General features: G+C 47.4%; 4 protein-coding genes and 1 pseudogene across 35 annotated transcripts; 1 reads left to right on the forward strand and 4 right to left on the reverse strand.

The window, feature by feature from the left end:
* Positions 1-566: 566 nt before the first annotated feature.
* On the reverse strand, positions 567-2,305 carry LOC101287696 (olfactory receptor 5-like; annotated as a pseudogene).
* Positions 2,306-2,958: 653 nt separating this feature from the next.
* On the forward strand, positions 2,959-3,928 carry LOC105748738 (olfactory receptor 2G6-like). Its single transcript, XM_049702773.1, is given in 4 exon segments — positions 2,959-3,308; positions 3,310-3,360; positions 3,362-3,471; positions 3,474-3,928. Coding segments are annotated over 4 exon segments (966 nt in total).
* Positions 3,929-12,616: 8,688 nt separating this feature from the next.
* On the reverse strand, positions 12,617-26,024 carry ZIM2 (zinc finger imprinted 2). Its single transcript, XM_012537989.1, has 8 exons — positions 25,945-26,024; positions 24,976-25,045; positions 19,175-19,535; positions 17,458-17,561; positions 16,766-16,813; positions 15,363-15,489; positions 15,075-15,167; positions 12,617-13,599 (listed from the first exon to the last, which is right to left on the reverse strand). Exons 1-8 carry the CDS (start codon positions 26,022-26,024, stop codon positions 12,617-12,619), a joined length of 1,866 nt encoding a protein of 621 aa, XP_012393443.1.
* Positions 26,025-34,247: 8,223 nt separating this feature from the next.
* On the reverse strand, positions 34,248-96,026 carry LOC101288959 (uncharacterized). Of its 5 annotated transcripts, XM_049703317.1 has the most exons (11): positions 76,002-77,271; positions 74,184-74,288; positions 71,975-72,064; positions 60,206-60,297; positions 57,090-57,195; positions 54,651-54,740; positions 42,668-42,759; positions 40,144-40,249; positions 37,728-37,817; positions 35,674-35,765; positions 34,248-34,553 (listed from the first exon to the last, which is right to left on the reverse strand). In XM_049703317.1, the coding sequence occupies exons 3-11, from the start codon at positions 72,042-72,044 to the stop codon at positions 34,371-34,373; spliced, it is 921 nt and encodes a 306-aa protein (XP_049559274.1). In that variant the 5' UTR covers positions 72,045-72,064; positions 74,184-74,288; positions 76,002-77,271; the 3' UTR covers positions 34,248-34,370. The 5 variants fall into 5 exon arrangements, with proteins under 5 accessions (XP_049559274.1, XP_049559275.1, XP_049559273.1 ...); XM_049703318.1 differs by lacking the exons at positions 71,975-72,064; positions 74,184-74,288; positions 76,002-77,271 and adding exons at positions 90,792-90,881; positions 95,908-96,026; XM_049703316.1 differs by lacking the exons at positions 71,975-72,064; positions 74,184-74,288; positions 76,002-77,271 and adding exons at positions 60,940-61,029; positions 63,719-63,925.
* Positions 96,027-103,195: 7,169 nt separating this feature from the next.
* PEG3 (paternally expressed 3) lies at positions 103,196-132,772 on the reverse strand. 28 transcript variants are annotated; one of them, XM_049703189.1, is made up of 16 exons: positions 132,606-132,772; positions 129,094-129,164; positions 127,568-127,610; positions 127,095-127,129; positions 126,687-126,931; positions 126,432-126,561; positions 118,719-118,797; positions 118,054-118,170; positions 115,845-116,324; positions 115,241-115,324; positions 114,405-114,545; positions 114,213-114,322; positions 110,395-110,497; positions 109,579-109,671; positions 107,141-109,373; positions 103,196-106,924 (listed from the first exon to the last, which is right to left on the reverse strand). In XM_049703189.1, the coding sequence occupies exons 9-16, from the start codon at positions 116,236-116,238 to the stop codon at positions 105,163-105,165; spliced, it is 4,920 nt and encodes a 1,639-aa protein (XP_049559146.1). In that variant the 5' UTR covers positions 116,239-116,324; positions 118,054-118,170; positions 118,719-118,797; positions 126,432-126,561; positions 126,687-126,931; positions 127,095-127,129; positions 127,568-127,610; positions 129,094-129,164; positions 132,606-132,772; the 3' UTR covers positions 103,196-105,162. The 28 variants fall into 28 exon arrangements, with proteins under 28 accessions (XP_049559146.1, XP_049559155.1, XP_049559161.1 ...); XM_049703198.1 differs by having other exon boundaries at positions 103,196-105,633; positions 105,676-106,924; positions 126,432-126,931; XM_049703204.1 differs by adding an exon at positions 122,562-122,697 and having other exon boundaries at positions 115,845-116,097; positions 118,054-118,116; positions 126,432-126,931.
* Between the last annotated feature and the right edge of the window lie 10,797 nt (positions 132,773-143,569).

The following is a 143,569-nucleotide window of genomic DNA, read 5'->3' on the forward strand; positions in this document are numbered from 1 at the left end:
TCAGGTTAGGAAACAGCATGGACAGTGTAATTACGTTTTGATTTTGTAATGCAATGAGTGTATGCATGTATATTGGAAAGAATTTGAAAATCAACACTATGAAATGCTAATGGCGATTGCCAGTGTGTGGCAGACCTTGGGAAGGCTTTGCTTTCATTTTCACTTCATTGTATTTTGTCAAAATATTTTTGTGTGTGTGGCAAGCATGTATTGCTTTTATAATAAGATTATTTTTCAATATTAAAAAATCACTGTAATCTCTGTCTTCTGCCCCTTTCCCTGTTCTAGGATGCATCTCCCTCATGGAATTGTAGCTGCAGTAGAATCTGATATTTTCTTGACTCCATTATCACCTAAAGAGGTGTCCTTTTAGTCACATACTCCACTGGGGGAGAAACGCTACCCCACGCTCTGCCCTTATGTCTTGAGTGAACTGGCCACAGCGGCTCTTGGGTCTAGGGGAAGGCATGTAACACCTGCTGGCCAACTAGAGCATTGCAACCTCCACCCCCACCCCCCCACCCCCCCCCCGCCTCCCACCCAGGCCAACAACCACAATTATTGGTTCAGGGCTTGGGAAGGATGGCAGCCTGGGGATGAGAAGAACCATGGGCAAAGAGCAGAGACTCAAAGTGCTCCCACACCTGGCCAGGTGGAGCTTTGAAAAGAGGAGTATTTCTGAGGAAAGAGGAAACATGAAAATTTTTGGTGGCACAAATTTTTCCAAACAATTGGAACCAAGCTCTTCCGTTTCCCAGATCATATCTGGCATCCTGCTTTTGTCACTTAGCAATGTATCTGTGAGATTTGCATATAGAGAATTTTTATGACCATTTTAAAGGGTGTTCTGCTAACCATGGTCGGAATTCAGGTGGAAAAGGCCAGTCTTGAACTTTGCTTGCCACCATGCCAAACAGAAAAGAGAGATCTGGAGGGTCTCACACCAGGAATTAAATGATTTGGTCTAGAAGTGACATATTACTCATTGGCCAGTACCACTCACATGATCCCACCCATGCATAAAGAGCCTGGAAGGTAGAGAGCTGGAAACATCAGTGAAGATGAAGATAAAATGGTAATAGCTGTGTCAAAGTGATTGTGAATTTAAAATTTGATAAATATTGGCCAATTGTTTTCCAAAAACACTGCCTCAATCTGCATTCCCACAGTAGTCTTTTTTGTAGGTTATCAGCCACTTACATGTTTCCTTCAATAGGCTTGATGTTCATGACCATTTTCCTTTTGGTTTTTCTCTTGGTGGGGGTCTTCATATTTTTCTCCTTTATTTAAAGAAGTCTTTATACGTTATGTTGCAAATATTTTCCTCCGGATTTCTATTTGCCTTTGAAAGTTGTGCACGTGTTTTGGCCACGAAAGTGTTAAAATCAGGAGCAGGAAATGTCCGCAGCGTTGCGTGGACCTCCTTGTTCCGCAGGCAGTAGACTAGATCAGGCAGCACATGGGCGTGGCCAGCGTGTAGATGACAGACAGCAACTTGTTGAGGTCAGTGGGTTCGACACGGCTGGGGCAGGAATACGTGAAGAGAACCACTGAGCAGAAGATGTCCACCACAGTCAGGTTGGGGGCGCAGGTGGAGGGGTTGCTGCCGGCAGCAGCCGAAGGCATTTGGAGCACAGCCCTCCTGATGGCCGCATATGAGGCCAGAGCAACTAGCAGAATCCTGCAGATGACGATGGCAGAGATGAAGTCGACCAGCTCCGTCAGGGTCACGTGGGTGCAGGACAGGTTGAGCAGAGGGGAGACATCACAGAAAAATTGGTTGAGGACATTGGGGCCACAGGAGGACAGGCTGGCGATGCATGATAGCTTGACCACCGAGACCAACAACCCACAAAGCTATGAGGACAAAGCTAAACCCAGGCATATCTGGGGCCTCATGAGCAGCAGGTAGGGTAGTGGGTGGCAGATGGCCACATAGTGGTCATAGGCCATGGAGGCCAGGAGGGTGCACTTGGTGCCAATGAGAGATATGAATTAAAAAAGCTGAATTATGCAGGCTGTGAAGGGCACATGGCATGCACCGGACCTCAGCCCCATGAGCAAGCTGGGCATGGTCACTGACATGTAGCACATCTCCAGGCAGCTCAGGTTGCCCAGGAAGAAGTACATGGGCTTTCAGAGCTCACCATGACTGCAGACAAGGAAAATGATGCGCGTTTTCTCCAGGAGGGTGAGCAGGTAGAGAGTCAGGAAGCACAATCCTTATGCCTTGCCTGGCAGATAAACCCAGTAGGATAAACTTTTGCACTCTGGACCTACTGCCCAAGTCCAGAGACCTCTCCATCTATGTAAGAAAGAAACAGCTTTGTAGAGACCATGATCCATGCAGAAATAAATTGATCAAAGGGGGACAGCATATACATTAGGGCCCCTAGAGCCAATGCTACTTTGCTGTAGGTTGACTCTTGCTCTGAGCACCAGCAAGGAGCAATTGGGAAATTGCAAAACCGGAAACGGAAAATTTAACACTATTTACTACATCTCTGATCATTGACAAGATACTCAACCTTTGTGAGCCTCCATTATCTTATCTGTAAAATGGAGGTGAAATCTATCCCCGGGAGGTCCTTAGTCCTTATGGATATTAAACATAGCAACAGACGAGAAAGTGCTTTATAAAGAGAGTCATGATTATTCCTTTACTTTTTTTAAAAAATAAATTTATTTATTTTTGGCTGTGTCGGATCTTCGTTGTGGTGCATGGGCTTCTCTTTGCGGTGGTTTCTCTTTGCGGTGGCTTCTCTTGTTGTGGAGCACCGGCTGTAGGCGCGTGGGCTTCAGTAGTTGTGGCTCACAGGCTCTAGAGCACAGGCTCAGTAGTTGTGGCGCACGGGCTTCATTGCTCCGTAGCATGTGGGATCTTCCCAGACCAGGGCTCAAACCAGTCCCCTGCATTGGCAGGCTGATTCTTAACCACTGCGCCACCAGGGAAGCCCCATGCACTGCTTTTTGAGCATCCCCTGCCATTCGCGAGCTTTTCCGAAGACACAACATGACCAATCTCAAGGCAGTGCCCGTTTTCTTCCTCTGGGTTTCTCAGCGGTCCCTGAGATACAGCTGCTCAGCGCTGCTGCCTTCCTTCTGGTTTACCCGGCCGCGTTTCTGGGGAACATCTCCATCGTCGCCGCCGTGACGCTGGATGCCCGCCTGCACACACCCATGTACTCCTTCCTCAAACACCTCTCCTTGGTGGATATCTGCTCCGTGTCCACCACCCTGCCCCGGGCCCTGGTGGCCACCCTGCTGGGCTCGGGGCAGATTTCCCGCCATGCGTACATGTCCCAACTCTGCCTTTGTCTGCCTGGAGTCCGCAGAGTGTTTTCTCATCACCTCCATGGCTTGACCATTGTCTGGCCACCTACCGGCCCCTGGTGTACGGGGCAGCCATGAGGCCCCGGACCTGCGTCTCCGTGGTGGCGGCCTGGGGCAGTGGGCTCCTCTTCTCTGCCCTCCCCTAACCAACACCTTCTCCCTGCTCTTCTGCGGCCCCAACGTGATTGACCACTTCTGTGACATCCCGCCACTCATGCGCCTAGCCTGTGCCAACACAGGTGTCCACGACACTGCGGGATTTGCAGCCAGCGGTTGCGTCATCATCAGCTGCTTTAGCCTCACTGTCCTGTCCTGTGTGCGCATCTTGGCCACGGTGGTTCAGATCCGCTCAGCAGCCAGCCCCTGGAAGGCCTTCTCCATGTGTTCCTCCCACCTGGCCACCGTCCTCCTGTTTTACGGCACTGGCAGCTCTGCCTACATGCAGCCCACCACACGATACTCCCCACAGCAAGGGCGCCTAGCTGCCGTCTTCTACTGCATCCTCATGCGCACCCTAAATCCGCTTATCTACAGCCTGAAGAACAAGGACATGAAGGGATCCCTGCGGAAGCTGTATCTTCAGGTGCCACCTTAAGACATGGAGTGACCCAGAAATCCAGCCTCACAGGATTTTCCTTGTGGTCATAGTGGAGGTGTTAATGTCTCCAGAGACCACCAGGAACACACTGGGTGGCCCAAAAAGTTGACAACAACGTTGATGCTGATTCATGCAGGAAGCCCCAGTAGGCAGCTGGATAAAATGGAGACGTGTCCAAGGTGCATTTAATTTAGGCAAATGGTACTGTACGTACACAGGGGAAGGTAGAAAGAGGGAGAGAAAAATTTAAAAAACAGTTGACTTTCGGTGTTCACGGGCTCCACATCTGCGGATTCAACCAACCGTGGATCGTGTGCTCTGTTTACAATCCCTGGTTAGTCGAACCCATGAATGCAGAACCTGTGGGTATGGAGGGCAGACTATGGGACTTGAGCATCCCTTCTGGTATCCTGGTGGGTCCTGGAACCAATCCCCTGTGGGTACTGAACGACAACTGTGGTAAGGGGTCACTTCATCCCAAAGCCCATCAATGACCCTGTATCCTGGAGTGTGAGTCCACTAGGGGACTTTCTGCTCAGCTCATCCATTTCCATGGACCTCCCACAAGTGATCACACCTTGACCTGCTCAAAATGATTCTGCTTAGTGGTACACACTTTCCATCTAATATTTGTCTGAAATGCAAGTCAGTGAGTTCATCAGAAGAAGCAACTATTCTGGAAGAAAACCAGTCCATATCGTACTCGCAGAGACATGGTCTTCATGTGGCTCCTTCCTAAGAGAACATCAGGGATACATTTTTCTTTCTCTAATGTTTACCTGATAGCACTGTATTGGTTGGGTTTTGGGTTCAGCTGCTTTAACAGACCAAACAACAGTGGCTTAAATAATACAGGTTTTTTTTTTCTCTTTCCTGTAAACATGGGTGTCTCTATACCACAAAGTCATCCTGAGACCAGGTTCCTCCCATCTCATTGCTGTACCATCCCATACAGTCTCCTTATCCACGTGGTAGGAGAAGGCTTACTAGCAACTCATTCAGTCCAGCTGCAGGAAGGGAGACAGAGGAAGTAGAGGGCAAGGAGAGTGCTTTTCAGATGTGACCTGGAAGTTGTACCCATCACTTCTGCTGACATCCCATTGGCCAGTGCTTAGTCACATGGCCACTCTGACCTGCAAGGGATGCTGGGAAATGTTGTCTCCAGCTGGGGTGCCATGTGCTCAGATAAAGCTCCAGAAAAAAATGGAGAGAACAATATTTACTATTTTTTTTTTTTTTTTTTTTGCGGTACGTGGGCCTCTCACTGTTGTGGCCTCTCCCGTTGCGGAGCACAGGCTCCGGACGCGCAGGCTCAGTAGCCATGGCTCACGGGCCCAGCCGCTCCGCGGCATGTGGGATCTTCCCGGACTGGGGCACGAACCCGTGTCCCCTGCATCGGCAGGCGGACTCTCAACCACTGCGCCACCAGGGAAGCCCAATATTTACTATTTTTAAATCACTCCTCCACATCTGATCTCTTGATGAGCCACCATTTTTAAAAATAATTTATTTTATTTTTGGCTGCATTGGGCCTTTGTTGCGGCGAGTGGGGGCTGCTCTTCGTTGTGGCGCGTGGGCTTCTCATTGCGGTGGCCTCTCGTTGCGGAGCATGGGCTCTAGGTGCACAGGCTTCAGTAGCTGTGGCACGCAGGCTCAGTAGTTGTGGCTCGCAGGCTCTAGAGTGCAGGCTCAGTCATTGTGGCACATGGGCTTAGTTGCTCCGCAGCATGTGGGATCTTCCCAGACCAGGGCTCAAACCAGTGTCCCCGGCATTGGCAGGCGGATTCTTAACCACTGCACCACCAGGGAAGTCCCCAAGCCACTATTTTTTATTCCACCTATTGTCATGCTTCCAATTCTTCCCTTTTTTCCCAGGCCACCTGTACTAGTCACTTTTATACATTATCTCTATCACTCTTTATAAAATCCTCTTCATTTTACATGTGGAAGATGAAGTTCAGATAGGATAGGCAATCTACCCAAAGTTCAGAGGGTTGAGAAAGGATCCAGTATTTTTGGTCCAGAACCATTTGGGGTTCTACTTTGCGGGGGGGTGTGTTCTGCTTTTTAATGAAAGAGATTGGATTGTATTTCTCTAGGACTTAAAAAAATCTTACCTTGTTGAGACATTTCTTTGGGAGTTTTTAGGAGAGGGTTGCAGTGCTACCAACATATCCTTGAGGGTTGAAGAGCTCTCCTTTACTTGAGAACATCAACCTCTTGATCAAATGCATAATCCCTGGGAGAGACATAAATTGGCATGTGACCAGCCAGCCAGATCAGGCAAGTCTTTGGTGATTCCTGGGGTTGGCAGGCACATGCCAATGAGTCCCATCCTGGTATAATCCCTTCCCCTTGTGTGGGAGGAAACTGTGATTTAACTTTAGCAAATAGAATACAGCAAAGGTGACGGGTGTCCCTCCCACGATTACCTGAGATATACTGTCTGAGGCAGAAAACATCAAGGCGCTTGGTGTAACCCCCAGACCCCTGAGTGGCCAACTCCCTATCAGCTCCAAGGTCACCTCATCCGAACGACCTTCTGTGGCCCTGCCATCCAAAGCAGACCTCCTCCAGGTGACTCATCATGCCTGCATCCTGTTTTGTTACCTCCATTGCATTTATCATCCTTCTGAAATTACCTAATTATTCAGTTTGTTTGCTCTGCCCCAAATCCCCATCCCCTTCCTTCAGATATAATCCCCATGAGGGCAGCGCTCTGGTCTCCTCAGTACTGTATCACCTGTGTGTCGTAGTGTCTGGCACACACTAGGTGTTCAATGTGTATTTTTCTGAACGAATATGAAGCAGAACAGCAAAACACAAAAATCAGAGCTTCCCTGGTGTGAGCTGGGGTCCGGGGGCTGGGATCCCTGAGCCTTGGTGGTTTCCTATCTCCATGGTCATTTCTGCAACACCTGCCTGGAATCTTTGAGCCCCACAAATCCAGTTCAGACACCCCTTCCTGAATCAGATTAATACCTGCTAGTGAATCTAAACCACCATTCATTGAAAGATACTCCATTATTTTAAGTTCCACTAAGGAAGAAAAAGATACTGCCAATCAAACCATGACACCTCATCAATAGAACACATCCTGATCCATGTTAAAACATGCTGTTCAGCCTTCAGGTCACAGTTCAAGCATTACTTCCTTATCACCCCCTGCTGGCCAACTTAGCCCATTTTTCCTTCTATACTCTCATCACTCTCATTTCTTCAAAATATGCATTGCAATTTAAATTATTCTATAATCATTTGTTTAAAATTTGTCCCTGACACTAGAATGAAGGCTGCATGAACACAGACATTACTTTGGCTTATTTACTGTGGTGTTGATAAATCAACTCTCTGGAAAAAAAAAATAGCATTTGTCAATTTCCATGGTGTAAACAATCTCACCCAGCCAATGCCAAGCTACTGATAGCTTAATGACCGATTTGCAACATTCTTGAATGTTTAACAGTTAGCTCTTGTGAGCTGGTACTAGCATGCTCCAGCACACAGTTGACCCAGACCAGATTCTCCCTGTACATAATAGAAGCTCAATAAACAATTGCTTAGTGAATGGACAGACCATCGTTGAATCACATTGAATGGACATGTAGCAAGCACTCCAGACTTCACACATCTACACAGAGCTCTTCATTTATCCTCCACACCTGCATCTTCCCCAGTTTTCACCCCTTAGTGGCATTGTCATCCATGAATCAGGACAGAATCCTAGAAGGCATACTGTATGGTCAGGCCACTCAAGGTGGCTGCTTTCTTGCTCTCTCTACATCCCTGCTGGACCAGTGCCTGCATCACCTACACTCACGCACATGACTGACTTTCCTACACTTGCCCCAAGCCCCAACTGATGATTGTTCTTATCAAACGGGCCGTGAGGGTCGTGCTCCTCTGCTGGTTTCCCTGGTAGCCAATGAGCCCACCTGATGTTAATTCCCCCATAACTGGCAATCTCCCCTTCCTCGCCACGGAGTGAAGACGCCATATCCTGCCCGCCATCTGCCACACACGGTGCGGTGTTGCTTCAGAAGTGTAAGCGCCCCAACCCATTAAACCACTGATGTCTCTGTTGCTGACTCCAGGCTCTTCGATCTTGAGGCCGGGCAAGTTCAGGCCTTGAGGCCTGTGGGGTGCAGCCCAACAACTGGCAGAGCCAGCCAGCAGACCGAGGAAACTCCTGTGAGCACCAAGATGTCGGGAAATACAGGATGGGACATGGAAAGTTGTGGGGGCTGTCCCCTCACATGTGGGGCCCAAAGGTTTCAGGGGTGATCCTGAATGTTGCAGGGGAAATCCCAGGGTGGCTGTCCACTAGTATGGAGGGCCCTGTGGTGGCTGTTGATAAAAGAAATGTTCACACGTTGAGATACAGGGAAGTCATTCAGGCTTATACTTGAGTTAACTTGAATGTTATGCTACTTAAAATAGCCTGTTTGTGGCCTGTCGTATATACGTTGTACATCTGCTTTAATTATTTAAGGGCACACTGACCAGAAGTAAAGAATGTCCATGTTAAAAATAAAGATTAAGTGCCTCTCTTCCTTTTCCTCCTTTAATGATAAAGACTCCCTTCCCGGGTGCCAAGGCCATACTGACTCGCTGTGTATGTGCTGATCTGTTTTTTTTTTTTTTTGAAACGTTGAAGAAATATAACCCTGACTTGTTTAATGTTCTTTGTTCTGACAATATATAAAACTGCTGAAAACTGGAGCAGCTTCTCAAGAGTAATCTGGGAAGATGGCTTTCAGGTTGGCCCTCAGTTTGGCTTATAAAAATAAAAACTCTTTTCTATAATAAATAAAACTCTTTTCTATTCTTCTACAGATTGTTATTTTCATTAACATTGCTTTGGCGTAGTTAGCAGGATATCAGAAGAACCCACCTGAGGTCACCTGGAGTCTACTTTAGACCATGCTTGTAACAAGCATGGGCCCCTTGAGCCCCTCTGGCTTCACAGCACCCTTCAGGTGATTTGGTGAATTTTTCCTGATACCTGGGTCTCCTTATATTAAGTGATGGTCCACGACTTTTATCTGAGCTGTTATCTTAAGACTTGGAGTCTTAAGAGGATGCCAGTAGGTGTCCTAGGCAGAGGACCTGGGGGAAGGTCCAGGCAGGAAGGCCTGGAAGGAATTTTGCAGTGAACTGGGTTGGCTGACTTTTTAAATGTGGCTTAAAATTGGAAATTTAAATTTAGATTTGCACTTTATAGTAAAATGAAACTAAAAGAAAGCAGGAGATTGTGCTTCTAAAGCCTCCCAGCTCCTGGACAGGCAGCCACCCACTGGAGCTCCGGCTGGCTTCTACAATTGGTACGGAGCCAATACTTACAGATATTTACCTAACCCTAAATTGGCCAAGATGAAATTTTTTTTGACATTCCAAAACTAATTTTGCATGCACAGTTAAACACAGCTGGCTTGATAAAACATCTTTTCAAAATTCTGACCCTCAGAGACAAAAGTACTCCTAGGAAAAGGCTTGAAGTTATAACTCTTATCATGTCCTTGAAATGCAAACACAGCCCATGCTGCCTGAGACTACAGCCTTGGCTTAATTAGTAGAAACTAATACCTTAAAAAAAATGGACTTTTAAAACTCAAGCAGGAAAACTATGAGATCTCTGTGTCTATCTGGATGTATGTATGTTTATGTATGTTATAAATGTGATCTGTTTCTACCTACAGATGATATTATCAATATGAATTTGTAAAAGAGCTCTATTGACTTAAAAGTAAGCATTTACAAATTAATATTTTTAAATGTAACAAAAAAGTAATCCAAATGTTTAAAGGATCATGTGATATAGAATTACTCTTTAATAAATGAAAACAAGCCTAAGTTGTTGCTTTGATTAATATAGACACGTCTTTAGGGTCATCAGCATTAAGTATTAATACTTTAATTGTTCCTAGGTTTACTAAAAGTAAGTTCATGTTATCTTTGTTACAAAATTTGTCAGCAAGAAAATTAACTTGGTATGATGATATTTTCATAGGTAATGAAATAGAGATCAATGGGATTAAAATTTTTACATGAATTCTTTAAAAATGATTGTTTTATGGTATGTCTACCTAAAATTAATTTCTCCAGATGTTTGATAACTTGAAACTTTAGAGTTTTCCTAAATTAAATTAAATGATGGGAATTCACTGAACATCCAGATCATTTTCAGTTAAGATAAAAATACTGAAACATTCATTGCTAAACATGTCTAAATTTACGTACTTTGTCATCTTTAGAGAAACACTAAAGATTTTGGGTTTATTAAACACATATCTTATACCATATTAAAAAGAGAAATTATGGGGAGGGACTTCCCTGGCAGTCCAGTGGTTAGGATTCCGTGCTTCCACTTCACGGGGAGTGGATTTGATCCCTAGTCGGGGAACTAAGATCCTGCAAGCTGCGAAGTGCAGCCAAAAAACAAACAAACAACAACCCAAAAAACCCCACAAAAAAACCAACAAAAAAAACCCAACCCAAAACAAAGCACAAAAAACAAAACCCACACACCTATAGTTAATGAATCCAAATGGGTCTCTTCACCTGACAGGCTGAAGTGGGTTGGGTACCATGGCAATGTACCTGTACTTCATCCCTCCTTCAGGGTCTCACCTGGAGAAGACCTGACTATCAGATGGTCTGGGCACCAGCCCTAGACCCAGAGTGGTAGGAGATTCAAAGCTGGGGCCCAGGTGGGTGTATGGCTGACCCTTCTGAGGTGGTGGTATTCATAAGTGTGTGTGTGTGTGTGTGTGTGTGTGTGTGTGTGTGTGTGCGCGCGCGCGCACATACTGCTATGCTTCTCTGCATTTTCCTTTAAGAGCATCTGTGGCCCCCAACTGCTGGAAGTGTAGGGTTTGGCAAGCTTGAATGCATGTAGTGGGGCAACAGTGAAGGAACCCCATTTCTGGGATGCTGGATTTTTGAGAATTATAACAAAAAAAGAAAAACCCTACACAAAGAAACCTACAACTGCAACAGTATGTAGGAATAACTAAGGGGAACTTACTTTGCTGGCTGATAAAAATGCTTGAGTACATAAAAGAACAATATCATATTCCTGGATGCTAAGTTTAAATGTAACACAGTTAATTCTTCCTAATTCATTTATAAATTCACTTCAATAATCATCAAAAGGCTGTTTTTAATTGTTGAACAACTTTTCATCTGGAAGAGTAATAAAATTCATTTTTCTCATATAAATATAACACACATAAATAAACTTCTTAAAGGCACAGTGATAGAAAACTCACATGAGGCTATAAAAGTTAAAAAGAATACAGATCTATGATATAATAGGGTGACAAAACAATGAAACAAAGTGGATGATCCAGATACAGAGCTGTGTTATAAAACAAAATATTATGACTATGTATCACTTACTAAAATTGATGTTGGAGCAATTAACAATGGGGGATAATTTTTTTCTTCACATAATACATCAAAGTAAATTCAATAATAGTTAAAGTATATTTTACAAATAATAAAAACTGCAGGAAAAAAATACTAATGTTTAGAGAAGGTTAGATTTTTTAGGTTTAAAAAAGATATCAGGGGCTTCCCTGGTGGCGCAGTGGTTGGGAGTCCGCCTGTAGATGCAGGGGACACGGGTTCGTGCCCCGGTCCGGGAAGATCCCACATGCCGCGGAGCGGCTGGGCCCGTGAGCCATGGCCGCTGAGCCTGCACGTCCGGAGCCTGTGCTCTGCAGCGGTAGAGGCCACGGCAGTGAGAGGCCCGCGTACCGCCAAAAAAAAAAGAAAAAAAAAGCTTTCTGAACCCCTTATACTACAAGTGTCCCCATCTGATTTAATGTGAAATAATGTTGGGATTACTAAAAAGGAAGACGGCTGCAGTCAGTATAGTACTGTACCTATTCTTCAGAGGGGTATGGCAGGAATAAAACGAACCTGGGTTGAGCATCAAGATATAAAATAAATATCTCATGGAATCTCAAAAGCCAAACCTAACCAAACCACACTGGGGTTCAGTTCTTACCCCATCACTTACAACCCAGGTTAAATCAAATGACAACTTGGAGTTTCAAGTTTGCTATACCTGTAAAAATGAAATAAATATCCTCATACTAGGTACAATGCAGCATTCCTTAAAAGATCAAATAATATATTTGGTAATGTTTTGTAAATCAACAAGTACTGTGTAAACATATTACCAATTACTTCAGCTTTGTGGATGAATCAACATAGGCACACCTCAAAAATCTTTTTACCATGCCCTCTGCTGATACATCCCATGTGGTAAAGATACTGTATGTAAACACTTCTGTAGTAACTTAGCCAACAGAGTTCCTGTCTGGAGCCCAACTACCAGTTGCAAGTTTTCTGTCAGGATGTCAAAATCAAGGTTCTCCATTCTATGGATAACACCAAAGAAGGGCAAAATCTATTAGCTTCTTTACTATGCAACAAAAATATTCTTTGTAAGGTTTTTTGCCTGGGTGACTGACACATGTGCTGACTCTCCCTTTGCAAAAAGATTGTTTTAACCTCTTGCAACCATTCTCTGTTTTCTGACCACACCACGAAGAATCTTCAAGTTGTTAACAAGGTGTGAGGGCTGGTGGAAGACCTTCTCATATTCAGAGCACTCAAAGGGTCTCTCTCCAGGGGAAGGTCAAAAGTGTTGAGAATGTTCTGAGTCAAGGTTTTTCAACAGTAACTGCGCTCAACCGGTTTCTCTTGAGAATGGAGTTGATAATGTTGAGTGAGGCAGGAGGGTAAGCTGAAACACTTCCCACACAGCTGACACTGGTAAGGCCTCTCTTGAGCATGAATTCTGTAGTGCTGAATGAGATGGGAATTCCAAATGAAGACTCTGCCACAGTCACAACACTGACAGGCTCTCTCTCCGACATGGTTACGTTTCCGCTGATATCGAATTAAATGTGTCTTGTTTCGGGGCAAGGTGGGTGGAAGGGCTTTTGCTGCCTCATGGGCTTTGAGATGTTGAAAAAGATGCACATCCTGGATAAAAGCTTTGCCACACTGGAAACATTCATAGTAGTCCTCCTGACTATGAATTCTTATGCAGCCATTGATATTTGCACGCTGAGTGAAAGACTTTCCACCTTCATTGCACCCGGGGGACTTCTCACGTGAATGAGTCTTCTGATGTCTGGTGAGGTGTGCCATGAAGTAGAAGGCTTCTCCACACTGTTTACATTCAAAGGGTTTCTTCCCTGTATGGATCTGCTCGTGTCTCTCACGGGCCAACTGGGTACTAAAGCTTCTTTCACAAAATTCACGTCTGTTGTGTTTGTTCTCTCGGACGAAAGGCCTGCTGTCTACCGGCTGGGGACTGGTGCAAATTCCAGGAGGAGTGCGTTCCTGGGGATCCTTTCCTAGAAGACCCTCTGACTGTTTAGTAAGATCTAAGCATCTCTCAAATTGATCACAGTCATGGCTTCTTTCCTGAGGAAGGGTCTTGGGGTCATTCATTTTTACCGGACTCAAAAGTTTCTCCTGTTTGACCTGGTGCAAACCCAATGGATCATCGGGAGAAGACTCTTCTGCACAGACACACCAGAAGTTACCTACGTCCAAATCCTGTCTTCCTGCCCCTGAGGATGGTTTTTCTATAGGCAGGCTTTGCTCTGGAGTTACATCTTTGGTTTCAGGTTTTTTCTCCCAATCTAAAAGCAATGTAAAACTTCCTCTACTATTTTTACTCAGAGAGACACATCATTGTAGTAGAAACAGAAGAAAGAGACCAAACATAGCAGAACAGTTCTTAAAGAGGTTTGAGAGTTTTCTGGGAACCTAAGGAGAGAATGGGAGGATGGAAAGGACAGTAAGCAAGGAAGGGTGAGGATGAGGCAGAAAAGAGACCATCCAGGAGGACTGAACGTTGACAAAGATGCCAGAGACACAGACAGGAGAACAAGGAGGAAACCAGAGAAAGAGCTGGGATTGGGGTTTGTTTGCATCCAGACCACGCTTGGCAAATTACTACTATTCCAAGCAACTAATAGCTGTGGCAATAAAGGGATTCCACTGTCAAGTCAATGTGGGAGATACCATAGGATCCAAGTCAAGCAGCTTTCAATCCCGTAGGACTCTTCAGAACCTTTAATTGGCATCTCAAATTCCGAAGAGGGGAAATATAGTATGCAGCATTTCTCTAACTGATCTCATCATGGAACACTTTTTTTTTTTTTTTTAAAGAACACCTATTACCATAGTTCTACAGGACCATTAGGGAAACACTGGAGTAAACAGGTCAACAACCTCTTGCTCAGAATAAAGCAAAAGGATTCTAACTCTTTTCTTGGCTCCCAATCTCTAATCTTACCCCATTCCCTTCAATTCACCATTTATTAAATGTCTATTTTGAGCAAAGCATTATCCAACCAGATGGTCATAATAAGTCTGTAAAAAGGACCCCAATCAAGCTATAAATGACTACAGGAGAAGAGATGGGGGTGGGGGTTGATTCCATTTAGGAACAGGAAAAACTCAATGGAGGGGATGGCATTAGGGCTCAGTAAGCAGTGAAGCGGGTGGCAAGCTTATAAAACATCCTGAGCAAAGACACTGAACTGTGAAAATACCCAGTCCTGGGGAGCCAGCAACACAGGTTTCTACTTGGAATATCTGTGAGAGATGAGGGTGGGATGTGAATTTTAGGCCAGATTGGGATGGATTTAAATGTTTTGCTAAAAGTTTGGATTTTCCTTTGAGGGTGGTAAGAAGCTGGTCAAAAGTTTGTGCTTTATGAAGGCAACCCCCTGAGTGGGGCTGGAAAAAGGAGTGGTATCACGCCAAGGTTTTTTGCTTGTCTCAGTTAAAGAGGAAAGACCTCTGATTTCTAGCTGCCAGAGGAAAGGCATGAATGAATGCATTCATTCATGTTGGAACACTAGAGAAAAGGGAAACTGGCCTCCCTGGAGCTGCGCAGGAGAGGAACTCATGCTGCAGGAAGAGATGAGCTTCAGAGAGGAGATGAAAGAAGTACTGAGTGCATGTGACGTGGGGAAGCGGCATGAACCCCTGAGGTGAGAGCACTTACCAACCTTCGCCCTGAGCTGAGAGGGCTTTGGGGAACAGCTCCCAGGCCCCTCCTGGCTGACCGGGGTTGTCTTCCCACGATTCCTGTCTCACTACTCACCTTGACATATCATTGTACTGCTGTCTTCCTCCACTGCACGTGACTCCTCCGCTTCCAGCCTTGAGATAATGTCAGGTTTAGGGAACTGGTACCCTGTTGAAGAAGGAGACTCACAACTTGGGGGTTCTGTCCTGTACCCACAGGAACTCCCAACCTGGGTTATAAAGACGGTGAGACAATAAGGAAAATGCAAATTTAAACAGAAGAAAAATAAAGCCTGTTTCCAATGATTTTGCCACCAGGGACATATGGCAATGTCTGGAGACAATTTTGGTCATCACAGCTTACCTAGGGAGACCAGGTTCCTAAAATTTTCCAGCATCACTTCCCGGTAGAGTTTCCTCTGAGCAGCAGTAAGGTAGGTTAATTCCTCTGGACTGAAGTCCACAGCCACATCCTTGAAAGTCACCAGCCCCTAAAATACCAGACACACTCCTAAATGATTGAAATCTAGGAATTATCCCAAGGAGGGGGAAAGGTGCCTGATGAGAGGGGACTGACCATGAAGCAGATGTTCAGACCAGCAGAAACCTTCTAATCCAAGTGTTCTAATCCACTTAGATTATTTCTAGGGACTTAGAAAGATACCTTTCTTTGTCTTATAGTCTGAGAGAAGTGAGAACATTTCTGAGATAGTTCCTGCTGCTAATTTTGACAGATTTGGGTTGCAGGAGAAAAATCCTTTTAAGTCACTTTATAAAGAAAGAAAAAATGCAAATAATTAAAAGCTGAGCAGTATACCTCAACCTCAGGAATCAGAGACAGTTGGGTTTAGATTCTGGGTCTGGTTCTTTCTAACAAGCTTTATGAGAATGGATAGGTTACGCCTCAGTGACTCATCCATAAAACACAAAGAGCTCATAAATATGAAGAGATATTCGATCTTATTAATAAATAAGAAAATACATTTCAAAATGACAAAGTATGATTTTATACCCATTCAACTGACAAAAATTAAGAAGTCTGACAATACAAAATATTGTCTTAAATGTGGACCCTTGGGGCCTCTTATAAGATGCTAAGGGAAATGTAAATTAGTAAACCACTTTGGACTCAGAAATTCTGTTCCTAGGTATATTTGCTCATGTGTACTTGGAGATAGATATGTTCATAACGTCTGTCTTATAACATCCAAAATATGGAAAAGACCCAAACATTCATTTATAGTAGAAGAAATAAATATATTATGGTATAGTCATACCATGGAATAGTATTCCAGCAATACAAACTAATTAACTACATTTACATGCAACAATTTTGGTAACCGAAGGGTGAATTTAAAAAGCAGATATTAGAAGACTACATAAGACTATGATACCCATTTTACTAATATACATCTTTTGTGTTTTTATGGAAACATTATGCAGATCAATGAACATATGACTTAAACTAGAGGGCATGTACTGGCTGCCCAGCTCCTATAGAGGTATTTATTTGGCTCACGTGTGTTTTTTTAAATTCTTTCTTCAAAATTCATATTAGCTGCCAACACCAAAAAAATTGTATATTTCAAATTATTAACTGGATTTTTGGCTTCTCTTTAAGAAAAGCAGGAGATCTGGGGATCGGGACCCACGTTCTCACACGGTGCCATCAGCTGAAGCCGAGTCATAGCTTCCCCTTAGATGGGGCAGGTGCCCCCCCAGTTTGTCATAATCCACCCACTTACATACGGTATTCGTTTATATTACCTCAGTAGTCCCTGTGGGCATCTTCACTTGGGATCCTTGACATGGACACTGTAAGGACAGAGGGCTACTCTCAGGAACAGATCATCTAGGACAGTGTTTCTCAACTTTTTCCCCCCCATCTCTCCCTCAAGCAGCATTTTTAGACAATTTTTTTCCTAATCGTCACCTCCCTCCCATGAATTCTTTTCTGGTTCTAAAGGAAGTGCAGCATATTAATTTCTTCTAGGTTTCAAAATGTGATTTAACAAGAACATTGAGCAAATTAAAAAAAAAAACACCTCACAACAGTATCATGTCCCTGTAATAGCTGCCATTTATTTCATATATAAAAAGGAGCATAATAATAGTACAAACCACATGAGGGTGGTTTTGACTAAGCCAAAAGTGGAGATAAAATGGAATACTAAACAATGAAAAATTAATTCAAAAGATAGGAAAAGAGGAACAACGTTAAAGATATAGTATGTGGGGTGGTCATAAGTGTGACAGAGAAAAATAAAGCAGGGAAGGGGAATACAAAGGGTCAGAAGAACATTTTTTATACGAAAGCCAGGAAGAGGCTCAGTTAGGTGATGTTTATATAAAGACTTTGAGGAAATGAGGATGTGGTTTAATTAGACGGGGAATGTCTGGAAATCAGGAAGGTGAGGTCCCCATATTGGAGAACTAAATCAGAAGAAAGCCCGACTCACCTGAGATCTAGCAGATGGTATACTGTTAAACATCGTTGTGCCCTTCTTTTGTTGTTCTTCGGTGTTTCTCTTTTCTGCAAGGACAGAGTCCCGAGCAGGGAAACCTAGAAGGGAGCAGAAATGACCATGGAATTGAGTCCAGTCAGGCAGCACCCACAGGCACAGAGAGTAGCCTGCCACCCCCACGCCATCCTGTCCTGCCACGGGACGGAGCAGCAGTCCTGGACTTCCTATGACAAGAGAAAGACCACAGAAATCATTTCTCAGCTCAATATGGCAAGTTCCAGAAAAGAGTTCTGGTTATCTTCCACCTCTAAACTCTTCCATTGCTTCTCAGTACCTTCCAAATAAAGCAGGAGTTCCTCTTTATTTATATCAGTGGTCCTAGCCTCACCGTCCATTCAGTTACCAGAGAACCTCAGTTTCCCAGTTGTAACATGAAAATGATAAGACCTCTACTTCTAAGGGTTCCTGTAAGGATTAAACATTACATATGTAAAGCACACAGCATGCATTTTTTTAAAATGGCAACTCTTATTACTAAGCTTTCCCTACATCTTTTTCACTCACTGATCTAGAATACAACCACCACCTTCCCTACAGAAACTTGAACCTTGAAGGCCTTCCTTGCCTGCAGTCTCTTTCTAAGTGTATCTTTCATTAATCTGTAATTTTTTTCTCGTATCTTAGAGAGCTCTTTCCTTTCCCCTGAATTCCAGCTCCATCAAAGGCTGTGCCTTTGGTCAAGTTTAAAACCAACGTGGGACAATATCCCACATGTCCACTGGAGGCAGTGTAACACCGTGATTAAGAGCACAGACGCTGGTGCCAGCCTCCCAGCTGAATCCTGACTGCCAATTACTAACCATGGGACCAGGGGCCAGTCATTCAACGTTTTTGTGCCTCTGTCTCCTCATTTATGGAAGGAGGGTAATACCTATTTCAAGGGCTATTAAGAGAAGTAAATGAATATTATAAAATACCTACAATGTAGTACATTTTAAGTGTCCAACATGTTCACTATTAACATCTTCAAAATTCTTTTAAGGAATGCAGGTGCACAGGACTGATCAGAATCCTTAATTCATGATACATCAGTATTCAGCCATGCATGACCCTCATGTTTATTTCAAATTTGTTTATACTTTTAAATGTAATTAACCCATCCCACTGGTCCACACCCAAGTCTTGTTCCCTTGTCTTTCTCTCCTTGTCTCTCTCTCTATACACCCAAACAATACTTTGTTTTTAGTATCAATTTTATTCAAAGGACTATTAGGAGTGAACAGCTTTCTTCTCTCATTATTGAAATGCCCTTAGTTCCAATCTAGTAACTTGAGTTTCTAAGAGACAAGTCAAATTTTAACAGAAGTTAAATTTCCAGGCCTCATATCTCCCACATTTTACGCCCTCTTTTTTTTTTTTTTTTTGGCTGTGTGGTCTTTTGTGTTGATACTGAAGTTCAGGCTTAATAAGAAATGTGGAGGGGAGGGGGAACAAAGCTGGAGGGAAGGGGTACTCCTAGAGAAATAATAAATAAGCAAAAGCCAAACCCCTAATTTCTTCCATTTCACACAAGATTAGGCAGATTAGACTGGATTATAAAATTCATTTGTTCAGTCATTCAACAAATCTTTATTAAGCTCCCTATTACATGCCAGGTATACAGCAAATGTTCAATAAATGCAAACAGCCAGTTGCTTCTTTCCTCTCTCACCTCTCTCCGCACACGCTTGGATCAAGTTTGCCACCAGGTTTCCTGCTTCCTTGCTGCTCTTGGGCTGTTTTGACCTCACCCATGTCTGAACCTCCTCTGGCAGAGTATTCAGAAACTGCTCCAGCACCAGTTGCTCTATCATCTGCTCCTTGGTGTGGGTCTCTGGCTGCAGCCATTGCCAGCAGAGCTCCTGGATTTGGCTCACAGCTTGGTGAGGCCCAGTCACTGACAGGTATTGAAAATGCCTAAACTTTTGGTGAGAAACTTTCAGAGCCCCTAGGTTTCTTATGCAGATGGTTTCTGGATTTTTTTCTTGATCGTGTAGATGAATGAGCTGGGGATTCCTCAAGATATCCAAAACCTGTCATGTGCAGCATCTTTACAGCTTGGCCCTTCAAAGGATGGAAATACTCTAAAAGGCAGGCTGTTTCAGAACACACTGCTGTGAAAGATGGTGTGCAGAGTTGTACCAGATGAAGAAAGGATTCAGAAACCTCAGGACCTCCAGAAATTACACGGAGAGACTCACAAATGGCTTCCACAGTTAGGACTGGACAGCAGAGGTTATTTGAAGCAAAGGAAGTTAGCTCTTTTCACACAAATGTCTAAACGAACATTCACATAGATTTGCACATCTACAGACAGGATGCTGCCTCAGTCACAGTACCAGGTCTAGAAGATCCACAGGCACAGGCTAGAAAAATTTCAGAAATGGCAGTGAAGGGAAAAGAGGCTTGAACCCCAAACCACAATGAACTGAACTAACTGATGAATCACAGAAGAATGTCACTTAAAAAAGTGAATTTGGGGCTTCCCTGGTGGCACAGTGGTTGAGAGTCCACCTGCCGATGCAGGGGACACGGGTTTGTGCCCCGGTCCAGGAAGATCCCACATGCTGCGTAGCGGCTAGGCCCGTGAGCCATGGCCGCTGAGCCTGTGCGTCCGGAGCCTGTGCTCCGCAATGGGAGAGGCCACAACAGTGAGAGGCCCGCATACCGCAAAAAAAAAAAAAAAAAGCATTGGAAGAAAAAGTTACACATGAGGGGCTTCCCTGGTGGCGCAGTGGTTGAGAGTCCGCCTGCCGATGCAGGGGACGCGGGTTTGTGCCCCGGTCCAGGAAGATCCCACATGCTGCAGAGCGGCTAGGCCCGTGAGCCATGGCCGCTGAGCCTGCGTGTCCGGAGCCTGTGCTCCGCAATGGGAGAGGCCACAACAGTGAGAGGCCCGCATACTGCAAAAAAAAAAAAAAAAAAAAAGTGAATTTAAATGAGTTAATACAGAATGAGGAAAGATCCTTACAAAACATACATCCTACAAAGAACTGGATTCATATGCAAAATATATAAAGAAATCATACAAATCGGTAAGAAAAAGGCAAACAAAACAAGAGCAAAAAGGTTAAAAGATCTGAGCAGGTACTGCACAAAAGAAGACAGCTAAATGGCTGTAAATATATGAAACAGGGCTCAACTTCATTAGTTATCAGAGAAATCTGAATTAAAACCACAATGAGATATCACTACACACCCTCCAGAATATTCAAAATGAAAAACTCAGATGATAGTTAAGCGTTTGAGAGGAGACAGAACCATAGAATGGTATATTCATAACAGTGGAATTCTAAACAGAATTGAGAATATGGATGCATCTTGCTGATGAGTAAAAGAAACCAGGCTCAAAAAAAGGTCCACATTACATGAGTCCATTTGTACACAGGTCAAGAACAAGCAAAACAAGTCTAAGGTGTTAGAAGTCAGAATGGTGGTAACAGTTGGGACTGAGATTCGGGGGGCAGTGGTAATGACTGGGAGGGGACAACATAAGACGTTTCTGGAAAGCTGGTAATGGTCTATTTTCTTAATCCAGGAACTCATGACATGGACACAGTGTGTTCGTTTTGTGAAAACTGAGCTATATACTAATGGTTTGTGCCTTTTTCTGTATTTGACTAAAAATTTTTTAGCTGTGTTATAGTCGTGGGGAAATATCTAGGTTGTAATATTAAGTGAAAAAGCAGGAAACAAACTTGAATATAGAATGTATACTCAACCATATAAAGCACAGGAAAAAAACTGCAAAGTAAACCAAAATACCACACCAAAGGGGTTAGCTATGAGCAGTGAGACTACAAATTATTTTTACTGGTGATTTTATACTTTCTCCCTCAAAACTACTTCCTAATTTCAAATGTCCTACAATGAACCTTCTATCTTCTATGATCAGGAAAATAAAAAATACTTTTCTTCTATAAAATTTGCACTCTATGAAATCACGAACAAAATTGCCACTTGGGGGAAACATTTCCTTTTTACTTTTCTCCTCTCCACTAAAAAACATGCACCTGTGATTTATATGACAAGCAGTTTTTCTGTTTGAAGGCATTTTTGTTTTTCATTATTATAAATCATAATGAGTGAACACCACTGAAACTAAGTATTTGTCCACATCTCTGATATTTCCCTTCTAGGACAGATTCCTAAAAGCGAAATTACCTGGACAAAGGGTATGAACTTTTTTAAAAGTTCTTAACACAATCTGCCAAATTTTCCTCCCAAAGGCTTCCACCAATTTCTTCTTCCAATCTCAATATATAAGATTACATACCCACCCTGCACGTCAATAGGCCAGCTTCATGGGCATGTAACCAGTGCAGTCACACAGAGCCTCAGAAGGGCTCAAGCTTAATTTAATGCTCTCTTGTTGCTGTCTTGAGACTCCATATTTTAAACAAGGGGCCCCACTTTTTCATTTTGCACTCCACCCTGCAAATTACGTAACTAGTTCTGCCAGCCAAGAACATTATCATTTCTCAAAATCTGTTGCCAATAAGACAAATTAAAGATATATTTTATTCTTTAATTTTGCATTTCCTTTGATTAATAATAGAGCTTACTACTTTTTTCAGATTTATTGGCCAATTATACATTGCTCCTATCCTTTGCCCTTTTTTCCTATTGCTGATTGGTAAAGGCTCCATATAAATAAAGGATATACACTCTTTGACCTATTTGCTTAAAAAAAAATTCCAACCATGCCACACTTTCTCTTTAGTCTTCATAGAATTTTAATATTTCAAAGTCCAATTTATCACTACCCATTCAGAGATCAGTTAAATATTTAAATATATTTTCTTATTTCTTTATTTAAACATTTCATTTTAATTCTTTAGCTGGAATTTAGTCTGGGATAAGGTATGAGAAGAGTATAATTTTTTCTAAAACCTTTCCCACCTACCACCAATTATTAAATTTGCTATCGCTTCCTTCTTGGGATGTATGAGGCTCCCCTGAATTGAATTTCTAGGTCTGCAGCCTCCAGGGAAGGATTCTGAGAAAGGAGTAGTGGAAATGACTGTGAAATCCTGCCAGCCTGCCTCCCAAGACTAGCCAGGTCCAAAGCTAGAGCAGAGAGTCACAATCCTTTCTCCTGTCCCAAAGAGGGAAAGCAAGACCTTGAACAGTCAAGGCCCTCCAGGACACAGGTACTGAAAAGAAGCTCATGGCTCTGTCTCCTCAGAGGGCACCCTCAGCATCCCTCCTTTTCTCTCTTTTACATAAATTCTTGATTCTGCTTCCCTTAAATATTTATCTTTTGGAGCTCAGTCTTATCCTAATCCTACATCCCTTATCATCCAACTTTTAACCACATACCTCAGTAGTTGTTGGCACATTGTTTTTCTTCCTAACATTTTTTTTACTCAAACTTTATTTTTTAACTCTTGATACCACTAAAGCCATCTGGGCAAAAGGCTCTCTGATGTCAACCAATTAATGACTTTGTTTGGTGCTTTGTAATGCTCATTGGTCTGCTCAGGTTTTCTATTTCTTGAATCCAATTTTTAAAAAATACTTTTCCAGGAAAATCATCCATTTGCTTGAAGTTGAAATATATTAACACATGACTGAGAATTTGAAATATCCTAAGTACACAACTTTATCCTGTCTATAATCAATGTTGCTTTATTCCTAGTTTGTCTTTTTTGTTAATTACTGCTATTTTTTTCATTATTGCCACTCATCCCAAGTACCAGCTGCTACTTCCAATGCCATTATTTTTGTTTTCTCACGTATTAGTTTCACTTATCTTTATTATTTTCTTACTCCTGGTTCCTTTAGAGTTTTATCAGTTTGTTTGTGGGACTTTGGGAATCTCCTGAAACAAATGCCTAATTTATTTCATTCTTTCCTGACTATTGAAAGCTGTTAATTTTGGTTATATATCAAATTTAGGGGAAGTCACCACTCCTGTTTCGATTATTTTTAAAATAATTCATAACGGCACTTCTGATTTCTCCATTCACCAAAAAGTTCCTTAGAAGAATAATTTCATTTCCACTTTAAACATTCATTATTAAATATTTACTTGACATACGGGAAGTAAATGGTTTCTTTATTTTGGAACATTAGCCATCTACACAAAATGATGTGGAAACGTGGGTAATTAGTAGCACCTTTCTAAATTTAGCTTTTCTTGGGACTTCCCTGGTGGTGCAGTGGTTAAGAATACACCTGACAATGCAAGGGACATGGATTCCAGCCCTGGTCCGGGAAGATCCCACATGCTGCGGAGCAACTAAGCCTGTGCGCCACAACTATTGAGGCTGCGCTCCAGAGCCAACGAGCCACAACTGCTGAGCCTGTGTGCCACAACTACTGAAACCCGCGCACCTAGAGCCCATGCTCCGCAACAAAAGAAGCCACCGCAATGAGAAGCCCGCACACCGCAACCAAGAGTAGCCCCTGCTCGCCACAACTAGAGAAAGCCCACATGCAGCAACTAAGACCCAATGCAGCCAAAAATTAATTAAAAATAATAAATAAATTTAGCTTCTCTCATCTGTGAAAATAAGGAAAAAGAAGAAAGACCTTTTTTCTCATGTTGCTGTAAGGTTTAAATAAGGTGGGAGCTGAAAATCACGAGGCATACCATCCTGAAGAATCAATTTTTAAGTCTACTATTAAGAAACATGTTTTATAGTAAGACAAAAATAGATGTATTATGTAAGTTAATGCAAAAATATTATGAATTTTGAAACGAAAGAGGGCAGCAAGTAAATTTCCTGAAAGGAGAAAGGTAGTATTTATACTTTCTATCCTTTCTACCCAAATAGCCCCTTCTATCTCACCCCCACGCCCATGCCCCCGCAACCCGGTTCTCCAGGGAAGCATGTTAGAAGGTAGTGACAAAAGCAGCTAATATGTTAAACACTAAAAAAAAGCTCAAGAGTTCCTAAAAAAAAAATGTATGAGTGATGGCAGGTTGCTTGATTTCTGAGTAGGGAAGAACTTCCAGAGAAATGGGGATGAGAGTGGAGGGAGAAGGGGGTGGAGACCAAGAGATCCCAGGTGGGCAGAGGCTGTGGTGGGAGGAGGAAGCAGGGACTGAAGGGAGCAAACAGAAGAGAGGTGCTGAGGCAAGAGAAAGGGAGCAAAGCAAGGCAAGGCAGAGTGCAGGGGCAGAGCTGAGGAGTGGGGCAAGCTAAAGAGGAAGCGCAGAAAAGAGCTGCCAGTCTGGGAAAGGAGGGGTGTGCCGGGGCACGGGCTAGGCACACAGAAAGAAGGGGCAGGACTCAGGTAAAGGAGCAGCAGAAAAGAGAGGCGGGACTGAGGAGAGGGAGGGGTCCAGAGCCAGGACAGAGGGGAAGGATACTGAGAGGAGGGTTGGGACAGAAGTGGAGGAGAAGGTGGAACAGGGCTGAGGAAGAAGGAGACATGGGGCAAGGGGAAGGAACACAGACAGGAGGGGTGGGACTGAGATGGAGAGGAGCAGCAAGGAGGGGCAGGGGCCAAGGCACAGCGAACAGACGCAGAGTGGGACTGAGGTAGAGCAGCAGAAGTGGGGACAGTGCTGAGGTAGCGGGAAGGTAAGGGACTGGGAGAGGAGAGGTGGAACCAGAGCAAGGGGGAAAAACACAGAGAGGAAGGGTGGGACAGAGGTAGGGGGGAGCAGAATGAAGGAGTTGAGCTGAGGTAGATAAAGCGGGTGGAGCTGGGAGAGAGTTAGGGCAGAGGGGCGAGACAAAGGCAGGGCCAAGTATGAGAGCTGGGCCTTGAGGGGAGAGGTGGGGGCTTAAGGGGGCGTGGGGTCTGGATGCGGAGTGGAGGGGGCCTACGGGGGGGGAGTGACTGGGGGGGTCCTCAAAAGGGAGGGTGGTCCTTGAGGAGGGCAGGGGGTGGAGCAATCCTTGAGGAGGAGGGGGGATCCTCAAGGGGAGGGAGGGTGCTCTAGCAAGGGAAGGGCCAGGGTTGGGTCCTTGAGGAGGAGGGCAGGGGTCCTGGAGGGGGAGGGCTGGGGGTACTCGAAGGGGAGGGTGGGGGTCCTCAAGAGGGAAGGAGGGGTTCTGGGGGGAGGGCGGGGGGAGGGTCCTCAAGGGGGAAGGAGGATGTTCTGAGGGGAAGGGGGGGGTCCTCGAAGGGGAGGGGTGGGCGAAGGTCTTCAAGGGGAAAGGAGGGTGTTTGGTGGGGAAGGGCGGGGGCGGGCGGACCGTCCAGGCCTGAAAGCCTTCTGGCCGAGGAGGTCGTTTGCAGGAGGCCGAGGTGTGAGGGGCAGGGAGGCCGCCGCGTCCTCCTCAGAGCCGACCACGGCCCGCGCGGCCTCCCGCCTCTTCCCCTCAGGGCCGCTACTTAGCGCCTTTCCCGTCGACTTCCCAGTGAACGGTCCCGGCCCCCCCAGCGTCGCCTCAGGTAGGCCCGTGCCTCCACTGCCCGCGAGCCCGCTCCGTGGCCCCACGTGCCTCCCGCAGTGTGCGACCCGGGACAGTGCGCGCTTACCTTGCTAGCCCGACGCCGCCGTCGCCGCCGCCTGACTGAAACGCTCGGCCTCGGACTTGGCGCCCAAACCCGCGGCGCATGCGCTATGTGCGGCCTGCGCGAGCGCCTTGTGGGGCGGCCGGAGGGCTGCGCGGGAAACGCAGGCCGCTTCCGGCCGGCTCCGCTGGGGGCACGCGAGAACCAGGCTGGATTGGAGGGGACGGAAGACCTGCTTCCTGTAAATGCTTTAGTAATTTTTTCAATAGTTAACACATGGTTTAAATTTTTTTTTAATTAAATAAGCAGTATGCAGTGGAAAGTCTGCTCACCGTTTGTGTGTGTGTGTGTGTGCCACCCACCAATTTTTTTAACACCTTTATTGGAGTATAATTGCTTTACAATGGTGTGTTAGTTTCTGCTGTATAACATAGTGAATCAGCTATGCATATACATATATCCCCATATCCTCTCCCTCTTGCATCTCACTCCCACACTCCCTATCCCCCCCCCCAGGTGGTCACAAAGCACCGAGCTGATCTCCCCGTACTATGTGGCTGCTTCCCACTAGCTATCTCTTTTACATTTGGTAGTGTATATAAGTCTGTGCCACTTTCTTACTTCATCCCAGCTTACCCTTCTCCCTCCCCGTGTCCTCAAGTCCATTCTCTATGTCTGTGTCTTTATTCCTGTCCTGCCCCTAGGTTCTTCAGAACGTTTTTTTTTTTTTTAGATTCCATATATATGTGTTAGCATACAGTATTTGTTTTTCTCTTTCTAACTTACTTCACTCTGTAGGATAGACCCTAGGTCCATCCACCTCACTGCAAATAACTCAATTTCGTTTCTTTTTATGGCTTAGTAATATTCCATTGTATATATGTGCCACATCTTCTTTATCCATTCATCTGTCGATGGACACTTAGGTTGCTTCCATGTCCTGGCTGTTGTAAATAGAGCTTCAATGAACATTGTGGTACATGACTCTCTTTGAATTATGGTTTTCTCAGGGTATATGCCCAGTAGTGGGATTGCTGGGTCGTATGGTAGTTCTATTTGTAGTTTTTTAAGGAACCTCCATACTGTTCTCCATAGTGGCTGTATCAATTTACATTCCCACCAACAGTGCAAGAGGGTTCCCTTTTCTCCACACCCTCTCCAGCATTTATTGTTTGTAGATTTTTTCATGATGGCCATTCTGACTGGTGTGAGGTGATACCTCACTGTAGTTTTTGATTTGCATTTCTCTAATAATTAGTGATGTTGAGCATGCTTTCATGTGTTTGTTGGCAATCTGTATATCTTTTTTGGAGAAATGTCTGTTTAGGTCTTCTGCCCATTTTTGGATTGAGTTGTTTGTTGTTTTGATATTGAGCTGCATGAGCTGCTTGTAAATTTTGGAGATTAATCCTTTGTCAGTTGCTTCATTTGCAAATATTTTCTCCCATTCTGAGGGTTGTCTTTTGGTCTTGTTTATGGTTTCCTTTGCTGTGCAAAAGCTTTTAAGTTTCATTAGGTCCCATTTGTTTATTTTTGTTTTTATTTCCATTTCTCTAGGAGGCGGGTCAAAAAGGATCTTGCTGTGATTTATGGCATAGAGCGTTCTGCCTATGTTTTCCTCTAAGAGTTTTATAGTGTCTGGCCTTACATTTAGGTCTTTAATCCATTTTGAGTTTATTTTAGTGTGTGGTGTTCACCCACCAACTTTTTAATGTCATAAACCACATACACCCAGGTAACCAGTGCAATTATTTAAATATTTATGAATAATTATATTGAATAATTATGAAAGCATGAACGTTTTCAGCGTCCTTCCACAATTTCTTTATGTATATATAAGTAGATATATATGTATATGTATTTGTGCATTATACACACAGATGCGTCTGGTTATCATTGATATATATTATAAACGTGTATCTATACTATAATATATATTCTGTACATATATATCTGTAATACAAATAAATATATTTTAAAATATAAAATATTTTAAATATATAAATATAATATATATCTTATAAATAAATTTAAAATGTAAAGATATAATACAATGTATGACACTTGCACAATATGATATATACTGTAACATAAAATGTGTACTTAAGTAATATATAACACACCTATCATTATGATGATACATAGATTCACTATTACGTATAATTATATATTTGTCCAAAAATAATACATATATTTTTATGTTTGCAAAAATACTCATGGTCTTATTTCCTCCCTTTTTTATACAAAAGGTGGGAGACTTTGCATAGTATTCTGTGCCTTCATTTTTTACTTACCAGTATACCTCGGAGAGCTTTTCATATCAGTACAAAGAGAATTTGCCCACTGTTTCTGAACAGCTGTTTGGATTCTGCCGTATAGTTGTGACTTGATTTATTTAACCCATTCCTGACTACTGGGTGGTTGAGTTGTTTTCAGCCCTTTGCTACCAGTATTCAGTGCATAACTTTGACCTTCAGCGATTCCGAGATGTGTAAATCTGCTAGGAAGATAAATCCCCTGGAGTGGAATCGCTGAGGCAAAGTGCACATGTGTGTGTCATTTTGATAGAGATTTCTAAATTGCGTTCCATAGACACTGTTGCAGCTTAGACCCCCACCAGCCTGTGTGAGCAAACCTGCATTCTGAGTGTTATATGATGCTTTTTCAAATTTTCCAAAACCAAGGTTGAGAAACTCAAGGCAGTTCTAGTTTATGTTTCTTTTTTCATGAGCAAGGTAGAACATGTTTTCCTGTGTTTAGGAGACATTTGTATTTAACTAAAGAATATTTATCGGGCAGGGGCTCAAGATATGCGGGGAAAGCATACTGAAACGTGCAATAATTATTTTATGCATAATGATGTTCATGGTAGTGATGATGATGATGACATAATGGTTAATATTTCTTGACACAGACCTTTATACCCATCACAAAAATTAACTCAAAATGGATCACACACCTAAATGTAAAACCAAAACTTGAAAACTCCTGGAAGAAAACGTAAGAGAAAAACCTATGACCTGAGATTTGGCGATGACTTTTTAGGTATACACGTGCAGACTCTTGCAGAGTCAAGCCTAGTCTCACAAAGTCGGAACACACAAACTCCTGGTGGGGGGATTCCCCAAAAGTGCCCTCCTTATCTGGAAATCTACAACTCAGAGGTCATTTAAACTCTCTGAGCCTCAGTTTGTCCCTCCAGAATGAAAAGACAGTAACTTATTAAATATAAGAATCAAATATGATTAAATACATGTGTAGTGGAGGAAAGTTTTTTCATCTACCCTCTTATGGTCCCTGGGTGGGTCTGAAAGTTAACGAACAAAGACGATTAACAGGAGAAAAGCCTACAAGTTGTTTTAATATAACTTTTACATGACACAAGAGCCTTCCTAAGGAAATGAAGACCCAAAGAAACAGACCTGAGTATTCTATGCTAGGTTTGATAGGGCGTGGACAGTGTGGAAGACTATAAGAGGTTAAGGAATAGGAGGTAAGTGTAATAACCTGGTGGAAACTTAGCAAGGCCTGTGTGTTAGGATTCTTCTTGGAAGCGTTCCTTTTTCTTTGGCGATAAGGATGCTCCTTTCCTCCTGGTATAGGGAGGGCACGTCTCCCATGAGGGATTTATGACCTGTTTCAGGGAAGAAGGGGAAAGGAGAGGTGAGAGTGAATTTCCTGCTTTGGCTGTTTTCTCAAACCCCTTCAGCTTCAATATGCCAGGTGCCACATTTAGGCGTAGGGTATCCTGAACCACATCACATGTCAAGTGACTGAAATAGTGTATGAGACCTGTACAGGCAATTTATGGGTTGGCTACAATTTTATTGTTATTAGGGGGTGAGTATCAGGAGATGGCATCCTTCACCTCCTCTCCGGGGCTTCAGATTCCCTGCATCACTGTCCCTGTCGCTGTCCCCATACCCCCTGGACCCGTGCTCCCCACCAGTCAGGAAGACAGAGCCCCCGTTGTCCCCTCCCTGCTGGACCCAGCGTCCTGTCTTGTCCCTCCGGTCTTCTCTCCTCTAGGTGGCAGGAGGAATCCACGGGAATCAGAGTCGCCTGTGCGCTCAACTGGACCAAGAACTGCTGGCCGTCCTGGGGTGACTCCCTGGTCCTCAACGTGACTAGCCGGAGCGCCCGCCACACGGGTCCCGGGTTCCTAGGCAGCGCCCCTTGAGACCCCCAGACCCTGAACGCACTTGGCGCGCGCTCTCAGGGAGCCCCCTCCCCGAGAGCCCCCTCCCTTTCCCTCTGCAGCCCCTCAGCGCAATCCCACTGCCTCCCCGACCCCCATCAGCCCTCCAGCCCCGAGCACACGCAGACCCCTCAGAGCTGCAACGGCAGGACTGACCTCCCGAACGGGTTGTGACTTGGCGCGGGCTTCCCGGGGAACAGGGGCGGGGCGGGCTAGCTCAGTGCTGGTCCCAGGCATCCTGCAGAGGGTCCAGAAAACGTGCCCGGGGACCGCGCAGGACAAAGGCGCGAAAGGAGCCCCTCACGACCACTGCCCCTCCCCTGCCCACATAGATGCTCAGGTCGAGTGACTGAAACAGTGCCTGAAACAAAGTATACAAAGTTGTCATGCTGGCTACAACTTATCGTTACTAGGGTTTGGAAATCCTGGTCCTGCACCTCCTCTTTGACCCCAGCGTTCCTGCCTCACTGTCTCTGTTTCTGGGCATTCCAGCTGGGCCTCAAACAGCCATCCTCCCCACAGCACCCCTCCCCCTCGCCCCACCTGGACCCAGTCCTGGACCAGGTCTTCCAGGAGAAGGGAAGTGCGAGTTGACAGGGAAGAGCCGCAGGTTATGCTTCTGAGCAGCAGAGACACAACAGCCTGGATGCCCGGGTCACGGGGAGGGGGGCGGGTTAGGGGGCTGCAGAATCATCAGACACACAGTGACCCCCAGCCACACTGTGGAGTTATTCGGATCGGAGCGTGTATAGGTGCAATTCTCCTAGACGACAGCCACTAGTTTTCTCTTCTGAAGAGCTGCACCAATTTACCCTTCCACAACAATGCATGAGAGTTCCAGGGGTTTCACAGCCTCACCAACTCTCATATTTTTCCTCTAGTCATTCTGATGGATGTGTACTTGTACCACTGGAATCTGGTTTTGGAAAACAAAACTTTAATTTATTGAAATATCTCAAGCTGGATAGGTTATAAATATCAATAAAGTTAGAACTTCAGAAGTAGAAGCTGGAGTGAGAAAGAGGTTGTTTGTTTGTTTGTTTTTATAATGAATACACCTTGTTACTATTTGGGATTCTTATGAAATATGTGTATTATCTGAACGAGAAAACTCTCTATATGTTCTCCTATATTCTTGAGGCGAAGAAGCTGATAGGTGATAATTTTACTACTCAGAAATGGGTGGATGCCTTCCTAAGTAACAGAGGGCTGTAAACTGGTGATAATCTTAAAACCAGCCAGCACGAAAGAACTGCCATAAATATCTTGTAAACTATGAAGGCCCCACTACATGCGTACAAGGAGGAAAATTAAAAGGTGCTGGCTGAAGCAGCAGCAGAGAAACCCTGGAGGAGGGGCCCTGCAGATGGAGGAAACAGCCAGTGCCAAGGCCCTGAGTCAGGGTTTCTGTCACCTGCCACCCAAGGAGTCTGATACAGAGGATGCAGGACAAGGAAGAAGGGTGGGGATGAGAACATGAGAGTGGAAGGATCTCTCGGGCTGGAGGAATGGAAAAGCCATCCTGGAAGGAAACTTGTCCTGCAGACTAGTCCCACCTCCCCAGGGGCGTATAGGGAGGATTTCCCATGGAGATTGCAGTGCTATCTCTCCTGCTCACGTTGATCCCACATCACCTCGCTGGGGGGCTCCAGGGACATCTCTCTCCCTGACACCAGGATCATCTCCTTGCTCCAACCTGGTGGTCAACTTTGGTTTGAAAACCTGATGCCCGGCTCCAAAGAAGGAAAGAAGGGTGAGATGCCTCCCAGCATGCAACCCAGACCAAATGTTTGCATAGAAAGACCAACCGTGTGATAAAAAAAGGACCTCCAGAGGGAATGTGGGGAAACTCCCTCCCCAGCCTCCACATCCACCTTGACCTACCCACACCTTCCACCCCACCAGCTCAAATTTCTAAGGATGGAGATCCAAGTAGTTCCCAGGCAGCAGAGCCCACCCCATTGCGTACATCAGCCAATCAGCTCATACCTTATCTCTCTGGCCACTGTAATTGGTTAGCTGTGGTCATGTGATGAAGCCAGATCCAATCAGATCAGGTCAGACTCCTGGGGGGGAATACAAGCACCAAAATAGTCTACCATTCCTGTTGCAAGTGAATTAGAGCACTGGTGCTCCTGGGGCTCCTGGAAGCTGTCTTGAGACCAGGAGCAGAGCCAACACCATCAAAATCCCAGTGCTAGAGGCCAGTCCGGGGCTGGAGCTCATCCGTGTGTTCTGGAAACTTTATAGCCTTTTGGAATCACCAGACCACCAAGCTCTGGTGAGCCCTGCCTGAACTGGGGGAGGCCGTCCTTACACAGGGAGCTCAGATTCCCACAGTTGTCAATAACATGTCCTTGTACAGGTCCTTCTGAACCAGCTCCAGCAGGACCTGGGTGAAGGACATGGCCACGTCCTTGAAGATCACTGGTTCCTGTACCGCCAGACAGCATCCTTGTTCACCGAGGGACTGGTCCCCCACGCGGCCCAGGAGAGGACATGGAAATCCACTGGAAGTTGGGAATGTGTTCAGAATTGCATTGTGGTAGATTGCAAAAATGGCCAGAGTTTTCCACCCTGCCCCATGTCCATACCATTTGACATTTAAGTATGCAGTGCCCTCCTGTTCTGAATCTGTGCTTGGCCATGAAAATTGCTTTGGCCAATGGGATCCTGGCAAAATGTGACTTAAGGAGAAGTTTGAAGTGCTTGAGAAACTGTTATTGGTTTCTATCTTGTGCCCTGAACACTGCATGGGGATGAACATGCCTAGGCGAGCCTGCTGGAGGATGAAAGTTACCTAGAGCAGGGCCAGGTCTCCCCAGTCCCCCAAGAGAAGCCAGCCTAGGTGAGCTGAGGACCAGCGTCCACCAGGCATCTGGAGGAGCCCAGAAACCTCAGCAGAGCCACCTCCACGACCCCTTGTGGCTGTTGCTTCTAAAATTTACCAACTAAAGGATGCTCCCCACTCTCCAGTCCTACCTACAGTTCACCCTGAAAGGAATTCAGAGTGAAGATCCGGGTGAGGCATTCTATGCTCTGGGAAAAGTGGAGGAAATGGCCCTCAGATAATTAGATATTTTCAGGAGAAAATATTATGAACCAAGACTCTTGCATCTTCCCATACTTAGAAAAGCACTAAAATCATTGACTGAGATGTCTGTTCTTCACGACCAACAGGAACCTTGTGCTGAGATGTGTGCTTGACTGCATGGACCCCTTCTCCAAAATCACACAGAAACTGACCTCCTACCTACCTTTTGGAACCGTTCCTCAGAGCTCTCTGAGAGGCTATCTCCTGGTTCTAATCCTCAGTAAGTCCCCAAGTAAAATTGAAATTCACCCCTCTCGTGTTGTGTATTTTTACTTCAGTCGACAGCTTCGACTTTGTGGTTGTTGGCAGAGACTCTGGAGCCAGCCTGCCTGGGTTTGAATCATGGCTTGGCTACTTATGATCTGTGTGACCTGAAGCAAGTGACATGAACTCTCTGTGCCTCTTTGTTCTCTTCTCTTGGAAAGATGGATAATAACAGAACCAGCCATATGGTTGTGAGAATTAAGTGGATCAAAATGTGTAAAGACATTAGCTCAGTGCCTACCACATGGTCAGTGCTCGAAGGTTCATCATTCTAAATATGTGTGTAAAAATGGAGGAGATCCTAGTCAATGGGAGAGAGATACAGTATTGAAGAGTACATTTATTCACTCATGTATTCATCACAGCCTGGTGCCGGGGCTAAGAGACCTGGTCAGCGGTGGACACAATATTCATCCTCCTTTGCTATAATAATAGAAGCTAGTAGGTGACACAGGATTGCCCAGCTAAGGACTGCACTTTCCAGCATCTCTTGCAGCTAGATGTGGTCATGTGACTATGTTCTGGCCAATGAGGTTTAAGGAAAAGTGATCTGGGCATCTTGTAGGAGTTGTCCTCTGAAGGACTAAAGTGTGTCTTCCCCTTCCCTCATCCTCCTCCCCTTCCCCTGAGCCACAATGTGGACGGGATATGGGGGGGTGAGCCCTCTCCAGCCACGTGGCACAGAGCACCAAGGTCAAAGGAACTTGGCTGCCCAACTCCACGGGGATGCAACACCCCAGCCCTGGGAGTTTTACACACAGACCACAATCATGAGAGAGACATCAAGTTCGGTTTATTTAAGCAGCTGTATTTGGGGACTTTACATCACAGTAGCCCAGCATGCATGATTCCAGGGTGCTGAGTCAAGAGCAGGAAGCAGAGGGAGCTCAGGTATTAGGAAGCAGTGACAAAGCTGAGACAGCACAGGGGACATTCACACACCTTGATTTCATGAAACTCTAACACAGGCAGAGGAACGAAGGTGCAATTTGGGTCAGTTTTCAAAGGTTCAGGAGGAAATTGGGAATCAGAGTCAGGGTCGTCCTGTTCCAAGTAATAGGTGAAGCAAACACTTGGCTGGAAGGAAAGCAAACAGAGAAGAAAGAACAGAACGTTAGTGTCACACTAATGACATTTTGGGGTCAGATCATTCTTTCGGGGAAGGGGGGCATCCTGTACATTGCAGGATGTTGAGCACCATCAACATCATGTATTATATATATTCATATTAGAGAAAACATGCAAATAGAAAATGTGTTAACAATCGGTGGATTTGGATGACCTTTGTACTGTTTTCATAAAGTCTTTGATTCTCACACTATTCCCTAATAAGAAAACCTCTTCAAAAGTCCTCCCTGGGACTGTTGCAGGCACTAACAGGAAGGGTGTTCTTGTGAGCATCCTGCCCCTGTACCTCACCTGACCTGTACCCACGGCCCCCCTGATTCCCCATCAGGGCCCTCCAAACTCCCCTCCCACCTGTTAAGAATCCCAGAGACGGAGGAGACTCCTCATTGGCTAAGGTTGAGTCACGTGCCCAGCCCAGAACCAATCACTGGGAACCCTGGCATTGCTGGCTCTGATTGGTCAGGGGCATAGCTGGAGCTGGTCTGAGGATGGGATCAGACACATCCAAAGTTCATGGAGGCAGATGGTCCACCCAAAAATCAAGTGTTTTAACAAAAGAACGAGGAATGGTATCCAGGTGGACAAAGCCACAGCTGCCTGCCTCAGCAGGGACCGTTCCCTAATTCATTCCTTCATTTAATCAGCCCACATGTGTACAGTGCCTACTGCTGGTTACATCTGTTCTAGCCAGGGGGGATATGTCATTGAACAACAGAACAGGTTCCTACCCCTTCAGAATGAACAAACAAATACAAGGTATGCTCTTGGGTAGCAGTAATTATCTGACAAATATTCAGCAAGGCAGGGGGGTGGGGCAAAAGTGAGCAAGGGAGGCTTCATGGAGGAGGTGACATTGGAGCAGAGGCAGGAATTAGGAAAGAGAAGGAAGCAGGAAAGAGGGCAGCATCTTCAAGGAAAACCATCCCTTACAGATGGGGCCACATCCTTGGGGGGGACAAGGGGCACCTGGCTACCCAAGGGTCTCTGCTGAGCAGAGAGGATGGTGGAAGTACTTGACCTCTCAGAACCCAGGAGCCTCTGGTCAAAGGGAGGAAACAAGCAGGCTTACCATGGGACAGATTGGCAGGACTCTGAATGACAGTCTTCCCTTCATTCCAGTGGACTTCTTCCGCGGCTCACCAGGGTTCTCAGGAAGCAGGGCTGAGAGAGGAGGAAAGAGGCATGAGGCCACCTTGCCCTCTGAGGCTTGAGAACTCAATAATAATAAGATCTTCATCATGAAACCACTGACAAGAACTAACATGTGTTGAGTACTTGCTATGTGCCAGGCACGCAGTTAAGTATTTTACACATCATAGCTAAATTGAGATGGCTACTATCATCATCCCACTTTAGAGATGAGGAAACCAAGGCACAGAGGTTAGGACACTTGCTGGAGGTTGCACAGCAGCGCCTGCAGACATGCATCAAATTGCATCCCGAAGGCCCACAGGGAACAGAGAGGGAATGTCAGTGAGTGAAGGGGCTGAGGTAAGACAACAGGGTCTCTGGAGATGGTAGCACCCTGGGGAGCCCGTGTCCAGGAGGAAGGGACAGCTGATATGCAGCTGCCTGTGGGGATGCCCCTCCAGAAAATTGTCTAGTTTCCCCACAGAAGACAGATGTCTTGATTTAGAGTGAAATCCCCTGATATTTTAAAGCTACGAACAAATCCAGATATTTTCTTAGAAACTCCTACTCTCCTGCTGGGAATGGAAATCCGCCTCTCTACCGAGGACCATTCAGTCAACCCGTCAAAATGACAAATGTACACCCCTTTGATGCTTCCATTTCAATTTTTAAACACATTATCATGGTTATACTCCTCCGTGTGCCATATGGCCCAACTATAATCCTACCTCTACTTGCATTTATTGTCATCCTCAAAGATTGGGAATAACCCAAATGGCCACCTGTACGAACCAGGTTAAATAAATTAGAACACAGGACAGACAGACCATGGAATGCCAGGCAGCTGGAACACAAAGTTGTCATCTTGTGGGGAAGAGTCCCCAAGATGGACAGGGGACACAGGGCTTAAGGTCAAAGACCCCGAGGCCAAACGCTTCAAATCCCAGCATGAGCTGATCATTCATCCCTGTCACCCCTCAGATTTCCCATCTGCAAAAGGGGGCAATCACTGTCCTTACCTCACAGAGTTGTGAAGCATGAGTGATTGGGTGCTTGGAAAGCACTGGGACTGGGACTGGAAGATACCAAGTGTCAGATCAGAATTAAATGAAAGAAGACAAAAGAGGAACCGGCAGTGGCATCTAGAGTACACACAGTGCATCAGACATGAATACATAGTAACAGATACACATCCTTGTCTGTATGAGTGAGCATAGAACATTCTGGAAGATTGGACAAGAAGCTGGAAAGTAGCTACCTCTGGTCAGGAAGTAGGTAGCTAAAAAAGTGGCCTGTATCTTGTTTTTTATGATGGTTACACACAGCTATAGATGTGATGAAACACAAGTAGAAACACACACGGATTGTGCCAATATCCATGGGCTAGTTTTGATGTTGTAGTATCATCATATAAAATAAAGATACTGGGGGAGATGGGATGAAGTGTCCATGGAACTTCTATGTGCTATTATGGCAACTTCTTGTGAAAATAAAATTATTGCAAAGTAAGACGTTTCAGAAAGGAAGCATCCCAGCAAAACCAACAGCCCTCACTCATGTGTCCAAGCTACCAGCAGGGTCCACAGGCTTCACAGGAATCACCCCGCTCCTGCCAACCCTCTCCGCCAACTCTTTGGGTCAAGCCTCCTTCGTACTCCACCTGAATGACCCTGCAATTCCTGACCTGGCAACTGGATGCAGGGCCAGTCCAGGCAGGTATCCGGGCCACAAAATGGAGCCCAGATTGATTCCAGCTCCTGAGAGACACCCCTGAAGACTCTGAGCAGGGGAGAGACAGGACCCACTGACGAGAGGATGTCAGGGAGGTTCCATCCTGGGTGCCACTCAGGGCCCTCCCTTCCCAGGAGGAGCAACTAGGAGATATTTGAGGTTGGGATCAGTCTTCAGGGTCAACCTTTCCTCATCAGCCTTACCCTGGATGCTCTCCCCATTCCCACTTGCCCACAGGTTTCCACCCCATGTGTGTCTCACCTCCTTTCTCCGGCGGCTTGGTCTGCACCTCCTCCGTTTCCTGGCCCTCGATGGTCCTGAGAGGTAGCATCGTGACACCACAGGTGCTCCCTATGGACAGGAGACCACAGCAGTCAGTGCCTGGGCTGCGGACCCAGATGGCCTGGGTGTGAACCCCAGCACTGCTCTCAGATGTTGGATGGACTCAGACAGCTCCATCCCCCCCCCCAATCTCCAGGTCCCCAACATCCAAGGGGAGTGTTGGCAATGCCTGCCTCCTAGAGCTGCTTCCAAGGCCCAGTGTGTGATGTGGGGCGAGCGATGGCCATGGCGCCCCTTTAAGGAAAAGAAGAAATATTATGACACAGAGTGCTGGGAATCATGGGTGAAGGTTGGTTAACTGGGTATCAAAAGGGCCTCTGGAGTCTGGCGTACACAGGCACTCAATAAGTGCACCTCATGGTCAGCATTCCCAGTGCTGTATTTCAGCTGTGTCCTAAGGCTATAAGGCAGCTTGACCAAATGGTTCAGACCAGGACCCCTCTTCCCTGTCCTCGGGGGCCTCTTCTGGTACAGGATGCTCAAGTGACTGCCTCTCAGGACTGCTGTGAAGACGAGGGGGGCGGTCCACAGACCCCTCACCACAGCCCCTGGGGAGAGGCCAGCACTGCAGCAAGGGTGCCTAGCAGCAGGCTCAGCTGTGGGGTCCTGGGACCCCGCCTCCACCCCAGCTTTACCCTGGGCAGAACTTCAGCCAGTTTGTATGGAGGGTGCACTGTGGGGATTCCAACCTGCCTGTCACTAGCTGAGAGATCTCAAGGATCAATTTTGCCAGAGTTAACAACAATATTACAACAAATACACAGCAAACTGAGATTTGAATTTGAGATAGGCAAATCATATTTTAGCATGATAGGTCCCAATCACCACATGGTAAATGTCTACATAAAAATCACTTATTTGATATACGAAGTTATGTTTACGAATACCCAAGTCCCATGAAATATTTGGGACAGAATTATACCCAAAGGTAATTCATTATTTGTCTGAAATTCAAATTTAAGTAAGCATCCTGTATTTTACCTGGCAATCCCCATTTCAGAGGTGCTTTAACCTCTTGTGCTGTCAGCTTTCCTCTCCAGAAAAATGAGTAAAATTAATTATTGAACATGAGGATTAAATATGATTAAATACACACACATACAGACACACTGACAACACGCTATCTGGAAAATCAGAGTCAACACCTCTTCCTGTAAACCTTTTTAAGAAGTGTAAGATGCAATCACAGACTGTCACTCTTAATCATGCAAATACAAGAGGCATCAATTTGTGGGAACACCCAGCCAGCCAGACACACACACAATTGTTGGAAACACACATTTTCAAATGAACGCTGATGAAACCAGGGCATGACGACACAAGCACACCTGCAGACACACTCCAGGGAAACTCTGAGACCCCCACCACTCAGGTGGGCAGGCCTGCTAGTTAGTACTGAACGCCCTCCTCACACAAAGTCCTGGACGTACGCGCGCACGCGTGCACACACACACACACACACACACACACCCTCTAGCCACCCACAAACGCAGACCCACAGGCTGAAATTACACATCACCCTCTCCAACATAATTTCCCTCTGCCTACACCCAGGGCCCACGCTCATTCTCACCCAGGGCCCATCCGCAGAGGCCGCTGCTCTAAGATAATCGCCCCAGCACACCCCCCGCCCCCACCCGCAGCACGCAGGCACACAGAAGCACTGGAGGCTCAAAACCTGTTTTCCAAGTGCCCTTTTCATCTGCTAACCTTCTTATGCGTCCTTAGTGAACCCCCAACCCATCTGCAGGGACTCCCTGCCCCTCCCGACCCCCCAAACTACCTTCTGGACTCTCCCGCAAATCATTTTCCTATGTTCCATTAAGCGAATTCGTTACCTGACTGACCTCTGTGGTGTGCAGAGCAAACCTATTCCTCCCGCCTCCTCCATCCAACTAGAGTCCCCCGTCTGCCCGTTCTACCCCCTAAAACCTCAGGACCAGGACCCGGGCTCCTCCTCCACCTGTCCTGGACGGAGTCCCCGCCACCCCTACTACTGACACCCCAAACTCCTCTGTCGCTTCCACTCTTCCCTCCTCCCAGCGGCCAGAGAAATCCTCGGACCTGGAGTCGCCCTGCGGCTCAGAAGGGTCTGAGCATCCTGGCCGCCCTCAGGCGAGACGCGGGTTCCTCAAGGGGCCCCACCGCGGGCACCATCAGGTCTCAGGGGCTCCTAGGCAGCAGCTCCTGCACCCCATTGCCGCGAACGCACCCGCGCATCCTGCCTGGGAGCGCCGCCCTCCCCGCGGAGACCCCGCGGCGCCATCCCGCCGCCCCGCGCTGCGCCCCCGCCCGGATGGCGCAGACCCTTCAGAGCTGCAGCCGCGGGACTGACCTCCGGACCCGGCTTCTGGCTGGGCCGCTGGGCAGGAGCGGGCAGGCTTGCTCAGTGCTTGTCCTTGGCGCCCGCGCAGCGCTGGCTCCGAAGATGTCCAGGGAATCTGTGGACAAACTCCGAGGAATGTACAGAGCTGAGTCGCTCAGCGTCACGCACACCCCCTCAACCCCCCTGACCACCAACACTCGTCAGGTGGTTACAACAGTCTCTGACACCAGCACAGGTATCTGAGTGTTCCCTTCAATTTCACTATTGGGGGAGGTCGGGGACCTCCTCATCCTCATTGGTTAGAGAAACCAATATAAAATGTCGCCAATGGCACGTTTTAGGTGGAAGAGAATCAGTTGTTCAGGTAATAAGGGTAAGTAGTGTTTCTTAAACTTCTTACTGGAATATGAAGAAACACATGCCACACACACAGAAGCACATGTGTGCTGGACCCAAACACAACATATCCTTTACACTGTGCATCACAGTCACAGCAGTTTGTTTTCCCCCTTCTTCTAACTTTTCTCACACTCTCACCCGTACTGACTTCAGTCTGGCATCTATTCAAAGCCAGATCAGTCACCTTTGTTGTCAAGGATGTCATGGCGAATAGTTTAGCCTTTGTGCACCATCAGGTCTGTGTCACAGCTACTGGACTTTGCAGGAAAGCAGCCCAGACCCTACCTGAGGATGGACGTGGCCGTGCTAATGAGCCCTTATTTACACTACAGGCTGTGGCTGGATGGCCAGAGTCTGCCCACTCCTGACCTAGAGAATTTTCTGTGCCAGCTCCTGCAGTAGATGAAGCCAAGCTGCTCTCTGGTAAAAGGGCAGTTTGGGCAGAAACGTGAATAGATACAGTTTGTTGTTTTTCTTTTAAAAAAGAAATACTTTATGAAGATATGGATCCTGAGAATGAAAAGAGTATAATATAAAAACAGCCATTGAGTCTTGATTACGTACAAAATTTGAAATAACAACCTTAAAATAAGAAAGCTCTCACCAAGCCCATATCCTCACTTTCTGGTGGCTACACTGTGTGATAATTCTGATAATATAAGATATTTAACCCAGTCCTGAGACAGAACCTTCTGTGACCATGGCAATGTTCTGTATCTGCAATGTCCAGTACGGTAGCTACTGGCCACACCTGGCCACTGAAACCTGAGCGGCCGAGAAACCGTGTTTTGAATTTTTTTTAAGATTGATTCATTGATATTGAAGTAGCCTCATGCAGTTAGTGGTTACCGTGCTGGAGGGAAGAAAATTATACCTGAATTCCTGCTCAAATGCAAGACACGGCATCAATTAGATGGTATTCCAGAGATCATAGCTACCCTGAATCTCACTGGGGGAAAAGGTAAAAAACAACAACATACGACAACAGCAAAAAACATTAGTATGTGGCAGGGTGTGACTCTGGTCTTCAAAACCACACTATATAAGAGAATATTCTATTTCTAAGGTGATACACACTGAGGAATATATACATATATATATAACATACATATTATATACATATAATATACATATTATATTTACAAGAGAAAACATACCAACAGAAAAATATTAACAATTGGTGAATTTGGATGATCTTTGTACTGCTTTGCAAAATCTGTGACTCTTACATTCTTTTCTAATAACATTTCTAGAGAGTCCTCCCTGGGACTGCTGCAGGCACTAATAGGAAACGTGTTCTTGCGAGCATCCTGACCCTGTGCCTCCCCTGACCTCTCCCCGTGGCACCCATGGTTCCCCATCAGGGCCGCTCCAAACTCCGCCCCTACCTGTTAAGGATCCCAGACACAGAGCAGACGCCTCATTGGCAAAGGCTGAGACACGTGCCCAGCCTGGAACAATCATGGGGGACCTTGGCATTGCCGGCTCTGACTGGTCAGGGGCATACCTGGAGCTGGTCTGAGGATGGGATCAGATCCATCCGAAGGGCATGGAGACAGGTGGTCCCCCAAGAAAAGTCAAGGGTGTTAGTAGCAGGAGGAGGAATGGTGTCCAGGTGGACAAAGCCACAGCTGCCTGCGCAGGAGGGACCCTTACGTAACTCATTCCCTCACGTAATCAGCCCATGTGTATACAGTGCCTAACGCTGGCTACATCTGTTCTAGGCAGGGGCATATGCCATTGAACAACAGAGGAGGTTGCTGCTCCCCAAGAACCACTCGAGTAGGGAACACAGATGATGAACACACAGATACAGGTACGCTCTCAGGTAGCAATGATTACTCTGAAAAAAATTCAGGAAGGCAGGGGTTAGAGAGAAATGAGGCAAAAGTGAGCAAGGGAGGCTTCATGGAGGAGGTGACATTGGAGCAGAGTCAGGAATTAGTAAAGAAAAGAAGGCAGGAAAGCAGGCAGCATCTTCAAGGAAAACTGTCCCCCACAGGATGGGGCCACAACTGGGATGAGGGAGGGACAAGGGGCACACAGACACCCAAGGGTCTCTGCTGGGCAAAGGAAGTTCCGGATCTCTCAGAACTCAGGAGTCTGGTCAAAGGGAGGAAAGAAACAGGCTTACCACAGGGCAGAACGGCAGGACTCTGAATAACATCATTCCCTTCATTCTGATGGGCTTCTTTGGTGGATCATCAGGGTTCTCAGAAAGCAGGACTGAGGGAGGAGGAAAGAGGCATGAGGCCATCTTGCCCTCTGAGGCTTGAGAAACTCAATAATAATAAAATCTTCATCATGAAACTACTGGCAAGAGCTAACATGTGTGGAGTAGTTTCCTTGTGCCAGGCACGCATTTAAGTATTTTACACATCATAGCTTATTTGGTTGTTCATAATATCTCTCTGAAATGGCTACTCTCAACATCCCACTTTAGAGAAGAGGAAACTAAAGCACAGAGAAGTTAGGACACTTGTTGGAGGTTGCACAGCAGTGCCTGCAGACATGCATTAAATTGCAGCTCAAAGGTCCACAGGGAACAGACAGGGAATGCCAGTGGGTGAAGGGGCTGGGGTAAGACAACAGGGGTGTCCAGGCCACAGAAAGGAGCCCAAATTCATTCAGCTCCCAGGAGATCCCTGCAGCTCTGAGTAGGGCAGTGACAGGTTGCACTGACATCAGGTGATGTCAGGGAGTTCCATCCTGGGTGTCCTTCAAGGCACCCCCTCCCCAGGAAGAGCCAGTGGGAGCTATTTGGGGTTGGGATCAGTCTTCAGGGTCAACACTTCCTCATCAGCCTAACCCTGGAGACCCTGCCCACTGCCACCTGCGCACAGTTTTCCACCCCATGTGTGTCTCACCTCCTTTCTCCGGCGGCTTGGTCTGCACCGCCTCCGTTTCCTGGCCCTCGATGGTGCTGAGAGGTAGCATCGTGACACCACAGGTGCTCCCTATGGACAGGGGACCAGAGCAGTTAGTGTCTGGGCTGGGGACCCAGATGGCCCCAGCACCGCTCTCAGTTGTCAGGTGGACTCAGGCAGCTCCATCCCCTCCCAAGTCTCCAGGTCCCCAACATCCAAGGGGAGTGTTGGCAATGCCTCCCTCCTAGAGTGGCTTCCAAGGCCCAGTGTGTGATGTGGGGAGAGCGATTGCCGTGGTGCCTGGCAAGGGCAAGGGCAGAGACCATGGGTGTGGGGTCTCTGATCCTCTAAGAGAAACAAGAAATATTATGACACAAAGTGCTCGGCCCCTGAAAGTGAATGTCAGTTAACTGGATATCAGAAGGGCCTCTGGGGTGTGGCACATACAGCAGGCACTAAATAAGCACACTCATGGCCAGCATTCCCAGTGCTGTGTTTCAGCCCGGTCCTAAGGCTACACTGCAGCTTGACCAAACGGTTCAGACCAGGACCCCTCTTCCCTGTCCTCGGGGGCCTCTTCTGGTACAGGATGCTCAAGTGATGGCCTCTCAGGACTGCGGTGAAGACGAAGACCCCTCACCACAGCCCCTGGGGAGTGGCCAGAACGGCAGCAAGGTTGCCTAGCAGCAGGCTCAGCTGTGGGGTCCTGGGACCCCGCCTCCACCCCAGCTTTACCCTCGGCGGGACTTGGACCAGTGTGTTTGGAGGGTGCACTGGGGTGTTCCAGCCTTCCAGTCACTAGCCGAGAGATCTCAAGGATCAAGCTCACCAGATTTAACAACAACAAGATTACAAGAAATACACAGCAAACTGAGATTTGAATTTCAGATACACAACACACTTTTTAGTATAAGTATGTTCAAACACTGCATGGGTCATGTCTACATAAAAATCATTTTTTATTTAGTTTTCTAAATTATGTTTAAGTATAGCCAAGACCCATGAAATATTTGGGACATGCTTATACCCAAAGGTAATTCATTATTTGTCTAAAGTTCAAATTTAAGAAACTATCCTGTAATTTACTTGGCAAGCCCTGATTCAGGGGTTATTTAACCTCTTGTGCTGTCAGTTTTCCCCTCCATGAAGGAAGACTATAAATTATTAAACATGAAGATTAAATATGATTAAATACACACACATACTCAGAACATATTATCTGATAACTTAGAGTCAACACCTCTTCCCGTAAGCCTTTGTAAGAAGCATGAGACCCATCACAGACCCTCACACATAATCGTGCAAATACAAGCTGCGTCAAAGAGCGGGAACACCTGGCCAGATAGACACACACACAATTGTTGGAAACACACATTTTCAGGTGAGCACTGGGGAAACCAGGGCATGACGACACAAGCACACCTGCAGACACACTCCAGGGAAACTCAGAGACCCCTGCCACTCAGGTGGGCAGGCCTGCTAGTTGGTACTGAACACCCTCCTCACAGGCAGTCCTGGACATGCACACACACACACACACACACACACACACACACACACACACACACACACACACACACACTCTCTCTCTCTCTCTCTCGGGGCACACACAACTGCAGACGCAGAAGCTGAAATTACACATCACCCTCTCCAACACAATTCCCCTCTGGCTGACACCCAGGGCCCATCCCCAGTTTCACCCAGGGCCCATGCCCCCGAGGCTGCCCCTCAAAGATGCGTGCCCCCAACAGGCTCCCTGCCCCCACCCGCAGCACGCAGGCGCACAGAGGCGCTGGCGGCTCAAAAGCTGTTTTCCAAAGGCCCTTCTCATCTGCAAACCTCTTGTGCGTCTCAGCGAACCCCCAAACACAACCGGAGGGGCTCCCCGCTCCTCATCCCTCAAACGACCCTCTGGACTCCCTGCAGTACCATTTTCCGATTTTCTACTTGGCCAGTACGTTACCTGACCCCCGATACCCGACCGGCCTCTCTGGTGTGCAGAGCAAACCTGTTCCTCCCGCCTCCTCCATCCAACTACAGAGTCCCCCGTCTGCCCGTCCTGCCCCCTAAAACCTCAACACCAGGACCCGGGCTCCTCCTCCACCTGTCCTGGACGGAGTCCCCGCCACCCCTACTACTGACACCCCAGCCTCCTCTGTCCCCTCCAGTCTCCTCTCCAGCTAGTGGCCAGAGAAATCCTCGGACGTGGAGTCGCCCTGCGGCTCACGGGGACCTGAGCATCCCGACCGCCCTCAGGGGAGACGCGGGTTCCTCAAGGGGCCCCACCGCGGGCACCATCGGGTCTCAGGGGCTCCTAGGCAGCAGCTCCTGCACCCCACTCCCCAGAATTCACCCGCGCATCCTGCCTGGGAGAGCCGCCCTCCCCGCGGAGACCCCGCGGCACCATCCCGCCGACCCCCGCCCCGCGCTGCGCCCCCGCCGCATGGCGCAGACCCTTCAGAGCTGCAGCCGCGGGACTGACCTCCGGACCCGGCTTCTGGCTGGGCCGCTGGGCAGGAGCGGGCAGGCTTGCTCAGTGCTTGTCCTTGGCGCCCGCGCAGAGCTGGCTCCGGAGATGCCCGGAGACGCGGTGGACAAACTCGCGCGAATGAACAGGGCTGAGCTGCTCAGCGACACGCACACCCCCCAACCCCCGCCCGCAAACACAAGTCAGGTGGTTAAAACTGTCTCTGACACCAGCACAGGCGTCAGCGTGTTCGCTGCGATTCCGTTAATAGTGGGGAGGGTCGGGGGCCTCTTCGTCTTCGTTCGTTAGGGAAAGCAATTTAGAAGGTCGCCCTGGGCAGGGTTTTTAGTGGTTGAGAATTACTTGTGCAGGAAATAAGAGTACGTAGTATTTCTAAACTTGTTCTTCGAATATGAACAAACACACGCCACACACGGAGGAACACATGTATGCAGCCTGTGCCCTGGACTCAAACACAAAATATCTTTTACACTGTGCATCACAGTCCCAATAGTTCACGATTTTCCCTCCTTTTTCTAACCATTCTCACACCTCCACCCGTATTGATTTCAGTTTGGCATCTATACGAAGCAAGGTCAGTCACCTTTCTTGTCAAGGATGTCATGGCAAATACTTTAGAATTCTGGGCCATCGGGTCTGTGTAGCAGCTACTCCACTTTGCATGAAAGCAGCCCAGACGTTAGGTGAGGAATGGGTGTACTTGTGGCAAGAGCCCTTATTTACACAACAGGCTGTGGGCTGGATGACCAGAGTCTGCCCATCCCTGACCTAGAGAATATTTTGTGCCAGACCCTGGAGTAGACAAAGCCAAGAAGTTCCTGTAAAAAGTGTTGTTTGGACAGAAATGCGAACATATATACTTTAAAAAATATATTTTATGAAAATTTGAATCCTGTGAATTGAAAGAGTGTAATATAAAAATAAGAATAGATTCTTGATATATGTGCAAAAGTTGAAATAACAAGCTTTAAAAACACCTCTCATAAGCCTCGGGTTTCTCTCCTACAAATTGGGGATCATATTAGTTCCTATTTCATAGGACTCCGGTGAAGGTTACATAAGATCTTCTATGCTCAGCACCATAACTGACAGGTGGAAAGTGCCCAGGAAATGTTAGCATTTATCCAACATTGTCAGTAACCGACTGGTTAATCTGCCCCAGGCAGAGGGGTTGTCCTGCGGGCAGGGCACTGACCACCCTGAGACTCAAACTGCCCAGAGGACCGTGCATGGAGCCAGGAGACTCCAAGAGCCATTGATAAGATGCTCCGTCTGGCTGTTCTTCTTCAGTCTCTCACAGTACCAAGCCCACATCCTCACTTTCTGGGGGCTACACTTTGTGATAATTCTGATAGCCTATGAGATTTAAAGCAGTCCTGAGACAGACCATTCTGTGACTTTGGAAATTTTCTGTATCTGCACTGCCCAGTGCCGTAGCCACTGGCCACGTTTGGCCACTGAATCATTCCTGGAGCAGCTGAGAAACTCTGTTTCGAATGTTATATAAGATTGATTCGTTTACACTGAAGTAGTCTCATGCAGCTGGTTAGTGATTACTGTGTTGGAGAGCAAGAAAATTATACCTGAATTCCTTCTCAAATGCAATTCTCTGTAATGATACTATTGACATTGACATTTGGAGCCGGAACATTCTCTGTGCAGGGGGTTTTCTGGTGAATTGCACCATGTTTAGAGGATCCTTGGTCTCTACCGATTACAGCTTAGTAGCAACACCAATTTTGGACAACCAGAAATATCCCCAGACTTGCAGGGAAATTCCAGGAGGGGGCAGTGGAGTATCACCCCAAATGAGAACGTCTGCTCTACCAGAAAACTTCTGAGGAGAAATGAAGGAAAATTCCACCCACATAGGTTCCCTCATTTTACCTGCAGTGGGGGGTTTTGCATGCATCCCAGCTAAAGGCGCTTTCACACTGGGAGAGTTTACAGTCTTTTCCAACATGAATTTTCTGGTGGTGCGTCAGGGAGGAGACCTGCCCGAAGGACCCCACCTTTGGTGCATGCACATGGCTTCCCTGCCGTGTGGAATTTCCCGTGATTATTAGGAGGTGGGTCTTGGGGAAAGCTTTCCCATACTCAGGACACCTGTAGGGTTTCTATCTGGGAGGCATGCTCTGATGACTCTGAACACTTGGCATACGCAGGAAGTCTTTCCTCATCCCTCACACTGGTAACATATCCTCCCAGAGACTTTTCTGACGCTTGAGAAGGGCCACCTGGCAGGTGAAGGTTCTCCCACATTCCTGGCTTCCCTCCCAGGTGCCTGGCTGGTGAATCCTCTTGTGTTCTAACAGGTGGGAGCCGATGCAGGTTGGGGATATGATCACAATCCTGCCTTGTGGTAGGTTGCAAACATGGCCCCAGTTTTCCACCCTCCGCCATGTCCAAACCTGTTGCCCCCTAAGTGTGCAGTGCCCTCCTCTTCTGAATCTGCACTTGGCCATGGAACTTGCTTTGGCCAAAGGGATGCGGGTAAAATGTGATTCAAGCAGAAGCTTGAAAAGTACTTGTGAAACTGGTATTTGTTTCTCTCTTGCATCTTTACCCCTGCCATGAGGATGAACATGACCAGGCAAGTCTGCTGGAGGATGAAAGATACTTGGAGCAGGGCCAGGTCTCCCCAGTGCCCCAAGAGAAGCCAGCCTGGGTGAGCTGAGGACCAGCGTCCACCAGGCATCTGGAGGAGCCCAGAAACCTCAGCAGAGACACCTCCACGACCCCTTGTGGCTTTGCTCCTGAAGTTTGCCAACTAAAGGATGCTGCCCACCATTCCATACCACCTACAGTTCACCCTGAAAGGAATTCAGGGTGAAGACCCGGGTGAGGCACTCTGTGCTCTGGGGAAAGTGGCAGAAAGGTCCCTCTGAATGCAGCTTTCTTGGCCCTTTCCTGTTTGTCCATTTCTGTTCCCCTCTAACCTTAAAAGAACCTAATCAGAGGAATGAGATCACTAAGCAATTGAAACCCACTCCTGACTTCTTCTCTCCTGAATGCACATCATGCCTTGTCTAACCTGTCGATTGTTTTCCTAGATAAAAAGAAGTATGACTGGCTCTCTACCCCCAATAGCGCCCCTAAGCAATCCTGCCGGCAGATCATGCGGGCAAGATAACATCTGAAGAGAGACTCAGCCAGTTCCGCATGCAATGGAGAATGATGCAGAACCCAACCTCCTGCCTCGATGATTCACTGAGATTCCTCCATTTTTCCCTTTAAAAACTGTCAAGGCTGAGCAGAATCTTTGGAGTTGGTCCCTGGACATGAGTCCACCATCTCCCCAGATTGTTGGCTTTCCTGATTAAAGCACCTTTCCTTTCTATTGACACTTGCCTCTTGAACTATTAGCTTATGAGCGGTAAGTGGCCAAACCTGGGTTTGGTTACACCTCAGACATTAGATATGTTCAGGAGAAAATAATATGACCCAAGATTCTTTGATTCTCCCATACTTAGAAAAGCACTAAATACATTAACTGATATGTCCGTTCATCCCAACCAACAGTAGCCTTGTAATGAGGTGTGTACTTGACTGCATGGACCGCTTCTCCAAAATCACACAGAAACTGACCTCCTACCTACCTTTTGGAGCAGTTCCTCAGAGCTCTCTGACAGGCTGCTTCTTGGGCTATAGTCCTCAGTAAGTCCCCAAATAAACTGAAACTCACAGCTCTCACATTGTGCATTTTTACTTCAATCGACAATTTCTGTGGATTTTGTTGTTGTTGCAGTTAAGTGGCATTACTGTGTCTAAACATAAGTCTACATGCATATTCCGAGTATTTACGCAATATCTGAAGAGGTAAGTGAATGGACGCTATGAATCTTGGAAGGTATGAATGTTGGAAGATGCTCTTCCACTCACAGTTGTGCGACCATCTGGGAAAGTCCCAGTGTCCGCATGTGTGAGGTTATTACCATGATGGTTAAGGGCAGAGACTCTGGAGCCAGCCTGCCTGGGTGTGAATCTTGGCTTGGCTACTTGTGATCTGTGTGACCTGAAGCAAGTGACATGAACTCTCTGTGCCTCTGTTCTCTTCTCTTGGAAAGATGGATAATAACAGAACCAGCCATATGGTTGTGAGAATTAAGTGGATCAAAATGTGTAAAGACATTAGCTCAGTGCCTACCACATGGTCAGTGCTCGAAGGTTCATCATTCTAAATATGTGTGTAAAAATGGAGGAGATCCTAGTCAATGGGAGAGAGATACAGTATTGAAGAGTACATTTATTCACTCATGTATTCATCACAGCCTGGTGTCAGGGCTAAATTAACATAAGAGACCTGGTCAGCGGTGGACACAATATCCATTCTCCTTTGCTGTAATAATAGAAGCTAGTAGGTGACACAGGATTGCCCAGCTAAGGACTGCACTTCCCAGGATCTCTTGCAGTTAGATGTGGTCATGTGACTATGCTCTGGCCAATGAGGTTTGAGGAAAAGTGATCTTGGCATCTTGTAGGAGTTGTCCTCTGAAGGACTAAAGTGTGTCTTCCCCTTCCCTCATCCTCCTCCCCTTCCCCTGAGCCACAATGTGGATGGGATGTGGGGGTGAGCCCTCTCCAGCCACATGGCACAGAGTACCAAGGTCAAAGGAACTTGGCTGCCCAACTCTACGGGAATGCAATACGCCGGCTGGGGGAGTTTTACACACAGACCACAATCATGAGAGAGACATCAAGTTCGGTTTATTTAAGCAGCTGTATTTGGGGACTTTACATCACAGTAGCCCAGCATGCATGATTCCAGGGTGCTGAGTCAAGAGCAGGAAGCAGAGGGAGCTCAGGTATTAGGAAGCAGTGACAAAGCTGAGACAGCACAGGGGACATTCACACACCTTGATTTCATGAAACTCTAACACAGGCAGAGGAACGAAGGTGCAATTTGGGTCAGGTTTCAAAGGTTCAGGAGGAAATTGGGAATCAGAGTCAGAGTCATCCGGTTCCAAGTAATAGGTAAAGCAAACACTTGGCTGGAAGGAAAGAGAACAGAGAAGAAAGAAGAGAACATTAGTGTCACAGTAATGACATTTTGGGGTCAGATCATTCTTTGTAGTCAGGGGGGGCATCCTGTACATTGCAGGATGTTAAGCGTCATCTCTGGCCTCTACCACCAGGTGCCAGCAGCACCATCCCTTTAGCTGTGACAAAGAAAAATTTTTCAGAAACTGAAGGTGTCCCCTGGGGGATAAACTGCCTTTGGTTGAGAATAGCTGCCTCATCCCATACTTCTGTTCTTGTGGTTGGGGAAAGGTAGGGAACTTCTACTGCCCATGGGCATGTGGCCCAGGTTGAGAGATTTAGGGTTCTCATCTCGTAAGCTGATGATTTGTTCATTGGTGAGCACAGGACCTGAAATGAACCAATCAGAATGCTCTCTCTTTCTAGATTACTTGGTTCATCTACAGTGTCGCCCCACTGATATCTCATTAGTTAGTTGCATGGGGAAAACGAAAATCAAAAGTATTCAGTGGAGAAAAGGGACAAGCATCTCAGCTGAGTGGAGCAAAATTCGTATCACCAACGATGGCAGACAGACCTAGGGTGCATCTAGATGTGATGTTCTGATAATGACAGGGCATCACTTAGGTGGTATTCCAGAGATCATAGCTTATCCTGAATGTCATTAGAGGGACAGCATAAAAAACAAACAAGCAAAGAAATGAAACAAAACAGAACCAAAAAAGCAATCAACATTGTACAAGGTGTGACTCTGATCTTCAGACTCATCAGTGTCATAAGAGGCAAAGAAAGACTGAGGGGATTTTCCAGCTTAAAGAGACTAAAGATACATTACTATGCAGGCTCTAATAGGAAAGGCGTTCTTGCGAGCATCCTGACCCTGTGCCTCCCCTGACCTCTCCCCGTGGCCCCACTGGTTCCCCATCAGGGCCTCTCCAAGCTCCGCTCCTGCCTGTTAAGAATCCCAGAGACAGAGCACATGCCTTATTGGCCAAGGTTGAGTCAACGTGCCCTGCCGGGAACCAATCATGGGGAACCTTGGCATTGCCGGCTCTGATTGGTCAGGGGCATACCTGGAGCTGGTCTGAGGATGGGATCAGATCCATCCAAGGTGCATAGAGACAGGTGGTCCCCCAAGAAAAATCAAAGGTGTTAGCAGAAGAAGGAGGAATGGTGTCCAGGTGGACAAATTCATAGCAGCCTGCCTCAGCAGGGACCGTTCCTTAATTCATTCCTCCAATTAATCAGCCCACCTGTGTACAGTGCCTACCGCTGGTTACATCTGTTCTATGCACAGGGATATGTCATTGAACAACAGAGCAGGGTCCTGCCCCCCCCCCCACAGAACTACTCTAGTAGGGAAGACAGATGATGAACACACAGATAGAAGGTATTCTCTCAGGTAGCAATAATTACTCTGAAAAAAATTCAGCAAGGCAGGGGGTTAGATCCAGATGGGGAGGAAGTGTCCAAGGGAGGCTTCATGGAGGAGGTGACATTGGAGCAGAGGCAGGAATTAGGAAAGAAAAGGAGGCAGGAAAGAAGGCAGCATCCTCAAGGAAAACCATCCCCCAGAGGATGGGGCCACATCCCTGGGGGCACAGGGGCATCCAGCCACCCAAGGGTCTCTGCTGGGCAGAGGCTGGCAGATGTGCCTGAGCTCTCAGAATCCAGGGGCTTCTGATTGAAGGGAGGAAACGGGCAGGCTTACCATGGGACAGATCGGCAGGACTCTGAATGACAGTCTTCCCTTCATTCCAGTGGACTTCTTTCGTGGTTCATCAGGGTTCTCAGAAAGCAGGGCTGAGAGAGGAGGAAAGAGGCATGAGGCCATTTTGCCCTCTGAGGCTTGAGAAACTCAATAATAATATCTTCATCATAAAATCATTGACAAGAACTAACATGTGTTGAGTGCTTGCTATGTGTCAGGCACTCTTTTAAGTATTTTATGCATCCTAGCTTAATTGATTGTTCATAATAACTCTGAGATGGCTACTATCATCCCACTTTAGAGATGAGGAAACCAAGGCACAGAGGTTAGGACACTTGCTGGAGGTTGCACAGCAGCGCCTGCAGACATGCATCAAATTGCATCCCGAAGGCCCACAGGGAACAGAGAGGGAATGTCAGTGAGTGAAGGGGCTGAGGTAAGACAACAGGGTCTCTGGAGATGGTAGCACCCTGGGGAGCCCGTGTCCAGGAGGAAGGGACAGCTGATATGCAGCTGCCTGTGGGGATGCCCCTCTAGAAAATTGTCTAGTTTCCCCACAGAAGACAGATGTCTTGATTTAGAGTGAAGTCTCCTGATATTTCAAAGCTACCAACAAATCCAGATATTTTCTTAGAAACTCCTACACTCCTGCTGGGAATGGAAATCCGCCTCTCTACCGAGGACCATTCAGTCAAACTCACCAAATTACAAATGCACATCCTCCTTTGATGCAGCCATTCCCCCTTTTAAACATATTGTCCAGGGTATATTCCCCTGTGTGCAATATGACCCAACTATAATCTTATCTCTACTTGCATTTATTGTCTTCCTCAAAGACTGGGAATAACCCGAATGGCCACCTGTACGAACCAGGTTAAATAAACTACAGGACAGGACAGACAGACCATGGAATGCCAGATAGCTGGAACACAAACTTGTCATCTTGTGGGGAAGAGTCCCCAAGATGGACAGGGGACACAGAGCTTAAGGTCAAAGACCCCGAGGCCAAACGCTTCAAATCCCAGCATGAGCTAATCATTCATCCCTGTCACCCCTCAGATTTCCCATCTGCAAAGGGGGGCAATCACTGTCCTTACCTCACAGAGTTGTGAAGCATGAGTGATTGGGTGCTTGGAAAGCACTGGGACTGGGACTGGAAGATACCAAGTGTCAGATCAGAATTAAATGAAAGAAGACAAAAGAGGAACCGGCAGTGGCATATAGAGTACACACAGTGCATCAGACATAAATACATAGTAACAGATACACATCCTTGTCTGTATGAGTGAGCATAGAACATTCTGGAAGATTGGACAAGAAGCTGGAAAGTAGCTACCTCTGGTAAGGGAGTAGGTAGCTAAAAAAGCGGCCTGTATCTTGTTTTGTATGATGGTTACACACAGCTATAGATGTGATGAAATACAAGTAGAAACACACACGGATTGTATGAATATCCATGGGCTAGTTTTGATGTTGTAGTATCATCATATAAAATAAAGATACTGGGGGAAATGGGATGAAGTGTCCATGGAACTTCTATGTGCTATTATGGCAACTTCTTGTGAATATAAAATTATTGCAAAGTAAGACGTTTCAGAAAGGAAGCATCACAACAGACCCAGAATCCCTCACTCATGAGACCAAGCCACCAGCAGGGTCCACAACCTACCCCACTCTTGCCCATCCCCTCAGCTAAATCCTTGGGTCAGGCCTCCATCATATCCCAAACAAATGACCTCGTAGCCCCTAGACCTGGCAACTGGATGCAGGGCCAGTCCAGGCAGGTGACCGGATCACAGAAAGGAGCCCAGATTGATTCCAGCTCTCAGGAGACCCAAGAGACACCCCTGCAGGCTCTGAACAGGGGAGAGACAAGACCCACTGACATGAGGGGATGTCGGGGATGTTCCATACTGGGTGCCCCTCAGGGCCCTCCCTTCCCAGGAAGAGCCAGTGGGAGATATTTGGGGTTGGGATCAGTCTTCAGGGTCAACCCTTCCTCATCAGGTCTCCCCAGGGGGCCCTCCCCACTCCCACCTGTCCACAGTTTTCCACCCCATGTGTGTCTCACCTCCTTTCTCCGGCGGCTTGGTCTGCACCTCCTCCGTCTCCTGGCCCTCGATGGTGCTGAGAGGTAGCATCGTGACACCACAGGTGCTCCCTATGGACAGGAGACCAGAGCAGTCAGTGCCTGGGCTGGGCACCCAGATGGCCCGGGTGTGAACCCCAGCACTGCTCTCAGGTGTCAGATGGGCTCAGGCAGCTCCATCCCCTCCCCAAGTCTCCAGGTCCCCAACATCCAAGGGGAGTGTTGGCAATGCCTGCCTCTAGTGTTCTTCCAAGGCCCAGTGCATGATCTGGGGAGCGCATATGGCATGACACCTGGCAAGGGCAAGGGCAGGGATCATGGGTCTGGTGTTTATGCCCCTTTAAGAAAAAGAAGAAATATCTTGACACAAAAAGCTGGGACCCTGAAGGTGAATAACAGTTAACTGGATATCAAAAGGGCCTGTGGTGTCTGGCATGTGGCAGGCACTAAATAAGTGCACTCACGGTTAGCATTCCCAGTGCTGTATTTCAGGGCTGTCCTAAAGCTACATTGCAGCTTGACCAAATGGTTCAGACCAGGACCTCGCTTCCCTGGCCTTGGGACCCCTTCTGGTACAGGATGCTTAAGTGATTGCCTCTCAGGACGGCTGTGAAGACGAGGGGGCCGGTCCACAGACACCTCACCACAGTCCCTGGGGAGGGGCCAGCACTGCAGCAAGGGTGCCTAGCAGCAGGCTCAGCTGTGGGGTCCTGGGACCCTGCCTCCACTCCAGCTTTACCCTGGGCAGGGCTTGGACCAGTGTGTCTGGAAGGGGTGGGCTGGGGGTGTTCCAGGCTGCCAGTCACTTGTCAAGAGATCTCAAGGATTAAGTTTGCCAGATATAACAAAAAGACATTACAACAAATACACAGCAAACTGAGATTTGAATTTTAGATACACAAATCATTTTTTAGTATAGCATATCCGAACACTGCCTGGGGCATGTCTACATAAAAAGTCATTTTTTATTTAGTTTTCTAAATTATGTTTAAGTATAGGCAAGTCCCGTGAAATATTTGGAACATACGTATACTAAAAGGTAATTCATTATTTGTCTTAAATTCAGATTGAAGTATGCATCCTGTGTTTTACCTGGCAAGCCCCGATTCAGGGGTTTTTTACCTCTTGTGCTGTCAGCTTTCCCGTCCATGAAAATGAGGAAAATAAATGATTAAACATGAGGATTAAATATGATTAAATACACACTCAGAACACACTATCTGGTAACTTAGCGTCAAACCTCTTCTTTGAAGCCTTTTTAAGATGCTTAAGAGCCATCACAGACTATCACACATAATCGTGCAAATTTAAGGTGCATCATAGAGTGGGACCAGCCGGCCAGGTACACACACAGAGAAATGCACATTTTCAGATGAACACTGAGGAAACCAGGGCATAACGACACACCGACATCTGCAGACACACTCCAGGGAAATCTGAGACCCCCACTACTCAAGCAGGCAGACCTGCTTGTCAGTAGTGAACGCCCCATTCACAGGCAATCCTGCACACGCACGCACACACACACACACACACACAGACTCGGGACACATAAAACTGCAGATGCACCAGCTGAAATTACACATCACCCTCCCACACGATTTCCCTCTGGTTGACACCCAGGGCCCATCTCCCGAGGCTGCCCCTCAAAGATGCGCGCCCCAAACAGGCTCCCTGCCCCCACCCGCAGCACGCAGGCGCACAGAGGCGCTGGAGGCTCAAAAGCTGTTTTCCAAGCGCGCTTCTCTGCAAACCTTGTTATTCGTTCTTAGTGAACCCCCAAACCTTTCCGGAGGGACTCCCCGCTCCTCCTCTAAAACTGCTCTATGGGCTCCCCCCAAAGTCATGTTCCTATATTTTTATTCGGCCAGTGAGATAACCGAACCCCTGACACCTAACTGGCTTCTCAGGTGTGCAGACCAACCCCTATACCTCCCGCCTCCTCCATCCAATTACAGAGTCCCCCGTCTGCCCGTCCTACCCCCTAAAGCCTCAGGACCAGGACCCGGGCTCCTCCTCCACCTGTCCTGGACGGAGTCCCCGCCACCCTTACTACTGACACCCCAGCCTCCTCTGTCCCCTCCACTCTTCCCTCCTCCCAGTGGCCACAGAAATCCTCGGACCTGGAGTCGCCCCTTGGCTCACAAGGATCTGAGCATCCCGACCGCCCTCAGGGGAGACGCGGGTTCCTCAAGGGGCCCCACCGCGGGCACCATCGGGTCTCAGGGGCTCCTAGGCAGCAGCTCCTGAGCCCTATTGCCCCGAACGCACCGGCGCATCCTGGCCAGGCGGCCCCGCCCTCCCCGCAGGGACCCCGCAGCGCCATCCGGCCTCCCCCTCTCCCCTCCCCCCGACCCCGGCCCGCGCTGCGCCCCCGTCCGGATGGCGCAGACCCTTTAGAGCTGCGGCCTCGGGACTGACCTCCGGACCCAGCTTCTGTCTGGGCCGCTGGGCAGGAGCGGGCGGGCTTGCTCAGCGCTTGTCCTTGGCGCCCGGGTAGCGCTGGCTCCGAAGATGTCCAGGGAATCTGTGGACAAACTCACAGGAATGAACAGAGCTGAGTGGCTCAGCGTCACGCAAAGCACTCCCCCATCCCGGGCCCCAAACAGAAGTCAGGTGGTTAAAACAGTCTCTGACACCGGCACAGGTGTCTGAGTGTTGGCTGCAATTTTATTTTTAGGGAGGAGGGTCGGGGGCCTCATTCGTTAGAGGAACCAGTTAAGGAGGTCGCCATGGGCAGGTTTTAACAGAATGAGAATCAGTTATGCAGGTAATAAGGGTAAGTACTGTTTCTAAACTTCTTATTTGAATATGAGGAGATATATGCCGCACACACCTAGAAAGACATGTATGTAGCGTGTACACTGGACCCAAACACAAAATATCTTTTATATACTGTATCACACTCACAGTAGTGCAAGAGTTTCCCTCCTTTTTCTAAACATTCTCACACTTTCACCCGTATTGACTTCAGTCTGGCATCTATTCAAAGCAAGATCAGTCATCTTTGTTGTCAAGGATGTCATGGCGAATAGTTTAGCCTATCTGGACCATACAGGCTGTGTCACAGCTACTGGACTTTGCAGGAAAGCAGCCCAGACCCTACCTAAGGATGGACGTGGCCGTGCTAATGAGCCCTTATTTGCACTACAGGCTGTGGCTGGATGGCCAGAGTCTGCCCACTCCTGACCTAGAGAATTTTCTGTGCCAGCTCCTGCAGTAGATGAAGCCAAGCTGCTCTCTGGCAAAAGGGCAGTTTGAGCAGAAATGTGAACAGATACACTTTGTTGTTTTTCTTTTAAAAAAGAAATACTTTATGAAGATATGGATCCTGAGAATGAAAAGAGTGTAATATAAAAACAGCCATTGAGTCTTGATGATGTACAAAATTTGAAATAACAACCTTAAAAAAGCTCTCATGAGCCTTGGGTTTCTCTCCTATACATTGGGGATCATATTAGTTCCTATTTCTTGGACTCTGGTGAAGGTTACACAAGATCATTAAAGTGTTCAGCCCCATATCTGACAGGTGGAAAGTGCCCAGGAAATGTTAGCATTTATCTAACATTATCAGTAACCGACTGGTTAATCTGCCCCAGGCAGAGGGGGGTGTCCTGCGGGCAGGGCACTGGCCACCCTGAGACTCAAACTGCCCAGAGGACCATGCAAGGAGCCAGGAGTCTCCAAGAGCCATTGATAAGATGCTCTGTCTGAAGCGCTTCTTCAGTGTCTCACAGCACCAAGCCCACATCCTCACTTTCTGGGGGCTATGCTCTGTGATAATTCTGATCACCTAAGAGATCTAACCCAGTCCTGAGACAGACCCTTCTGTGACCATAGAAATATTCTGTATCTGCACTGTCCAGTGCGGTAGGCACTGGCCACATCTGGCCACTTAAACCTGCCCTGAGCGGCTGAGAAACCGTGTTTTGAATTTTTTTTTAAGATTGATTCATTTACATTGAAGTAGCCTCATGCAGTTACTTGGTGATTACTGTGTTGCAGAGCAAGAAAATTATACCTGAATTCCTTCTCACATGCAAGACCTCATGTGCATCTAGATGTGATGTCCTGAGAAGGACAGGGCATCACTTAGGTGGTATTGAAGAGATCATAGCTCACCCTGAATCTCATTAGGGGGAATGGGTCAAAACAACAACAAAAACAACAAAATAAAAAGCCATCAATACGGGGCAGGGTGTGACTCTGATCTTCAAAATCGTCAGTGTTGTAAGAGGCAAAGAAGGGCTGAGGGGATTTTCCAGCTTAAAGAGACTAAAGATACCTTACTAAGAAGCCTAGACGAGACCTTGTGTAAGAGGAAAAGGAACGTCAAAAAAACATTAGGTATTAAACTAACAAACCAGGAATATGGACATTAGATTAGATGAAAGTGCATGTAAGAGTTAAAAGCCCAAATGTTACAACAGTCTCACACTTACCAAAGAGAATATTCTATTTCTAAGGCCATACACACTGAGGAATACATATGTATATTATATATAATGTATATGTATATGATATATATGTGAGAAAACATGCAAATAGAAAACGTGTTAACAACTGGTGAATCTGGATGATCTTTGTACTGCTTTGCAAAATCTGTGACTCTTACTTTTTTTTTTCTAATAAGATTTCTAGAGAGTTCTCCCTGGGACTGCTGCAGGCACTAATAGGAGAGGTGTTCTTGCGAGCATCCTCACCCTGTGCCTCCCCTGACCTCTCCCTGGGGCCCCCAAGGTTCCCCATCAGGGCCGCTCCAAAAACTCCCCTCCCACCTGTTAAGAATTCCAGAGACAGAGCAGACGCCTCATTGGCCACGGTGAGCCACGTGCCCAGCCTGGAACAATCATGGGGGACCTTGGCATTGCCGGCTCTGACTGGTCAGGGGCATACCTGGAGCTGGTCTGAGGATGGGATCAGATCCATCCGAAGGGCATGGAGACAGGTGGTCCCCCAAGAAAAGTCAAGGGTGTTAGTAGCAGGAGGAGGAATGGTGTCCAGGTGGACAAAGCCACAGCTGCCTACGCAGGAGGGACCCTTACGTAACTCATTCCCTCACGTAATCAGCCCATGTGTATACAGTGCCTAACGCTGGCTACATCTGTTCTAGGCAGGGGCATATGCCATTGAACAACAGAGGAGGTTGCTGCTCCCCAAGCACTACTCTAGTAGGGAACACAGATGATGAACACACAGATACAGGTGTGCTCTCAGGTAGCAATAATTACTCTGAAAAAACTTCAGCAAGGCAAGGGGGTTGGAGAGAAATGGAGAAAAAGTGAGCAAGGGAGGCTTCATGGAGGAGGTGACATTGGAGCAGAGGCAGGAATTAGCAAAGAAAAGAAGGCAGGAAAGAAGGCAGCATCTTCAAGGAAAACTATCCCCCACAAGATGGGGCCACATCCGGAATGAGAGATGGACAAAGGGGCACCCAGCCACCCAAGGGTCTCTGCTGGGCAGAGATGGTGGTGGATGTACCTGACTTCTCAGAACCCAGGGGCCTCTGGCCAAAGGGAGGAAACAAGCAGACTTACCACAGGACAGAACGGCAGGACTCTGAATAACATCGTTCCCTTCATTCTGATGGGCTTCTTTGGTGGATCATCAGTGTTCTCAGAAGGCAGGGCTGAGGGAGGAGGAAAGAGGCATGAGGCCATCTTGTCCTCTGAGGCTTGAGAAACTCAATAATAATAAAATCTTCATCATGAAACCACTGACAAGAGCTAATATATGTGGAGTACTTGCTTTGTGCCAGGCATGTATTTAAGTATTTTACATGGATTATCTTTTTTGGTTCTTCATAGTAACTCTCTGAAATGGCTACTCTCATCATCCCACTTTAGAGATGAGGAAACCAAGGCACAGAGAGGTTAGAACACTTGCTGGAGGTTGTACAGCAGCGCCTGCAGACATGCCTTAAATTGCATCCTGAAGACCCACAGGGAACAGACTGGGAATGTCAGTGAGTGAAGGGGCTGGGGTAAGACAACAGGGGTGTCCAGGCCACAGAAAGGAGCCCAAATTCATTCAGCTCTCAAGAGATCACTGAAGGGTCTGAGCAGGGCAGTGACAGGACCTACTGACAGGAGGTGATGTCTGGTGGTTCCATCCTGGGAGCCCCTCAGGGCCCTCCCTTCCCAGGAAGAGCCAGTGAGAGATATTTGGGGTTGGGATCAGTCTTCAGGGTCAACACTTCCCCATTAGCCTTACCCTGGAGACCCTCCCCACTCCCAACAGCCCACAGTTTTCCACCCCATGTGTGTCTCACCTCCTTTCTCCGGCGGCTTGGTCTGCACCTCCTCCGTTTCCTGGCCCTCGATGGTGCTGAGAGGTAGCATCGTGACACCACAGGTGCTCCCTATGGACAGGAGACCAGAGCAGTCAGTGCCTGGGCTGGGGACCCAGATGGCCTGGGTGTGAACCCCAGCACTGCTCTCAGATGTTGGATGGACTCAGGCAGCTCCATCCCCTCCCCAAGTCTCCAGGTCCCCAACATCCAAGGGGAAGTGTTGGCAATGCCTCCCTCCTAGAGTGGCTTCCAAGGCCCAGTGTGTGATGTGGGGAGAGCGATTGCCATGGCGCCTGGCAAGGGCAAGGGCAGGGATCATGGGTGTGGGGTTTATGACCATTTAAACAATGAAGAAATATTACCTTTTTTAAAAAACCTTTTATTTTATATTGGAGTATAGCCGATTAACAATGTGATAGTTTCAGGTGCACAGCAAAGCGACTCAGTCATACATATACATGTATCCATTCTCCCCCGAACTCCCCTCCCATCCAGGCTGCCACATAACATTGAGCAGAGTTCCCTGTGCTATACAGTAGGTCTTTGTTGGTTACCCATTTTAAATATGGCAGTGTGTACATGTCAATTCCAAACTCACCAACTATCCCTTCCCCACTGGTAACCGTAAGTTCGTTCTCTAAGTCTGTGAGTCTGTCTCTGTTTTGTAAATAAGTAAAAATGAAAAAATATTATGCCACAAAAAGCTGGGACCCTGAAGGTGAATGTCAGTTAACTGAGTATCAAAAGGGCCTCTGGTGTCTGGCATACAGCAGACACTCAACAGGTGCACCTCATGGCCATCATTCCTAGTGTGATATTTCAGCCCTGTCCTAAGGCTACAAGGCAGCTTGACCAAACGGTTAAGACCAGGACCTCGCTTCCCTGGACTCAGGGGCCCCATTCTGGTACAGGAGGCTTAAGTCTTAAGTCTTAAGACTGCCTCTCAGGACTGCTGTGAAGACGAGGGGGCCGGTCCACAGACACCTCACCACAGTCCCTGGGGAGGGGGCAGCACTGCAGCGAGGGTGCCTAGCCGCAGGCTCAGCTGTGGGGTCCTGGGGCCCCGCCTCCACCCTAGCCTTACTTTGGGCAGTACTTTGGCCAATGTGTCTGGAGGGTGCACTGGGGGGGTCCAGCCTGCCGGTCACTAGCCGAGAGATCTCAAGGGTCAAGCTCGCCAGATTTTAACAACAACAAGATCACAAGAAATACACAGCACACTGGGATTTGAATTTCAGATACACAAATCATATTTTACCGTAAGGATGTTCAAGCACTGCATGGGTCATGTCTGCATAAAAATCATTTTTTATTTATTTTGCTAAATTATGTTTAAGTGTAGGTAAGTCCCATGAAATATTCAGGACATACTTATACTAAAAGGTAATTCATTATTTATCTGAAATTCGAATTTAAGCAGGTGTCCTGTATTTTACCTGCCATCCCTGATTCAGGGGTTATTTAACCTCTTGCGCTGTCATGAAAATGAGGACTATAAATATTAAGCCTGAGGATTAAACACAATTAAAAACACACACACACTCAGGACACACTGTCTGGTAACTTAGAGTCAAACCTCTCCCTCTAAGCCTTTTTAAAGAACAAGACCCATCACAGACCCTCACACATAATCGTGCAAATACAAGGTGCGTCAAAGGGCGGGAACACCCGGCCAGATAGACACACACACAATTGTTAGAGACACACATTTTCAGAAGAACACTGGGGAAACCAGGGCATGACGACACAAGCACACCTGCAGACACACTCCAGGGAGACTCAGAGACCCCCGCCACTCAGGTGGGCAGGCGTGCTTGTCAGTACTGAATGCCCTCCTCACAGGCAGTCCTGGACATGCACACACACACACACACACACACACACACTCGGGGCACACACAACTGCAGACGCAGAAGCTGAAATTACACATCACCCTCTCCAACACAAGTTCCCTCTGGCTGACACCCAGCGCCCATCCCCAGTTTCACCCAGGGCCCATGCCCCCGAGGCTGCCCCTCAAAGATGCGTGCCCCCAACAGGCTCCCTGCCCCCACCCGCAGCACGCAGGCGCACAGAGGCGCTGGCGGCTCAAAAGCTGTTTTCCAAAGGCCCTTCTCATCTGCAAACCTCTTGTGCGTCTCAGCGAACCCCCAAACACAACCGGAGGGGCTCCCCGCTCCTCATCCCTCAAACTACTCTCTGGACTCCCTGCAGTATCATTTTCCGATTTTCTACTTGGCCAGTTCGCTACCTGACCCCCGATACCCGACCGGCCTCTCTGGTGTGCAGAGCAAACCTGTTCCTCCCGCCTCCTCCATCCAACTACAGAGTCCCCCGTCTGCCCGTCCTGCCCCCTAAAACCTCAACACCAGGACCCGGGCTCTTTCTCCACCTGTCCTGGACGGAGTCCCCGCCACCCCTACTACTGACACCCCAGCCTCCTCTGTCCCCTCCAGTTAGTGGCCAGAGAAATCCTCGGACGTGGAGTCGCCCCGCGGCTCACGGGGACCTGAGCATCCCGACCGCCCTCAGGGGAGACGCGGGTTCCTCAAGGGGCCCCACCGCGGGCACCATCGGGTCTCAGGGGCTCCTAGGCAGCAGCTCCTGCACCCCACTCCCCAGAATTCACCCGCGCATCCTGCCTGGGAGCGTCGCCCTCCCCGCGGAGACCCCGCGGCGCCATCCCGCCGACCCCCGCCCCGCGCTGCGCCCCCGCCACATGGCGCAGACCCTTCAGAGCTGCAGCCGCGGGACTGACCTCCGGACCCGGCTTCTGGCTGGGCCGCTGGGCAGGAGCGGGCAGGCTTGCTCAGTGCTTGTCCTTGGCGCCCGCGCAGAGCTGGCTCCGGAGATGCCCGGAGACGCGGTGGACAAACTCGCGCGAATGAACAGGGCTGAGCTGCTCAGCGACACGCACACCCCCCAACCCCCGCCCGCAAACACAAGTCAGGTGGTTAAAACTGTCTCTGACACCAGCACAGGCGTCAGCGTGTTCGCTGCGATTCCGTTAATAGAGGGGAGGGTCGGGGGCCTCTTCGTCCTCGTTCGTTAGGGAAAGCAATTTAGAAGGTCGCCCTGGGCAGGTTTTTAGTGGTTGAGAATTACTTGTGCAGGAAATAAGAGTACATAGTATTTCTAAACTTGTTCTTTGAATATGAACAAACACACGCCACACACGGAGGAACACATGTATGCAGCCTGTGCCCTGGACTCAAACACAAAATATCTTTTACACTGTGCATCACAGTTCCGATAGTTCACGATTTTCTCTCCTTTTTCTAACCATTCTCACTCCTCCACCCGTACTGATTTCAGTTTGGCATCTATACGAAGCAAGGTCAGTCACCTGTCTTGTCAAGGATGTCATGGCAAATATTTTAGAATTCTGGGCCATCGGGTCTGTGTAGCAGCTACTCCACTTTGCATGAAAGCAGCCCAGACGTTAGGTAAGGAATGGGTGTACTTGTGGCAAGAGCCCTTATTTACACGACAGGCTGTGGGCTGGATGACCAGAGTCTGCCCATCCCTGACCTGGAGAATTTTCTGTACCAGACCCTGCAGTAGATAAAGCCAAGCTGCTCTCTGGCAAAAGGGCAGTTTGAGCAGAAAACTGAACGGGCGTGTCTTTAAAAAAAAGAAATATTTTATGAAAATAATATTGAAAAAATAGTGTAATATTGAATACTGTGAATGGAAAGAGCATAGGATACAAATAGGCACATAGTCTTGAATCTGGTAGAAAATTTTAAACGATAGTGTTTTGAAAAAGCTCATGAGAGCCTCGCTTTTATCTCCTATAAAATGGGGATCATATTAGTTCCTGCTTCCTAGGACTCTGGTGAAGGGTAAATGAGATCATCTATGTAAAGGGCTCAGCCCCATATCTGGCAGGTGGGAAATGCCCAGGAAATGTTAGCATTTATCTACATTATCAGCAACCGACTGGTTAATCTGCCCCAGGCAGAGGGGTTGTCCTGCAGGCAGGGTATTGGCCACCCTGAGACTCAAACTGCCCAGAGGACCGTACATGGAGCCAGGAGTCTCCAAGAGCCATTGATAAGATGCTCCGTCTGGCTGTGCTTCTTCAGTGTCTCACAGCACCAAGCCCACATCTTCACTTTCTGGAGGATACAGTTTGTGATAATTCTGATAGCCTACGAGATCTAAAGCAGTCCTGAGACAGACCCTTCTGTGCCCGTGGAAATGTTCTGCACCTGCAGTGTCCGGTATGGTAGCCCCTGAGCACATTTGGCCACTGAAACTTGCCTGGAGACGCTGAGAAACTCTGTTCCGAATTTTATTTATGTTTGACTCCTTTACGTTGAAGTAGCCATATGAAGTTCATGGTTACTTTGCTGTGGGCAAGAAAATTAAACTGAATTCCTTCTCAAATGCAGTTTCCCGTAGTATCGCTATTGACGTTTGGGGCCAGAACATTCCTTGTGCAGGGGCTGTGCCTGTGCATTGGGGGAGGTGTAGAGGATCCTTGGCCCCTGCCCATTAGAGCCTAGTAGCACCACCACGTTGGACCAACCATAATATCCCTACATTGTGGAGAAGTTCCAGGAGGGGCAGTGGAGTATCACCCCAAATGAGAACTTCTGATCTACCAGAAAACTTCTGAGGAGAAATGAAGGAAAATTCCACCCACAGAGGTTCCTCATTTTACCTGCACTGGGGGGTTTTGCGTGCATTCCAGCTAAAGGTCTTTTCACACTGGGAGAGTTTACAGTCTTTTCCAACATGAATTTTCTGGTGGTGCGTCAGGGAGGAGACCTGCCCGAAGGACCCCACCTTTGGTGCATGCACACGGCTTCCCAGCCATGTGGAATTTCCCGTGATTATTAGGAGGTGGGTCTTGGGGAAAGCTTTCCCATACTCAGGACACCTGTAGGGTTTCTATCTGGGAAGCATGCTCTGATGACTCTGAACACTTGGCATACGCAGGAAGTCTTTCCTCATCCCTCACACTGGTAACATATCCTCCCAGAGACTTTTCTGACGCTTGAGAAGGGCCACCTGGCAGGTGAAGGTTCTCCCACATTCCTGGCTTCCCTCCCAGGTGCCTGGCTGGTGAATCCTCTTGTGTTCTAACAGGTGGGAGCCAATGCAGGTTGGGGATATGATCACAATCCTGCCTTGTGGTAGGTTGCAAACATGGCCCCAGTTTTTTACCCTCCCCCATGTCCAAACCTGCAGCCCCCTAAGTGTTTAGTGCCCTCCTCTTCTGAATTTGCACTTGGCCATGTAATTGCTTTGGCCAAAGGGATGCGGGTAAAATGTGATTCAAGCAGAAGCTTCAAAAGTCCTTGTGAAACTGGTATTTGTTTCTCTCTTGCGTCTTTACCCCTGCCATGAGGATGAACATGACCAGGCAAGCCTGCTGGAGGATGAAAGATACTTGGAGCAGGGCCAGGTCTCCCCAGTGTCCCAAGAGAAGCCAGCCTGGGTGAGCTGAGGACCAGCATCCACCAGGCATCTGGAGGAGCCCAGAAACCTCAGCAGAGACACCTCCACGACCCCTTGTGGCTTTGCTCCTGAAGTTTGCCAACTAAAGGATGCTGCCCACCATTCCATACCACCTACAGTTCACCCTGAAAGGAATTCAGGGTGAAGACCTGGGTGAGGCACTCTATGCTCTGGGGAAAGTGGCAGAAATGGCCCTCAGATAATTAGATATTTTCAGGAAAAAAATACTATGAACCAAGATTCTTGCATCTTCCCATACTTAGAAAAGCACTAAAATCATTGACTGAGATGTCTGTTCTTCATGACCAACAGGAACCTTGTGCTGAGATGTGTGCTTGACTGCATGGACCCCTTCTCCAAAATCACACAGAAACTGACCTCCTACCTACCTTTTGGAGCAGTTCCTCAGAGCTCTCTGACAGGCTGCTTCTTGGGCTATAGTCCTCAGTAAGTCCCCAAATAAACTGAAACTCACAGCTCTCACATTGTGCATTTTCACTTCAATCGACAATTTCTGTGGATTTTGTTGTTGTTGCAGTTAAGTGGCATTACTGTGTCTAAACATAAGTCTACATGCATATTCCGAGTATTTACGCAATATCTGAAGAGGTAAGTGAATGGACGCTATGAATCTTGGAAGGTATGAATGTTGGAAGATGCTCTTCCACTCACAGTTGTGTGACCATCTGGGAAAGTCCCAGTGTCCACATGTGTGAGGTTATTACCATGGTGGTTAAGGGCAGAGACTCTGGAGCCAGCCTGCCTGGGTGTGAATCTTGGCTTGGCTACTTGTGATCTGTGTGACCTGAAGCAAGTGACATGAACTCTCTGTGCCTCTTTGTTCTCTTCTCTTGGAAAGATGGATAATAACAGAACTAGCCATATGGTTGTGAGAATTAAGTGGATCAAAATGTGTAAAGACATTAGCTCAGTGCCTACCACATGGTCAGTGCTCGAAGGTTCATCATTCTAAATATGTGTGTAAAAATGGAGGAGATCCTAGTCAATGGGAGAGAGAGACAGTATTGAAGAGTACATTTATTCACTCATGTATTCATCACAGCCTGGTGCCAGGGCTAAATTAACATAAGAGACCTGGTCAGCGGTGGACACAATATCCATTCTCCTTTGCTGTAATAATAGAAGCTAGTAGGTGACACAGGATTGCCCAGCTAAGGACTGCACTTCCCAGCATCTCTTGCAGCTAGATGTGGTCATGTGACTATGCTCTGGCCAATGAGGTTTGAGGAAAAGTGATCTGGGCATCTTGAAGGAGTTGCCCTTTGAAGGACTAAAGTGTGTCTTCCCCTTCCCTCTTCCCATCTCCCTTCCCCTGACCCAGAATGTGGACTGGGTGTGGGGGGTGAGCCCTCTCCAGCCAGGTGGCACAGAGCACCAAAGTTGAAGGACCCTGGCTGCCCAAATCCACCAGTTTGTAACACTTCCCCCCTGGAAGTTTACACACAATCACCATCAGAGAGAAATCAACTGTGGCATATTTAAGCAGCTGTATTTTGGAGTTTTACACCAGAGTAGCCCAGGAAGTGTGTTTTGGGAGCGCGGGGTCTAGGGTGGGAAGCAGAGGAGCCTCAGGTATTAGGAAAGGTAGAGAATGCTGAGGCAGCACAGGGGACATTCCCATGCCTTGATCTCCTTGTACTTTGCACGAGGCTTCGAAGGGGAGGTGCGCTTTGAACCAGGTTTCGAAGTTTCAGAAGAAGATTGTGATTCAAAGTCAGAGTCATTCGATTCCATGTAAAAGGTGAAGCAAACACTTGGCTGGAAGGACAGAGAACAGAGACGAAGGAATAGAATGTTAGTGCCTAGGTAGTGTCCAGTCACCCTTAGTTTGGGGGCTGAGCACGTGCACTCAGGGGCAGCCCACCTAGGGTTGCATTCCTACTTGGCCACGTACAGCTGGGGATCCTGGGTCAAGCATCCTGACCTTCCCTGGCCTCAGTTTACATTTCTGTATAAAGGAATAAAAATAACTGCTCTCTCATAGAGGAGTGTGAGGACTGAACAAGGTAATCCTAGAAAAGGATCTTTAAATTTAACAATGTTTGCCACTTACTGAGAGCTGGAAACCCGTTAGCTGTGACAACGTTTGCTTTGCTGCTTTCTTAAAACCATCTGCTTTCCTAAAAAAATTAAACACTTCCTTTCAATATAAAGTGTCTCCCACGGTGCTGGCAGTATGTAGCTGCAGTAATTTCTGAGAGGACTATTATTTCTACCCAGTGGTTATTGAGTATTTACTCTGCTGCATGAATGACATGTCAGGTTCCATTTAATCCTCATGAGGTGGCCTCTGTTCTTATTTCTCCATCCTACAGATGAGGTAACGGAGGTAGGGAGGGACCAGTAAGTTTTCTCACTCTTTATGATCAGACATAGAGGCGGGGGATATCAGGCAGTCAGGATTAGAAGTGAGTATATAACCTCCTCAGGGGACAGACATCTCCCATCATTCATGTGACAGATACTTATATCCCAGGCACTGTTGTAAGCATAGCACAAATGTGAACTCACTTAATCCTCGTAGTAACACTGTGAGGGGGGTGTTCCTACTGCCGTATTTCACAGATGAGGAAACCGAGGCTCAGAGAAGTTCAGGAACTGGTTCCGGGTCCCACAGCTCGTGGTGGCTGAGGCCGGATTTGAAGCCAGCACTGCGACTCTGGAGTCTGTGCTCTCAGCTTCACCAGGCTGGCACTCCCGGCTGGGAGGCTCAGGGTGGACAGGAAGGCTTTCCCTCCACTCAGTGTAATCACCTGTGCAGAATCGTCCTTTCCCCTATTTCCGGGTTACCTACCCTCCAAACTAGTGACACTGTGGGTCCAGATCCTTCTTGCAGGGGTCGGGGGGGGACGTCCTGGACATTGCAGGACGTTGACCAGCATCCCTGGTCTCTACCCACCAGATGCCAGCAGCATCACCCCTTCAATTGTGACAAACAAGAGTGTTTCCAGACACTGAAGGTGTCCCCTGAGGAACACCTCTGGTTGAGAATCACTGCTGCATCCCATGCTTCTGTTCTCGGGGTTGGCGAAAGGTGGGGACCTTCAACCCCTCACACTCCCATGGGCATGTGACCCAGGCTGGGGCAACTGGGGTCCTGCATCTCCTCAGCGGATGCTTGGTTCAGTGGTGAGCACAGGACCTGAAAGGACCAATCAGAATGGTCTCTGCTTCTAGGTTATTTGGTTCATCTACAAGTGTCTCTCCAATGATTTCTTATTAGTTAGTTACATGGAGAAATAAGAAAATCAGAAATTATTAAGTGGAGAAATGGGACAAGCATCTTGGTTGAATGGATCAAAATTCATATCACCAGTGACGGCAGACAGACCTAGGGTGCATCTCGATGTGATGTCATGAGAATGACGCGGCATCACTTAGGTGGTATTCCAGAGATTATAGCTATGCTGGAACTCATTCATGGGGAAATAGTAAAAAATAAACCCAATAAAACATGAATATGGGGCGGGGTGTGACTCTGGACTTCAAAATCTTCAGTGCCATAGAGGCAAAGAAAGGCTGAGGAGATTTTCTAGCTTTTAAGAGAAGTAAAGATACATTACTAGGCACAATACCTGCCCTAGACCAGACCTTGTGTAGGAGGAAAAAGAACACCAAGCAGACAGCATGTAGCAAACTATCAAAACTGGAATGTGGACAGAGATAAGATGAAAGTGTGTATCAGGGCTGAATGCACGAAAATAGAAAAAGTGCTAAAAATTGGTGAATTTGGATGATCTTTGTACTGCTTTGCAAAATCTGTGACTCTTACATTCTTTTCTAATAACATTTCTAGAGAGTCCTCCCTGGGACTGCTGCAGGCACTAATAGGAAACGTGTTCTTGCGAGCATCCTCACCCTGTGCCTCCCCTGACCTCTCCCCGTGGCACCCATGGTTCCCCATCAGGGCCGCTCCAAACTCCCCTCCCACCTGTTAAGAATCCCAGAGGCAGAGCAGACGCCTCATTGGCCACGGTGAGCCACGTGCCCAGCCTGGAACAATCATGGGGGACCTTGGCATTGCCGGCTCTGACTGGTCAGGGGCATACCTGGAGCTGGTCTGAGGATGGGATCAGATCCATCCGAAGGGCATGGAGACAGGTGGTCCCCCAAGAAAAGTCAAGGGTGTTAGTAGCAGGAGGAGGAATGGTGTCCAGGTGGGCAAAGCCACAGCTGCCTGCGCAGGAGGGACCCTTACGTAACTCATTCCCTCACGTAATCAGCCCATGTGTATACAGTGCCTAACGCTGGCTACATCTGTTCTAGGCAGGGGCATATGCCATTGAACAACAGAGGAGGTTGCTGCTCCCCAAGCACCACTCGAGTAGGGAACACAGACGATGAACACACAGATACAGGTGTGCTCTCAGGTAGCAATGATTACTCTGAAAAAAATTCAGGAAGGCAGGGGTTAGAGAGAAATGAGGCAAAAGTGAGCAAGGGAGGCTTCATGGAGGAGGTGACATTGGAGCAGAGGCAGGAATTAGGAAAGAAAAGAAGGCAGGAAAGAGGGCAGCAACTCTAAGAAAACCATCCCCCAGAGCTGGGGCTACATCCTCAAGGGTACAAGGGGCACCGAGCCACCCAAGGGTCTCTGCTGGGCAGAGGGGGTGGTGGATGTGCCTGAGCTCAGACCCAAGGGCTTCTGGTGAAAGGGAGGAAGCAAACAGGCTTACCATGGGACAGATCGGCACCCGTCTGGCTGACACTCTTGCATTCTTTCTGGGGGGCTTCTTTGGTGCCCCACCAGGGTTCTCAGAAGGCCGGGCTGAGGGAGGAGGAAAGACTCGTGAGGCCATCTTGCCCTCTGTGGCTTGAGAAACTCAGTAATAATAAGATCTTCATCATGAAACCATTGACAAGAGCTAATATGTGTGGCGTACTTGCTATGTGTGAAGCATGCTTTTAAGTATTTTACATGGATTATCTTATTTGGTTCTTCATAATAAGTCTCTGAGATGGGTAGTATATTAATCCAACATTAGAGAGGAAACGAAGGCACAGAGAGGTTAGGACACTTGCTGGAGGTTGCACAGCATTGCCTGCAGACATGCATTATATTGCATCCTGAAGGCCCACATGGAACAGAGAGGGCAGGTCAGTGAGTGAAGGGGCTGGGGTAAGACAACAGGGGGCTCTGGAGATAGTGGCACCCTGGGGAGCCCGTGTCCAGGAGGAAGGGACAGCTGATATGCAGCTGCCTGTGGGGATGCCTCTGCAGGAAATGGTCAGGTATTTTCTGTCTCCTGTATGATTGTTACAGGCCACTACACATGTGATGAAATACATGGAAAAATACACATGGATTGTGCCAATAGCCATGGGCTAGTTTTGATGTTGTCCTATCATCATGTAAGATAGAACTACCGGGGGCAGTTCAGGGCCCGCCCTCCCCAAGAGGAGCCAGTGGGAGATATTTGGGGTTGAGATCAGTCTTCAGGGTCAACACTTCCTCATCAGCCGTGCCCTGGAGACCCTGCCCACTGCCACCTGCGCACAGTTTTCCACCCCATGTGTGTCTCACCTCCTTTCTCCGGCGGCTTGGTCTGCACCTCCTCCGTTTCCTGGTCCTCGATGGTGCTGAGAGGTAGCATCGTGACACTACAGGTGCTCCCTATGGACAGGAGACCAGAGCAGTCAGTGCCTGGGCTGGGGACCCAGATGGCCCGGGTGTGAACCCCAGCACTGCTCTCAGATGTTGGATGGACTCAGGCAGCTCCATCTCCTCCCCAAGTCTCCAGGTCCCCAACATCCAAGGGGAAGTGTTGGCAATGCCTCCCTCCTAGAGTGGCTTCCAAGGCCCAGTGTGTGATGTGGGGAGAGCGATTGCCATGGTGCCTGCCAAGGGCAAGGGCAGGGATCATGGGTGTGGGGTTTATGCCTCTTTAAGAATAGAAAAATTATGACACAAAGTGCTGGGACCCTGGAGGTGAATGTGTCAGTTAACTGAGTATCAAAAGGGCCTCTGGAGTCTGGCATACAGTAGGCACTCAATAAGTGCACTCATGGTCAGCATTTTCAGTGCCATATTCCAGCCCTGTCCTAAGGCTACAAGATAGCTTGACCAAGTAGTACAGACCAGGACCCCTCCTCCCTGTCCTCGGGGGCCTCTTCTGGTACAGGATGCCTCTCAGGACTGCTGTGAAGACGAGGGGGCTGGTCCACAGACCCCTCACCACAGCTCCTGGGGAGCGAGCGGCCAGCACTGCAGCAAGGGTGCCTAGCAGCAGGCTCAGCTGAGGGGTCCTGGGACCCCGCCTCCACCCCAGCTTTACCCTGGGCAGGACTTGGGCCAGTGTGTCTGGAGGGTGCACTGGGGGGTTCCAGCCTTCCAGTCACGAGCGGAGAGACCTCAAGGATCAAGCTCGCCAAATTTAACGACAACAAGATTACAAGAAATACACAGCAAGCTGAGATTTGAATTTCAGACACACAAATCATACTTTAGTATAAGTAGCTCCCAAACACTGCACGGGACGGGTCTACATAAAAAAACCACCTTTATTTATTTTGCCAAGTTATGTTTAAGTATAGGCAAGAAATATCTGGGACATAGTTACACTGGAAGGTAATTCTTTGTTTGTCTGAAATTCAAATTTAAGTATGCATCCTGCATTTTACCTAACAAGCCCCGATTCAGCGGGTATTTAACCTCTTGTGCTGTCAGGTGTCCCCTCCATAAACATAAGGACAATGAATGATTAAACAGGAGGGTTGAATACGATTAAACACATGTCAGGTATTGAGAACACAGCCTGACACACAGTCAGGCAGTTTATGTGTTGGATCCAACTCTGTTGTTATTGGTGGGGAGGAGGGTGGTTAGGAGGCCTCTTCCTCCACCTCCTCTCCCACCCCCACCTTCCCTGCATCACTGTCCCTGATGCCAGGACCTTCCAACCTGGCCTCTGACCTCTGATCTCCCGCAGCGCCCCTCCCCCACCCATCCAGGCCCTGGTTCTGGGCCAGGTCTTGCCCCCACCTGCAGCCAGACATGAGCCCCCAGAATCACTGGAGGCTCAAAAACACTTTTGCATTTGCAATCAATCACCTTATTCATCAGCGAATCATCATATGTGTCCTCAGCGGACCCCCAAACGCCTCTAAAAGGCTCCCTGCCCCAAGTTGTCCACAAAACTCCCCTCTGGATTCCCCCCAGATAGTTTTCCTATGTTCTCTTTGGCCAATTCTGTACCTGGCCCCCTGACCGCCCACCGACCATTCCAGTGTCCTTACAGCACCCCCCCCATACCTCCCGCCTCCTCCATCCAACTACGGAGTCCCCCGTCTGCCCGTCCTACCCCCTAAAATCTCGGGACCAGGACCCGGGCTCCTCCTCCACCTGTCCTGGACGGAGTCCCCGCCACCCCTACTACTGACACCCCAGCCTCCTCTGTCCCCTCCAGTCTCCTCTCCAGCTAGTGGCCAGAGAAATCATAGGACCCTGAATTTCCCCGAGGCTCAAAGGGCGTGAGGACATGGGTTGCCCTCAGGGGAGACGCGGGTTCCAGAAGGGGCCCCACCGTGGGCACCATCGGGCCTCAGGGGCTCCTAGAAAGCAGCTTCTGCGCCCCATTGCCCTGAACGCACCCGCGCATCCTGCCTGGTGCCCCACCCTCCCCGCGGAGACCCTGCAGCGCCATCCGGCCGCCACCCTCCCCCCGCACCCCGCCCCTCGCTGCGCCCCCGCCCTGATGGCGCCGACCCTTCAGAGCTGCGGCCATGGGACTGACCTCCAGACCCGGGTCTATCTGCGCCCCTTGGCAGGAGCGGGCGGGCTTGCTCAGTGCTTGTCCTTGGCGCCCAAGCAGCGCTGGCTCCGGAGATGCCCAGGGAATCTGTGGACAAACTCACGTGAATGAACGGGCCGAGTCGCTCAGCAACACGCACAAACCCCCAACCCCCGCCCCCAAGCACAAGTCAGGTGGTTAAAACAGTCTCTGACACCAGCACAGGCGTCAGAGTGTTGGCTACAATTGTATTTTTAGGGGGGAGGGTCGGGGGCCTCTTCCTCCACGAAGGCCCCCAGCCTGCCAGCATCACTATCCTTGTTACTGAGGGGTTCCTACTGGGCCTCAGAATCCGTCCCCTCCCCCAGCGCTCCTCCCCCACTGCCCAGGCCAGGCCTTCCTAGGAAAGGCACAGAGGCTCATGCATCAGAGGCACTGGGGCCTGGGGACCCCTTGGGGGTGGTTGGGGGACAGGGTGGGTCCTGCAGGACCATCAGGCGCACAATGACTCCCTCCCACGAGGTGGCCTCCTGCCCAGGACTCACACTCCTACTCACAGTGGGATACTTTGAGAAACTCAGAGACACCCCTTCGGCCTCGGTGTTCTACTTGTACAAATTAAGACCCACTTGTAGACCCTCAAATACACACAAATGGGCAGTAACACAACCTGAGGCTCAGTAACACTCAGGCACGTGCACGCGCACACACACACACACACACACAAATGTGCATATACACACAGCTTCAAATACTGGGCACACCAGGCACACACACACGCAGGACACACACGCCTGCACACTTAAAGCTCAAAGGGCACCCTATAGGATACTCAGACCACCTCTGCCTGACACCCCAGAGTCCACCCTCAGTCTCACCTGGGGACCCAACCCCCCAGTAGCCTCTCGCCTCAGATGCCCCCTGTCACTCTGCTTTGGACGCCCCCCAGCTCCTACTCACAGTGGCTCACTTTAAACCTCAGAATCACTCCTTCAGCCTTGTAGGCTTGAAAACATTGAGACCTACTAGCAGATCAGACAGACAAATATGCGGAAATCCATCCAAAAGCTCAGCAACACCCAGTCGTGCACACACACAGACACACACACACACACTGCAGACACACACCCACACTGCAGTCACAGACATTCCTAGAAAATCAGAGACACCCCCTCAGCTTGCAGGCCTTTTAGAAACAATGCCACCCACTCACAGATCCACACACACAAACGCGCAGATTCAGATTTACAGAGCTCAAAACAGCAGACACCCCAGGCAGACATAGACGCACAGACACACACACACACACACACACACACACTTGTAGAAACACATATTTTCAAATACTTTGGAAAGCAGGGCATAAAGACACAAACACATCTGCAGACACAGCTCAAAGCTGAAAATCACCCTCCAGACACATGATCCCCTCTGGCTGACACCCAGGACCGACCCTAGGTCTCACCCAGGGCCCATACCCCAGAGGCTGCCCCTCCAAGATGCACGCCCCCGGCAAGCTCCCAGCCACCACCCTCAGGCAGGCACAGGCGCGCAAAATCGCTGGAGGCTCGAAAACCCTTTTCCAAGCGCCCTTCTCACAAGCTTCCTCTGGCTCCCCCAAAAGCTTCCGGAGGGGCTTCACGACCCTCCCCACTCCCCAAATGCCCTCTGGACTCCCCCCCACCCAAGTCATTTTCCTACGTTCTATTCAGTCAATTCGGTAACTAGCCCCCGACCCCCAACTGATCTATCCAGTGTCCCACTCCCATACCTCCCGCCTCCTCCATCAAACTACGAAGTCCCCAGATCTGACCCTCCTACCTCCTAAAATCTCGGGACCGGAACCCTGTTCCTCTTCCACCTGACCTGGAAGGAGTCCCAGCCATCCCCTAACCCGGACAGCCCAGTCCTCCTCGGTCCCCTCCAGTTTTCTGTCCTCTCAGTGGCCCGAGAAATCCTCGGACCAGGAGTCGCCCCGAGGCTGAGAAGGGTCTGAGGACTCTGGCCGCCCTCAGGGGAGACGCGGGTTCCTCAAGGGGCTCCACAGCGCGCACACCATCTGGTCTCAGGGGCTCCTAGTCAGCAGCTCCTGCGCCCTGTTGCCAAGAACGCACACGCGCATCTTGGCTGGGCGCCCCAGCCCTCCCCGCGGAGACCCCACAGCGCCACCCCGCCGCCCCCCGCCCCCTACTGCGCACTCGCACAGATGGCGCAGACCCTTCAGAGCGGCAGCGGCGGGACTGCCCTCCCCTCCCGGGTTGTGACTTGGCGCGGGCTTCCCGGGGGGCAGGGGCGGGGCGGGCTAGCTCAGTGCTGGTCCCTGGCATCCTGCAGGGGGTCCAGAAAACGTGCCCGGGGACGCGCAAGACAAAAGCGCGAAAGGAGCCGCTCACGACCACCGCCCCTTTCCTGTCCACATAGATACTCAAGTCCAGTGACTGAAACAGCGCCTGAAACAAAGTATAATGTTGTCAGGGTTTGAGGACTGGAAATCCTGGTCCTGCACCTCCTCTCTGACCCCAGCTTCCCTCCATCACTGTCTCTGTTGCTGGGCTTTCCAATTGGGCCCCAGATAGCCGTCCTCCCCCCAGCGCCCCTCCCCAACAAGTCTAGCCTTCTGTCCTGGACCAGGTCTTCCAGGAGAAGGGAGGTGCGGGTTGACAGGGAAGAGCCTCAAGTTATGCTTCTGAGCAGCAGAGACACAAGGGCCTGGATGCTTGGGTCGGGGGAAGCGGTTACTGGGGGCTGGGGGCTGGTCCTGCAGTATCATCAGAAGCACAGTGACCCCCAGGCAAGCGGTGACCCCTCTCCCAGACGCCCACACACTCACTGCTACTCACAATGGCATACCTTCAAAACCCCCGAGATAACACCTCAGCCTCCCAGGTCTCCTGGTAACAATTGAGACTCACTTGCGGATGGGCACACAGGTGCAGAAACACACCCCACCTGGGCTGTCTGGTAAGGATGGTCCTTACCCTATGCCTCACTGGCCAGACCTTAATCAAACGGACTACCAGCACAATAGGTGAGAAATGCTGTCCTTCGTTCAGGTAGCAATATCCCAGCTGAGATTCAGGGTTCTAATGTCCTGGAAGAAAGGGGAAGTGGATGTAGAGGAACTTTGGTTTCTGCAAGGGTGGTGAAAACTTCCAACAGGATAAAACATATGGAAAAGAGTATGTCTCCTTCTCCTCCAGCTCTCCCCACCGTGTTCCCTCCTTAGACTAATCCCCACTGGCATTAACGGATTTCTTATCTATGCTTTCAGAGATAAATATTTATTCATTTATTTGTATGCTTAATTATATGTTAATTTATAGGTTTAATTATACATGTATATGCACGTGTGTATATAAAAAATATATTTCATCTGCCACTAGCCACCTGTTTCTTTTTTTACATAAATGATATCCTACTATACACACTCTTGCTTTTGTTTTCTTTTTTTAGCTAACGAATATATTTTGGAAATCTTGCCATATCAGTCCATACAGAACTGCCTCATTCTTTTTGATGGTGGTAGACTATTCCCCTGAATGACTTTACCATGATTTGTTTAACCAAGTCTCCTAAGACTGGATAGTTGGGTGCCTTCTGGTTTTTTCTTACTAATAACACTACTGGAATGACCTTCCTTGAAAATGTGTCATTGCACACAATTGGAAGCTTCTCAGGATAGGTTTTAGAACTGAAAGAATTGCATCAGTGCGTATGTGCATTTCAAATTTGGGGACAGCTATTGCCAAAGTGCTCTATGCAAAGAGTGCCAGATGAGAACCCAACTAACAATGCATTTGGAGAGGCCAAGTCAGTATATGAACACATTTTTTATTATTTTTTGAACATATTTTTTAATCTTTACCAACTGCTGGGTGAAAACATGGTTAGAAGCAGTTTCATTTCTTTACTATGAATTACCTTTTCATATATCTCACCAATTTTTGATTGGGTCATTGGTCTTTTTCTTATCTATTTGTAAGTGTTCTTTACATATTAAGGATATTGATCTTTCCTCTGTAATGTGTACTGAATGTACTTTTGATCCATTTCTTATTCAAATTTTGACTTTATTTATGGTGTCAGTAAAAGATTTTGGAATAAATGAATGAATGACTTAATTGACTATCAAGTTTCAAGCTTGACCTGCAGATCAGAACTCACTGGGCAGTGCCAGATTCCTGGACAAGAGGGAATGGGTGAATATTAAGTTAATTTGAAAAACCAGACAGACACGAAGGTCAATTAAATATTTGTAGATTTAATGCACACTCCCTGCGCTTGCTAAGGCTTATTTGGCTATAATTCAACTTAACACGTCCAAAATTAAATGAACCCTTATCATCCTACTTCTGTCCCTCCCAAGTCATCCTCAACTTGGAACCCAGCACCTCCAGTGGCTCAAGCCAGAATTCATGAAGTCATTCAAGACGCCCCCCACAGGGACTTCCCTGGTGGTCCAGTGGTTAAGCCTCTGTGCTCCCAATGCAGGGGGCATGGATTCGACCCTGCATGCTGCACAGTGTGGCCAAAAGGAAAAAGAAAAGCACGCCCACCACTCCTTGGTCTTCCACATCCAGTCCCTAGCACACCCTTTGGCTCAATCTTATTTATGTATCCTGAAGGTATTCAGAAGCAGCAGTCAGTTACCTTTTTCTGTCAAAGGTCTCATAGCAAATATTTTAGCCTTTCTGAACCAATAAGTCTCTGTCGCAGCTAAAAGACTTTGCATGAAAGCAGCCCAGACGTTAGGTAAGGAATGGGTGTACTTGTGGCAGGAGCCCTGATTTACACAACAGGCTGTGGGCTGGATGGCCAGAGTCTGCCCACCCTTGACCAAGAGAATTTTCTGTGCCAGCTCCTACAGTAGATAAAGCCAAGCCGCTCCTGGAAAAGGGGCAGTTTGGGCAGAAATGAAAACAGCTATACTTTATTTTTTAGAGATATAGTTTGTGAAAATTTGAATCCCGTGAAGTTGAAAAAGTGTAATATAAAAAATAGCCATAGAGCCTTGATTTATGTTCAAAACCTGAAATAATGATCTTTTTTAAAAAGCTCTCATGAGCTTGTTCTTCTCTCCTACAAATTGGGGATCATATTAGTTCCTGCTTCCTAGGACTCTGGTGAAGGGTAAATGAGATCATCTATGTAAAGTGCTCAGCACCATACCTGACAGGTGGAAAGTGCCCAGGAAATGTTAGCATTTATCTACATTATCAGCAACCGACTGGTTAATCTGCCCCAGGCAGAGGGGTTGTCCTGCGGGCAGGGCACTGGCCACCCTGAGACTCAAACTGCCCAGAGGACCGTGCAAGGAGCCAGGAGTCTCCAAGAGCCATTGATAAGATGCTCTGTCTGGCTGTGCTTCTTCAGTGTCTCACAGCACCAAGCCCACATCCTCACTTTCTGGGGGCAATGGTGTGTAATAATTCTGATAATGTAAGAGATCTAAAGCAGTCCTGAGACAGACCCTTCTGTGCCCATGGAAATGCTCTGTATCTGCAGTGTCCAGTACGGTAGCCTCTGCCCACATCTGGCCACTGACATGTGCCTGGCGGGGCTGAGAAACTGTTTTGAACTTTATGTTTAATTTGTTTACATTGAAATGTCTTTTTGACAGATACAGATTTCTGATAACTTTCGAATCATACCACTGAACTGGGTAAGAAATTAAAGAATTCAAATGGAAAACCTGATGACTTCATAAATTGTTAACACAAGATTAAGATCAACAAGGATTAGTTCCATAGGACTCAGTGAAGGGATGAATATGTTTTTAATTTTTGTGGCTTTTTGTCTGAAATATCACTGGCTTTTAATCTTTGTTTTCTAGACGTAAGGAAGCATTTCACTTTCAACTAATTATGACAGCAATTTGGTAAATTACACCTTTGTAAGCAGAAACATTTATATTTTCTCTCTACCTGATCCTTCCAGCATTTGGAAACTCTTAGTATTCTTAGTTTTATGACAACATAGTTATTTGCATAAGTTCAATAAGAATCTATTCTCCTTGTAACAGGACATAAATGGAAACACTTGTTTTATTACCATTGCTTTGACTGGCATGTCATATTTAAGAATATGCACAGAATCAGATATGACTAGACAGCTTTAAAGAACCAAGGTGAACTTTATGGAGCCATAAAGCCCCTTGGAAAAATAACCTGGCACCTTGCTTCAGAGTTCCCAGCAACACTACCAGGTAAATAAGGAAGGATACCTCCTAGTAGGTGGAGGAATCTCAAGACACGTTGGAGACCTTGAGAAGAGAGGAAACCACCCAGATCTGTAGATATCGCAGGTGGAATACGACTGGTCTATGGAGAGGACTGCTGACCTCAACCTCATCTCACACGATGCTCAAACACAGGAGAAATTATATTCAGACCAGGACAAAAAGAAGATGGCATCAGAAGTAGACGGCTATCCCAAGATGCCAGACCTGACTCGTATGATTATTTATACTGTTTTTTGATTGTGAGGACTTTTGCATGTGAATGAAATGTTTTGCTATCATTAGCACAATCCTATGCAGAGTTTAAAGATTATTCCAGTCGTTGGGTTTATGGTCAGTTACCCACATCCACTACATCTACTACTGGGTTGTCTTGGTGGATTTCTCCTGTGCAAGACTCTAATTGGATAGCCCTTAAGAAATTTATTCTAGAAGAAAGAAGTTATACTTCTGTTGGGGCCATTATTTATTTTTCTTATTGAAGTATAGTTGATATATAATATATTAGTTTTGGATGAATAACATAGTGATTCGATATTTTTCTAGATTATTCTCCATTTAAAGTTATTACAGAGTAATGGCTATATTTCCCTGTGCTGTATAATACATCCTTGTTGCTTATTTATTTTATACATAGTAATTTGTATCTCTTAACCCCCTACCCTTATCTTGCCCCTCCTCCCCTCCCCAGTGGTAAACACTAGTTTCTTTTCTACATCTGTGAGTCTGTTCCTGTTTTGTTATGTTCCTTTGTTCGTTTTACTGTTTAGGTGCCACATATAAGTCATAGTATGGAGTGTTTGTCCTTCTCTGTCTGACTCATTTCACTAAGGCTAATATCTTCCAGGTCCGTCCACGTTGTTGCAAATGGCAGAATTTCATTCTTTTTTATGACTGAGTAGTATTCCATTGTGTGTGTGTGTGTGTGTGTGAGATGTTATATGTGTATAACATCTTTATCCATTCATGTGGGGCTGGACACTTAGGTCACTTCCATATCTTGGCAATTGTAAATAATGCTGCAATGAACACTGGGGTACATGTATCTTTTCAAGTTAGTGTTTTCTTTTTTTTAATATATATATGTGTGTGTATATATATATATATATATATATATATATATATATACCCATGAGTGGGATTGCAGGATCATATGGTAGCTCTATTTTCAGTTTTTTAAGGAACCTCCATACTGTTTTCCACAGTGGCTGCATCAATTTACGTTCCGACTAAGAGCACAGGAGGGTTCCCTTTTCTCCACACTTCTTATTATTTATAATAATAAGCATTTATTATTTATAGAGTTTTTGATGATGGTCATTCTGACCGGTGTGAGGTGATACTTTATTGTAGTTTTGATTTACATTTCTCTAATAATTAGCAATACTGAGCATCTTTCCGTGTGCCTGTTGGCCATCTGTATGTCTTCTTTGGGGAAATGTCTATTTAGGTCTTTTGCCCTTTTTTTGATTGGGTTGTTTGTTTGTTTTTGATATTGAGTTGTATGAGCTCTTTGTATATTTTAGAAATTAAGTCCTTGTCCATCACATCATTCGCAAATATTTTCTCCCATTCAGTAGGTTGTGTCCTTATTTTGTTGATGGTTTCTTTTGCTGTGCGAAAGCTTTTAAGTTTAATATGGTCCCATTTGTTTATTTTTGCTTTTATTTCTTCTGCTTTGGGAGACTGATCCAAAAAAAAAATTGCTCTGATTTATGTCAAAGAGTGTTCTGCCTTGTCCTCTTTCAGAAGTTTATGGTTTTGGGTCTTACACTTGGGTCCTTAATCCATTTTGAGTTTATTTTTGTATATGGTGTGGGAAAATGTTCTAATTTTACTCTTTCATATGTAGTGTGTAAATTTCCCACCACCACTTATTGAAGAGACTTTCTGTTCCCCATTGCATATTCTTGCCCTTTTATGGTCATAGATTAATTGACCATATGTGTGCGGGTTTATTTGTGGGCTCTTTATTCTGTTCCATTGATCTATGTGTATGTTTTTGTGCCAGTATTATGCTGTTTTGATTACTGTAGCTTTGTAGTATAGTCCAATGTCAGTGAGCATTATTACTCCAGCTCTATTCTTTTCCCTTAAGATTGCTTTGGCAATTAAGATCTTTTGTGGTTCCATATGAATTTTAGTATTTGTTTTAGTTCTGTGAAAAAACGTCCTTGGTATTTTGATAGGGATTGCATTAAATCTCTAGTTTGCTTTGTTTAGTATGGACAGTTAACAATATTAATACTTCCAATGATGAACACGGGGTATCTTTCCATTTCTTTTTATCATCTTCAATTCCTTTCTCGATGTTTTATAGTTTTCAGAGTATAGGTTTTTAAGCTCCTTGGTTAATTTTATTCCAAGGTATTTTATTCTTTTTAATGCCATTTTAAACAGGATTACTTTCGTGTTTCTCTTTGTGATAGTTCATTACTATGGTATAAAAATCAACAGATTTTTGTATATTAATCTTGTAACCTTCAACTTCACTGAATTCATTTATTAGTTCTAATAGCTTTTTAAATTTATTTTTTATTGAAGTACAGTTGATTTACAATGTTGTGTTAATTTTTGCTGTACATATTGAATATAGTTCCCTGTGCTATAGAGTAGGACCTTGTTGTAATTCTAATAGCTTTGGTGGAGACTTTAGTGTTTTCTGTATATAGTATCACATCATCTGCAAATGGTGACAGCTTTACTTCTTCCCTTCTAATTTGGATGCCTTTTATTTCCTTCTCTTGTCTGACTGCTGTGGTTAGGACTTCCAATACTATGTAAAATAGCAGTGGTGAGGGTGGGCATCCTTGTCTTCTTCCTGATTTTACAGGAAATGCTTTCAGCTTTCACCATCTAGTACGATGTTCCCTGTGGGTTTGTCATAAATGTCCTTTTTTCAGTTGAGGTATGTTCCCTCTATACCCACTTTCATCAGAGTTTTCAACATGAACGGAAGTTGAACTTTGCCAAATGCTTTTTTGGTGTCTGTTAGATGATCATGTGACTTTTAGACTTCCTTTTGTTAATGTGGTGTATCACAATGATTGATTTGCAGACAGTGAACTATGCTTGAATCCCTGGAATAAAACCCACTTGATCCTGGTGTATGATACTTTTTATATATTATCATATTCAGTTTGCTAATATTTTGTTGAGGAGTTTTACACCTTTATTCATTGGTCTGTAATTTTCTTGTTTGTACTGTCTTTGCTTTATTTGGGCCACTACTCATATTACAAGATGGGACCCCCTCACTTAGCCAATCAAACTACTTGCTCTGACCATAGCCATAAAAATGAATCATACTTCATACAGATGGCCAACAGGCACATGAAAAGATGCTAAACATCGCTAATTAGTAAAGAAATGCAAATAAAAACTACAATGAGGTACCACCTCTCACTGGTCAGAATGACCATCATTAAAAAGTCTACAAATAACAAATGCTGGAGAGGGTGTGGAGAAAAGGGAACCCTCCTACACTGTTGGTGGGAATGTAAATTGGTGCAGCCACTATACAGAACAGTATGGAGGTTCCTCAAAAAACTAAAAATAGAGTTGCCATATGATCCTGCAATCCCACTCCTGGGCATATAGCTGGACAAAACTATAATTCCAAAAGACACATGCACCCCAATGTTCATAGCAGCACTATTCACAATAGCCAAGACATGGAAACAATCTAAATGCCCATTGACAGAGGAGTGGATAAAGAAGATGTGGTACTTATATGCAATGGAATACTACTCAGCCATGAAAATGAATGAAATAATGCCATTTGCAGCAACATGGATGGACCTAGAGATTATCAAAGTAAGTGAAGTAAGTCAGAAAGAGAAAGACAAATACCATATGATATCACTTATATGTGGAGTCTAAAATATGACACAAATGAACTTATCTATGAAACAGACTCACAGACATAGAGAACAGACTTGTGGTTGCCAAAGGTAGGGGGTTGGGGGAGGGATGGATTGGGAGTTTTGGATTAGCAGATGCAAGTTATACATAGGATGAATAAACAACAAGGTCCTACTGTATAGCACAAGGAACTATATTCAATATCCTCTGATAGGGCTTCCCTGGTGGTGCAGTGGTTAAGAATCCACCTGCCAGTGCAGGGGACATGGGTTCGAGCCCTGGTCGGGGAAGATGCCACATGCCATGGAGCAACTAAGCCCACATGCCTCAACTACTGAAGCCTGCACGCCTAGAGCCCGTGCTCCACAACAAGAGAAGTCACTGCAATGAGAAGGTCGCACACCTCAGTGAAGAGTAGCCCCCTCTCGCCACAAGTAAAGAAAGCCCACGTGCAGCAACGAGGACCCAACACAGCAATAAATAAATATATCCTCTGATAAATCATAATGGAAAAGAATATGAAAAATATGTATATATACGTGTAACTGAATCACTTTGCTGTACAGCAGAAATTAACACAACATTGTAAATCAACTATACTTTAATAAAATAAAATTTTTAAATGAATCATCTTTAAAAGTTACTCAAGCTCAATCAGAGCAATGAGGAAAATTTCAGTCAAAGAATATAACTTTCTGTTTTTTAGGAGGGACTGTCCCTTAGTTACAGGATGAATTTGTATTGCAAATATCAGGGTATGGTCATTGAAATTTAAGGGTTTCCCTTATGTGGAGGAAAATTAAATCATACTAAGGATAATCAGCTTAATGACTACAGGGAATTGGGCTGGGTGCTTTATGAACAATGCTAATACATCATTTCTCTTAAAGTTAGTGATTGGTATGTAATAGACAGGGACAAACGACCTGGGATATACTGGGCTGCACCTACTGGAATTTCTTGTCTTAAACATTTACTTATGACGCTACCAGCTATATTGCTTGTATTCTGCCTATTTACAATATTGTTATTTCTTGCATTAAGAATTGTGTGACTGGGACTTCCCTGGTGGTCCAGTGGGTAAGACTCCACGTTCCCAATGCAGGGGGCCCGGGTTTGATCCCTCGTCGGGGAACCAGATCCCGCATGCGTGCCGCAACTAAGAAGCCTGCATGCTGCAACAAAGATCCCATGTGCCACAGCTAAGACCTGATGCAGCCAAAATAAATAAATAAATATTTAAAAAAATAAAATAGAATTGTGCGACTGAGCCTCCAATAAATATAATGATGCCTAGGCGCCTTGAAACAACTGATCAAATATATAGTTCCACGTGAGATCAGTGATCGTAATAGTGTAATTCTAGATATGGGAAGAAGCAACAAGAGGGAACCATTTCCTGGACCATAAGGGACTAGTAAGAGAGGCGGTCCAGAGACATGTATGGCTACCATTAACAGGGCATAGTCCAGCAATAACACATTGAATGGGCTAGCGGTTAAATACTCGCCTGAGCTAGCAACAAACCTTACTAGCGCTGAGGGAGAAACTGGCTATAAAATGCCTCCCAAACCTTGGTTGAATTTATGACCAAGAGGAAGGCACTGCCAACAAAAGAAGGTTCCCCACCACCCACATCTACAAAAGTGAAGTCATTAAACACTTCAGTTGATACCAACAAGACATCTGGAAAGTAATTAAGAGTGAAGATCAGGCTGAGGTACTCTATGCTCTGGGAAAACCGGCAGAAAGGCTTTCAGAGAGTTAGATATTTTCAGGAGAAAATTTTAAAAACCACTATTCTTGTATCTTCTCATACTTAGGAAAGGGCTAAAATCATAAGTGACATATGTGTTCCTTGTAACTAACAGTACCCTTCTACCAAGCGGTGTGCGTCATTGCGCATACACGTTCTCCAAAATCACACGGAACCTGACCTCCTACCTACCTTGTGGAGCAGAGCGGCTGTCTCCTGGGCTATAGTCCTCAGTAAACCCCAAACAAAATGGAAACTCACAGCTCTCACATTGTACATTTTCACTTCAGTCGACAATTTCTGTGGATTTTGTTGTTGTTGCAGTTAAGTGGCATTACTGTGTCTAAACATAAGTCTACATGCATATTCCGAGTATTTATGCAATATCTGAAGAGGTAAGTGAATGGACGCTATGAATCTTGGAAGGTATGAATGTTGGAAGATGCTCTTCCACTCACAGTTGTGTGACCCTCTGGGAAAGTCCCAGTGTCCACATGTGTGAGGTTATTACCATGGTGGTTAAGGGCAGAGACTCTGGAGCCAGCCTGCCTGGGTGTGAATCTCGGCTTGGCTACTTATGATCTGTGTGACCTGAAGCAAGTGACATGAACTCTCTGTGCCTCTGTTCTCTTCTCTTGGAAAGATGGATAATAACAGAACCAGCCATATGGTTGTGAGAATTAAGTGGATCAAAATGTGTAAAGACATTAGCTCAGGGCTTACCACATGGTCAGTGCTCAAGAAACATTCCTTTTTTTTTTTGGCCATGCCATGCCGCATGGGGGATCCTAGTTCCCTGACCAGGGATCAAACCCGTTGCACCTCTATTGGGAGTTTGGAGTCTTAATCAGGGAAGTCCCGAAATATTCCTTATTCTAAATATTTGTGTAAAAATGGAGGAGATCCTAGTCAGTGGAAGAGAGATACAGAACTGAAGAATACACTTACTCACTCATGTGTTCATCACAGCCTGGTGCTGAGGATAAATTAACTTAACAGACCCAGTCAGTAGGGACACAATAGCCATTTTCCTTTGCTATAATAATAGAAGCAATTAGGTGAGCACAGGATTGCCCAGCTAAGGACTGCACTTCCCAGCATCTCTTGCAGCTAGATGTGGTCATGTGACTATGCTCTGGCCAATGAGGTTTGAGGAAAAGTGATCCGGCATCTTGTAGGAGTTGCCCTTTGAAGGACTAAAGTGTGTCTCCCCCTTCCCTCATCCTTCTCCCCTTCCCCTGAGCCAGAATGTGGATGGGACGTGGGGGTGAGCCCTCTCCAGCCACGTGGCACAGAGCACCAAGGTCAAAGGACCCTGGCTGCCCAACTCCAAAGAGTGTCTACACCTTCACCCCGAGAGGTTACACACAGACCACCAACACGGAGGACAAATCAATTTTGGCATATTTAAGCAGCTATATTTTGGAATTTTACATCACAGTAGCCCAGCATGCATGTTTTGGGGGCACGGGGTCTAGAGCGGGAAGCAGAGGGACCTCGGGTATTAGGAAAGGCAGAGGATGCTGAGGCAGCACAAGGGACATTCCCATGCCTGGATCTCCTCGTACTCTGCACCAGGCTTGGAAGGGGAGGTGCAGTTCGAGCCAGGTTTCGAAGGTTCAGGAGGAAACTGGGAATCAGAGTCAGAGTCATCCGTTTCCAAGTAATAGGCGAAGCAAACAGTTGGCTTAAAGGAACGAGAACACAGAAGAAAGAGGAGAACGTTAGTGCCCTGGGTAGCATCCCCTCTCCCAAGTGTGAGGGCTGAGCACGTGCACTCAGTGGCAGCCCACCTGGGGCTGAATTCCAACTTGGCTACAAACAGCTGGGGATCCTGGGCCAAGCGACCTGACCTTCCCCTGCCTCAGTTTACACTTCTGTATAATGAAGTATAAATAAGTGCTTTCTCAAAGGGGAGTCGTGAGGATTGAACAGGATGATCCAAGAAAAGTGTCTTTAACAATGCCTGCTGCTTAGTGAGAGGGGTTTTCTTCTACTCAGTGCCCTCATCTTTGCAAAACAGTTCTTCCCCAAAATGGCCTTAGTGTGGGTTTCTCAACATCCACACCACGGACATTGTGGGGCGGGATCATCCTTTGCAGGGGATGCTGCACGCTGTGCATTGCAGGATGTTGAGAGGCATCCCTGGCCTCTACCCGCTGTACACCAGCGGCATCACCCCTTCAGCTGTGACAGCTACAGATGTTTCCAGACACTGAAGATGTCTGCAGGGGGGCAAACTGCCTCTGGTTGAGAATCACTTCCTCATCCATACTTCTGTTCTCTGAGTTTGGGGAAAGGTAAGGACCTTCTACCCCACACAGTCCCATGGTCATGGGACCCAGGCTGGGGCAATTAGGGTCCTGCATCCCCTCAGCTGATGGTTGGTTCAGTGGTGGGCAAAGTACCCAAAATGGGCCAAACAGAATGCTGTCCACTTCTAAGATTTTTGCTTCATGAAAAATGTGTCCCAACTGACCTCTTATTAGCTAGCTGCAGGGAGAAAACAAAATCAGAAAGTATTCAGTAGAGAAATCGGACAAGTATTTCTTCCGAGTACATCAGCAATGATGGCAGACAGACCTCGTGTGCACCTAGATGTGATGTCTAGAAAAGGACAGGGCATCACTTAGGTGGTATTCCAGAGATCATAGCTACCCTGAATCTCATTCGCGGGGAAATGGTTAAAAAATAAATAAACAAACAAATAAATAAATAAAACAATATGGGGCGGGGTGACTCTGGTCTTCAAAGTTGTCATAGGCAAGAAAGGTTGAGGAGATTTTCCAGATTAAAGAGGTCTAAAGATACATTACTAAGCGCAATACCTGGACCAGAATGGACTTGTGCTGTGGGGAAAAGAACGAAAAAGAAAAGGTAGTATGTAGCTAATTCACAAAACAGGAATATGGACATAGATCAGATGAAAGTGTGCATAAGGATAAAAGCCTGAATGTTACAACAGTCCCACACTTATGTAAGAGTATATTCTATATCTAAGGTGATAGACCGAGGAATGTATATATAAGTATATATATTAGAGAGAACATGAAAATACAAAATATTAACAATTGGTGAATCTGGATGATCTTTGTACTGCTTTGCAAAATCTGTGACTCTTACATTCTTTTCTAATAACATTTCTAGAGAGTCCTCCCTGGGACTGCTGCAGGCACTAATAGGAAACGTGTTCTTGCGAGCATCCTCACCCTGTGCCTCCCCTGACCTCTCCCCGTGGCACACCTGGTTCCCCATCAGGGCCGCTCCAAACTCCCCTCCCACCTGTTAAGAATCCCAGAGGCAGAGCAGACGCCTCATTGGCCACGGTGAGCCACGTGCCCAGCCTGGAACAATCATGGGGGACCTTGGCATTGCCGGCTCTGACTGGTCAGGGGCATACCTGGAGCTGGTCTGAGGATGGGATCAGATCCATCCGAAGGGCATGGAGACAGGTGGTCCCCCAAGAAAAGTCAAGGGTGTTAGTAGCAGGAGGAGGAATGGTGTCCAGGTGGACAAAGCCACAGCTGCCTGCGCAGGAGGGACCCTTACGTAACTCATTCCCTCACGTAATCAGCCCATGTGTATACAGTGCCTAACGCTGGCTACATCTGTTCTAGGCAGGGGCATATGCCATTGAACAACAGAGGAGGTTGCTGCTCCCCAAGCACCACTCCAGTAGGGAACACAGACGATGAACACACAGATACAGGTGTGCTCTCAGGTAGCAATAATAACGCTGAAGAAACTGAGCAAAGCAAGGGGTTAGAGAGAAATGAGGCCAAAGTGAGCAAGGGAGGCTTCATGGAGGAGGTGACATTGGAGCAGAGGCAGGAATTAGGAAAGAAAAGAAGGCAGGAAAGAGGGCAGCATCTCCAAGAAAACCATCCCCCAGAGCTGGGGCTACATCCTCAAGGGTACAAGGGGCACCGAGCCACCCAAAGGTCTCTGCTGGGCAGAGGGGGTGGTGGATGTGCCTTTCCTCTCAGAACCCAGGGGACTCTGGTCAAGCGAGGAAACAAGCAGACTTACCAAGGGACAGATCGGCAGGAGTTTGGCTGACATCGTTCCCTCCGTTTTGGAGGGATTGCTCAGCAGATCATCAGGAACCTCAGAAGGCAGGGCTGAGGGAGGAGGAAAGAGGCATGAGGCCATCTTGCCCTCTGAGGCTTGAGAAACAATAATAATAAAATCTTCATCACGAACCCTTGACAAGAGCTAATATGTGAGGAGTACTTGCGATGTGGCAGGCACGTTTTTAAGCATTTTACAATTATTAGCTTGTCTGGTTGTTCATTATAACTCCCTGAAATAACTACTATTATCATCTCATTTTACAGATGAGGAAACGGAGGCACAGAAAGGTTAGGGACGTTGCACAGCAGTGCCTGCAGACATGCATTATATTGCATCCTGTAGTCTCACAGGGAACAGACGGGGAATGTCAGTGAGTGAAGGGGCTGGGGTAAGACACCAGGCGTGTCCAGGCCACAAAAAGAAGCTCCAATGCATTCAGCTCCCAGGAGACACTGCTGTAGGCTCTGAACAGGGGAGAGACAGGACGCACTGACATCAGGTGATGTCAGGGAGGTTCCATCCTGGGTGCCCCTCAGGGCCCGCCCTCCCCAGCAGGAGCCAGTGGGAGTTATTTGGGGTTGGGATCAGTCTTCAGGGTCAACCCTTCCCCATCAGCCGTGCCCTGGAGACCCTCCCCACTGCCACCTGCCCACAGTTTTCCACTCCGTGTGTGTCTCACCTCCTTTCTCCGGCGGCTTGGTCTGCACTGCCTCCGTTTCCTGGCCCTCGATGGTGCTGAGAGGTAGCATCGTGACACCACAGGTGCTCCCTATGGACAGGAGACCAGAGCAGTCAGTGCCTGGGCTGGGGACCCAGATGGCCTGGGTGTGAACCCCAGCACTGCTCTCAGGTGTCGGATGGACTCAGACAGCTCCATCCCCTCCCCAAGTCTCCAGGTCCCCAACATCCAAGGGGAAGTGTTGGCAATGCCTCCCTCCTAGAGTGGCTTCCAAGGCCCAGTGTGTGATGTGGGGAGAGCGATTGCCATGGTGCCTGGCAAGGGCAAGGGCAGGGATCATGGGTGTGGGGTTTATGCCTCTTTAAGAATAGAAAAATTATGACACAAAGTGCTGGGGCCTGAAGGTGCAGCTCAGTTAACTTTATATCAAAAGGGCCTGTGGTGTCTGACATACAGCAGGCACTCAATAAGCACACTCATGGCCAGCATTCCCAGTGCTGTATTTCAGCTGTGTCCTAAGGCTACACTGCAGCTTGACCAAATGGTTCAGACCAGGACCCCTCTTCCCTGTCCTCGGGGGCCTCTTCTGGTACAGGATGCTCAAGGGATGGCCTCTCAGGACTGCTGTGAAGACGAGGGGGCTGGTCCACAGACACCTCACCACAGCCCCTGGGGAGCGAGCGGCCAGCACTGCAGCAAGGGTGCCTAGCAGCAGGCTCAGCTGTGGGGTCCTGGGACCCCGCCTCCACCCCAGCTTTACCCTGGGCAGGACTTGGGCCAGTGTGTCTGGAGGGTGCACTGGGGGGTTCCAGCCTTCCAGTCACGAGCGGAGAGACCTCAAGGATCAAGCTCGCCAGATTTAACAACAAGATTACAAGAAATACACAGCAAGCTGAGATTTGAACTTCAGATACACAAATCATATTGTAGTATAAGTAGCTCCCAAACACTGCATGGGACGGGTCTACATAATTATTTGTTTTGCCAAGTTATGTTTAAGTATAGGCAAGAAATATCTGGGACATAGTTACACTGAAAGGTAATTCTTTGTTTGTCTGGAATTCAAATTTAAGCATGCATCCTGCATTTAACCTAACAAGCCCCGATTCAGCGGGTATTTAACCTCTTGTGCTGTCAGGTGTCCCCTCCATAAACATAAGGACAATGAATGATTAAACAGGAGGGTTGAATACGATTAAACACATGTCAGGTATTGAGAACACAGCCTGACACACAGTCAGGCAGTTTATGTGTTGGATCCAACTCTGTTGTTATTGGTGGGGGGGAGGGTGGTTAGGAGGCCTCTTCCTCCACCTCCTCTCCCACCCCCACCTTCCCTGCATCACTGTCCCTGATGCCAGGACCTTCCAACCTGGCCTCTGACCTCTGATCTCCTGCAGCGCCCCTCCCCCATCCATCCAGGCCCTGGTTCTGGGCCAGGTCTTCCAGGGAAGACAGAACCTTATGGAAGAAGATCCCCAGGTCACAGAGCTTCATGCTTCAGAGCAGCTGAGGCACAAGGGCCTGGCTGCCAGTTCAAGTGTGACTGGGGAGTTAGGGCTGGCCCGGCAGGACCATCAGACACACGATGACCCCCCAGGAACTTGGTGATCCCCCATCAGGGACTCACACGCACACTCCAACACCCCATGATGTTCTCTGAAAACCTCTGAGACACCCTTGGAGCCCACAGACCTATTTTTAAAAATTGAGACCCACCAGTAGACACACACACACACACACACACACACACACACACACACACACACACGCTTGGGACACACACAACGGCAGATGCACAACCTGAAAATACAAGTCACCCTCTCCAACACAATTCCCCTCTGGCTGACACCAAGGGCCGATCCCCAGTCTCACCCATGGCCCAACCCCCAGAGGCTGCCCCCCCCCCAAGATGGGCGCCCCTGGCATGCTCCCAGCCCTAACCCGCAGCGAAGCAAGTGCACGCGCAGAATCACTGGAGGCTGCACTGCCCTTTGCCAAATGTCCTTCTCTTAAGTAAATCTCCATAAGCTTCCTCAGGCGCCCCCCCAAAGCCTGCAGGAGGGGCTCCACGTCCCCCGAATGGCCCTCTGGTTATTCTTTTTTTTTTTTTTTTTTTTGGTGGTACGCAGGCCTCTCACTGTTGGGGCCTCTCCCGCTGCGGATCACGGGTTCCTGTCGCGCAGGCTCAGCGGCCATGACTCACGGGTCCAGCTGCTCCGTGGCATGTGGGATCCTCCCGGACCAGGGCACGAACCCGCGTCCCCTGCATCGGCAGGCGGACTCTCAACCACTGAGCCACCAGGGAAGCCCTGGTTATTCTTTTAGGCCAATTCTGTACCTGGCCCCCTGATCCCGAAAAGACCTCTCCCGAAGTATCCCCTCCCCCCATACCCCGGCCTCCTCCATCCAAGTACAGAGTCCCCCATCTGCCCGTCCTACCCCCTAAAACCTCAGGACCAGGACCCGGGCTCCTCCTCCACCTGTCCTGGACGGAGTCCCCACCACCCCTACTACTGACACCCCAGCCTCCTCTGTCCCCTCCACTCTTCCCTCCTCCCAGTGGCCAGAGGAATCCTGACCTGGAGTCGCCCCGTGGCTCACAAGGATCTGAGCATCCCGACCGCCCTCAGGGGAGACGCGGGTTCCTCAAGGGGCCCCACCGCGGGCACCATCGGGTCTCAGGGGCTCCTAGGCAGCAGCTCCTGCGCCCCATTGCCGCGAACGCAACCGCACATCCCCGAGGAGACTCTGCAGCGCGACCCCACGCTGCCCTGGCCCCAAACTGTCCCCGCCCTGATGACAGGGACCCTTCAGAGCTGTGGCCTCGGGACTGACCTCCCGACCTAGGTTCTGCCTGGGCCGCTGGGCAGGAGCGGGCGGGCTTGCTCAGGGCTTGTCCTCGGCACCTGAGCAGCGCTGGCTCCAGAGATGCCCAAGGAGGCGGTGGACAAACTTGGGTGAATGAATGGGAATGAGTTGCTCAGCAACACGCACAAACCCCCAACCCCCGCCCCCGAACACAAGTCAGGTGGTTAAAACAGTCTCTGACACCAGCACAGGCGTCAGAGTGTTGGCTACAATTGTATTTTTAGGGGGGAGGGTCGGGGGCCTCTTCCTCCACGAAGGCCCCCAGCCTGCCAGCATCACTATCCTTGTTACTGAGGGGTTCCTACTGGGCCTCAGAATCCGTCCCCTCCCCCAGCGCTCCTCCCCCACTGCCCAGGCCAGGCCTTCCTAGGAAAGGCACAGAGGCTCATGCATCAGAGGCACTGGGGCCTGGGGACCCCTTGGGGGTGGCTGGGGGACAGGGTGGGTCCTGCAGGACCATCAGGCGCACAATGACTCCCTCCCACGAGGTGGCCTCCTGCCCAGGACTCACACTCCTACTCACAGTGGGATACTTTAGAAACTCAGACACCCCTTTGGCCTCGGTGTTCTACTTGTACAAATTAAGACCCACTTGTAGACCCTCAAATACACACAAATGGGCAGTAACACAGGCTGAGGTTCAGTAACACTCAGACATGTGCACGCACACACACACACACACACAAATGTGCATATACACACAGCTTCAAATACTGGGCACACCAGGCACACACACACGCAGGACACACACGTCTGCACACTTAAAGCTCAAAGGGCACCCTATGGGATACTCAGACCTCCTCTGCCTGACACTCCAGAGTCCACCCTCAGTCTCACCTGGGGACCCAACCCCCCAGTAGCCTCTCACCTCAGATGCCCCCTGTCACTCTGCTTTGGATGCCCCCCAGCTCCTACTCACAATGGCTCACTTTAAACCTCAGAATCACTCCTTCAGCCTTGTAGGCTTGAAAAAATTGAGAGCTCCTAGCAGATCAGACAGACAAATATGCAGAAATCCATCCACAGAAATACAGGCATGCAGACACACAGACACAGACGCACACACACCTGGAAAATCGGAGTCACCCCCTCAGCCTTGCAAGCCTTTTAAAAACAATAAAACCCACTTGCTCCCCACTTACAAATGTGCAGATTCAGATTCACACAACTTCAAACCACAGGTAACCCACGCAGACACACCCACACAGACATACACACACACACAGCTTCCAGATAAACACGTTGGACACTGGGGCATAAAGACACAAACACACCTGCAGCCACATCTCAAAACTCAAAATTACCCTCCAGACACATGATTCCCTCTGGCTGACACCCAGGACAGACCCAGGTCCCGTTGCCCAGAAGCTGCCTCCTTTCACATGTGCGGACCATTCATGCTCCCAGCCCCCCTGACAGCCGGACACTTATGTGCATAACCACTGTTGGCTCAAAAGCTGTTTTCCAAAAGCCCTTCTCATTCCCAAAACTTCATATGAGTCCTCCGAGAACCCTCTTTCCGCAGCTCCAACGCCCCCTAAACTGCTTCAGGTATTCCCTCCAAATCATTCAACCATGCCCCCAGCCGGCCAAGTTCGTAAGTGGCTCCCTTAACTCCCAACTGACCCCTCCAGGGTCCTGGAGGCCCCTTAATAACCGTCTGCCACCGCCATCAGATTAGCATGCCCCTCACATAGTGAAGACATGAGCTCCCCAAATTCAGACACACAATCAGACTCTGCTGCAGTCACACACCCACACAGAGACACACACACCTAAGTACACATTGACTCCACCTGTCAGACAAAAATGCACACCCTTGGGCACAACTCCGCAGAGTCAGACGCAGACTCACACAGACGCCTCACAAAGTCAGAATTCGTGCAGTGTGGAATCCCATTAAAATCTCCCGCCCTGGGACGGACAGACAAGGCCACACACTCCCCGGACCCCCGCAGAGCCACACCCCCCCACCTTGACATCGTCACCTGCTGGCAAGCCAGTCACTCACTCACACCCACGCCCAGACCCTTCACCCTCAGAGACACAACAGGTCAGGAAGGGGTGGCCGAGGACCCGCCCGCTGTCACCCCCATTAGCGCGCAGCCGAGCCATCCCCGCTTCCTCCACTGGCCGATACAGAGCCCTCCCCCCAACACACACACACACACACACACACACACACACACACACACACACTGTTCCTCTCCCAACCCACCTCCCATCCTCCCTGCCGAAAACTCACCGCTCGTCCTACTGTCTGCCTTCCCTCCGAGCCGAATGCGGGTGGGCGGAATTCAAACCTGGACCAAAGCGCTCCGAGAGCCGCCCACCGAACTACCTGTCCCAGAAGGCACCGCGCCTCGCCGCGCTAGTCGCTCCGTGTCTGCTAAGGAGCTCGAGCCCGGGTGGAGCTCAAGGACCTCTGGGAAATGTAGTCCCGAGACCGAAGGGGGCGGTCGAGGGACGCCAGAGTGGCAGAGGTGGGAGCAAGAAGTGGCACGCCTCACTCCTTTCACCCCAGCCCTGGGTTCCTGCAGATGGAGGGAGCATGGGGGAGAGGGGGCCTTCACGCTCTGCACCTCATCCCCTTACCAGGAGGCAAAGTATTAAATAGCATAGAGGTCCCTAGAGACCCTGCCTCAAAACTTCCAGCACCCCTCGGCAGCCTTGTGCAGCCAAGAGCTACGTGCATCCAATGAAAAGCAAAAAACAAAAAAAAACTGCGTTCAACAAGATCACAAGTTTATGCTCATTTTATATGAGTAATTTAAAAAATAGATTTAAAATAGAACTTTTAAAATAGATTGCCGTTTCTGATGGAGAAATTTGAACACGGGGTATTTGGAGATATTAAGAAATTATTTTAAGTGTAATAGTGGTATTGGGACTAGTATTTTAATTTTTATTTATTTATTTATTTATTTATTTTTGTGGTACGCGGGCCTCTCACTGTTGTGGCCTCTCGTTGCGGAGCACAGGCTCCAGATGCGCAGGCTCAGTAGTTGTGGCTCACGGGCCTAGTTGCTCCGCGGCATGTGGGCTCTTCCCAGACCAGGGCTCGAAAGAGTGTTCTTATGTTTTCTTCTAGGAGTTTTATGGTTTCCAGTTTTACATTTAGGTCTTTAATCCACTTTGAGTTGATTTTTGTATATTGTGTTAGAGAATGCTCTAATTTCATTCTTTTACATGTAGCTGTCCCGTTTTCCCAGCAGCATTTATTGATGCTCCACTTTATATTCTTGCCTCGTTTGTCATGGTTTAATTGACCATAGTGTGTGGGTTTATTTCTGGATTCTCTGTTCTGTTCCATTGATCTCTGTGTCTGTTTCTGTGCCAGTACTATGCTGTTTTGATTACTGTAGCTTTGTTTACTGAAAATTTTGAATCACTTGCCCCTAAGTGTGCTAATTCTTTCTTCTCCTTGATTAATTCTGCTTCTGAACCCCACTAATTAATTTTTCAGTTCAGTTATTGTATTCTCTAGCTCCAGTGTTTCTACTTGGTTCTTTTGCTTGTTTGTTTCTCTTTGTTGATATTCTAATTTTGTTCATGTATAATTTCCCTGGTTTCATTTGGTTGTCTACCCACGTTCTCTGGTAACTCACTGAGCTTTTTAAAGATGATTATTTTTAATTCTTTGTAAGACAGTTCACAGATTTCCATTTCTACCATGTTGGTTACTGGAGATTTGTTTTCTTACTTTGATTGTGCTGTGTTTTCTTGATTATTCATGTTCCTTGTAGGTTTGCTTTGTTCTGTACATTTGAACAAGTAGCTACCTCTTCCAGTCTTTATGGGCTGGATTTGACTTAGAGAGATCTTCACCAGGCAGCAATTCTCAACTTGAGGCAAGAGAGAAGCCAACCCTTCAGGGAGCCCTAGTTGAGTCTCCAGATATATGACTATAACACATGAGTGACTGTAGACAAGACAGCAGAAGATCCTAGCTGGGTCCAATCCAGTCTGCAGAACTGTGAGCAAATGTATGATTGTTGGTTGTTATTTTAAGTCACTAAGTTTTGGAATTGTTACATGACAAGAGATAATCAAAATAAGCAGTGACCGACCATATTTCTACTTGTTAATTAGGGCCAACCTCAGTTATCATCATAATCTTCTTTTTGCCTATTTGTCTAGTGGTCAGAGAGGGAACCCCAGAAGGCTAGGGGACAGTCTAGCTCCAGTTATATGGAACTATTGTGTCTCCAGCTGTAAAAGTTCCCTTGGGTAGTAAGAGTTCTAAATCAACAGGCTCCCTGAAACAAGAATTTGGAGATTGGGTAATGAGATGCAATGGAAGGAAGTACACCTCTGTTTTCAATTCTTTGTTCCTGGACTTTTGTCTTCCAACTACAGACAGTAGGTTTGGGGCATATGTCACATTTGGCAAAACAGCTTTCCAAAGTCAGATGGTGGCTTCTCTCATCGAAGACCATGGCTTAGTTTTCCTTAGGATATACCTAGGATGTTTTTTAGGGATTATACAGGTGTGTGGGATATAAATCATGGGAAGAGAATTCCTTGGTTAACAGCAAGGTATTGAGGTTCCATTAATGTCTCTGATTCTTCACTCCTCTCTGTCATGTGGCTTTAACTCCTTTCCTAAAGGTGGAGTATATTCCCCACCCCAAGGGACTTGCTTTGGCCAACAGAATGAGATGAAAGTGACAGTATACTAGTTCCAAGTCTAGGCTTCAAGAGGCCATGGGTATTTTCACTTGTTCTCTTGCATTTTGCCGCCACCATAAGGAGGTGGTCCACTAGTCTCAGGAGGATGGGAGTTGTTTGAGTCTCCCAACCCCAGCTATTGCTAGCCGACGTCAGCTGACAGCCAGCCAATCCCCAGGCACATGAACAAGCCCAGCCAAGGTAAGCAGAGCCCTCTCACCGACCTGATCCTAGATGTGCGAGAAATAAACATTTATTGGGTGTCATCGAGGTTTTGTGGGTGCTTGTCATGAGCATCATTCTGATGGATGACTGCTACATATGGTGCCTAAGTGCTGTGTGAAACACACAGGAAGCCCACAGATGTTGAGAAGAGGCTGGTGGGGAGGGAAAGGAAAATCTAAATCCAGAACACATCACTGTTCCATTGAGGATAAAACATTGCCCTCTCTGTGATGAAAGGGGCTTGGTGTGATCAACCTACCCCCAGATGTCTGGCTGTTTGGAGGGTGGACATAGTACCAGTCCTGGCTTCATCCTCACTCACGCCTTCCCAGGGGAGGAATGAGTTAAACCAAGTGAAGAATTAGGAAGGTACAACTAGGAGATGTAGAGCCCAGTTCTCGGGAGCTGGCTTGCCTGCAGACAGCACATTACATCTTAATTGCTGTTCACCTTGCAATGCTCCCAAGCCCAAGGATGAGTGTTTGTTTAGGTGCAACATCCACTCGTCCTTGGAAGGTTTGTTTATCAACAAATGGATTATCTCCATAAGGCACAGGTGTTATGTTTAACAGAGTCCTTCCTCAAGGGTCCCTGGACTCTAGTGACATTGTCTATAAACAGACTCAAGGACGTTGTGACTCCAGTATGGTGGCCCTAGTCAGCCTCTTTTGGACCTAGACTTTGGCTTATTTTGTTATATAAATCCTTTGTGGGGGCATCACATCCATGAATCTGTGTCAGGACTCCCAGCCCCCCCAGGATCCGATTACACCAGCCATGCTTCCTCTGAGAAGCGGCCCCCTTTTCAATACTCAGTTTCTTCCCATTGCCAAGAACATCAGAGAGCATTTCAACGGCTGCCCCTCCCACGGGCAGCCCCCACGACTTCCTCTGTGTGGGATGCAAGTGGTGGATGAGGAGTGTTTTCAAGGGTTTGGAGCTTCAGGGTGGTCTCAGGGTTTCCGAGTCTCCTAGACCCACCATTCTGATTGCCAGGATCGTGTTTCCCTAGGGCTGCCCAAGCTTTTCACATTGGGAATAGGGCAAGGCTATGGGTTTAACTGACCAAAGTCAGAGCCCTGCAGGTTAAAGGTAGAAACCCACCTGTACCTCTGATCTCGACACTCTTCATAGTCTTTTTTTTTAAATTGGAGTAAAATTGCTTTACAGTATTGTTAGTTTCTGCTGTAGAACAAAGTGAATCAGCTATATGCATACATATATCCCCTCTGTCTTGAGCCTCCCACCCCCACCCCCACCCCCAATCCCACCTCTCTAGGTCACCGCAGAGCACGGAGCTGAGCTCCCTGACGACATCCTTCACAGTCTTTGGATTTGTTTGTGACAGCTGCTATCAAGCCCTTCACCCCAGGAAGCAGGTGACTCCAGATGACCGACCATGGGCAGTACTTAAATATTTTAAGGCCACATGCCTTGGTCTTTGAGTTTCCCATTCCAAGGCCCAATACTGAATGTTTCCAAGTATCCCAATTTCCCTCGGGGTTTATTATCTCCAACCCATTTCTGCATCCATTTCTGTATCAGTTAGGACTCTTTGGGGTTATAAATAACTATCTATGGCCAAGTAAAGCAAGTAAGGAATAGCCTGGAAGGATAATGGGTACTCAGAGAATCAAAGGAAGAACTAAACAATCAGGCCTCAGGAAGGACAGTTACCAGAACAGCTCTTGGCTATCTCTGTAGCAGGAACTCATGTATGGTCAGTGCTGCCACTGGGATGACTTCTGTGTGCCCTTCTGCTCAGGGAGGCTGATTGGCACAGGGCTCAGCCTTTGGACAGGGAAGGGGCAGGGCACTGTGGCATTCCCACAAGACTCGGTGGTTCCCAGAAAGGGGAAATGATTTGGGGCTGCTGAAAACAGCAAAACACTACACTAATAACAAAGCCAGCTCAAGTGCAAGGACGATTATTGTAATGAGGCAGAAGTTCTTAGGGAACCCAAAGGTAGGCAGTTCAGCCAGGATCCCCAAGGCACTGGGGTGGGTGAAGCACCAGGAACCAAGTTTCCCTCTGGCACGTGGCCTTGTTCACCAACACACCCAGCCCCAGCCTGTGTGACCAGGCCCTCAGTCCGAGGATGACTGGACACGGGGAACCCATGGGTACCAATCAGCTGAGGCCAGGGAAGGGTCAAACCTCAGGGAATAAACATGGCAGGGGCATAGTTACCCCTGCAAGTGAGGTGCGGGTGGAGAAAAGAATTCCCTAAATGCCCGTCAAGCAACTCCAACGACCCTCACTTCCTTCCCTTCCTAGACTTCCTTTCGTAGTCTTAAAAGAGAATTGACCCTCGCACCCTGACCGACGCTGGTGCCCCTTATCGTAGAAGGATCACCAACGCTGTGACCACCCTGGAGTCAGTCAGGCACCACCAGGGGTAACCATCTAACCTCACGGAAGAGTGAGGGACGGACACTTTAAAGAGACTCCACAACAGCAACGTGTTTTCTATGTTACAGGATCATTCTTGTTTTTGAGAAAAAATTATATAGGATTAAAATTTTAAATGCAGACTCAAGTAACTGAAGCATACTTGTTGCTTATTATCAAGTTTAAAACACTATTGGAGGGGCTCCCCTGGTGGCGCAGTGGTTGAGAGTCCGCCTGCCGATGCAGGGGACACAGGTTCGTGCCCCGGTCCGGGAGGATCCCACATGCCGCGGAGCAGCTGGGTCTGTGAGCCATGGCCGCTGAGCCTGCACGTCCAGAGCCTGTGCTCCGCAACGGGAGAGGCCACAACAGTGACAGGCCCGCGTACCGCAAAAAAAACCAAAACAAAACAAACACTATTGGAATATATGTTTTAATTTTATTCGTGCAGTTAAAAATGTGGGATCGTGTAGTACTAAAAGATCCCTTAGAAGTTAACTCTTGATATATGCAATAATTAAAACTGGAATAAGATTTGTAAACTAACCCTAAAGGCCTAAGGAGACGCTAAGTTTTGGGATTTTTAACCACCCCAAACACTTAAAATGGACAAAAGAAGAGACTGAGAAGTATCTTATTTTTAACTTTATTTTTATTGTTGACACTATTACAGATAGATAGAACGACCACAACCATATTAACAAACCAAAAACCTGTGCACAGAAACAAGATGAAGAAAATATATGAAGATGTTAACCACAGTCTTTGGATGATGATAATATGGGCGAGTTTCTCTTCTACACTTCTGTAACTTCCAAGTCTCTGTAATGAACACATACCGTGTTTATAATGGAAATACATGTAATAAAGGTAGGTTCCCAAAACACTGTGAGAAAGCCTGTCCCAGGTAACCGAGACAAAATACTTAACTGTAATCCCACAATGACCACACACCACTTCCTCACTGCTTTCTGTGTCTCTTCCCATCTTTGACCCTCTGCATACTCATCACAAACACCGCAGTCATCAGACTGTGCACAGGTCAAGGTGTCAACAGCAATGGTTGTTGGGTGTCGGGAATATGGATGAATTTCTTTTCTTTTGCTTTGCTGAATCTCCCCGAAGTCTGCCATAAGTAAGTACTATATTTGTAATGGAAAAATACATACGTAAGATTTAGTACCAAAACACCAAAGATCATTCAAGGAATCTGAGACAAAACGTTTAACCGTAATCCCATAACGACAATACTCTTTTAATTATTTTCCATATTTTTTTCATTTTAGACTTTATGCACATGTACTCAACACTGTCATAATCACAAGCTTATGCACTGACATGAGATGGAGAAAACAGATCAAGATGTGAACAGTAGTTGTTGGGTGTCGGGGATATGGGCGACTTTTCTAATTTACTTTGTGTTTTCCAATTATTCCTCTGGGTACGTATTATACGTAATGGAAACAAACATAATAAGCTTTGTTATCAGGACACTACTGTAGGGAACATCTGAAAACATTAAGATGAAAGTGTTTAACCATAATTCCACAAAGGTAACAGTTATTCTGAGTACACATTTGACACAGCTATAATCATAAACCTGTGCACAGAAACGAGGATGAACAATACAGTGAGGAGTATATCTGTCTTTGGATGGGGGGTATATGGATTTTTTTCCCTCCACTTTTCTGTATTTTCCAAGTGCCTGATAATGAGTTCAAATTATGTTCACAATGGAAACGTGATTATAAACTTTTTAGTAACACTACGAAGAACATTCAAGGAATTTAAGAAAATAATGCTCGACTATAAGCCTACACCACCACCACCACGACAGCTTTTGACTATAAGCATACATTTTTAAACAGTTATAACTGTAGTATAAATATAATTCTGTGTCCTGCTTTTTCCACTTAGTATTCCATAAATATATTTCCATGTTGCTACATAACTCTCCATGATTATCATTTTTAAACAGCTGCATTAGGAGTCCACCGACAAGTTCCCTTAATTGTCCTCCTATTTTTGGCATTAAGTTGTTCCTAATGTTTCACTAAGCAAAGGCTGGAACGGACACCCTGACATTTGGCAAGTGGCTTTCTGAAGGGTTCTACCAGTTAATACTGCCAACAGTGGTGAACACAGGTTCACCCCACCAACGCTGATGCCGGCCCCCACCTCAGGGTCCTCCTCTGAGGCCGTGCCTCACTGTCCCTCAGCTCTCTCAGGTGTCCAACCTCGGGTCTTCACATGCAGCTGGCCCTCGCCTACACCATGCCATCAAAACGGCCCCTTCTTCTCAGAGGCCCAGGATACCCTGCTCATTCATTCTTCCCATCCTGGCCTTCCCATCCCCGCTCCTGATGTTGCTTCCAACTGCTTCCTCACCCTCCAAGGTCTGGAGACGTTATCAGGACTCCCCCTTCTTTGGCTTACTCTTTTCTGCTTCCTGCTCTCACCCTACCAACCTCCTTCGACTTTGGCATTCCTTCCAGCTGCGATATGCTCTCCCCGAGCCCTAACCGTGCGGACCTAGGAGCGGGAGATTTAAACACATTTCCCCAGCAGGTACTTTAACTTTGCTCGCCCAAATAATCTAGCTCTTATCTTCTGCTCCCTTAATCTACCAGATCCTCTTTAAAATTTTTTTTTAATTTTAATTTTTTTTTTTTTCCAGCCAACTCAAAGCCAAAAAGAGTTCTTAATAGTCATTACGCAAGGGGCGGGGAAGCAAAGGGAGCACAGGTGGTCCACAGAACAGGACACAGGAAACCTCGAGCTACGAGGTCGACTTGTGATCACACGGGCAACTGAGGCAACTAGACAGACGTGACGCTCTAAAGGATAGGTGACAACTGCTTATTTAGGGGGGCACTCTTTAAGAGGAAGGGACAGATGGCAACGAAACAAATTAAGGCTGCTAGGGAACCTGAGTCCACGTTAAGCTCGAGTTGACTGTAAAGAAAGCTTTTTTTTTTAAATGCAAGTTAGACACGGGGTTTAGGGTCAGACAGGTAAAGACGAGAATTAAGTTTCACGCTAGAAAGCTCTAAGGATACTCGCCCCTGGGCGCCCAGGGTGCAAAAACTGAGTTGTAGCGGCACACACGGACGAAGCCCCGTTGCTACTTGTCGCTTAAGGCAGGGAGCGCGCAAAGGGAGTGATGAGGCAGCAGCCCCGTCCTAACTTACATGAGAGCCCCCACGGTTCTCAACCTCATCAGGCACGCGCGCGATCTAGGGATGGCTGCAACCACTCTTGAAAGGCAAAGACGCAAGATGCACAGGGAGAAGCTTCAGCTTTTGTGAATTCACTATCCTACAGACATCAAGTTGGTTTAAAAACAAATAACAAAACTTGGAACTATTTTTTGCATGAGAACCACTGCAAAGTACAAGGTGGCAACCAATCAATTTGGGGTTACAAAAGGCCAATCCACGTATCGTAAAGGCTTACACAGCATTAGGTTCCAAAGTGTTAGTGTAGACGAAATGGCTGAAAAGGAAGCTCCAAGTACTTCCCCTTTCAAACAGCAAAGCGGAAAAGACATTTTATCTTTCATGCCTACACCTTTACGGGAATATTCAAGAGTAAGGAACAACACAGTCAATTACTCAAAAAAATATGGATAGGATTCAAATAACGCACAATAAATCTTTCGAAGGATCTAAGATGCTTACAAATATATTCTAATTTGTTGCTCTCTTCCTCCTCCAAAAAAAAAAAAAAAAAAAAAAAGAAAAAAAAATCAAAGAGTACCAGGTAAGGAAGGTACCTCTGCAAGTGAACTGTAACTGGATACCATATTAAGTCCCAATATGAGTACTGTTTGCTATGATTTGCTATTCTATATACATCTCAGGAAACATTCATTATATATAGGTTCCAGGAGTGTCATTTACAGATGTGGGCCATTTCTGTAGCCTTGAAAACCCCTCCAGCTTTCCGTCAATGCAGTTACTCGGGTGGAAGGTAAGACGTGTGCTATGGCTTTCCCACATGCATACGCCGATGTTTGATGGGGAAGAGCTAAGTCCGAAGGAGTCTCCACCTTCAGTTTCTTTCCAGGCTGAGTTGTCTGATGTTCAAAGTCAGGTGTGTATACGCCAAGGGAAGCCTCCTTCCGACATCATCGTGGGTTGGTTCCAATTATCTGTAGTTTAGTAAGGGTCCAGTCCTAGTGAAGGTTTTCCAACCTTGACACCTGAGTCCTCAGCCGGTGTGGGTGTTCTGGTGCCTGGCCAGGGACAGGCGGTCAGTGAACACCTGCCCACAGACGTCACACTTGAAGTACTTGTCATCAGCCCTGCCGCTGTCATTGCTGCTGGTGCTGGCGTGCTCGGTGTAGTGGGAGCTTTCCCCGTAGACGCTTCCAGGCTCGAATATTATCACCCTGGCATGGGTTTTCAGGTGCTCACCATAGGCCGAGTTGGAGGTGAAGGTCTCGCCACACTCCCTGCAGTCGTAGTAGGGCTCTTCCACTTGGATCTCCTGGTCGTCACCTTCCTCTTCTGGGTCCTCGATCCCTGCACCGTCTGGCTCATCCGCATCTCCCTCTGGCTCTTCGGCTCTTTCCTCTGGGTCTTCGATCCCTGCCCCGTCTGGTTCATCAGCATCCCCGTTGGGCTGTTCGGCCTCTCCGTTGGGCTGTTCGGCCTCCCCGTTGGGCTCGGCGGCCTCCCCCTCCGGCCCCTCGGCCTCTCCGTTGGGCTCGGCGGCCTCCACGTTGGGCTCGGCAGCCTCCACCTCCGGCTCTGCGGCCTCCACCTCCGGCTCTGCGGCCTCCACATTTGATCCCTGGATCCGCAGAACTTCCCGTGGAACGAGGACGTTGGCTTCAACTTCCTGGGCGGCTGCTGCTGCTTCCTCTTCCTCGAGGTGCAGCTTCTGATGCTTCGTGAGGACTGTGTTGTGGATGAAGGACTTGCCACAGTCCTTGCACTCATAGAAGGGTGAATCTCTCCTGGGGGGCTCGGTGAGGAAGGAGGTATGGACGAAGGTGGCCCCATAGTCGTAGGGCTTGTCCTTCTCGTGAATCCTCATGTGCTCCCGGAGGTCGGCCTGGCTGGGGAAGGATTCTCCACAGGTCGCGCACTCATAGTGCTTGTCCTTGGCCTGGTCTCTCTGAAGGTCTGTGGGGGCCGAGCCTGGGCTGACCGCATCTGTGCTGCCCTGGCCCTGCTCCAGCAGGCTGTCTCCAGCGTGGACTCTCATGTGTTCGTTAAGGACAGAGCCGTGGATGAAGTCTTGTCCGCACACTTGGCATTGCAGGGACGTCCCAGCAGGAGGACTCTTCTGTGGGGCCCGAGGCCGCTGCGGGCTAATGACCAAGGGCTGCATAAAGGGTTCATCATACCTCCTGTGGCCGTAAAACTGGTCTTGCTCATGGATCTTCTGATGCTCGAAAAGGAATGAGCTATGAACGAAGGATTCCCCACATGCCGGGCACTCGTAAAGCTGCTCTCCAATGTAATCTTTCTGATACTCGCTGACAGAAGGGGTGTGCGTCACAGAATGCGCGTACTCGCGGCTGTCGATGAGGTACTCTCTGCCGTGCACCTTCTGATGGTCCTTGAGGTCTGTGCGATCCACGAAGCCCAGCCCACAGTCCTTACACCCATAGATGGTGTCTTCAGGCTCGTCTGGCTCGTCTGGCCCTTCCTGCCGAGGCTCTTCCTGTCGAGGTCCATCAAGGCCCTGAATCACAGAGTCTCCAAACAGCTCCCCACCATGGAATTTCTCTCGGGCATAGATTTTCTGATGTATGCCAAGGTCTTCAACAGTGGCAAAACACTCCCCACACTCCTTACATTCATTGCGGACTGGCTGTTCAGCGTAAGTGGTCTGAGCTGGTGGTTCAGCGTAAGTGGTCTGAGCTGGTGGTTCAGCGTAACTGGTCTGAGCTGGTGGTTCAGCGTAACTGGTCTGAGCTTGTGGTTCAGCGTAACTGGTCTGAGCTTGTGGTTCAGCGTAACTGGTCTGAGCTGGTGGTTCCTCGTAACTGGTCTGAGCTGGTGGTTCAGCGTAACTGGTCTGAGCTGGTGGTTCAGCGTAACTGGTCTGAGCTGGTGGTTCAGCGTAACTGGTCTGAGCTGGTGGTTCAGGGTAAGTGGTCTGAGCTGGTGGTTCAGCATAACTGGTCTGAGCTGGTGGTTCAGCGTAACTGGTCTGAGCTGGTGGTTCAGCGTACCTGGTCTGAGCTGGTGGTTCAGCGTAACTGGTCTGAGCTGGTGGTTCAGCATAACTGGTCTGAGCTGGCTCTTCAGCGTAACTCATCTGTGCTGACTGGCCCGCATAACTGGTCTGAGGATCCGTGGAGGCTATGCTGCGAATGACAGATCGTATGTAGTTTTCACTTCCAGAGGGCTTCTTTCTATCGTGAATCTTCTGATGCTCAGTGAGGTCGGAGCTATGAACAAAGGACTCTCCACACTCCGGACATTCGTAAAACTTCTCTCTCGGGTGAAACGTTTGAGGTTCACCAAAACGCAGGGAGTGGATTACAGAGGTCTCATAAATCCTACGCTCGATGTTCTTCTTCTTAGCACGAGCCTTCTGATGCTCGCGCACATCTGACTTGGGAACAGATGGTTCACCATCCTTCTTCCATCCACTGGGGCCCTCCCCAGCGAGACTGTCCTGAGTTACGGTGTGGGATGCACCGTGCACAAAAGAGCCCTTGAAGATGTTGTTCTTACCCCCTGCATAGGGGCTCTCTAGGGCAAGGGTCTTCTGCGGCTGGCCACAAGGGTCTGAGAGGTAAGCGGAGGACTCCTGCTGCTCGTCACAGCCAAGGAGCTCATTTCCACCGCGACCGCGGGGAGGCCTGAAAGCAGCTAGGCTGTGGATGACGGACCTCTCATACCCCTTCCTTTCAGAGGTGCTCTCCCCAGCGTGGACTTTCCAGTGTTCGGTGGCACCCGAGCTCTGAACGGTCGCCTCTGCTATCACTCTCGGTTTGCTGTGACTTTTATGAGCCCCAGGGAAGGCTGAGCTGTGAATGAAAGACCTCTCATAGGGGTTCCTCTCGTAGGACAGGGCTTCCCGGCTGTCATCAGGATTGGAGCTGACAGTGAATGCCTTCTCGTCTTCCTCGTCCTCAGGTGGCCTTGTTATAGTGTGACTCTTCTGAGATTCGGGGAAGGACACACTGTGAATGACAGACTTCTCGTACCCCCGGCCTTCAAAGAGGTTCTTCCGAGAATGAATTTTCTGATGCTCGATGAGGTCTGAGTTTTGCCTAAAGGCATCCCCACCATCTTGGAAGTCGTAGGCCTTCTCCGTTGGGTAGGTTTTCTGGCGTCTTTTAAGGGACTGACCAGGAATGAAGGTTTCCTCACACACTTTGCCCTTGTTTTCAAATGGGTTTCCTTGGGTGTGGATCTTGTGGTGCTCTTTCAGGGATGCGCTGTGATGAAAGGTCTCCCCGCACACCTTGCACTCGTACATTTTCTCTTTCCCATACATCTTCTGCAGCTCGTTAAGCGCTGGGCTGGGTTTGAAGGCTTCCCCACGCTCACTACCTTTGTCATCTCGGCCATGGGTTTTCTGGTGCTCGATCAGGGCAGAACTATGAAGGAAGGTTTCCTTGCACACCCTGCATTCATAGAATTTGTCCTTCCCGTATATCTTCTGGAGCTCCCTGAAGGTTGGGCTGGGCATGAAGGGCTCCTCGTACTCCTCGTCCTTACACCCCGCAAGGCAATCTCTAGCGTGAATTTTCCGATGCTCGGCCAGGGCGGCGCTCTTATTGAAGGGTTCCCCACACTCCTTACATTCAAAGCGTTTCCCTCCGGCCTGCCTTTTCTGAACCTCACTGACGGCCACACTATGAAGAAAGGACTCGCCGTACTCATACAGATTCTCCCTGGTGTGCGTGATCTGATGCTCCACAAACCCCGAAATCACGCTGAAGGACCTCCCGCACTCATCACACACATAGGGCGTCGCCCCAAAGTCAAAGGGCTGCAACTGGGGGACGGGCGGCGCGCTAAGGCTGCTCCCACTAGCGGCCTTCCTCACCTCGCTGCGCTCAAAGGGCCGCTTCCTTGCACCACCTCTCCGACCGTGCATGGAGCCCTTCCCATCTGTGTCAAAATGATAGCGCCTTTTTCTCTCAAGAACTCTCTTTCTGGAAACAAGGTTTGAGTTCAAATTAAAGCCTCCTCCCCCAAAGGCATTCCCTTCATGGCCCCTCTCCTGAATCACCGACTCCCTCTTGTTGAATGGAACTTCCTTCCAGTCACTGTCTGGCCTCCTGGGGAACCTCTGCAGCCGATCGCTAGGTTCCCTTGCCCTTCCCGACTTGGAGTTGCGCGAAACGTCCTTGATGAACTTTTCCATTATCACCCCGTGGGAAGATTCATCTTCACAGATCCCCCGCCGATGGGCTGACTTTTTGGTTTCAGGCATAGTTTTCAGACCTGAAAAGAAATCCCAGATGTAAATGCTCCCTCGTCCCCGTACTTGTGCAAAGTAACACTGGGACCTCCGTGATGGTGGTGTGAAGATAAACTGTACAATGCTCGTGTCTTTGTGCATCAGTTGTGTATCATCATGTGTCAGTGTGTGCGGACGGCTCCCATCTCACTGGTGCAAGCGCCACTCCACGGGGCCTTGCGCGCTCACCTCGACTGGTGCTCGGGTAGGCACTTCTCTTTGACCGTGACGAGTGGCCCTGGGTCATGTGCGAGTGGCCGTCGTCCTCGGCAAGCTGAACCCCTGTCCACAGGAAGAACACAACATCTCACACTCGAGTTGGGGACCAAGGCTCATCACCATAAATGATGTCTGTCTTTCTCTCAGCCACGAAGTGTGAAGGGGCCCATATCCAAGCCCTACCATGTCTTCTGTCTGCAGTCTCATTTCCTTATTATTCATTCCTTAGCCTCTGCTGGTCTGAATTTTAGTTAATGCTCCTGACTCCACCTAGAAGTTTGTACAGAGACCTCCGAGTGCCTTCTAAATTTACTGCGTTCTTTTCAGTCTTCCCCTTCTCGTAACCACCTCCTCAGTCCTGACATCCTTTCACTGGGCTTCCTGGCTCTCCTCCAACTCGTGCCTGTTTTCCCCACCTGGTCTCCAAACACAGGAGCTCCTCAAGGCTCCACTGCCCACACAACACTCCTGCAGAGCCAACCGCCTACTAGGACCTGAGCCAGATGTCTTCCAGGGGAATCCAAACTGGAACTTGGAACCCCATCCGTAATGAGTATTTAAATTTCCAGGGTCAGCACTCTTGGGGGCAAGAGTTGTCTCCTGGGCTCCCTGACCCCACACTACACACTCTTCCCCCAAAGCCAGAGGATTCGTAAAACACAGCCTCATCGTTTATGCCTCTGCTGGGAGCCGCTTGAGGGCCTCTGACCCCTCGAGTCCACACACACTGCGGACCCTGACTCCGTGCAGCAGCCTGAGGGGCCAGGCCGGGAGAGCAGCGCTCACCCAGCGAGAGCAGCTTCCGGTAGTTCTCCATGTTGTCCTGAACCGGGTTCTGGGGCTTCCGGTCCTCGGTGAGGGCCACCACATCCTGGTACGACACCGCATCCTGCAACAGCAAATGCACACCTCTCCTCAGTGGAGTCCACTCCCATGGGCGACAAGGACAGGACAACGCTGGCGGCATGGGAGCCACACACACACGTGCACACGGTGTGCAGCAAGTGCTCACACCGCTTGGGGTTCCGAATGATCCAAGTCAGGTTCTACCAGGGACCTACTCGGCACCTACCTTGGTGCTACACTCTGAGGAAGCTCCCAAAGACATAGGACACATATTCCTTGCCCTCGTGCAGCTTACCATTTGTTTGGAGAGAAACAATCAGAGAACAGTAAACAACAAAGTGGGGTGCAGAGAGTCAGCGCTAAGCGGCTTTAGCGGGGGGACAGCTCAGGGTGGGCTGGGACGGTGAGCAAAGACCGCAGAGGCCGTGGGTGGGGTGGTAGGTGGTGGTGGGACTCTGGCCCGGACAGGGGTGGGAAGCTTCAACAGGCCCAGTGTCAACTGCACACAGCGTTTCCAGACACCTGGTCAGCAGAGTGACCAGCTTCCATCCCCAGGCCCGCTGTGTCCTGTGTCCGCCTCCGCTGTACACCGTGGGCCCTTCTGGGTATGGACAAGTTCTGAAGAACCCGGGGGTGACCTTAAGCACAGAGCACCTTCCTCTCCCAGCTGCCTTTTCTGCTTTGACGCACATTCCCTTGCAAAGCATCTTAGGAGTCCCCACATCACGCGGGACAGCCTCCTGCACAGGACCTCACAGGACCTCTTCTCACTGCTGCACTAGAACGTCACTAGTTTCGGGGAGTCGTGGTCCCAGGGAGCCTGGAGACAGACTCAAGGCGCGAGGTGGAGCCGTGGGAAGCCCGCAGGCTGTGGGGCCAGAGAAGACTCCAGGGTCAAAGGAGCTTATGCACCGTTTACGACCGAGCAACCCTGGGAGCAGACGTCTTTCCAAACCTCAGGTCCTTCATCTGTGAAATGGAGAGAAGGGCATCGGCCTGCCCTGTAGCACTGTGGGAGTGGATGTCCTGCGATGTGATTTGTTGTTTAAGCATGGAGAAAAATCGTGTAAGGGAAAGGTAAATTGTTGTCACTACTGAACTATTAGGTAAAGATATTTTGATATTAAATTTGCTACAGTTCTGGAAAGTGGCACAGATATTACAGCCATGCACAAATGCACACACACACACACACACAAAGACACAATCAGGTGCATCGCCTACTGAAAAAAATAAACAGGCACAGGCACTGGGGTCTATGAGGAAAGCCTCATTTGTAAGACAACTGCCAATGTGCAGTGATTCAAAAGCAAAAGGCCACCACCACCACTAAGCAGAACTTCAAAAACGAACTCTTACCAGGCCAGGCCTTAGGATTTTTAGGACAACACACTACAAAAGATCAGGAAGCACTCACTGCAAAATCGGCTGGGACCACCACCGGCCACCCTTTCTGGTGGGAGCCTGTCTCCTCCTGTCAGAGGGCGGCTCCCCAGAGCGGGCACCCCGCTGGGCTCGGGGCCGATAGTGCCTCCATCCTAAGGCCTCAGCCCTGGATTACTGCAAAGTGGGAGAAGCCTGCTGGGAGCACAGATGTATTTGTGGTGGGAGAGGGAGGGAACCAGAACTCCTAACTTGCGGGCTGCCAGAGAGCAGATGAGGTCAAGACCCCGGGGGGCTGAGGGTGCCAGAAGGGCACCAGCCCTGGTGCTAACAGACGCCAAAGGGCGATGGCAAAAGGGAAGGGGCATTGCTCATATATTTCTCTCCGCTTGCCTAATCTGAGTAACATAAAGGTAATGTATGTTAAATTTTGGACTACGTTGTTGCTAGGAAAGAAAAATGCTGCTTTGACTTAAATTAAGTTGACCTATTCAAGTGGGTAGCCCTAAGCAGCTGTTCTCTTTGTATCTGTGATCAACCACGGATCTAAAGTGGCACAAGCCACCGCCACGTTCCCTGTTACAGATGCTGTCCGGAGAACAGCACCCACACTGCCGCATCCTCACATGACCTACACACACGAACAATGCATGCTGAAGGAAGATGAGAACTTTGTTTGTTATTTCTATGACACCAAGGTAGGAGGAACCAGTGGCTCCCAGACCTCTGGACCACACACGGGGGACCAACGCTTTCCAGTAGCGAGGACGGGCATTTGAAAAGCAAAATAAGACACAATCCCACTGCCAATCTGCTATCACCTTCATTTCATAAGAGTACTTTAACACCCCCAAATAAGGACACCCGCAGTTCCTGTTTTCCCTGAAGATGAGTGAACGCTTGGTCCCAGGCTCACAGAGCAGTTAACTGGAAACCCCTGACATCCATCACTTCGTGGGGGCAAATGCACACTAAAGAGGTTTCTTCTTCAGAGTTTCTACGATTTAATGTTTTTATCTGGATTCCTAAAATTTGGTCAATTTGGTTTCTCCAAATAAGAAACCAAAATTAGTGACAAACTAAGTGTGTCCCACACATAGAGGCCTCTCCCTGGGACAAGGTCATAACACACATCTGGAGCACCGGGGTCACCTCCGACCCAGCCCACCCTCCACATCCCCTCCCTCCCTTCCACATCCCCTCCCCCATCGGTACTGCTGCCGCAGAAGCTCTGCTTTCAGTAACGGGATGCCATCCCCCTCCTTCTCACACACCTGCGCGTTCTGGCTTGCCTCCAGGACACAGGACAAATGACAAGAGTTTTGGGGGTAGAATTCAGAGCCCTCTGTCACCTGACCCCACCTTTCAAACCCCGCCACAGGGAGTACCGTTACCGCATCTCGGGGCACTGGGGACAGACTGCACCTCTGCCCTTGCATTCCACCCACTCTGGCTTTCATCTGGTGCCGCTTCGGGGCTTGTGCCGGGCTCTCCTGAACACCTGGGATCCCCCGCCCCAGGGGGCACCTGGCCAGCTGCTCCTGTCCCTGTGACAGTCCGCTACCCTGTCTCTTCCTTAAGAGCGAGCTGGACAGCCAGCGTCAGGCACAGCATCTCTCTCTACAGAGACTCCCCGCATGCTTGCTGAACACCCTCCTGTTACAAGACAGGAGGCTCCCAGGACGGGTCCCGCCTGGCCACCACCATGCGCCCAGGGCCGCAGGCCCCACACCCTCCTCCACGCTGCCGTGTCACACGTGACCCTCTCTCTCAAGGCCCGTCTTCCCTGTACCCACAGCCAGTGATGCCCACAGCGCCTCCCTCGTGCCAGGCATCGCACTGCGCCCTTTCCATCTATGTGCGACTCTCACCCATTCCTCACAACAGCCCGCCCACTTCACAGATGAGGAAACCGAGGCTCGACTTCGTTAATGGTCTGAGGCTGCACAGCTAGCAGGTGGCAGAGCCAGGCTCCAGACCCAGCTCTTCCAGGCCCCGGGGCCTTCTGCTCTCCCCCAAGTCTGCTCTGTGGATGTGCAACTTTCCTGGCTCCCTACTGAGGACCAGAAACACCTGCAGGGTTGATGGGCTTCCCTGGCCCAGGAGGAACAGCCGTTGCGGACGACGCACCACGTGACACAAACGCTGAGCGGAAAAGCGCTCCTCTGATCCCGTGGATGAACCAGAAAACAGGCAGCAGTTCCCCAGCCACCAGTCACCCCTGGGGACAGGACAGGCTCCTGGGGAGTCGCTGGGGCTCTCCCCAACCCAGGTAGGATTCTAGCGGGCAGATAACTCAGCCTCTCGGGAAAGAAAGGCATCTCTGCCATGAAATGAAGACAGCCTTCCTAGAATGAGTGGAGACCTAAGCATACCTGTGATCTTGTCTCGTAATCCATCACAGAGTCCCGACGTTTGTGCTCTCTTTCCTTTGCAAAAGCCACTTTCTCCATCAGGGGAAGGGAAAGATCCCGCTGATGAAACCCTGGAAGACAACAGGCGTCATGAGGGAACAAGGCACAGTCAACCTGGCACGCGCACTGGGGAGCAGTCGGAGGAGGACCTACTGCTCCTGGGGCTCCGGGCGTACGGCCAGCGGGCCCGGGACTCCAGGTCCCTGCCTCTGCCTTTCCGGTGCTCCCGCTCGCGGGCTCGCTCCCAGTCTCGGTCCCAGTCTCGGTCCCAGTCCCGGTCCCAGTCCCGGTCACCTGAGGAAGCAGACATTTCAGGAGCTGACCACGTGTCCTGACACGAGTGCACTCACTTCACGTGCACATACCCCTCTGGAAGCGATGCTAGGAGACGGATCCTGAACAGGGGTCCCAAGTGCAACCCGATACCCGGGCCCCGGAACACTGTTTCTGGGGGCCTCGCCTAGGTGGGCCTGGTCTCAGTCAGGGCTAACACTGAGCTGAGGAGCTGGTTCCCCCTTCAGGTTCTCCTGGTCTCCCAACTCCCACGTGGTCAGGTCCACGTTCAGGAAAATGGACTTCAGACCCTCCACCGCCTCGCTTACCCCAGTCAGTCTTAATGTGCACGTAACTTTACCCCAAAGAAATGAAACACCCACCTGCCCCAAAAGCAACGCTCCTTCAAAAAAGTTCACCGAAGAACCTTTAACAAATAAAACAGCTTTGGAGGCAAAGGGGTGATGAACTCTGCCCCTCCTGGGAGGCTGTGGACACAACCTGAAACAGCCTACTGCAAAATTCACATAGCTTTAAACATTTTCTCTCATCATTAAGAGAAACAGTTGTATTTCACGCCACACATGTGTCTGCTTCGACGTAAGAACGACTCCTTCCATCCTCACTGATTTCCTTCCCCCTCAGACCTCTGAGCAGCAGCCCTGCCCCAGGGAAGTCCTGCACGGCCTGGATGGCGCGGCGACCGGGCTACTCACTGCAGCAGGCGGAGTGTGGCGGCGGGGCCTCTGCTGCCTTCCGGCTCATGCTGCCTTCGCTGTGGGCGTCACTGCTGGTGTCGTCTGAGAGGGCACCACACACGACTTAAGGTCTCGTCCGTGCTCGCCGGTCCCCTCTAAGTAGCCCCCCCAAGCTGGCCCCCACCCCTTGCTGCAGTGGTCAGACCCTCTCGCTCCGCCCTTCCGCCCCTGCTGGGCAGGAACGAGGCTGTGACCCTCCCGATGGCAGCGCCAGGTACAACCTGCTGGGGTGCCCCCTGCCCCCGCCCCGGTTCCACAGAGCCTGGGCCAGGGCGCGGTGTGTGCAGGCTCCCTTCCAATCAGAGGCCCACGGTCTCCTTCCCTCTCGCATCCTAACCAGGAGGGATTCTGCTCCGCGGGGACACGGGGCACCGGCTCTCATTGGGCTGTCACAGCTGGGGAGGGAGGTGCAACTGGCACACTGTGGGCAGAAAGGCCGGGAGGCCACCTACGTCCTATGGCAGGGCAGTCCCCCACTCCCCGCAAAGAGGACGATCGGCCTAGAACATCAGGGGCACTGCGCGGGGCACCCCAGGGAGCTCCGCCTTCCTCTCCCGCTCACCTTCCGGTTCGTACATCTCCTTGTAATTTTCCAGCAGAGTAACGAGCTTCTCGCAGTTCTCTGGCTTTTTTGCACGCACCCAAGGCTTGATCTTTTCTGGAAGGATGGTCAGGTACTGCTCGAGGACCAAGAGCTCGATAATCTCCTCCTTGGTGCGAGTCTCCGGCTGCAACCAATCGAGGCAGAGGTTTCGGAGTTTGAGCAGGGTCTTCCGAGGCCCGACAAATTCCACGTAGAGGAAGTTCCGAAACCTCTGATGAAAGAATTCAGAGTCAGTGGCGGCTTCTCCTATGGCGGCATCCGGCTCCTGAGACAAGTCACTGTCTAGCTCACACAGATTTGGGGCCCAAGACCTCTTGGGTTTGGTGGCAGACAAGTACTTTGGAGGCAGCATCTCTCTAAGGAAAATTTTCACTGGAGGAACCCAACATGAGTCAACAGGAAAGACGCGGCAGCCTGGGACAGTCAGTACTCAGGGACCTGCGGATCGTAAGGAGACATACACATGTCCCAGAAGTCGAGGACCAGGCAGCAGTGTGGGGCTGCCCGACAAGGGCACCAACAGTGCTTTGTGAACAGGCCAAGGGCAGAAGAGAGGCATCAAACCCCAACACACAGACACATGCACAGGCAGGCGTTAAAGCACCACACACACCCGTGTGAGGAGTGAGCTCTGCTACTAACTGGTTCTGTGACCCTGGGCCACACAGCCCATGTCCTGCAGTCTGTCCCCTTATCTACAAAATGGGAACAACAGACCTACACCCCTTCTAGAACTGTGAGGCTTAAATAAGCCAATACACCTAAAAGGCCTAACCACCCAGCACACAGCACATGGGGATGCCCAAGGTGCTGGCCATTACTAAAATGGGATGTCGGTATTTTTTCTTAGCAAAAATGGAAAGGGGGTCGTGAGGGGCTCAATTCTGCCATTTCTGAGCATTTCTTCCCCTAACATGGTTGTTAAAACAGCATACAACACGTGAAAGGTAGACCACATAAAAATGTTACAAGTGCTCAGCTCTGGGTAATGCGATTGCAAGTGCTCTTAATAATTTCCCTGAACCCGCGCTGCTGTTAAGTTAAAATTCAACGAAATTAAAAGTTCAGCTCCTCTGTCACACCAGCTACATTCCAAGCGCCAGTGGCTACCCTACTACACAACACGGAACATCGCCCTCGTGGGAGCAAGTTCTATTGGCCAGAGTGGCTGGACAGCATCTGAGTTTGCAGGAAAGCTCAGGACCCCTGCGTCAGCAGTGCCCACCCTTCTGAGGAGCGTCTGCCCCACAGCCCAGCCTTGGGCTCGTGCTAACACCACGTCCTCTGGGACCCTTCCCGAGACTCACTTCCTCTACTAGTGTTCCAAGCACTTGCTGCATTTAGTCTTAAATATTTGAGCTCACGTGCCTATGCCCCCACTGTAAACTCTGGTAAAGGGATGAGAGACGAACTTTTCCATCACTGGAAGAGTCAGGTATCAACACTGATAGAGCATGTTAAAGATAATGTACGCAAACCCATTTTAAAATTGGTTTTAGACACAGGCATGCATTCTTACTACAGGCCTGCAGAAGCACAGTGCAGTTTCTGGGTTAAGCTCTGCAGCACTGTTTCCAAAAGAACACCCTGGCATTTCACCTGCCCACTTTTCTACCAGCCCCTTCCCGGTATTCCCGACAAACAGGCATGGGAAGCACTGTGCGGTATATGTGGAGCTCTCTTACAGCGCTGCCTAGCACAGAGGGGGAAGGTTAAAGGAAGTACCAGTGAACCCACAGAAACCCTACACAGGTGATAAACACCTATTATTCATATCAATGGTGAGAAAGTGATCAAGCGACCATAGGACTTCTTCACACCCCTGCACATCCTCCTGCTTTTATCAATCTTTTCAAATATCTAGCTTGCCTCCACAGAACCAGCTTTCTACTTTGATAATCCTCTGTATCATTTATTTCCTTCCTTGTCTTTTAGTATCTGCTCCCTCCCTTCTTAAGAAAACTTTTTAGACCAAGTATAAAAGCTGATTTTCCCTTTTCCTTTTGTTCTAACGTAACCAACTAAGGCTATATGTTTCCCTTCACCTAAACCATTTTAGTTGCACGTGGTTTCTATTATGTAGCCTTGTTATTAGTGGTCAGCCACAACTGGAGCAAGAAAGTAGGCAATACAGGAAAGAAATCTAGGTTTGGGTGAATTAACTTACCTGACAGTTTTGTACTTCTGGCTTTACTTCCAGAGAAGAACAAAACCACATGCAGCAAAAATTCTTTTTGTTTTAAAAGGAAAAACCAGTAAGTTAAAAAGAATTTTTTTTTAATGTCTAAAGAGAAAACAAAAGGTGTTTCAATTATTCAGTCTCAAAGTAGCCTTCATCATTTGGGCATGAATGCAGGGGACTCTCTCCAGACAGTGGTGGGCTCCGCTCCACCCCGTGTAAACTGCCCTCCCACTCTCTCTGCATCATCCTCTGGAGCTTCAGCACCAACTACACAGATGCACCTCCATTCGGAGACCCTGGAGACCCTGCCACTCCCGCCCTGCCTGCCCTGCCCTCCTCGATGACAAACAGGACACTAGATAACACCCTGCTGGGCAGGGGAAAGAAAGGGCAAGCGTCCAGGCTCTGGAGAGCTGATGAGATAGCTGGGACAAGAGAACACAGTCGAGTTTACCCAACAACTGGCTAAGAGGGACTGCCGTGACAAGAGCAGCGCCCTCAAAAGCCAGCAGGCCTGTGCGGGACAGAGGGGCGGGCAGGGAGCCCAAGCCTGCTCTGTGGCATCCAATTCCAGAGAGAACTCCAGTCCCCTAGATGACAGCAGCCCCACCTCTCAGAGGCCACAGGACACCCTTGGGTATGTAAATCACCTGTTTGGGAATAGGATCCTTTCTGGAACTTCAGAACAAGTGTTCTTATCCACAGGAACAGAGTCAAAATGCCAGGGACCTGCAGACATTTTAAAGAAATACATGGACAAGTAAACATGGAAGAAATGTAAAGAGTGTCAGAGAATTCACTCTCCAAATGGCTGTGGACCGAGATAGCATTGGGAGTGAGGCCTTATATACCATATTCAAGAAAAGGCCCATTCCCATGTCACATAGACCAACCAGAGACAAGAAGCAGAAAGCTTTCAAATTTTCTTTATGAAACCAGAATAATTAAAACATCTAAGACAAAGAGAGCACTAGCAAACTGCAGACCAAACTCACTTATAAAAGCAGACATAACAGTCTTAACACTATGACTTATGAACATCATTCTACAGAGTTTCAGCCAATTACAAGAAAATCTGGGGCATGAACAAAGAAAGATATAAAATTATCGCTCTCTTATGTAAGACCGTCCACTCAGATATTGCAAATCAGTGGAAACAGACCTTATAATAGTAATAATAATTTAGTAAGAAACCCATTTATAACAGACTCCCTAAATATGGACCGACAATAACCAATTTGAAAAAATGGGAAGAACTCCATTGTAAAAATACAAAAGATTTAACAGAAGAAGACAGCACCCATAGGAACAAACTTATACATTATATGGCAATAGAAAAGGCAATAACCAGAGAGACACAGGATAATCATGGAAGATATACGGATCTAGCATATGAAAGCTCTAAATACCCCCTACACTACCTAGTGGAATTTCAAAGAATATAAATGTTGGGGAACTTGACAATGGTTCTAAAGTTGACCTGGAAGAATTTCACTTGGATCAATATTTTGAAAGTTCATACATCAAAAGGCCAACAAACCACACACAAAAAAGAAGTATCTTAATATAATCTCAGGGTTAAGAAAGTTCTTTTCTAGTATGATGCCTAAAGGCAGAAAGACGACAAAAAAGTAACAAATGATGTTCTTGTCTATACCATCAAAGCCAAAGCAATAAACCAACCACCTAAAAAAGCACCAAAAGAGACAAGAAGACTGATTCATTTAAGAATTGTAATATAAGTTTACTGTATGTACACAATTGAGTATGTGGAACTCTATGAAAGTAGCATTAAAAAATAGTAAGGAGTGCATATAGATTACTTCAATAAATAATAATGGTAACAGGAGATCTAGCCAATCATTCACTTGGGGAAAGAGGTCACAACATATATGAAAATGCTAAAACTAAGATCAAAATAAATAAAAGATTAATTTTTATAATCCTGGAGCAGGGACGGGATCTTCTAACCTGACAATAAAATTGGGAAACAGGGACAACTTTGACTTTGTATACATACTTCTCTAATCACATTAATTTTTCTTCCCACTAGGCATGTGTTTGAAGCATAAAGCACCAGTAGGTAAAAGTTATACTTAAGAACTGTAAGCCTTAAAAAGTTTGATAAGGAAGCAACAATTTTGCTAAGAAAATATAAATATTTGGTAAACCTGACTCAGGAAGCAGAGGAAAATCCAGGGAAGAAATTTAAAAAGATGAAATGACCGAAGGAGCAACTTCCCATAAAATTTCCATGAGCGAAGTATTTACCATGTTATAAAAACCCTTCCAGAGCACATAAAAGAGACGGAGGACTTCCTGCTTATTGACAATATGACCATGTGAACACCCATAAATATCTTGTCACAAGGTAGATGCCAACTTGTATGCTGAAAATTCACCTATTCCTTTTCTCAATTCAAATTCAGGACTAGAGTCAACAAATGTGATCTCTGTTAAATGTGCTCAAGATTTTCTGACCAGGCCGACGAAACAGCCCTTGGTCTGCAAGGGCGTTGAAAAAGAAAAGATTTTTAATAGAAAAACCTGAAGAACAGTTGGACCTTACCTACTCCTTCCCACAATGGCAGAGGAAATTCATTTGAGAGGAAGAAAGGGCCTTGGGAACAGAATAATCATAAAGATAGATAACATATATGTCGTGTGAAGAAAAAACTGGATACACATATCCTGCAAATTTTGTAAAGGGCAAATTGGTTACTTATCAAAATTAAAAAATGTAATATCCCGTCCTACTATGAATTTATCCCAGGGCTATGTAATGACGTATGTGCAAAAATACATTCATTGAAGTACTGTTACGACAATGGGCAAAATATGGTGTGTCTACGATTGTGAAACCTTTTAAAATAATGAGGCAATTGTAAATAAATGGATATGAGACGACCTCTAAGGCAGTTGAGTGCAAAATGGGACACACCAACGTGCACAGCATTCTAAGGAATTATAAAAACAGATGTCATTTACTTAGACGATTTCTGGAAGGACACAGAAGAGACTGTTAATAGTGATTAATAGTGATTGCCCCTGGGGAAGGGAACTGGGGGCCAGGGGAGGAAGGGCGACTTAACTTTTTCATTGTATATTCCCCTTTTGTTTTTATTTTATCATGACGTGTATTAACTAGTCAAAAAAATAAATTCACAGTTAAAACAAAATGATAAACCAAAGCACTAGTGGAGGTCTTTCGAGACCGTGCTGCCCACTGAGTGGGTGCTGGCAGCACTACCACCTTAACGCTGAGGGGTCTCCTCCCCTCCCTGTCCACCACCCCACCCCACCCCCACCCTGGTCTGAGTCCAAGGTCACACCCTAAACTGGCCGTTTGCAGATGATATGATAGGCAATCTAGAAAACCCCCAAAAATCAACTTTGAAACTCCTCAGACCCAAGAAGTACTTAGGGAAACTGCAGCTCCAAGCTGAAACAGCACTCACAACTCTAGCAACTATTAGTACATAAATGCAATGCCATTCGCTATCCTGGCGATTCCACTTCTGAACTCGAACTGACAGACCTATGTGCCCATGAGCACAGAGACACAGTTCACAAGGGTGTTCACAGAAGCACTGTTTACAACAGTGAAGAACAGGGACAGGCAGGAGAATGCTCGAGCAGATTCCACGGCAGAGACCACTGACTGCTACGCAGCAGACGTGAAAATAAAAACGGTACACATTTTCCACGCTATAAAAACTAATCAGAATAAAAGCAAACCAGAAAAGGAGGGGGAAAAATATTTTGCAGCATAGATGACAGTTAATAGGTCTTAGAAAGCAGTGAGAAAAAAGTAAGTGGCTCCTCATGAAAATAAAGGACATTAATACACAGCTCCTAAAATCAGTGACAGGAGCCAACATCTGTATCAGAAATCAAAGAAATGTAAAATATTATGGTGAACACGTTTTACGCTTACCAAATGGGAACTATTTCAAAATAAAAATCAGTGTTGGTGGGAAGCTGGCTGGTACAAGTGTGAATCCTATTTCTGGATATCATTTTGGCATATATCTAAAAAACATTAAAAATGCCTATTCCTTTTGAAACAGCAAGTCTCCACTTAAGGACAAAGACAGTCAAGTAGGTAAAAATATAAGTTAAAAAAAAAAAAAGCTACAAAGTCAGCTGCCCACCACCACTAAGTCCTTGTATGTACATCTACTCTCAAATATGTTGCAGGAGTGATGGCAGGTGACATAACGTCACCCAAGGAGCACATCCGGGAACGTGCTATTATGCAATGGCGGCCCTAACGCAGGGCAGATCCCTGCACAGCAACCAGAGGCAAAGCAGGGAAAGGAAGCACTGGTCAATGTTCTCCTACAGGCTTACCTGACTGCAGGTGGCCCCTCAGGAGGAGCCGAGTGACCCAGCCTTCAGCCCCGACTCACCCTGTCCTCCGCTGACAGCCCAAAGGGCACCCAGGAGTGAGGCCATTGCTGAGTTAGCACCTGCCAGGACCCCATACTCACCTCACCCTTTGGAAGACCCAGGTGAACTCCTCCTGTGACAGCGACTCTGGCCAATCGAAAGCATAACTGCTCTTCCCACTTCGCCCCCACTTCCCCAGTCCAGCTCCTGCCTCCATGGCAACAGCCATGCCTACCACTGAAGAGGACAGAAGATACGTGTCGGGTGTGGCTGAGAGGAAGAAAGCATCAGGGAAGAGTCATCCGCGGGCTTGCCTGGCATGACCAAAGGCAGTGTTGAGGCCGAGGGGGATGCCTGTCCAAGGACGGCCCAGAAAGGCCATCACAGAATCAAGATGTGCCGGGGGACGCACAGCCCAACAGAGAAAGGGAGCACCTGTACTTATGTCAGCCCTCAAAGTCCCTGAGGCAAGGACTACATCGCCTTTCTCATCACTGTATTGTTACCTTCACAGGACTGGCACGTAGAGGGTGTTCAACAAACTGTGTTTGGGTTTTTTTCTACTTAGATGCAAAAACATTTAAATCCAATCTAGAAAAGTCTAAATAGTAGCCCTTGACCATGAAAGGTTATTCCAGGAATACAAGGATGATATCCCATTAGGGTAGGCTGTTATATAAGGGATTAGAGGGGGAAGGGGATTCCATGAGCATTGTTGCACATTACAAAGCATCTGCAAACTTCAACCTTTCCTTGTATGTCCCTAGCAAAGAGTAAGACTAGGAGACCATCTAAACACAATAAAGACTTATCTCAAGTGCAAGCAAGCATTAAACACTAAAGGTAGGGAAGCCCTCCACCATATCCACCATTCAGCACTATTTTGGAAGTCCTAGCTAATGCAACTGATAAAAAAGAAGTGAAAGGTATAAATGTGGAAAAAGCATTATTTTGAATTCAAAAACCTTGGCAGTTAATACAGCAAGAAAAAAAATTCCAGGAATAGCAAAATAAATAAACCAATTCTCATTAATAAATTCAGTGAAGTATTTGCAACTCCAAATAAAATTTTTTTAATGTACAGAAGGACACAGAGCAGGTCCTAAATAAATGAAGACATGTTTTTGCACAGGACCATGAAAATTGTTGTCAATCCTCCCTTGAATATAAGTTAAAATCCAATAAAATGTGGGAGTTTTGACAAACTGAGAATCCAGTTTCTCCAGAAGACTAAATGTACAGAAATATCAAGACAATTCTGAACAAGAAGGTATGTGTGCAGCAAGGGTGGGGGATTGTCTGTAAAGTGACCCAAACATATAAGAACACGAAGTATTCTTTCCAACACAAGGATGGGGGTGCAATGATAAATACACTGATGGAACAAAATACACTCCAGAATCTGACTCGTGTGAAAGTATATACACATGTGGGAATTTAGTTTATAGTAAAGAAAGACTTTTAAATCAAGAAAAGCATTAACTGTTTAAATACGAACTAGGAACTTCCTTAGGAGTAAATGATAAAGGGTCTTTTTAAGGAAAGTGGCAAGAAAAATCAGCCAACACTTCCATTTCTGACCAGCTATTCGAGTATGGATTTCTAAGAAGGTTGGAGCAGGCCTCTGTCTGACATTAGGAAAGACCAATAACATCAGTGCCGGTGTCTGGCCTCTCCTCCAAGAAATTCGGTATTTCATCTCTAGAAGGCAAAGGCCACTAAGGCCAATGACAAACATACTTTGTTTTCAGAAAAATAAATCATTGCCTTCAAAAGACAGCATTCCTCCAAAATTTCATCATGCAAGAAGAAATGAAAACAGATAGAATCTTTAAGAAAATGTCATGTAACATTAAGTCATGTTGCCAAGAAACTTTGTAGCTTTATTTTCTGATTACAAACATAGAAGACAGCACAACATTCAAACATTACAGATTATCCAACGTAGAAACTGCAAGCCACATCCAGTGATCACATTTGTTCCTATACTAAACCTTTTAAAGTCTGTATATATAACATCTTATTTTTACCAAAATGAGATCATACCAGGAGTTCTGTGTGTATTTTTAAACCCAGTAATTTTTGATAGACATCTTTCCAACCAGTACATATAGATTTATATCATTTTTTCTAAAGGCCACATAGTCTTCCATTCTATGGATATACCAGTTTATCTACACTTGATGGAAATGACCAATGTAAAAAATGTCTAAAGCATTAAATGAAAATACAAGGGCATAAAATTATACAGCATATGTGGCATTCTTACCGCAAATATACTCATTTATATGTACACAGAAAACAATGAGGATGTCCACACAATGGAATAAAGTGAAGTTTTAGAAATCAAAGCTGCAGATGGAGATGTATTTATACAGAAGTTATTGTAGATGTTGTTAAACAGCTGCACAATATTACGTTCACACACACAGAAACATGCATATAATGGAGACTGTAAACGTGATGGGCACGTGATACGAGCTCGCCAGGTGGCACACCACGCACTCCCCCACAACCAAATATTACTGCCTAACACCCCACATACTTCACTCTGGTAGCCTGAGTTTGAAGTGTTAGTGAATTGGGCATGATCTCATTTACGTAAAAAAACCCCAAAAAACAAAAAACTACATAGGTGCTTAAACGTATGGAAGTACATACAAAACCAAACTGGAAGAAAACTTCCATAAAAACTTGTATGAAGACCATGCGTAAAGCGGGGAAAATCGAAAAAATAAATGATTAATAAAAGATACTTCGTTTTGCATTTCAACTTAGAATGTTATTTTAAGTTCACCATCAGAAAAAAATACCTGAATATAAATTTGGAAGTTCAGCTGCTGTGTCTGTCCTCTCCTCTGCGCCAGTCACTGCGCATCAGCACCCCCTCCCCTGCGTGGCTCCCCCTCTCTCCGACCACCCACAGTGCTCCCGTGGAGTCCTCCACTCCCCACACAACCTTTGGGCCAGAACACCACTGCTGGGGCGCCACACCTAGACCCTGACCTCACTGCCAGCTGTCCTCTCGGTCTCACTGTTCACACTCAATTCTGGCCACGTGGCAAACCCATCAGCTTTGTTTCCGGGCCTGGAGATGGGCTCTCACACACCCTAGTTACTGAAGCTCCCACATCTCCCTCCGCACTCTCTCTGCAGCAGGAGTCCCAGCGTGAGTCAAGTAGTACCCAAGGGCAGGATTTTAAAAGCCAAAGGTCTGACCACATTCAGAAGATGGGGGCGAAGATGGGGACACACACAGACCCAGCCTGACACTGGTCGTAGGAGCCAAGGGAAGCCACTAACTCCAAGGAGAGGGAAGGAGAGGAGACAAACAAGGACAGCTGGTCAGAAAAAGGTCTTACCCTCCACACCGGGCAGAGGGGCTTACGGGGTTCCAGCTGTTCTTCAACCTCCAAAGACCTGTTCTTAAATACACAGGACATCTAAGCATGAAATGTGTGTGTCATAAGCACTGTATGCAGAGTTAGTTTCGGGCAAGAGCTGGACCCCAACCACAGGGCAGTGGTCCTGCCTGATGGACAAGTGTTGCCACTGTGGTCCATGTGGAGGTGTTTATGCCATTCTCTGAGTATTTTACAGCCCTTTACTTCTATTTCACAAAAATGCATAGAAAACAAAAGCACAGTCTCACAATTAATTCATCTGAAACAAAGATGGAAGTCATCAGGCACCCCTGCCACAAGTGGGGGGGTCTTTGGCCTCAATCAAAGGATCAGTGGGTCAAGTGTTCAACTGAACTGGAAGGAACTCAACTAGTGGTGGCTGGAAATGTGGCCGGATGCGCGAGGAGAGGTAAAGAAATTCTGTGGCCCCCTGTGTGACCTCAGGTTCCCCACATCCCACCACGAGTGAGAAAAGCTCATGGTCTCTTCTCCAAGCCCGTTTCTACTTACTTAGTTTGGTGCTCATCACGGTGCACCTAGATTCAGCCCCTCTCTCATTCTACCTACCTCATTAAAGGGGGCTGGAATTGAGAGCTTTAAAGTCACGAACCGAGGACGTTACTTTCTTCGCTTCTCAGGGACAGCAGGGTGTGCGGTCTCTTCTCTGCTCTTGTTTGCTCCTTTCTCCTGCCTCTTTCTGCAAACCGACATTCTCTCCTTCAGCACCACGTGGAGGGAAGTGCTGTCCCAGCCTGGGCCCGCCTCACCTCCCAGCTCAGGTTCCCAACACTAGCAGCTGGGCTAGCCCGTGCCTCTGCTCACCCCCACTCCGACATTATGAGTGCACACTACAGCTCGATGCCTTCTAGGGTGTGGTTCTCAAGCCTGGGGTGACTGGGAGAAATGCACCAGCCTTTCCGGGGTGGGTATTTAGGAGGTCTGTGGCTCCCCAGGAAACAGCCATCCAGGAAGCACACCAGGAGCTGTACTTTGAGAACCACTGCTCTAGGCTGATGCGTCCAGTGTGGTCCAGTCAACCATGAACAGGTACATGTGGACAATAGAGGCTGTTTGGGTAACAATTTCACAGGGGAATGTGAGCATGGAGTAAACAACCACTACCCCTACCGTACCAGCCACGACTCCACCCTCTGGACTCTCAGGTGGCTCCTCGCAGATAATCACCACGTCGCCCTGGGCTTACCTCCATCATATAAACTGAGCACTTACCACTCTGCAGCAAAAGTTCCTTATCGTTGTCCATTCTGGAGGAATTTCCCCAAAAATTTCAAAAAAGAGGAAACAGTAACTAAGAGTTTAGTTTTATGGTCAGCCCCCAAATGATTCAAGAAAAAGAGTTACTTTAAAGAGATAAAACCTCTTCTGTGCCAGTAGGACATATCTGACCAATTTTTACATCAGTAACTGGCTGATCAGATTTTTTTTTTTTAAAGGGGTGAGGGCATGAAAAGGCAGACCACAAAGCATGGTTCATTTAACCATCTATAGGAGAGAGCACGCTACTCTGGTCAGACCTAATGTGAATGGAGACTGGGGAGAGCGGGGGCTGCAGACAAGGGGCTTCTGGTGTCCTGGTGACCCTAGCAAGAGCTTCACTGCAACCAGATGGTATCCCCAGGTGACCTTACAGGCCAGCGCAACCAAAGCTTTTCCACATCCTCTCATTCTGATTCCATACTCACCAAGCGAGCTCTCACTACGGCTTCCTTTCCCATGTAGGTCTGCCTACAGGGAGAGAATGTGCTGATCATGAGTACTTTTGAATATCTAGGTTCCTGTGGTAGTGCTCTCCCACCATGAATCGATTACCAAAACTGAGAAAACAGGAACGTCGTATTTGGTCACACTATTTTCCGACATAAACCAATAATTCATTATGGCTTAGCTTCGTTAACGTGGATCTACTGATGTAAGATGAGTCCTCAGGTGAAGTAGGGCCTCTGAGTCTCCAAAGGCTTGAGTGCCAGACACTGGACTGCTGTCTGAAGCATTCACCAAGGCCAGAAAAAACCAACCCACCCCCGGTGGCTCACTGGGACAGCATGTCAGTCTTTCCCTGGGTGGTAACATGCCATCAGCATGGCCACCAATCTTGGTAAGCATGTTTTCTTACTCTCCACTTAACTGGAGTTCTCATTCAATAGACACTGAGACCAGGGATTATGTCACTCACTTCCGGAGACCCGAAGTCCAGCATGATCACGTCCCAGATCAGGCACAGTATCAATGCTTGCTGACAGAATGAGCAATATTTGGCTATTTTGCTCACTTCCCCCCATGATATGATTCACTGAGTATGGTCTGAATCAGTCAGCAAACCATGAACAAAGAGTACAAGACCTACTGAGTCCCCGGTTCTTCAGTACCTCTCTCAGATCCATCCAATTCACTTATCCCTCTTCTGTGACCCTAACCCAAGCCACCATCTCTCACCCAGATCCGAAGTGGTCTTCCTGGACCCACTGTTTCTACCTTCCCCTTCTGAACCCTGCAACCACATGATATTTTTAAAACACAAATCTGATTATCATGGTGCTGCCATGGCTTCCCATAGTGCTTCAGATCAAGCCCAATTACCTACCACGGATTGCAAAGCCTTTCACAGTGCAGCTCCACTTTACCTTTTTCTCATCTCAAACACCATTCTTTTCTCTCCTTTGTTCTAGGCTTCTAGTCTAGACTAGATCCTGGACTCCCAGCTCCCTTAAGACTGCTCTTCTCACGACACACTACCATCCACCACGCTTCAGGGCTCAGCCTTAATGTCCCTCACTTTCTCAGGGAGACCCTACATGGCCTCTCCCAGATTAAGTTAACTGCCTGAAGTGAACCTTCTCTTTCAAAGGCGTGAATCACACAATTATTTTTTCAATGTCTTTCATTACCCAAAAGACTATGAGCTCCAGGAAAACACTTCCTTTTCCACTTGAGGCCATGTTTGATAGATGAATCAATGAATTTCTCATGTTTGTTTATTCACCCAATAAGAAAGAAAGGGCAGGCCTGAAGGAGTAGCTGAATGTTGCGAAGACCAAGGAGAATTTGGTGAACACGTGACCCACCAGAAGAGCCTGTGCATTCTCAGAGAGCACACAGGGTGCTCGTGTGGCCATACGGAACACGTGTACAGTAGGAAAGTGTCAGGTTGAGGAAGGATGTGCTCACTCCAAGGATGGGTGTGGCACTGCGAGGAGGGAATTCAGCTCACCTGGACACCGCCACCTAGCGTTTGGACCTAGTCCCTCTTCCTCTTGCAAGTCGTCTCGGAGAAGGGTAGAGCTGGGGAAGGAAAAGAAAATGTGAGCCACCGAACTTACTTCCCAATTACTGAATTTCCAGGCTGGAAATGACCCCACACAGCTGCATCTTTGCCTCCTACAGTGGTAGAGGTAAAATGATACCAAGAAGAACAGCTTTTCCTCCCAGGGTGGAAGGGCCATCGGCATTGCTCCCTGGGGTGTATGTTGTACCCTGGCTATAATCATAGCTTTTTTCCAGTGAGGGTATGTCAATCGTGTGCAAGCCAATCTCTGAGTGTCTTAGAAACTTCTCTAATAAGCAGAGCAAAACAGTAAAGACTTGGGATTGAGAAATCCTATTTAAGACCCCAATCTCCCACTTATTAGCTATGCTGCACTGGCCATCCTTCTAAAGGCAAGGGACACACACTGCAGGTACAAATTGGAGGGAAAAAATGGCTAAGAAGGTAGTATTATTTACTGCTAATTACGTGCCTCATACAGTGCTTATTAGCACCTTACTTTTAGCATCTCTGTTAATTCCCACCACAACATAATTTTCTACTTATTTCACACACAAAAAAGCAGAGGCTCAGAGAACTCAACCTCAGAACTCATGGCAATTACAGATCAACTAACGTCTTTTTGGAAAACAGTAATCTACAGACATTTTTCATGGAAACCTTGGGAATAATGATATAGGCACCCCTTAGAAAGGTGAGTAAAACTCCAGTTCTGCCATGCGATAGCCAGTGATGCAATGCCAGAAATTTTACTGTGCTGTACACCTAAGTAGCATGAAAGACTAGCTTATATTACAATCTTAATGCCATTATCAACATTACCAGTAGATAATGGTATCATTACTTAACCTTACACAATAGTTGAGGTTGTCAACATGATCCCCGTGGACGACACATGTTTCAAGCCCCACTGTGCCTCAGAGCATGCGTTCAATCAATCAGAGGCCCCGAGGGGGATGCACCTTCAGGACTATGGCTCTGGTTTATGTTAACGCTGTCAGTCATGGGCAGATATATAACTAGGTCCCGCCCACAAACAAGGAATCCAGGGCTGCTCCCTCTCGCCCCGCCCCTCCCAGCCCCGCCCCACCTGCCAGCCCCTCCTCCGTCCCATCATTTCTCATGCCACGCCTCCCTCATAACCGCGCTCCGCATTCTCCAGGCTGTCTACGAGATTGAGGCCTTTTCCTTCATGTCACCTCCCACCGCCCTCAGAGCCTGCCACGCTCTCCTTCGCCTTCTCACTTAGATCCACCCCTTCCCCAAATCTATTAAAATTCCCACTTTCCTATGTGACCCCCGCCATGCGCAGTTGAAACCCGTCCCACAGTCCCAGGGACAAGGCTCTGCACGCCCTCCAGGGAACACGACGCCGTCGCGCGGCCGCCAAGATGTGCCGCAGCGGCAAGCAGTGGTCCACCTGGAGCCTGCGCAGCGAAGACGGCGGGGTGAGTTCCATCTCCCAGGACGCCATACACAGCCCGCCCCGCAGTCCTACTGGCTCTCAATATGGCGCATGCGCAGAAAGCAAGGGCCGCAGGGCTCCACAGCCCCGTCCTCGGACCCGCCCCCTGTAGCCGGCCCAGTGTCAGTCAAGATGGCGCCTGCGCAGTAGGCCTCGGCTGGCACCTGTCGGCCGGCAGAGCACTAGGTGGGCAAGGGCCTGCAGCCCCTCCCTCGGGCTGCCCCTGCAGTACCACCGTCATTCAAGATGGCGCCTGCACAGTAAGCTTCAGCTACCACCCCTAGGCCAAAGTACACAGCGCTAGATGGGAAATGGTCTGCAGTCCCCTGTTAGTCATACAAAGCATAAAAGCCCCTCCCTTGGGCCCACCCCAGCAGACAGCACCGCTGTCATTCAAGACAGCGCCTCCACAGTAAGCCTTGCTCGCCACCTGTCAGTCAACAAACAGCACTAGAGTGGACAAGGCTCTGCAGCCCTCCCTCGGCCCGCCCCCTGCAGCCCCACAGTAGTTCAAGATGGCGCCTGCGCAGTAAGCCTTGGCGCCACCCGACGGCCAACAAACAGTGCTAGAGTGGGCAGGGCTCTGCAGCCCCTCCCCTGGCCCGCCCCCTGCAGCTCCGCCCTCATTCATAACAGTGCCTGCGCAATAAGCCTCGGCGCCACCTGTCCGCCAACAAGCACTGGATCAGAGTGGGCGGGGTTCTGCAGCACTGTCAGTCCCCAAAGACGGCCCGTGGCCCCACCCCCTCAGCCCAGTCGACAGGGCACCTGCGAAACACGGCTGGGTGGCACCCCCCGCCCCAGCCCTCCCCCCCAAGCCAAAAGATCTAGCCAGAAACATCCCAAGGTGAAAGCAGTTCAGGAAGGCAACGACAGGGGAAGGAGTGATGCTCTGCAACCCCCAGACCAACCAAGGAGAAACAGCGGGCACAATGATAGCCCGTAGCCCTCTCGCTCAGGACAGACAGCTCTCCAGCAACAACAGTGTCGGCAAACTCTGGGCCACATGGACCCTGCCGATAAAACAGCCCCCCAGTCACCAGCCGTCGCCCAATCTCAAGTCAGACCTCAAAACCTACGCTAGTCAGGGTGGCACGTCGCGGCAAGCGTCCGCGGCAAGTGTCGGCGGCCAGGCCCGTGACCAGCAAAGAAGGTGTGAGGTAGCAGGACCCCCGCAGCCTTCAATCACAGCAAAGAACACAGGGCACCGCTACCCTCAGCCCCGCCCCTGCGGCCACCCAGCCAGGACCAGGCCGCGCATGCGCAGCGAGCCTCAGCCGCCCCCATCAAAGATGGCGCTGAGGTAGGCGGGGCTTGACCAGTCGATCTCTTTTGAGACCTGCAGTCAAGACAGCCCTTGGCCCCACCCCAGCCCGCACCAACCAATCAGGACAGCGCCTGCGCAGCCACTCTTATCTGACACATCAAAAGTGACGCCAGGGTGGGCGGGCCCGCAGTCTGTCACTGCCCAGAGAAAAACATCCCGCAGCACGACTGCCCTCGGCCCCGCCCCTTAGCTCCTCCCGCCGCCACTGCGGCAAGCAAGTCCCGCCCCCAAAGACCGGCAAGGATGCAGGGGCGGCCGGAGCAGACCTGGCCAATCTGGGACCCCGTGGGATGGGGTGTCCTCTGCAGCCCCCCGACCAAGCTGAGGAAACGGGAGGGCGGGGCGCAGGGGGGGGCGCGCTGAGCCTTTCCGCGCTCGTTAGGTATGGCCCGCCACTTCTCCGGCACCCACCCCAGCGGACTGCGGTGACAGGAGCCCGCGGCCTTCCCGCCCCCTACCCAGGACGGCCAGCCATCCCTGTCCTCCACTATGCCCAGGAAAGGTGGCATGGGAGCCCCCACCGCAGACTCCAGCCGGCAGCGCAAGATGGCGCCGCTGCGGCAAGCGCGGCAGCCCCGGCCCGCTGACCAGGGTCTCGAACCTGCGGCATCCCATCCCCGCGCACCGTCCAGACGCGGATGTGTGGGCCGAGGCGGCCGGACTCACCTCGCCACACCGCACCTCAAGGCACCGCCCCGCCCCCGGCCGAAGGTCAGCCACGGCGCAGCCCGTGCACAGTCTACTGCCCCCACACGGCCCCGGGCACCCGGCAGCACCACCAGCCCATGGTGGACATGTCCACTCTTCCGCTCCGACCTCGTCCTCCCGCAGCTCCCGGCGTCTGCACCGAGCCCCGGCCCGCGACTCCTTGTCAGGCTCTCCGCAGAGGCGGGGCCCCGGCGCGGGCAAATCAGAAGCAGCGCTACACGCCCTGGGCCCCCCTCACCACGCCCCCAAGCCCTGCCAATCAGGCCGCAGTTGCCGTGGCGACGGCTTGGCGCGAAGGCAGCAGGCTGACGTCAACGAAGCCCATGCTAGGGGCCCTGAGGAAGGGTCTGGAAAAGGGGGAGGGGGAGTGATTGTGCGACCCCCAAACAAAGAAGGGGGGTGACGCAGAGAAAGGCCCGCTAGCGACTCCCAAACGCAAAACCTCTGAAGAAAAAGAAAAAAAAAACCCCATACATTTGTCTAAGAAAATGAAAATCCGGCGGACAAAAATATGTATGTTGAAGTTAAAGACAAACGAGAAAGTGGGAGACGAGACTTTTCCGCCTGAGACACATGAAAGACACGGGGCTAACTTCCCTAATAAACGAAGACCTCTTGGAAACCGATACGGTAAAGACCAAACTAAGCCAGAAAATTGGGCAAAAAGGGAAGAAACTGGCAATTCACAGGAAAATACAAATGGCTGACAGACCTACAGGACAAAACTCACGACCTGACTCCCAAAGAAACGTAAAACCGAGAGCCCGGACCAGCGCGGTTTAGCGGATGCTCTCCTGAGGCGGCCTCGCGCGTCGCCGCCTGGGACAGGCTGGGTCAGTCCCACCCGTGGCCACCCGGACCGTCGGCCGTGCAGGGCACACAGACGCGTGAGGAAACCCGTATGCGGCGGGAAACGACGAGGTAGCGCCGCTCGGGACGAACGACGGCCGAGGACTCAATAGAGTTAGTCAAACACTCAAGTGGCCGAAGTTTGTAGACATGACCCGGTAAGTGTTTTCATTTGTTTGTTAAGGATGAACACACACACAGGTAAAACCTCTGGGAAAGTGTACAAGAAACTGTTAGCCGGTTACCTCTAGGGAAAAAGGATGAGGGGAAGGAATATGGAGGAGGGATCTTTCCCGTCTCCAGTCCATACTGTTTGAATCTCCTGGCCAGAAATATGCATTTCTTTCCCAGTAGTAGAATCAATGAATTACAAAAAGCTCACTGATGCACCCTTTGATCCAACTATTCCACTCTCCAGGAGCTAAGGGAAACGAACTAAGCTAAGAGGTACGAAAGATTATATGCAGGCATATTCACGTAGCATTTTTTATTAGAAAAATGTACTCTGCGGAAGAAATAAATTGTATTCTGGCAAAGCCATACACTGCAATTTTATGTGGCCAATTAAAATGTAATTTTTTAATTTTAAAGGAAAAGATTCATAAGATACAGTTAATCACAAAAAGCAGGTTACCTAAGCACAAAGAACATGATACCCAGATTCAAATTTTATACTTAATAAGTATAAATATTTATAAATCAGTGGTTGCTGGGTACATTAAGAACTACTGGCTTTTGGGGTGGGGGATGTTTGAAACTCCCCAAGTCTTCAGCAGTCTCTTCTCACCCAGCAGTGCCACATAAACATAAAATCTGAATGAAAACATTGTGTTTGCTCTGTACCTTTGAAAATTATTCCCCGGGAGCTTCTATAGAAATTCTAGAGGCACCACTAGAAGTGAATGTGGTACTACCCTTAGGTCAGAGGTTTTCAAATCTGGCCGCACATTGGGATCCCCTGGGGGAGCTGTCAAACATTGCAGGTGCCCAGGGTCCCAGAGAGGTGTTTGTTTTGGAGCTCCTCAGGGGATCCTCAAGTCTGGTTATGGTTTAGGAGGTGATTTTGATGCAATCTAGGGACCCCATCCCCTCTCTCCTTCTCAAAGACCTCTATCTGCAACACAGCTTTTTCTCTGGATCCCAGGTCATTCATTCCCATCAAATATCACATGCTCTCAGAGCTTCTCCAGCTACTACCCCTTTTCTCAGCACTCTCTCCCTGCCCCCACCAAAAAAGCCCTCTTGATAGAGTGGCCTTCTGTCACCGACTCAACAGCCTTACCGCACATTCTCTCCCCCTAGCATGCCACACGGGCTTCCATCCTTTCCACACCCCTGAAACTGCTTGGCAATTTCAGCAGTTCTCCATGTGGCTAGGAAACTTGTTCTTAATCTCACTTGATCTTTCAGTAACATTCAACATCTTCATTAAAACAAACAATGATAACAAAAACTATCTTATTTTCAGAGACACTATACTGCCCTGGTTTTCCTCCCATGTCCTCTTAGCTGGCTTCTGCTTTGTTCAACCTCCCAAGGCTCAGAACTCAGTCACTAGCCTTCTCCATCAACGTCTACTCCCTAGGTAGCAGTCTCACCTAGCCGTATGGTTTAAATAGCACCTGCATGCCAACAGCTCCCTCTGCCCCGGAACGCTCCACAGAGGCCCAGTCTCATATATCCAACTATCTGCTTAACAGCTGACTGTTCTACCAGGATGCCTAATGGGCAACTCAAAACATTGAAAACAAATAGTAATTTCCCTTTTCCCCATTTCTATAAACAGCACCAGTTGCAGTAGCCAAAAATCTCGCAATTGTTCTCGATTCCCCTTTCCCTTACCATCAACATCCAATTCGTCAGCAAGTCCTGCTGACTCTACATCCAAGATACATCCCAAATTTTTCCTATGTTTTTCCTCTGCATGATAGTCCTAATTACCATGATTTCCCCTAGATATTAGCCCACTCATTTGACTACCTGCTTCCATTCCAAACCCTTCCCTCCAATATTCTCTAGACAGCATCCAGGGTGATCTTCTTTAACTGAGAATAAGACATCGTGTTGCAGCTTGAATTACCTCCTATTCCCTACCCCAATCACACTTCAGTATAAGTCTAAAATCCATATAAGGTTAAAAGGCGTCAATATCTTTTGTCATGGAAGAATGTTAAATATTTGTACTGTAAAATTTAATAATCTTTTCCTTCAGATTTCTGCATTTTTTACCTTAAGAAATCCCTCTCCACATTGAAGTCATAAAGATATTATAATAGCCTTAAGTTTTACTTTTTTAGGTTTAGTTTTATATATGTTCTGTGGTATGGATCTAATTTTTCTCCTGACATATGTCATGTTTCTGTACAAGTGGACCTGCTCCTAAACTCTCTAGTCTGTCCCACTGGCCCATCTGTTTATCTGTATGCATTTTACACATCATATTAATTATTGGAGCTTTACAGTATCTTGATATCTGGAAGGACACTTGCCCTAGCTTGTTTTTCAAAAGTGTCTTTGGTTATTCTTAGCTCTCGACTGACATTTTACTAAATCCATAGAGAAATTTAAAGAGAACTAAAAACGTTTTATCAACACCTCCCATCTTTGCCTATCGTCTATGCTACCCATTTATTCATGTCATCTACAGCCATCAAACAGTACATTGTAATTTTTTTCCCTTTAAGATCTTATTTGGCTTTAGGAGGTCTTTCTTCCTATTACTTACCTAACTGGTTATTTTGGGGTTACAACAGTAGTATAGCTTTTTAAAAATAACTTATTTACAGAAAAGGTGCAAAGATAGTGTAAACATTCCTTACCCAGTTTCCCCTGATGTTAACATCTTACCTAACTTTGGTACGTTGTCAAAATGAAGAAATTACCATTAGTACAAAGCTAGTAATTAAACTACAAACTTTCCATAAATGTCTTTCTTCTGTCCCAGGATCCCATCTAGAACGCCACATTACATTTAGTTGTTATGTCTCCTTAGACAACTCCAGGCTGTGACAGCTCCTCGGTATTTCCTTGTTTTTCATAACTTTAGCAGTTTTGAGGAGTACTAGTCAGGATTTTTAGGAAATCTCTCAATTTGAGTTTGTCTAATATTTTCTCATGATTTGTCTTGGGTTATGAGTTTTTGAGAAGAATTATCTGCTCTTGCCTTTTATATGTTGATTTTTTTAATTCAGTGAATTTGCTGACCTCTCCTTGTTAGTTCTAATAGTTTCTCACAGATTTTCCTGGATTTTTTAAAATGTTAAACTGTTTATTAATGACAATTTTTAATTTTTATTGACAATTATATCTCATTTCTATCATAATGCGTTCTGGGGTGATACAGAATAAGTCTTGTTCTAGACTTGAAAGGGGATACTTTTCTTTCAGTATCAAGTAAAAATGTTCACAATAAGGTTTTTTGTAGAGCCTCTTTGTTGCGGGTTAAGGAAATTCTCTTTAATTCTAGTTTTCTAAAAATTTTATCATGAATAAGTTTAATTTTTATATAATGACTTTATTATCTATTGGGAAGATTATACTTTATTTTATATAATCTGTTAATGTGGAGAATTAAGGCAAATTTTCTGATGTTGAAACATGTTGCGTTCCTAATCCCTACTTAATCATGATTATGAGGGTCTGATTTATATACACATACAGGAGGATTCTACTGGGTTATATTTTACTTTTGTTTTTGCACCTAAGTTTTTACTTTATTATACTTGTTTCATTTCAGTATCAAGGTTACACTAGCCTTATAAAATTATTTGGATTATTACCTTGCTGCTTATATTCTCTACAATAGTTCATAAAAAATAGAGATTCTCTAATTTTTGAAAGTTTAATATAACTCACTATAAAATTGTCTAAATCTGATGTCTTTTTGCATGGAATATTTTTGACTTAGTTTCCTTAGCTTTGTACTTATATTTCTGCTTTGTCTTGAGTCAATTTTAGTGATTTATATTTTCCAAGAAAATTGTCCACCTCACTTAAATTTATTAGCACATAATTATTCACAGTATTCTTTTGATTTTTAATCTAGTCCTCAGGTAATAATTTGTCCCCTTTTCTGTTACTAATATCATTTAATCTATTCTTATTTTTATCATCAGTTTCACTAAAGATTTGACAATTTTATGTCTTTTAAAGTGCTTTTGGTCTTTTGACCATATTCTTTCTTCTTTTCCATTTAATTAATTTCTGTTCTTTATTTTATTATTTCCTTCCTTCTATTTATTTGAGTTTCTTTTCCTAGCAACTTAAGTTGCATATTTAACTCATTTACCTTTAACCTTTCTTAATTTTTAACAGGTACATTTAAGGCTGTAACATTCCCTTCAAGTACCACTTGAACTGCATTCCATGTATTTCATTGTTGTTTGGTACTATATTCCATTGTTTCAATTAGATTTCCTCTTAGTCACATTAAGGAATGTGTTTAGGTTTTCAAGTTCTTTAAAAATCTTTTGATTATAGATTTCTAATTTAACTGCATTATAGCCAAATGATATGGCCTATATGTTATTACTGGATATTTGTTAAAATTTCCTTTGTGATCTTAGGATGTGATCAATTTTTAATTGTTCAATGTATTAGAAAAGAATAAGCATTCTCTAACTATCAGGTACCAATTTCTATTTATGTTCATAAGAGCAAGCTTTCTTTGTGTTTACATTTTCAGTATTCTTATTAATTTTCTGTCTGCTTGATATATCAGTTCTAAATAATTATAATAAAATCTCCCATTATGCCTACGGTTTCACCCATTGCTCCTGGTAATTCTTTTAGCTTTTGCTTTATCTATTTCAAGGCCATGTTTTTAGGTAGGAACAAGTCAATGATTTCCTCTAAATCAGATATCAAAGAAATTAATCTAGAAGTCTGCCTTTAATAGGGGAGTTAATCGATCACATTTAAAATTTCTGATATATTTGCTTGTTAAATGTGCCTTTTCCTTTGCTTATTTTCTCCTTTCCTGCCTTCTACTGAGTTGATCAAGTTTTCTTTACTTCTCTTTTTTCCCTTTGCTAATTTGAAAGCTTTGAATTATATTTAAGTTGTTTTATTGTCTATCTTTAAATTCCTAATTTATATACAAGTACATATTTTTTAAGAGTATAAAATAATAAAGGATCCTGGCATATCTTAGCAATTCATTGAATTTCCTATACCCACTTTCCTGGTTATTGTCTAGAATTTTAGCTATATATTTTTAAAACAACTAAAAGCACAATTTTTACAGTCAATGATTAATTATATTTATTGATATTTTGGTAATTTATTCTTGTTTCTTGAATTTTACTCCTTCCCTCTAGGTTCTTTTTTTTCTCATTGTAATAAATCCTTAAATAAGCCTTTCAGACAGTCTATTTGTATTTCTAACAATGGCTTTAAAAGATATTTTTTGAATGACGGTTTACCTAGGTATGGAATTCTGAAGTGACCCTTATCTTCTCTCCTTATTTTGAAGATATTATGCTATTGTCTTCAACATTTAACATTGCTGATGAGGTGTGCTATAATCTAAATGTTCCTAACACTGGTTTTTCCCTCTGTAGCTTTTCAAAAGGTGTTTCTTACATATGGATTTATTTTTGTTTACCCTGCTCAGGAGTTGTGTGACCAATGAAGGTCTTTCTTCCATTCTGGAGAATTCTTGGCCAATATATTCTGTCATTCCAACTCTATTCTATTTTTCTCAAACTATTAGAGTATATTGGCCCTTCTTAATCTATCCTCCATTTATCTTCTCTATTTTTCATATTCTTTTCTGGGTTGTTTTCTGAGTAACTCCTCTTTCTAACTGCATCCAATGTACTGTTTCCCTTGATGTGTTTTACAACGGCTATTTTGTTTTCATGTCTAAGATTTTTAATCAGTACTCTTTTATATCCACCTTTCTCAAATGGATGAACATTTTATTCATACTGTTCTTTATCTTTCAAGAATCTTAAAGTCAAACTAAAACTGTTAGAATGGCATTTTGTCAGGAATGAATTCATATCCTGACTGACTTTGTTGTCTTATTTATTTTAAGTTTTCCTATGTTTAACTGAGTGCTTTGCAATTTTAATTTCTAAGTGTTTCTCCTATGGGATATCTCCCCCTACCCCACCCATCTCTTCCCTCCATATCTAGCCTTTTTTTTTGGTAGTGTCTGCTTTGCCTCTGAGAAACTTAGTCGTGAGACAAGTCTTATATCATCAACTGGGGGCTCTGTGCCATGTGATAAAGGGGTAATATTAGTCACTGTGCAAAATTTAAGCTTAGACTGGGTCCACTCTGCATAGCCATGTTTTTATCTCCTGCCACTGCTCATAATATAAGCTGGAGCCCTGAGTAACTATTACTGGCTTTTTGCAGTCTCATTTCATGTCAGGAGAATATCACCCCAGCCCCCGTTGGACACAATGAGCCTGGGACCTCAATAGGCACAGGGTACTTCTGGACCTCATTAATCCACAGCAGTCAAATTGTTAACTACCTCTGCCTATTTAAAGATCAGAAGTCCAGCAGGTTCATGTCTTTAACCCCACAAATCCTTGTTTTTCTGTTCAGTTTTTGATCCATACAGATGTCATATATATCTAGATCATTACAAGTTTATATTTAAAAGAGGTTGGTTTGAAGTGTGAATGCAGAACTCACAGCACCATCTCAATCAAAAATATTATCTTCTAAATTGTCTATAGCAGTAGTTCTCACTTCTTTCCCAAGTGTACAATGGAGTTTTACTGGGGCTATATGACATGTGGTATCAGGACAGAGTGAATGCTGAAGCAGTTGAGAATCTAGCTGTTTTCATTTAAACCAGATGTTAAAGAGATTTGCAAAGATGTAAAACTATGCCACTCTTCTCAGTAATCTTTTTTCTTGGGAATTATGTCTTTTTTTAATTTAAAAAATGTTGCTTCTGTTAACATGTAATGGACTACCTATTTTTAAATTAATTAATATACATTTTAAATTCTGTTTTAATTTCTAAAACTATGTATATTGATAGGTATAATCTACATAAACAAAAGTTCTTTGGAGTCCTCAATCATTTTCAAGAGTGTAAATGGGTCTTGAGACAAAAAAGTTTGAGAACCTCTGGTCTACAATAAATCTATACTAGATTGGGCTATTAGCTGGGTGGTATGATCCCATGGATTAGCACAGAGCTTAATACATGTAAGTCTCTCAATGAATGCTTATTCATCCATTCTTTCAACAAATATTTGACTACCTACTACATATAAGGACCAGTGCTAGGCCAGGTTCTTGGCTCATTGCAAATAAAATTGAAATGGCCCTTGCCCTAATTCATTTATTTGATATATATGTCTTTGAGCTTCAGTCTAGCTGGGAAGATACATACATTAAGTTGACAAAATAAACCTTTAAAAATTGCGGTGTGGACTTTGAAGAAAAAACCAGGATGCTGAAATGAGGTGGGGAGGGGGAGGGTTTTATATGGTGGTTAGATAGGGCAGTCAGGGAAGGCTTCTCTGAGGACAAGGAGCTAAAACTAAATTGTGAGAAAGAGCCAGCCCTGGGAAGAGCAAGGGGAAGAACATTCTAGACAGATAAAATAGCAATATACAAAGACCATAAAGGAAAAAAATGGAAAAGACACCAGAATGTCTGGAGGATAGCAAGAATGGGGTAGAAGGGCATAAAATGAGGTTTTACAGGTATGCAAAAACCAGTTCTTTAGGAACTGTAGGCCAAGATAAAGATCTTGAATTTAATCCTAAATGTTATAAGGAGCCATTAAAGACTTTTAAATAAGGTCTGACATAATCCACTGAGAGATGATTCACGTTGCTGTGTGGAAAACTAGAGGACTAGAGATAGGAAAGAGAGGAAGCAGGAAGACCAGTTAGGAGGCAGCTGTCCAGGCAGGATGACAGTGCTCTGAACTAGCATGGTGGCAGTGGAGACAAGGAGAGGTGAACAAATACAAGACACAAAAGAGACAAAAATTGCTGATAATTTGTGTATGTGTGGCAAAGGAAAAAAGTATTGCAAATGATTCCTACATTTCTGGTTTGAGTGACTGGGTAGATGGAAGTGTTATTTAGTGAGTCTTCGAGTCTCAGGTTTGGGCAGGGGAAGAGCAGAAAACCTAGAGCTCTCTTTTGGATATGTTATATTTGAAATGCTTATGCTCAAGCAAGTGAAGATGTTGAGTGGGTATTCGGGAGAGGTCTGCTAGAGCTCTAACTCTGGAAGTTTTCCGCACAGAGCTGGTTTGTTGCGTGAATAGTCAGGTTAAGATAAACACTACTTTACAAAATAAATTTAAAAATCAGTTCTTCAGGGCTTCCCTGGTGGCGCAGTGCTTGAGAGTCCACCTGCCGATGCAGGGGACACGGGTTCGTGCCCCGGTCTGGGAAGATCCCATGTGCCACGGAGCGGCTGGGCCCGTGAGCCATGGCCGTTGAGCCTGCGCGTCCGGAGCCTGTGCTCCGCGACGGGAGAGGCCACAGCAGTGAGAGGCCCTCGTACGGCAAAAAAAAAAAAAAAAGAAAAGAAAAAAAAATCAGTTCTTCAGTATTTATACACTCGCGTACACATTCAGTGCTGGATAGGTAATTATCTTAGTATACAAATTTGTATAGTTCCTCAGTAATGCAAATCTAACCAATTTTTTAAAGAGTAAACTTACTTTTATTTGTTAACCCTCTCAAGGAATTTCAAGATAACAGAAAACCAAACATTCACATTAAAAGCAACCAACTATTTCACAAAAACTGCTTCTAAATTCAAATATTAAACAAACAGTTAATTACACATAAGATTAAAGATAGGCAAAGGAGAACCCTGTCACAAGTCTGATGTTAGAAAAGAAAAATGCTATGTCAAGTCTGGCAGATGGGGTTAAGGTTCAGAACTACAAGAGTTCCTGTATGCCAGGAAGGCTCATCGACACAAAGTTCTACTCACATGTCCCTGTCCAAGAGGACACTAGGCACCTTCTCTCACAGGAACCAAAATCACTCAGAAGTCAAGTTATCACATGCTAATCAAAATACTTATTTAAAAAAATACAGGGTTATTCACATACTTTTTTATTTTTATTTTTTTTTCCGGAACGCGGGCCCCTCACTGTTGTGGCCTCTCCCGTTGTGGAGCCCAGGCTCCGGACACGCAGGCTCAGCGGCCATGGCTCACGGGCCTAGCCGCTCCGCCGCATGCGGGATCCTCCCAGACTGGGGCATGAACCCGTGTCCCCTGCATCGGCAGGCGGACTCTCAACCACTGCGCCACCAGGTATTCACATACTTTTTTCTCACATTGGTTTGCCAACCAGAAAGCTCTAATCCTGAACTGGCAAAATGGTAGACACTCATTTATTCAACCATTCAATAAACAGGTATTATCAAATACATCCAGACACTAGGGATAAAATGATAAAGGAGATGCAGTTGCTGCTTTCATGGGGTATATGGTTCATGGATGACACCAAACAATTAAAAATAGCCACACAAATAAGATGAGTGACAAGCAGTAAATGTGATGAAGATGCACTGTGCTATAAGCATGTATAATGAGAGAATCTGATCTACACTGTGCTATAAGCATGTATAATTAGAGAATCTGATCTGGACCAGGTGCTGAAGAAGGACATTCCACGCCTAATTAACAGTACGTACAAAGGTTAGGAGGCAGAGAGGAGTATGGAGAACGATGCAGCTAGAATACAGACTGGCTTAAGGCAAAGGATGGAGCAAGAAGTCAGACCTTGCAAAGCCCTGTAGGCCATTTAAGGACTGGAGATCCCTGACAACCACAACCTTTGGCATGCCACAGGAATTCCCCGCAGGGGTGACCAGCCAGCACTCAAACCTCACACAAGTCTCCTGAAAAGTGGCATGATTTCTCCACATACTCACATGTCAACACCTCAGAACGTGATTAGAATGTTATGGAGAGGTGATCTGGCTTCCACAATGCAGATCGTCAGGCCAGGAGAGAACATGCACTCTTATCTGGTTCGTTTTGCCAAAGGCCCATCAAATATAAATCTAAAGAGAACAGGAAAAAGACAATCATTGAGATTAAAGTAAAACATGAATAAGAAA

The sequence above is a fragment of the Orcinus orca genome, chromosome 20, assembly GCF_937001465.1.
Source record: "Orcinus orca chromosome 20, mOrcOrc1.1, whole genome shotgun sequence".
NCBI classification, from domain to species: domain Eukaryota; kingdom Metazoa; phylum Chordata; class Mammalia; order Artiodactyla; family Delphinidae; genus Orcinus; species Orcinus orca.

Excerpts from the sequence above, each read along its gene's own strand:
- ZIM2 (XM_012537989.1), bottom strand. The coding sequence starts at position 26,024 with ATGCGCCGCGGGTTTGGGCGCCAAGTCCGAGGCCGAGCGTTTCAGTCA. Across the intron at positions 15,168-15,362 it reads TAGGAACCTGGTCTCCCTAG|GGTACCAGTTCCCTAAACCT; the intron begins GTAAGCTGTGAT and ends CTTCTTCAACAG. Across the intron at positions 13,600-15,074 it reads CAGTACAATGATATGTCAAG|ATTGGGAGAAAAAACCTGAA; the intron begins GTGAGTAGTGAG and ends CATTGCTTTTAG.
- LOC101288959 (XM_033412058.2), bottom strand. The coding sequence starts at position 63,278 with ATGGAGGAGGCGGGAGGAACAGGTTTGCTCTGCACACCAGAGAGGCCG. Across the intron at positions 60,298-60,939 it reads CAAGCCGCCGGAGAAAGGAG|CCCTGCCTTCTGAGAACACT; the intron begins GTGAGACACACA and ends CTCCTCCCTCAG. Across the intron at positions 42,760-43,400 it reads CAAGCCGCCGGAGAAAGGAG|TCCTGCTTTCTGAGAACCCT; the intron begins GTGAGACACACA and ends CTCCTCCCTCAG.
- PEG3 (XM_049703195.1), bottom strand. The coding sequence starts at position 116,238 with ATGCTGCCTCCAAAGTACTTGTCTGCCACCAAACCCAAGAGGTCTTGG. Across the intron at positions 114,546-115,240 it reads GCCACACTCCGCCTGCTGCA|GTGACCGGGACTGGGACCGG; the intron begins GTGAGTAGCCCG and ends CTGCTTCCTCAG. Across the intron at positions 110,498-114,212 it reads ATTACGAGACAAGATCACAG|GATGCGGTGTCGTACCAGGA; the intron begins GTATGCTTAGGT and ends TTGCTGTTGCAG.